Raw genomic sequence first — 144,065 nt, 5'->3', positions numbered from 1 at the left:
CTACTTGTGGGTTAAAGTAGGCGCCATCATTACTTGAGAAATCGGGTTGTGATAGAATAAGATTCATATTTTCACATTTTTTCTAGTTTTGAACTGTGTAATTGGATTGGACACTATATTTTGGATTTGTTTTGTTTTGTATGTTTGATTGATCGTTTTATGTGTTTTTTATGTGATTTATACATTTGTAATGTCAAATTAGCCGATACGCTCAACTAAGCGATCTTGGTTGAATCACGGGATCGAGGAGTGCCTAACTCCTTCTCCTCGTTCAACAGAATTCCTTAACCGGAATCTCTGTTTGCAGATCAGTTTTTAGAGTCAAATTATTTTGAAAAGGATCTTTCAAAGGTGACTTGGCACACTGGATTATGTCAAGTTGTGACTCTGAATAAAAAATGTAAATAATTCTTTTTTCAAAATAAATTTTTAATCTTTTGTCACTTTAATAATAAAAACTCTTTTGAACTTAAAAGATATCCTTTCGGGTAAAAAACGGATGTGACAGCGATAAAACTGTTCTCATAACTGCTAGGCAAAACTCCTTCAAACAGGCCTAATTAAGGCTCATAATTGAATTACTAAACTCTTGTTAAGTATTTTATCCTTATTAGAGACAGTACCTAATATCATGATTAATGTAGTAATCCATGTTTATGTATTACTACTTACTAGGGAGAAGCACAAAAAAAATGTAACTCCTGTCTATGTATTACGAACATCATCAACATCTATTGTTCTGAATATGATGAAGCTGGCTTTTTTGGAATTTGATTTCTTTTATGGTCACTCAACTAATAATTTTTATCTCAGGAATCAGGATATCACTCACTTAATTTTGTAGTGCAAAAGTTAAGAAGATGTTTGACCATGAGAATTTTTCACTTTTTTTTGGAGTTCAATTTCGGAAAATATGTTTGACCATAAATTTCCGAAAAATTCTGCTTTCACTTTATTTAAAAATTCCAAGAACAACAAAAAGTCGTTTTCACGTCAAGTTACTCATCAAAATTCAAAAACAACTCTAATTTATTTCATGACCAAACATTTCTCCAATTTCCAAAAAATCATTTTTCATGTTTGAAAACAACAACAATTTTTTTCTATTTTCACTGGGAAACTTGGCCAAACACCTACTTATCTCAAAAACTCACTCAACTTTATTTTGTCTAAAGTGGCCTTTATATCTAAACTAGACATTCAATTTCGTGCTAGCACAAGTTCAATATATGCTATTTTTTTCATCCCAATTTTGTAATGTTAATAGAATCTAGAGAATTATTTTAAGTTATTAATTGTTGTAATTTATATGTAATACTTTATACATCATTTTTCCAAACTAATTGTGGAATTTAAAAAATTCTGCCAAACTAATTGGATATACCTAATCTTTTAAAATAGAAGTTAGGCAAAAAAATAAAAATACAATAATAAGGTCCTTAATATATCTCAATGTGTAGAAGACTCCCTAGACCCTTTTTTTCAATTATATCACTGTATATTTTCCATACAAATACATTTATACACAAGTATAGAGTGCCTTTAATAAAACATTCAAAACTTTAAGTAGAAATGTCCAAATGACAAGCGGAGTTGAAAGCTACAAATAATGTCTGTATATTTACAAATAATTACAAGGTATTATACTAATAATTACAAGGTGTTACCTTATTTTTTTTTATGTTTTGAAATAGAAAAATCACTTGCGATTACAATTACAAAGTCACTCAACCAATTATATTCAAGTGATATTTGTGATAGATATATTGCCTCATGAAGAAATTTCTAAAAGCTAAATTTTTAATAAATAAAAATCTACCCATTTGAATTAACTACTAAATTAACCTGCTCTACTGATCGAATTACTTAAATTTAATGAATTTTATATATAGTGTAAGAGGACCCTTTGAGAGATTTATGTAACTATACAATCTTAAAAATCACATTACAAATTTTTATCATTATTTTCAAAATCTGAAGTTAAACAAATTTGCTTTTTCGTCTAATTGATCAATTCATAAGACATTATTATATAATGTAACATTATTAAGTATAAGACATTATTTTATTTATATTCTATTGTCATTTTTTAAGTCAACAAATATATAATAATTATATGGGCAATGTAGATTAATTAGAATATCTAATCAATTATCTTAAATAAAAATACAAAAAAATAAAAATAAAATCAACGTATGTTTTAAAAGGGAATAAATATTAGATCCTGGATTTAATGGGGCCTCATTTAGTTAATTAATTTGCAAAATTTTATATTATGCTAAAATTGTTATAAAATATGTTATTTATGAAACATTGCAAAAATTATGTGTAACACCCCGTACTTTCGGGCTAGAATTTAGACCGTCGTTCCTATGCGTATAGATCCGAACTAAATGATTCCATGTTAATATATGTGTAGTGATCACTCCTATAGTGTGGGAAAACCTTTGAATATGAATTGAAGTCACAAAAATCCCCTAACTCAAAGACGAATTAAAAACTTTTCTATCAATAAATTTTAGTGAACGTTTCAACGTGGGTCAATATCCATCGACTATTACTCCTAGAATATGATGATTTAGAGGACCTACTATATATTGAATGAATGGTCTTCGAGGTAGCTTTCCAACGATACCAATTTCGCCTCAATCCGACACCCGAGATAAAAGTTATGACTTTGCAAAGAGGAGTGTGTCGCCTAAGGCTATTGGAATTGTTGCGCCATAGGCAATGCGACGCCCAACCTATTTTGGGCGATGGGCAATGCACGACACAACCTAGCTTAGGATATAGGCAATTTGTCGCATGCCCTATGGCCCAACGACGTAAATACTTCATTTTTAAGTCATTTTAAGGGAAATCAAGTCTTTTTACAATCCAAAATTGTCCCTAATTCATCTTCCAAGAACACCATAAGAGAAAAACAACTTAGGGCTAAACATTCAAGCTCAAGGGATCAACTTTTCTGTGAATTCTTCATCGATTAAGGTAAGTACGGCTGTCCTAAAAACTCTATGGGTATAAGTTATATTTTAGCAATCTTTAGAAAGTATGTTATGATATTTATAACAAGGGTTTGAACAATTTTTTTGAATATCTAAATCATGAAACCCTTTTCAATGATAGACGTATTGTTTTGGTCTTGATGCCTCCCCTTAAAATTGATTTTTACTCTTGTATATGTAAGTATGCGTTTTGAGTTTTGCAAAGATTAAATTGAGAGCATGAATGACGAAACCCCTCTCTTGTTAAAATAACTCTAGATTTCACATATGATGGGTTGTTCAATTACATATTTTGAAGCGTGAGATAAGTGTTTTACTATTGTTTTGAACTTGATATTTATTATGAATTGAAGAGAAGATGTTTTATTATTTATAAATATTTAATGTGATAATTGAAAGAGATTGCATGATTTGTAACGTGATACTTGACCATCACGTGTTTGTGAATTGAAATTGAGGATCTTTGCCTAAGTTTTTATGAGTTTCACTATACGCATCCTCATGTATGGTTTGAATGGTTTGGTCATCTGAACACAAGTTTTTGAAAGAGAATACTTAACATGATTATGTATGACTTAGAGATACGACTTGCAAGTCTTGGTATGACGATACTAAATAGATGAATGCCATAGCAGACTCAGAACAAACTAAAATACAATACAAATTTTACTTAGATTTTTAGAATTTGATTTAAGAAAGATACATGTTTAGAACAAACTAAAAATGGTCTTAAAGAGAGTTAGGTGGTTACCCGAAGAAATTACGAGTTGAAAGACTCAATGCTAGAAACCGTGATTTGCCGACACGGGGTTATGGTACTATGCTTTGTGATCTTGTGTACCTTGATTCATGTCATTCCAAATTGGTACTATTGTTAGGAGCCCTTCTTTTTAATCTTGTGCACTACCAAGACATGTTGATTTGATTAGAGATTTTGGCACCCTGCTGTGTGATCTTGTGTATCCCCCTTATTGATACTCCAATCCTGGAGGCAAACTTGGATTGGGAGATTAGCCATCGAGTCAAGGGTGGATTCTATATAGCCCGTGGAATTACAGAATGTAGGGTGTACCACCTAGCTCAGAAGTATGACAAAGAATGAGTTATGATTTCAAAGAATTGTTCAAAGTCTTTTAAAGTATGCCCATGTGTTTTCATATTCTTTATCTAAAATATTTTATGAATTGCTCTCACTTATGATAGATATAGATACATTATTTTTTATTGCCCTACTACTAGTACATTTGTATTGACCCCTATATTTCAGGATTGAAGCTCAGTCCCGGGGTTTCGTTAAGCAGTAGATTGACTTGACAGAAGTTGCAGCTAGTGAGCCTCCCTTACTTTGGAAGTTCTGATTACAAAACTTGTCATGGTTATATTATTTTGATCCATGGTCCGACTGAGGCCTTGTCCCAGAGTTCAGACAAATGTTATTTTTATTTAGTAAAGATTTCACAGACCAGAGTCATGTACTTTGAATGTTATAAACTTCATTTTGTATTGTCCAGTTGAATTTAAAAAGTGACAATGTTTTCGTTTATTAATCTTTCGCATTTCTATATATTGTATGAACATTGTGTATGATTACCAGATAAAATAGGGGCACTCGGGCCTTCACGATTGGGGATGTTCGTTGTGGCCAGGGCCTCGGTTTGGGTCATGATAAACTTGGTATTGGAGCACAGTTTATGGTCCTAGGATATCAGCAAAATTGCATCGGGTAGAGTCCTGGTTATAGGTGTGTAACGCGCTACACTTATAAGTAGGAGGCTACTAGGCGTTTACGAATGTTTCACTTTTTTTCATGTTCTAGATCGTGCCATTATGTTGTCCATTTGGAAGCTGTCCAGATTCCTTCTTTACTCTGATTTCGTTAACTATGTCTCCTTGTTGAGTTGATTCAAGAGTAGAATCTTAGAGCCTAGATGAGGTGGTCCCTTCTAATTGAATCATAAAGGATTATGAAATTGTACAAGGACTTGAGAGGAGTTCATTGGTGCTTCAAGGCATATTGATTCTACTATAAACTTTGATCCTGATGAAATCGTGCTTTTCTGCCTGAGGTATTAAGTGTATCCAGTCCCAATCAAAATTCTTGTTGCAGATATCATGCATAAGGGTAATGGTGTGTAGCAGAATGTTGAAACTATCTTTCCACCCGAGTAGTAGTATATATTAAAGTATCATGACCTATTAGTAGTGAGATTGGGCCAATAAGTTGGTGATATGAAGTCACAAGGTTAGAAGTCAGAGTGAGGGTGACTTTTGTGTAAATAAATAGTTTTAGTTGAATAACCATTGTTTGAGGAATGATTTGCTATTTTATGGTGATAGACTCGTGTGTAGCAATATTAGTAGATCGTATGGTAGTCCGTGGAGGAAGTATTTGGCTATGATTATTATCTATTCAAAATAGGAAAAGAGCCTAGAGTGGATAGCTATGGTGGTTATGGAAATCGCTTATAGGCTGTGAATGAAAACAGTTAGATTAGCCAATAAACTATAAGTATACACTCATTGTTGTATATGGAATTTTGAAGGTAGTTGTGATGTATGTATGGATAGGTAACTATGATGTGAGAAAGTAGAATATGTTGATACGATCGTAATGGGTTATGATATAAGATTAAGATCGACTACCTTCATTATGTGACCTTACCCCCTTTGATTTGTCTTTTATTTAGTAGTTGTAAATTTTTAGTGCGTGTGAGAAAGTATGTAGTAGATTTGGAGGTTTAGTAGTAATGTCGTGGAGAGGATGGATTTATAGGCCATAAATAAGTGAAATAAGAGACTTAGGTTGATATTTTTATTCGATTGATTAGTATTGTACGTGAGATGTTTCATATAATTGGTGTTATTAGACAATAGGCTTGAATAAGAATAGTAGCTCAAGATAGATAATGCATGTTTTGTGAGAATGAATTAGCAGGCTTGATGTTAGGTATGAAATAGCTTTGGTTGGCAACTTATGGAAAAAGAATTGGATAATTGTGATATTTATGCACATAAGGACTAGTATAAAAAATGATGAATTGTGGTTTAGTCATTAAGTGGATAAGGGCCTAAGTATAAAAGAATAAGTTGAACCCTGAGGTAGTATGTTGTTAGATAAGGTATGATGTGTATGAGTGTCACGTGTACCTAGATTTCATTCTCGAATCTTTTGGTATGAAGAAGTATGGAGAGTTGTTGTATGGCGTTATTTAGAGTTGAATTGAGGAAATATGGGTGGGCAATATGCGCCTTTGGTATAGTTTTACAAATTTTGTTAAGTTTCAAGTTGTGTTATTAGAGGTGTAATACTAGGTATTCTAAAGAGTTGAAGATGAAGTGTTGTGTGTCTAGAAGCATGGATATCTATGCCCATGATAACGTTAGCCATAAATAGATGACTTTGTGGGTTGGAGGATTTTAGGATTAGTGTACCTGAAGGGGATATCCTAGAATGAATTTAGTGTCCTTGTATAAAAAAATTTATGGGGGGGGAGTTTCTGTTCATGTGTATATTGGTACCCCTTTGTAATAAGGAGTGTGGAGGCTTATGCTCTTGAGAGTGAGAGTTGTAAAGTGATGGCTATAGAGGCTAGCGAGAGCTAAGAGTAACACTTTCGAAAAGCGAGGCCTTCAGAGTATAGTTTATTAGAGAGAGTTTAGCGCTTATGTGTATGGTGAGATACTTTTCTGTGTTGAAAGTTGTGGCTATAGATTTTTATATGAAGGTATGACCACAAATTTAGGAATGTAACTTTGATCTAAGGGGGAGATGATAGATTAAAGTAGTTCTCGAATTTTATTGTGGTGTCAAGTTTCAAGTAAAAGGCTTGATAAATCAATTCTTTTTCAAGCAAACTCCTCCTACTTCAGTTTGAATTAACACCTACCAATGTCTTATGTACTCAAGTCTGGCCTATGTCTAAGGTTGGATCACTCTATGTAACTTATGTCATGTTCCGACCTTCAAACTAGAAGCAATAATATCCCTCAGTGGTCCTTTTTAAGTATCCAAGCTTTATGTTATGAGGTATATGATCCATAAATCTATGTCCCAAATCATGCTTGGTTCTAAGAAACTATGTTTTCATATGTTAACGATTCATTTTATGTTGGGGTTAGACAAAATGATAAAGTTGTACAAACTTATGACTATTTCAGCTCTGAAAATGAGAAGTGATAGCTTCGAGTAGAAGTCCTTATCTAAATCGTCGACTTCATGAATTCCACACTCATGTTATAAGATTCGTGATGTAAGCTCTCACGTTTCTCATTGTGGTTGTCCTAAGAACTCGTGCTATGTTGAGTTTATGCTAGAACGACTCTCCACTTGTGATCCAAACACTTGATATATGAAACACTCTGTGATTGTATCGTATCTTCAACTTATGTCCCACGTTTAGTAGTGCAATAAGTATAAGTTATAATCGAATAGTGTTACTTCCTTTCATGATGCTTGTGCTCAGGTCCTTTAATGACCCTTTGTATGTTAGTATAATGGTGGTTGTGTAAGTGTAGAAATATGTTAAGTGGGGGAGTAGATGTCATTGTCGGTGAAAAATTTTGATGTGATTTCTTGAGCTAAGGTTATAGGAGCAGAGGGAGGAAGGAGATGAATATTCTTTACGTGAAATAGTTAGGATGAAAGTATATGGAGAGAATCTTTGAGAGAATGATCGAATTTTCTGGTCTTATTGGAGAGATCCATGAAGTGAGCTGTAGTAGTGGTAGGCTTGAATTTTGCGATTGATGAAACCACAAGCCAATGTGCCAAGTTGTTAGTATTCTTTGAATGAAGACTTGAGGTTTTTGGATTATAGTGATGAAGTGGGATGATTTCTTAATGTGATGTAGAGTACATGGTCCCGTAGTTTAAACTAGCACCTCTTTCCTCCGAGTTAGACTTCAACATAGAAGTATTAAACAGCGGCACACAAATTCTTATGGTTAGATATGTCACAGGAGAATTGTAAGTTGGAAATGATAAAGTATGTTGATTAATGTTGGGGTATAGACAAGTAGTGTCTTTAAGTTTAAGTCTTTTCGTTATATCTTGTAAGATGGAGAATGCTAATATTCTTATGTCCCGAGAGAATCTTATCTCATGTCTTGTACTAATCTTAATTAGGCTGAGGACTCTTAGAAAAATTCATGTCTTACAATGTTTTTATCATGTGCCATAAAACACATGACAAGATCATGTCCATGTCAAGTTTCATTATCTCAAGTTTCGTACTTACTCATTTCCCTAGGGGTTATCATGAAGATGGTGTGATTCCTTTGCATATTTTTGTAGAGGAAAAATGTTCAAATCAATATTACGTTCTTTATTCTATACTTTTAGAGCTTCAAGAAGTCCCTATCCATCATCCAGTGACGAATGATTCCAAGGGGAAGATAATGTAACACCCCGTACTTTCGAGCTAGAATTTAGACCGTCGTTCCTATGTATATATATCTGAACTAAATGATTCCATGTTAATATATGTGTAGTGATCACTTCTATGGTGTGGGAAAACCTTTAAATATGAATTGAGGTCACAAAAATCTGCTAACTCAAATGCGAGTTGAAAGCTTTTCTATCGATTAAATTTTATTGAACGTTTCAACGTGGGTCAACTTCTATCGACTATTACTCTTAGAATATTATGATTTAGAGGACCTACTATATATCGAATGCAAGATCTTCAAAGTAGCTTTTCAATGATACCAATTTCGCCTCAATCCGACACCTGAGAGAAAATTTATGACTTTGCAAAAAGGAGTGCGTCGCCTAGACATCGCCTAAGGCTATTGGAATTATTGTGCCATGGACAATGCGATGCCCAGCCTATTTTGGGTTATGGCATGCACGGCATAGCTTAGCTTAGGATATAGGCAATGCGTCGCATGCCCTATGACCCAACAACATAAATACTTCATTTTTAAGTCATTTTAAGGGAAATCAAGTCTTTTTACAATCCAAAACCGTCCCTAATTCATCTTCCAAGAACACCATAAGAGAAAAACAACCTAGGGCTAAGCATTCAAGCTTAAGGGATCAACTTTTCCGCGAATTCTTCATCGATTAAGGTACGTAGGGCTGTCCTAAAAAATCTATGGGCATAAGCTATGATTTTATCAATCTTTTGAAAGTATGTTATTATGTTTATAACAAGGATTTGAACAATTATTTTGAATATCCAAATCATGAAACCCTTTTCAATGATAGACATATTTTTTTGGTCTTGAGGCCTCCCCTAAAAATTGATTTTTATTCTTGTATATGTAAGTATGTGTTTTGAGTTTATAAAGATTAAGTCGAGAGCATGAATGACGAAACCCCTCTCTTGCTATAATACCTCTTGATTTCACATATGGTGGGTTGTTTAATTGCACGTTTTGAAGTGTGAGATAAGTTTTTTACTATTTTTTTGACCTTGATATTTATTATGAATTGAAGAGGGGGCATTTTATTGTTTATAAATGTTTAAAGTGATAATTGAAAGAGGTTGCATGGTTTGTTACATGATACTTGACCACCATGTGTTTGTGAATTGAAATTGAGGATCTTTGCCTAAGTTTTTATGATTTTCACTATACGCATCCTCATATATGATTTGAATAGTTTGGTCGTCTGAACACAAGTTTTTGAAAGAGAAGACTTAACATGATTATGTATGGCTTAGAGATACGACTTGCAAGTCTTGGTATGACGATACCAAACAGATGAATGCCATAGCAGACTCAGAACAGACTAAAGTACAATACAGATTTTACTTAGATTTTCAGAATTTGATTTCAGAAAGATGCATGTTTAGAACATACTAAAAATGGGCTTAAAGAGAGTTAGGTGGTTACCCAAAGAAAGTACGAGTTGAAAGACTCAATGCTAGTAACCGTGATTTGCCGACACGGGGTTATGGTACCATGCTTTGTGATCTTGTGTACTTTGATTCATGTTATCCTAAATTGGTACTATGGTTAGGAGCCCTACTTTGTGATCCTGTGCACTACCAAGATATGTTGATTTGATTGGGGATTTTGGCACCCTGCTGTGTGATCTTGTGTGTCTCCCTTATTGATACTCCAATCCTGCCAGCAAACTTGCATTGGGAATTTGGCCACCGAGTCAAGGGTTGATTCCATATAGCCCGTAGAATTACAAAATGTAGGGTGTACTACCTATCTCAGAAGTAAGACAAAAAATGAGTTATGATTTCAAAGAATTGTTCAAAGTCTTTTAAAGTATGCCCATGTGTTTTCATATACTTTAGCTACAATGTTTTATGAATTGCTCCCAATTATGTTAAATATAGATACATTATTTTTGATTGATCCGCATACCAGTACAATTGTATTGACCCCTATATTTCAGGATCTGAGGCTCAATCCCGGTGTTTCGTTAAGCATTAGATTGACTTGACAGAAGTTGCAGCTGGTGAGCCTCCCTTACTTCGGAATTCCTGGTTATGAAACTTTTCATGGTTATATTATTTTGATTCATGGTCCAACTCCAGAGTTCAGAAAGATGTTATTTTCAGTTAGTAGTGATTTCGCAGACCAGAGTCATGTACTTTGAATGTTATGAACTTCATTTTGTATTGTCCGGTTGAATTTAAAAAGTAACCATGTTTCCGTTTATTAATCTTCCGCATTTCTTTATATTGTATTATGATTAATAGATAGAATAGGGGCACTCAGGCCTTCACGGTTCGAAATGTCCGTCGCAGTCAGTTGGTATGAGTGAAAATATTAAATACCCAAGGAACCACTGGCTAGACCAAATTAGGAAATCAGATCCAACTTTTAGGAAAACATTCTAAAATGGGAAACTATTTTTCTTTTTTACTTTTGGAGTATATGGCTCACTCGAAATGAAAATGTTCACAAACGATTTAATAAACCTATCCCTACGTATTTGCCTATAGTGAGAGCTATAGAATTCACCATTATTAACACGGATTCAGCTCCTCTCTATTTCCACTCTCTCCATTTTCTCTAAGTTTCTATCCTAATTGGTGACATATGACATAGTTCAAATTGAATGGGTAAGATTTAATTATTCTTAAGTAAATCTCTAATCATAGTTTAGATAATAAATACATTATATTTTTAGTTTAAAAAATTATTGTAATTTCACAATCTTAGCAACATATTATCTTGTCCATAAATATAACAACAAAAAGTCTTTTCTTCCTACATTAATTATTTTTCATATGCATGGTCCGACTTTTAATTTCTATTTAAATTAACCTTTTTATTGTATTTTGGGAGCTTTCTCTTTAATAATTACTGACTATTTTATTTTTTAAAATAATAGGAGAGTCTACAAGTTCTCCTATTTTATTTAACCTATTTTAAAGAAAATAAAATAGATAATTATTAAAGAAAAAGTTTCAAAAAACAAAACAATAAAAAATTAATGTAGAATACGAGAATTTTCTCTCATTTTCTCCCTATTTTATTTCACCTATTTTAAAGAAATTAAAATATGTAATTTTTAAGAAAAAATTCCAAAAAAAGGTGATAAAAAAATTAATCTAAAATAGAAGAGTCGATTATTTCTCCTACTTTAAAGAAAATAAAATGACTAATTGTTAAACAAAAAGTAAAAAAAAAACGATAATAACAAAAATCAATTGATAAAGAAATTAAAAGAAGAAATTCTTGCGTAATTTCAGTCGAGGAATATAAGATATGGATATCGATCGGTTTAGATCCGAACGAAAATTTTTGAGAAAGAGGAGAGAAAAAGGGCTGTGATAACCCTAAAGAGGATAGAAAGAAAAAAGATGAGAGATTTAGGGCTGAAGGAGAGGAGGGGAGAGATGAGATAATTCTAATTTCTAGATGTACTACCCTTAATATTAAATGATTAAACAAAGTTTATTTATTCAAATTTATATTTACAAAGCATAATTAATAAGACTAATTTGGTAATAAAATAAACCCCTAATTAATAATTCTTGATGGGAGTGCCAAGTCAATATGAAAAGGAAGAAGTATTAGGGGTTTCAATATTCATTAATTAATATTCACTAATAATTTGAGGGGCACGAGGAAGAAAAAGGGTGACATTGAAAAGACAGGACAAGACTACTCAATGAGATTTTTGAGTTATCCAAGAAACATTTTTTACCGCCTTTAGTAGTACTACTACTTTATCTACTCGGACAGTAGCTTGCTTCAAAATTAAAAGAAAACAAAAAGATTTTCAAACAGATATGTCATCTATTGCAACAGATTTAGATATCTGTTTGAGAAATTCCAACAACTCAGTCATCTGTGACAATAAATGGAAATGTCATTTGATAACTAAATAAAAAATGTTATCTATTGCAACAGATATCAATATCTGTTTGAAAATTTCCAACACCTCAGTCATTTGTCATAACAGATGCAAATATCTATTTGATAATTAAATAAGAAATGTCATCTATTGCAGCAGATATTGTTATCTATTTGAAATTCTTCAACAGCTCAGTTGTTTGTTGCAACGGATTTCATTGCAATTGATTTAGGATGAACTAGGGATGAAAGAATGAGCTCCTCATTAACTTAAAGTTAAGATTAATAATAGTGCCTACATCGATCTAGGTAGAACGAGGGATGAATAAATGAGCTCACAGGGTCAATTACAAATCCAATTGAGTCGTTGCATTTGCATGGTGTTAGTATTGCGTTCATCCCGACCCAAGTCATCGATCGATCACTCTGAGTTGAAATGTGTTCTTATTAACTTAATGTTAAGATTAATAATAGTACCTACATTGATCTTGGTGGAATTAGGGATGGATGAATGAGCACAAAGGGTCAACTACAACTTCAATTGAGTTTTTTGGCAATTGCATGATGAGACGGTGTACTACATTCCTCCCAACAAGAATCATCGATCGATCACTCTAAGACGAACCAATTCTTACTACCTCGTATGTTTAACTAATACCTTAATTGAATAATCTGGGACTTAGGGTGAGTTCTCATTGGGTCAACTACAACTTCAATTGAGTCTTTTGGCAAATGCATGATGAGACGGGACTGCGTTCCTCCCGACAAGAGTCGTCGATCGATCACTCTGAACCAAACCGATTCTTACTACCTCATATATCCAACTAATACCTTAATTAATTAATCTAGGGCTAGGGGTGAGTTCTCATAGTGTCAGCTATAATAGATGACAGCGCCTATTTGATAATTTACAATAAATGGGTAATCTATTGCAACATATGACTCAATCCATTTGATAATTTATAACAGATGGGTAATCTATTGCAACAGATGACTTAATCTGTTTGATAGTTTACAACAAATGTGTAATATGTTACAACAAATTACATAATCTAATTGATATGATCCAACAGAAAAGACATCTGTTGCAACAGGTTGAGCATTTGTTTGTATATAATTCAATTCAGTTCATATGTTAGACTAATATCTTAATTGAATGTGAGTTCTCATAGGTTCAACTACAACTTCAATTGAGTCTTTTTTCAATTACATGATGAAATGGTACTGCGTTCTTCCCGACCAAAGTCGGCGATCGATTACTCTTAGCCGAACCGATTCTTACTACCTCATATGTTAGACTAATACCTTAATTGATTAATCTAGGTCTAGGGTACTAATACCTTGATTGAATAATCTGGGACTAGGGGTGAGTTCTCATAGGGTAAACTATCGATTAATCTAGGACTAGGGGTGAGTTCTCATAGGGTCAGCCACAACAGATGGCAGCGCCTATTTGATAATTTACAACATATGGGTAATCTGTTGTGACATATAACAATCCATTTGATAATTTACAACAGATGGGTAATCTGTCATAACAGATGACTTAATCTGTTGATAATTTACATCAGATTCGTAATCTGTTGTTACCTAATCTGATTGATAATTTACAACAGATGAGAAATCTGACGCAACATGTTGAACATTTGCTTTTACAATTTCAATTGAGTTCATATGTTAGACTCCTAAATTGATTAATCTAGGACCAGGGATGAGTTTTCACAGGGTCACCTCCTAGAGTACTCAGTCAACTACAACTTCAATTATTTTTATATGATTTTAAAAATTATGCATATATTTTATGATTTTAAAAATAATTAAGATCATTTTGGACCAAATTAACATTTTCAAAACTACTTGTCATTCTTTTCCAAAATACAAATCAACGCATACAAAACATTTCATCATTTCAAATCTCGAGGTCCTGCTCTTTGTCTCTCATTCTCACTCAACAATACAGTACAGACAACAACTACTCAATAAATTTGCTCAACCCTCCACAATAGATCGCTTTTCTTCTCATTTCCGACCACATAGGTGTTATTTTCGATATCATTCTTGCTTGTATCAGTTATTTTCTTTGTCTTCGTAGGCAACAGAGTTCGAGAAGAGCTCTATATTTATTTATTTTTCTAAAAAATAAGGGCTTTTAATTTAATGATGAAAAATAAAACTTTTAGTTGTATTATCTTCGAGAATGGGTTTACAATTTTGAGTTTTGATGGTAAAATCATAGGAAGAACTCGAGAAATCCCTAGTTTCCATCACAGTGTTCCGTTGACTGTCGTGGTATAGTTGGATGGTGGTGGTGGTGGTGGTGGTGGTGGTGGTGGAGTTTGTGGTCGTTGTGGTGGCCCTGGTGGTGGCATTGGTTTGTGGTATTTGTGGTGGTGTCAGTATTCGTGGTGTCTGTTTGTTTGTTGGCATTGGTTGGTGGTTTTGGTGGTGGTGGCTGTTGGTGTGTCGGTATTCGTGGTGTTTGTAATGTATTTTTTAAAATCTATGCACAGATCAACTGTAATGTAATTTTTATTTTTCTTTTTCTGTAGGTAAAACATGTCTCCCAAAAGAAAAGAAAGTGAAAGTGGATCAACGTCTGACCACTCAAAAAAAAGGCTATAGTACAGAGGGATTCAGAGGAGCTTCCTGAACAATCTCAGTCAGGGAAAAGTGAAGCTGAGGAGAGATGTGAAAACAACGTTGAGGGAGGTGGACAAGGGTCCGTAGATGGTGATGAAGAAAATGAAAGTGAGAAAGAGGAGGAATTGGAGAGTCAGAAGGAGAAAGAGGACCACATTATACGGCTTTCCTTGGGCTTTCATGATAAAATTAATCACTAATTTTACTCATCCATTAATTTATATTGAATATAGTTATTATGATTTTTTTTTTGCTTGCTTCCTGTTTACACTTTTTAGGCTTGGGCATTTGAAGTTGTTCCTCCTCTCCGAAAGCAGTTAATGGATTACCCGGATGAGGTTTCTCATCCAAGGATGTTTAGGTGGTTTCATGCAAAGAGAAACACCAATATTAAGGAGACTGATCTCTTTAACCCTCCGGATGATGCAGTACGTCTTTTTCAAGTAAACTAATTCTACTCAAAGATAAGAAAGATATTGAACAGATGTTATATCTGGTGCATGAGATGTTATATATGATGCACCAGATGGGACATCTATTGCGACAGGGTATATCTTGCATCAGATTACCCATCTGTGGCTTTGGTTCTCTGAACCCGACTCCTAAAAGATTAACCATCTACTGCAAATTATGCGACAGATGTTTAATCTAATAACATATCGTTCATCTGTTGTGACGTACAGATCATTTGTTATATAACATATTACCCGTCTTGTGCAACTGTTGCAACAGATGATTGATATTTTGCATTAGATTATCCATGTGTTGCTCTGTTTCTCTGAACCAGACTCAAACGGATTTTAACCATATACAATAAACTATGCAACAGATGGTTTTTTTTAAATGTTGCCCAACTGTGAAGATTATTATATTATATGATTTAAATGCATCTATCTTTTTTTTTCTTTATTATAGGTTGTGCATCCATGGATCGTGCCTACTGAGGAGGAGTCGGTGATGACTTCTTATATTATTCTTGGTCATGTTGATACTATTGCAGACCCAACGGTGGAGTTAATAAAGAAGGAATTAGCTGGAGCAACGGCCATAAGAAGAGCAGTTAGGCAAGGTCAGCCTAATGTTGAGGCTCTTCATTACCAACCTTTTACTGAGGCAGATCCAGGTGCTTTTTCTGGTGGAGTTGTTGGTGTTGGTGGCAGGCATGCTGATACTTCTACCAAAGAATAAATATGTTTGAAAACACCCCTTTTCGCCCTTACACAGGTCCCTCTCACCCCTCTTCACCCTCGTGTTCTCGTTGCGAATGCGATGAGTGCAAGGATAGACAGGATAAACTCTTTGAAAAATTAGAGTCTATCTCTAAAAATATCGAGGAATTCAAATCCAAGAGGTGTGTCATACCATCCAAGAAGGTGAGGGAGCCACACACTCCTACAACGTTGGTTAGGAGAAAGAAAAGAGCAATTAGAGACGTACTCTCCACTCAGAAATCAAAAGAAATTGTAATTCCTCCCTCTCCAAAAGCTGTTGAAGTTCAGGGGCCAGTCAAGAAGGTGGACATATATGTGGAACTTGGCGCTGAAGAGAAGAGGGATCTGCGACAGGCCAAGAATGCCAAGCCAAGTGCACCAGATTACCCCAGGCCTCCCTTTCCCCCCAAGACTTCCAGACAATGACTGATATGCGTATACCATACGAGGACAAGGCAAGTTTACTTTTCCTAACCTAGCTCTTCTAATGTACCCCATGAAGAAGAAGTTACGCAATAGATTTCATATCTGTTGCAACAGCTGGGTATACTGGTGCAACTGGTTGTGGTTCTATTGTAACTTATTATCCATCTGTTGCATAAGTTGCATTGGATTATTAATTCAGAGAACCCTATGCAACAGATGGACCATCTGTTGCGTCTTTACAATTACTAACCTATTTAAAAATTGAATTCTTTAAAAATTAACTTCTTATCTCACAACATGTTGACATAATTATCTACCTTATGAGGAAAAGGCAATTAACATACCGGGAAGCTTATGACGCTTCCGATAGGATAATGGACCTCGACTTCTGCAAGAAGCTCAAGGATAGGTACGATCAACTCAATAGAGAGGCATCAGCCCTTGGCGTGGGACTTGATTTACTAGTTCCTACATTGGTCTTGGATGAAGAAGAAACGTTAAGAAATGTTAGAGGGGACAGGCCAAATCCACACGGCAAGAGCTAGACTGAGGCAAAATGGATTCTTACAGTCATTAGCGTGAACGACATGCATTATCGGGCTATTGAGATACTACTCAAGGAGGTAAAGATCAATGTTTATGACTCCAACGTACCTCTCATCGACGATTTTGATCTTTTCCTCCTCGTGGAGCCACTGATGGTGTTGTTGCCCATCTTGTTGAGGGAGAGTAAACTGATGAATCATTTGCCAAATGAAGTGTTGATGAAGAAATCATGGGATTTTGAAGGTCAAAACAGGGTAATGATCCTTCCAAAAGATGATGCCGCTAAAGTGAGCGGCTCACACGCTCTTGCACACATCGAATGTTTGCTGACCGACACAGAAATGACCGAGCCAACGACTTTTCTGTGCGACAATGCTGTGGCAAACCTGCAAGAGGTCTGGGCTTATGGGGTACAAACTGGACGCTTGAAGACTGTGTATATAGAAGAGCTTGTGAAATAGAAATTTTTAATTTCAAGTCACCCTTCACTTTATTACATGTACATTTAGTGGCAATAATTTTTTCTGATGAAAGTTGAGTTTTTTATAATGCAATAGATTAGATTATCAATCTGTTGTAATAATGGAAAGACCTATTTGAATAATCTAATAATCTAAGTCTAATCTGTTGCAACAGTGGGAAGACCTGTTTGATAATTTCTATGAATAATCTAATAATCTAAGTCTAATCTGTTGCAAAAGTGGAAAGACCTCTTTGATAATTTCCACAGATGACCTAAATTTTACAACATATGCTTAAATATTTTTGATATTTTCCAACAGTTATGCTTGAATATCCATGTGCTCGTCGACAACAAACCAGTAGTAAATACACACACCACCATGAAAATTTCAGCAATTAGGCTTCAATATCCATGTGCCCAACAACACCAAACCAGTAGCAATAACAGCAACAATGTAGTATCTTCTTGCTCGATTTTGTTTCTCTTCAGAAGCCTTGACTTTATTCAACAAACCCCAGATTACACGATTTGCTTATGAAGGGTATCGTTCTTCATACCAATCAAAGTAATCGCATCCACCCAATTTCTATAAAAAAGAGAACACAATTACAAAACAATAACAAGTCAATAATTAATCAATTAATTTAATAAAAAAATATTACCTTTGAAATCTTAAAAGTAAAAAACCCATGACCCGAATTTTGTTGAGTCTAAGAAGTCTTTAGCAGAGCTTCATGAACGCACTTACAATATCGAAAATCTTTATCACAAAAATAGTGAAAGATGCGCTCGACATTGTCAAGGTCGGTTGGAAAAAATTAAATTAATAATTTGAAGAATTTGAATAGTTAAAAGAAGGTGACGATGAAGAAGAAGATTTGAGAATTTAGGGTTAAATTTTAGGAGAAAGATGAATATAAAGACAATAGGGGGGAAAAATGACCGTTGGGGGCCATGTGACGGCAAGTCAGCGAAATGTGCCAGGACTGACACGAACACATTTGATGCCTATTTTATTTTACATCTTTAAAATGAATGTCTACTTGATGCCTATTTTATTTTAGGTGTTTGAACTGAACACCGTCGATGGGTTGCGCCTTTTTATTTCAATTCACTTTAACCTTTTCAAACGTAGTGGCAATTTTTTATGTTCAACAAAAGTTGAATTTTTATAATGCAACAGATTCTCCATCCGTTGTAATAGTTATCCTACCTGTTCTGACATATAGTTTATCTGTTGCAATAGGTTGGTCATCTGTTACATTATCTTGATGTTTTTATCTAAAGTCCATCTATTGCAACAGTGGGAAGACATGTTTGATAAATTCCAATAGATAACCTACCTGTTGAAACATATGTATAAATCTGTTCGATTATTCCAATAGATGTGTCGTCTGTTGCAACAGATAAAGTCCATCTGTTGCAACATATGTCTAAATCTATTTTTTCAATAGATGTGTCATCTGTTGTATTATCTTGATATTTTTATCTAAAGTCCATCTGTTGCGACAGTGGAAAGACCTGTTTGATAAATTCCAACAGATCACCTACCTGTTGCAACATATGTCTAAATCTGTTCGAATTTTCCAATAAATGTGTCGTCTGTTGTAACATATACATTATCTGTTGCAATATTTGAATCTAGTATTCCTTTTCAATTAATAAGTTCAAATCTAAGGAATAAATAAAATTTGTATACAAAATTAAATAAATCGAAGCCTTCATAAATTAGCTGAAATAAGTCAATGAATAAATGAAATGTAAAAAAATTATTATGGGTACAGATCTCAACAAATACATCAACAACAATTTAAGTATACTGCCAAGGATTGCTTTGAAAGTCTCAAGCTATAAAGATCTACTCAGTATGGACAAGTTGTTCTTCATCCGGTGCTCTGGAATTTGGCTTTGCTCGTCGTAGATCTTCATTGTCGCTTGCATACAGTTTCTGCATTTTTTATTCTCCGTAGTTCCATAAAAAAAGTAGCATATTGTCAATGCTGTTCAGCAGTAGCTTCTTCTACATCCACCTGGAAAGTCAGAATTGGTCAATGCTAATCACGGAGATACAACAAAATAAAAAAGGATAACTCATCTCTTCTAGCAAATCAAACAGGTCTTCATCCTATTTTAAATTATCCCAAACATATTATATTTCTGATACAACAATGAATCAACTGTTGGGGCAAATTTCTACATGAGAAAGACCCTGTGTGATAATTTCCAACGGATGAACCATCCGTTGTAACATATGAATCATCTGTTGCAGCAGATAGGTCGTCTGTTGGTACAAATAAAAGCTGTACGAAGAGCTGTTTGATTTGCTAAAATAGACGAGACATATGTTGCACCAGATAAAGTATCTAGTGTAACAGGTTAGTCAACTGTTGCAACAGATGTATATATCTGTTTGATAATTTTCAGCAAATGTGTTATCTGTTGAAATAGATATGTGTCTGTTTGTTTTGTTAGTTGGAAGACATATAATATATTCACCTTCTTCAGCTCGTGCTGCTCTCCTTTGGATATTGTACATTACTCAGTGCAACACGCAGACAAAGGAGTTGCAATTCGGTTTTTTGAATGCCTGATAATGCCCTGGAAATTACTCTCCTTCTCCTCTTAGCCCTAATCTCTAATAGAGCAGATGGAAATAAAATCCTCTTTGATGGAGTGAGACCCCTCTTAGATGTCAATTCCTTTACAGAAGCAGTTAATGCATTAATAGCATTAATCACTACATCATGTTTTGCTCTGCAGTCTTGATATTTACATACAAAATATTCGCTGGGAGAGGCAAAATCTGTATAACCAGTATGATCATACTCATAATGGTTTGTTTTAAATACTATAAGAGGAGCATCATTAGCACCAACAGCAGCACCGCTACCACCACCAACAGCTCCATCAACAACAACAAGCCCACCCTCCAAAATTATTTTTCTTGTAATGGTTGTTGCTCCAAATAATTCCATTTTTATTCTGTCGATGACCTAAGGGTCCGATAAAGTTTGCACAGACCGTAAAGTAAGAAAAAATGGCATCTTCAACTCTCGATTGGTCGGAACTAGCGACGGATGCACATTCTAACATAAATCATTACATATATTAGAATGATGATTAGAACATTCAAAAAAAACATTAATTAAAACAAAAATTAATTATAATTATACTTACTGCATCCTTCGGGGGGGTTGAAGAGATCAAAAAATTTTGCATTTTTATGAGTTTTGGCCGACAACCATCTCAAGCTTCTTGGACAAGAAACTCCTTCCTGGTAGTTCACTTGTTGTCTCAAATAAGGAATGGCTTCAAACGCCCAAGCCTATAAAATAACGCCAATAAATCAAAACCATTATTGAGCGAAAAAATGAATGATATCATAATAGAAGAAAGAAACATTTACCATGAAAGCCCATAGGAAGCCATATAAGTTGACTGTTTTTGGCGCTAATGGAGTCAACAAATATTTAAAAGTCATTTTGAAGCTTTCATACCCCCATGGATAGCTGTTAAACGCCTCAAGATTCTCGGAGAGCTTTATTAAACCGAGGCATATGTTGTTGTTAACGTCTCTTGCTCAAAGAATATTATATACAAACCAAACCAAGCACAATGACTGCTTGTGCTTCTTTGAAAGTCTTTTACCTTTCAACGTTTCTATCAAATTTTTGCTTTTAAAGCTTGGACCAACAATGGACACCAGGTCATCATGATCACACGCCTTGCCTTTGCCTTTTTTGGGTGTGTAGGGTGCTTTTTTTTGGGTTAGAATAGGTATAACTTGAGAAGGAGGATAAAATTTTAGTCTAGTAGTTATGACAAACTCCTTCCAACCAAAACAAATAGGTATGCCACAATAATTTATCCATACCTCATCCATCTTATCTTTGTTTTCATACATAAACCTACGCTTGAGAAGTTCATATACCATTTTCATTTGGAAATGAGCATTGTTGTCCTCCAGCAAATCAAGATATTTCCCAAAGCAGCTGTCCCTGAAATAAGCATCCAATTTTTGTTCTGGAAGTATTTTTCTGAAGGTGTCGAAAAATTTTCCTATGGCTAACTTAACCACGAAATCACCCGTTAAATCTACAGCACCATCGCTCTGCATTCTCGCAGGATAACGATCAATGCTGAAGACTTTGACCAACTCTTCGGTGGAAGGTCTATTAGCATCTGCATCATCTCTTTTGAACCATTTATCCTCCCTGTATTTATTATATTCTGCTCTCGATTGAGATAACGCTTGTAAAGTAAGCTCATAGAGTGGTGGATGTAGCTTAGCTGCTTCACTTGTTCCTTTACTTGAACTTGATTGTTTCTGTTCTTTTGGGAACCATATTATCTAAAATTAACAGGAACATAAAATAATATATTATTGTTGATTAATGCATCGTTAAAAAAGGATAACAGTAAATCAAATAAACAAAATAGTAAAATAACAGTTGCAACAGATCTTGCAGCATATAACCAAACTGTTGCAGTGGATGAGTAATCTGTTGCTACAATACAAAACATACCACTCATTTTTTAAGACAGATGAATGGTCTGTTCAACATATCACACAACTGTTATGACATCATCTGTTGCAACATATGAGTGATCTGTTGGAATAGTTAAATAATCTGTAGCAACGGCTGAGTAATCTGTTGCAACAATACAAAACATATCACTCATCTATTGAGAAAGATGAATGGTTGTGCAACAGGTCACACATCTGTTGCAACACATGAGTGATCTGTTGGAACAGTTATCAACGGTCAATATTGTTTAGATTTCTTCCAAAATAGGGCTGTCTATCGCGGCGGATGAATTATCAGTTGAAAAATCAAGTCTTGGACTTTTCCTGTAGGAAGAGTTGGTAGGATTTTATCCAATAGAAGGTTCATCTGTTGCATCAGATCATTAATCTGATGGTTCTTCCATTGAACCAGATGGTTAATTAGTTGCATCGAATTTTTTATCCGAAGCTTAATCTATTGCAATATATGGTAAAGCTGTTGCATCAGATTATTAATCTGTTGCATCAGAATTATAATCTGATGGTTCCTCTGGTGCATCGGATGGTTGATCTGTTGCATCATATGATGAATCTGTTGCATCAGATAGTTAATATGTTGCACCAGATGGGTAATCTGTCGAAGGAAACAGTAGCACAATTTTGTTAAACAAAAAACAACAATTTCACCATTTTTACCAAGAACAAAAACAGAACAAAACAAACCAAATTGTCCTTTTATTTTTATAAACACAAACAATAAAAATCAAACTTCAAAAAATGCAACAAACAACAAAATATCATAATTCACTTCGAAAAGAGAAGAGAAGAGAAGAAATACTAGAAATTAGAGTTTTATTCAGACCGCATTTCAAATTAGTGCAACAAATATTGAGATTGTTAACCAATACTATAAGAGAAGTTGGCTCAAGTTCCTCGTTTTCTTCAAAACTAAAAAGGCCATAAATTTTTACCTGTGAAAGAAGAAAAAGACTGATGAAGAATTCGAAGCTGTTGTGGCCGAAGAGCAAGGCTGTCATGTCGATTGAAGTCGAAAAGGAACTGGAATCACAACTATTTGTAGTCGGATGTTGAAGTCGCCGAGGATTGAAATAATAAATTTGCAAAACGTAGTTTAGGTGAGAGTTGAGAGAAGATGTCGAGAGAGGGATGAGCGACAGGTTGATTGAATTGAAGAGGGGAACTCGAAGCCCAACTATTTGTCGTCGGGGGTTGAAGGGAGAAATTTTGCAGAACTGTTGGTTGGGAGAGAGTTGACAGAAGCTGTCGAGAGAGAGGAGAGAGTGGTTGATTTGGATTGAAAAGAGTGTGGGTTGGGTTGATTTGTATTTTTGAAAAAATTAGAAAGTTTTGAAAATATTAATCAAGTTCACAATTAACTTGATCAAGTTTCCTAATAATGTTTGACCCTATCTGTTGGTCAATGTCACCAATCCTTCATTCAAGACTTAAAAGACAACTATTCTTCAATTTTCTCTAGTTACAGTCTGCTCCTGGGCACGATTGCCCTAATGCTATGTAATGAAGATTATTAGTATGTAATAAAATATCTCCTTTTACTAAAAACATTTTTCTATAAATGAGAGTTGCACCTAGCTTAACAAGAAACTTTTTTTGATAAAATTTTATTATTATATTTAATTAAAATTTTAATATCTTTTTTCCTACTAACTTGTGTGAGATGAAGTATCAACTTGTGACATATTCGAAATGAAATTCTGCATTAACTTGGTTATATATTAAACTAATAAACAATAATTATCTTGGTTTAACCTAAAAATTAATAATTATCATATGAGGTACAACTACGACTAAGATTGACAAATAACAAACTACAACCTTAATTAAAATCTTAAATTTACCTTTACAAAGGGCAATAAGCAGGCAGCATGTCAACAGTTAGGGGTGTGCATTGGTCGGTTCGGTTCGATTTTATGTATTATCGGTTTGGTTTACCAATTATCAATTTTTAAATATGTTAAATCAATAATCAAACCAATAAGATATTTTTTATCGATTTTTGGTTTATCGGCTTTTAGTCCTTAATGGTTCGATTTTTGGTTTAATCGATAAGAAAAAAGGGTAGCCCGGTGCACTAAAGCTACCGCTATGCGCGGTGTTCGGGGAAGGGCCCCACCACAATTCTACATGATGTGTTTTATTTTACAAGAATCTTCAAGCTTAAATAAGTTTTCGAAAAATTGAATAGGTTTACAGAAATGAAAGAAAAATATAGAGTAGGTTTTATATCTATATATCTATATATAATAAGTAGGGCTAAAATGTAATTTGAAATATTCTTATTAGGCTATCGATTTACCCAATTAGAAAAAATCGAATCGAATCAATAACCCAATAAAAAAATTTATAAAACCATTAAAACTCGTTAACCCAATAACGCAATAACAATAAACCAATAACATTTTTACTGGTTCAATTTATTGGTTGGTTCGATTTTTGTACACCCCATCGACAGTCGATTTGTCTGCTTGTGCTGTTGCGGATCCTTGAATTCTAAATATTTTCTCAGTTGACTTCTATTTATCCATTATATTAAAAATATCATTTTTATTTTTACTTGTCCTGGCTCCTCCATTGCACCCACATAAACTGTTACTCTCTAATTAGGGCTCGTTTGGTATACCATATAACTAATTTCGAAATTAATTTTAGGATAAACTTATCTCATATTTGATTGCAATAAACTATATGAGATAACTCATTTTAGAATTAGTTATCCTGCAATTTAGTATTATTTTTATTCCACCTGAAGAATAGATAATTAATATCAAAATTATTAATCCCGTGATAATTTATTTTCCAACCAAACCACCTCTAACAATAAATCTCAGCCAAAGTACAGATAGGCTTTGAGCCTATATATGTGGAAGGACCTCACAGTATATAGCTTTTTTTGGCCACTTTACAAAACCTCTAAAGCATTATAAATAGGAACGGAGTACTCTTCATGCTACAGTGTATTGAGTAATTTGCAAGTTGGCAGTGGAACTAAGATCAATTTAAGGTATGCTCTAATATTCTTATTTTTTAATCTAGATTAATTTATGTAACAGTATAATTTTGCAAAGAAGTATGGAAGTGGAGTAATATTAATTTTTCTTCTTAAAAAGTTACTGATAGTAGGTGTGGAATATGCTCAAAATTCCATATACAGTGGATAGAAAAATTACATTATATCATAACTTAACTTATCATGACTATTTAAAATCTCACTTTTTTTAATAATTACATAAATCTCTAATTTTACTTAAATTTCGAATACATCAATTTTGTGATGTATTTGTGTAAAATTAAGTGATGTATCTGGAAGAATATGATGTATCCGGGTCAAATTAAGTGATGTATCTTAAAGAATGTGATGTATCCGTGTGAACACAATCAAGAATCTTCAGTAATTTAGGAAAAAATTGAGAAAGAAAATAATTAGCTCCAATAAAAGAATTGAAATTTATGTAACTTTGACGGGATGGAAAAATTAGTAGTGAGGGTAGCTCATACTACTAGCAGTAAATAGTAAGTTGATGAAATTTTTGCCTCTAGCGTTGTAGTGCAACTCATGATGTGTGAATGACACGCACTACATCGATTCAAATTATACCACAAACAAACTTTTGCATGTTAATCAATCTTTTGAGGGTTGCATCAGGCTGACCTCAGTAGCTAAATTAAAAATTTCGTTAAGGATATTCAAGATTTAATATGTATGCTTATAATGTAGCTCCACCATTGGCTTACTCTAATTCGTGTTTGTTCAATTGGTTCATTTCCTTTACAAAACAGTACTTGTGACTCATTTCAAGAGGAGAAGCTGAAAGATGGAGTTGTGCACACAAACCGTTGCAACTGACGAGGTTATAATTAGTCGTCGCGATGGCAATCATCGTCCAACTGCTTGGGGAGACCATTTTCTTATGTATGCCGATCTACCGGTAAATAAGTAAATATTTTTTATAGTGTCAATATACATACTGAACAAATTCATATGAGTAACATATATATTCCCAAATAGGTGGCTAATGAGGAGGAAGAGAAGCAACATGAAGACCTAAAAGAAGAAGTAAGAAAGATGCTAGTGATGGCTCCTTCAAATTCTTTGCAAACGCTTCATCTCATCAACACAATTCAACGTCTTGGTGTAGCTTATCATTTTGAACGTGAGATTGAGGAATCATTGAGTTATATGTACACTCATTATGAAGAATGGATTGGGGAAGTTGATGGCGATGACCTTCATGCTATTGCACTATGCTTTCGATTACTTAGGCAACAAGGTTATCTTGTCTCATGTGGCAAGTATCGTTCAAATTAAAGGATGAAAAAACTAGTTTCATGAAAATATGATTTATCTAATTCGTCCAAAATTTGAAGTAGATGCTTTTAGGAAGTTCACCGACGACGAAGGAGATTTCAAGAAAGAATTGGTTAACGATGTGCATGGAATATTCAGTTTACATGAGGCAGCACAATACAGAGTACATGGCGAAGTAATTCTGAACGAAGCATTGAATTTCACTATCACTCAATTGAAACTAATTTTGCCTGAATTGACCAATTCCCAGCTTACACAACAAGTCAATAACGCACTGAAGTTTCCAATTAAAGATGGTATGGTAAAGGTAGAAATAAGGAAATACATATCATTTTACCAAGAAAATCATGAATTATGCAATCAAGTGTTTGGTGATATCACAAGGTAACTCCGCGCACACATCTTAACCTTTGGTGAAATATTAAAATCCAAACACTTTCCAATTAAACACTCAATTTGTTGTAGGTGGTGGAAAGAATTGGAAGTGGTGAAGGCATTACCTTATGTCAGAGACAGATTGGCTGAGTTATACTTTTGGAGTTTAGGCTCCTACTATGAGCCTCAGTATAGCTTTGGGAGGAAATTATTACAAAATTTTTATTCTTCACTTCAATTATAGATGACACGTATGATATATATGAAACACTAAATGAACTTATTCTCGTTGCAGAGTCAATTGAAAGGTAGTAATTCTTTTTGTTATACACAATCATACACATGCTCTTTTGTCCCAATAGAATATGATTTGAATGATTTCGATGTTTGTGAAATATGTAGGTGGAATATTGATGCTTCAAAACAGTTACCATCATATATGAAGATCATTTATCGTGGTCTTCTAGATGTTTTCAATGAAGTTGAGGAGGAGTTAGCAAGTGAAAACCAGTCATTTCTAATTGACTATTGCATAACTGAGGTACTTATTATCAATAAAGTAGCAAACAATTACTTTAATTGATCAACACCAACGATGAAAATACATAAATGTGCCCTTTATATTGACTTGATCAGTTGATAACACTTCAAATTTAGATGTACACAAATAGACACTTAAACTTGTATAAAATTGAACAAGTAGACACATATATCGAACGTGATTTTACGATCCCGCGTAGGACGGTGTATCTACTTATTCAACTTTATACAAGTTTAAGTATCCAAAATTTCACTTTGTCGGAATATACTGGGTCGGTTGTTGTTGTTGAAGTATCCAAAATTGGAGGCATAAATGCCATCTGAGACATTAATTTATTGTGCCTTCTAGTTTTTATAACTGATCAATCAAACTAGATTCTTTAGGAGAATTTTAATGGTATCATGAGAAGAAAGTGCCAGCATTGAAGCAGTATATAAAGAATGGAATTTCATCAGGTGGTTGCCAATTGTTTGCAACTGCTTCTTGTGTAGGCTTTGGAAAATTAAGTAGCAACTAAAGATGCACTTGATAGGTTAGCAAGTGAACCTCCGATACTTGAGGCTTTATCTATCATTGGAAGATTACTCAATGACCTTACATCACATGAGGTATATAGTGTATGGTATAATTTTTGGATTTAACTTCTTTTTTTGGTAAATAAGCAAATTTTATTACCGAAGTCAACGTTAAAGAACAAACACAAAAAACCTAGCACTGGACAGTGAGCTCTAGCGCATTAGCAACTACTCAACTTACCTACCCACAGTGCAAAGAGGTTTAACAGATTTCACTCAATACAGTCACAAGGTATCCTCCTCCCCTTCTGGGTAGGATGAAATTATGAGTCTCTAACCACTGAGCTACCTTATCATGACATCGACCTCTACCATGAACCACCTGAATGATCAACCGTGTAATCTGCTCCACTGATTTTTGTTGTTGCTGAAAAATCCTCAGATTTCTTTCCCTTCACAAAGGGTAGACAGTAGCAGCAAGTACCAATCTGTAAGATTCAGCTTGACTACTCTTATCATTAGCATATGCAATAGCCCATGAAGTTTCAGTTCTCCATTCTGCAGGTATTAGACATTCAAATCTATTGAAGTAGTTTTTGCCAAACCTAAGCTGATACAGGAGAAGCAAAAAACATGTGCGAATGATTCTCATCCGAGAAATCACATAGGCCACATCTGATTTCTACCTCCAAACCCCATTTTCTCAGTCTGTTCCTGGTATATAATATGTGAAGAACAAATAGCCTCAATATGAAGATCCATTTAGGATCCCCAAATAATTACACATCAGTCTACACCATTCAACCTTCTGAAACTCCCTTCTCAACTTCAAGTAGACTTATTTAATTGATACCTGTTGCATCTCAAGTAATTCAACCATGTTTATCCTATCCTACTCGTTGTATTTAGTTGCTTTGAAAATCCTCTGTACAATCCAAGAGGCCTCTTTGGTACTTCTTCATATATCACCCTGTTACTACAATAGTAACAGTGGATCCACTTGACCCATAATTTTTCTTTCTTTGTACATATGTTCCACAGTAACTTGATAATAACAGTTTTGTTCCAATTAGACCATAGGAAACTTCTATAAGTTGCCTCTATAACCTGAAGCACTTCTTTTGGTAGAACAAAAATTTGAGCCCAAAATACCTGAATAGAAGCACAAACTTGATCAATTGGGTTCTACTGGCATATGAAAGGAATTTTGAGGCCAAGACTTAATTCTACAAAGGATCTTGTCTATCAAAGATCGGCACTCGACAATAGACACCTTTTTTTACTCAAAGGAACACCCAAGTATTTTATAGGAAGTTAATCTTTTGAGAAACGTAGCACCTCTAAAATGTCATTTTGTACTTTAGCGGATACCCCTCCACAATATACATAGCTTTTTGTAGGGTTAGCTACCAATCCACTAGCTTTGGGGAAGCTTTGAAATTGGGAATAAAAAAGCTGCTGATCCAACATCTCCTCTACAAAATAACAAAAGATCATTTGCAAACCCTAATTGAATAAGGCTCAACTTAGTACATTTAGGATGGAAATTAATGTTTGATTCCTTCCCTAATTTCCTCAGCTTAGATATTCCATTACTATTACAAAGAGGAATGGGGATAGAGGGTCCCCTTATCTCAGACTTTTCTTTGCGACAAAAAGGGTTGTAGGTTTACCATTTATCAAGATAGAATAGGAGACTGTAGTAACACAAGTCATCACCCACCACACAAATACCATGGGAAAATTTAGGCTAATCAGGATTTGCTCAAGAAAAGGCCATTCAACCGAGTCATATGATTTTTGCATGTCAATTTTGAGCATGCATCAGGGTGAGATCTCTTAACTAGTATACCCCTTAACAAACTCATGGCTAAGTAAGATGTTTTCAGTTATAACTCTGTTAGGGGGGAAAATAGCCTGTCCCGGATCAATTACAACATCTATCACCTTTTGTAGCCTCTTAGTTAGAATTTTAGAGGCAAGTTTATAAAGCAAGTGCCACATGAGATAGGACAAAATTCCTTTATAGAAGTGGGGTGTTGTAGCTTTGGCACCAATGTAACAATGGTGCAGTTAATCGCCTTATACATCCAATTAGCTTTGAAGAAGTGTAGAAGAACCTCGGTAATCTCATCCCCCATAACAGGCCATGCTTTCTTGAAAAAACATGCATTAAATCCACCACATCCGGAGGATTTTAGATCATTAATATATTTTAGAATTGCTAGTATTTATCCTTTCTCAATAGGAGTTATAAGGTACATCTATTATTTTCTTTGCAATTAAGGCCCAGTTTTTATAATAGACGGATCAATAGCTGGCAGCTAATCAACACATGTCCCTAGAAGCCGCTTGTAGAAGTCAATAGTGTCACGATCCGAACCGAAGCCCTGGCCGTGACGAGCAATTCGAACCATGAAGGCCCAGACACCCATCTAACTTGTAATCACATACATCATTCATATACAGAAAAGAAATGCAGAAATATAACTGAGTATGGGATCGTTATCATGCTCTGAAATCCACAAAATGTTAAAGACTGCAATTCAACAACATCTAAAATAATATCTGACTCCGTCTGCGAAACCTCTACTACATATGAAACAAAGATGTCTGAAAACTCGGACAAGGCCCTCAGTAGACCAAAATCATAAATAGATGTCTGAAATTTAAACAGGCCTTCTGAAACATAGAAGGCTCGCCAACTGAACTCTGCAATTCTGTCTGGAAAGATCTACTGCTTAGACGGACCACTAGATTGAGCCTCAGACCTTGAAAGGTAGGGGGTCAATACAGTTGTACTAGTACGCAGAACAAATTGAAAATAATAATTTTTATTCAACATATATGAGAGCGATTTAAAACAGTTCATAAATATATCATATGTTAAGAATCACATAGGCATATTTAAAAGACTCTATAAAATCATTTGAACTTTGTGACACTCTTTGTTTTACTTCTGCGCTAGGTGGTATACCCTGTAATTCCACGGGCTATATGAAATCTGCCCTTAACTCAGCAGCCAAGCCCCCAACCCAAGTTTGCCGCAAGGGTCGGAGTCTCTGAATCTCTACTATGCCACAGGACCGTCGCCAGCGTACAAAAGTAACATACTCGTATCGGTAAAACACGGTTTTAGGCTATGATTCGATTGACTCGTGCCCTCTTCGGGTAACCACCTAACCCTCTTTAAGCCCATTTTTAGTTCTTTACAACATGCAATCTTTGAAAATCAAACTCTGAAGACTCTAGTTCTGTTATGGCATATATTTACATGGTATCGTCATACCATTGACTTGAAAGTCACATTCTTTGAGCCATTTATAGCAAATTATGTCTCTATTATGAAATAATGGAATCAGGACCACCATATTAACAATTCTTTTCAACAAACTCATTCTTTAAAACTCATGTGAAACCAACAAACAATTCTCTTTATCAACGATTCAATAAACAAAGGTGGTCATGTCAAAATTCTTAATTTCATGCAATTTTTTCTCTTTAACACAAAACATAGATATCTCAAGAAACACCCTCTCATCATTTCTAAATCATGTTCAAATACTATGACATGGAGAAAACTACTTTCACATCGTAAACCATGCATTATAACTCTTTTCCAACAAAACCATAAACTTTAATTCAATACACGAGAGGAAATTCATAATTTGTGCTCTCAAACAATCTCAAATCTCAATTTTCATACATATACATATACATGTAAATCAATTTAGGGCAAAAGACCACAAGGCCAAAGCAATAGTAACATTGAAACATTCAGAATACATAATTTAAATATAGATTTCAAAACCCCTTTAAAATTCATGCTTAATAATCTTTAAATCATGCTCTAATGTTTACAAGCCCATGTAGTTTTTAGGATAAACCCCATGTACCTTAGACTATAAGAGTTGAAAGATGGAACCTAGATCTTGACAGATGGAACCCGGATCTTGACCCTTTTCTTAGAGTCTTGAACTTAAGATCTTGATTCTTGATCTTGAGGGAAAGGATTTATGGTTTTAATTTGAGAGAAAAAATTGAATTATGGAGTGTATTCAGCTTTTGAGGCGTGAATCTTATGTTATGGACAGAACTTTGGTGAGGTAAAGGTCCAAATTGCCCTTAAAAATGCGAAAACAGAACCTGAAAATTAGGTGCATGCGACGGAGCGTGCGTCGCACGCTAATCGCGCGCAGCTACTGCCTCTCTCACGAAAATAGCTATAACATTTTACTCGAGTATCAGATTTTGGCAAATTTGGTATCGTTGGAAATATACTTCGAAGACCTTTCATTTGATATACAGTAGGCCCTCTAATTCGATATATACAAGAATTTATGGTCGATGGAAGTTGACCCAAGTTTAAACGTCCACTGAAACTTAATCGCTAGAAATATTTTCAACTCGTCTTAGAGTTAGGGGGGGTTTTGTGAGCTCAATTCATATTCAAAGGTATTCCCACACTATAGGATTGATAACCACACATATATTAACAAGGAATTATCTAGTTTGAGTCTATAAGCGTAGGAACAACGGACTAGATTCTAGCCAAAAGTACGGGGTTTTAGAAATAGCCTCACCCTCAATCCCCTTATCTGTTTGTAGGACCTCACCTTTTCTATGACTAGCATAGTGATAACATTCTGTACAATTCTGCTCTTGACACAAGCATGGAAGAAAGTAGAGTTGTCGTCACCAAGTGCAAGCCATTGCATCCTAGATTTCTGTCTTATGGTGCTCTCCTTAACAAAGACCTATTTCTCTAAATCTTGTTTTAGGCTCCTTTCAAAATCAAACAAGGACTAGTCATGAAAACAGTCCCTTAGTTGTGTTTTATGTGTTCTAACTTGATTCTAGTGTCTTTAATCCTTTGCTCTACTTTTAAGTATTCTGTCCTATCAATAGGTTCATAGCTTCCTTCATCTTTTTCAACTTATTCCATACCTTGACCGTGTAATTTCCTTGTTTTGGCAGTGACCAAGTCTCCCCCACAATGGACATAAACTATTTATAGTTACACAAGTGATCAAGAAACTTAAAAGGACTAACATATCTATTCATTGGGTGTGTAATAGCAACACACATCAAAGCATGATCAGAGAATCGGGGATCTTTTCCTTCAGCTTCAAGATGTGGCCACATGCTGAGCCAAGCAGGTTTGGCAAGACCTCTATCAATTCTACTATGGACATGAGAATTTGTCCATGTGTTGAATCGATCCACTTTCCTGAGGACTGTCACCCATTGTTGGTCAGTAGTGCATTGAAATCTCTAACTTCAGCCTCTTGTACCTGGCTTTCTAATCTATCATTATGATTAAGGATGGCATTAAAGTCACCCATAATGAGTCACAAGTTATGAATGTCATCCGATAACACCCTAAGTTCCCTCCACATTTCCTTTCTATCAACAATAGTATGAAGGCCATACTCTGCAGTGAATAAGAAAAACCATGCAATCCATCTTTCTCTGGATGGAACAATGTATAAGCTTTGAGCTACTGCTAAAAACATTCAAATCCATCTGATTGTGATCCCATAGCAACCATATGCTCCCTATATATTATTGGTCATAATTGTCAGCCCAAATCTATTAAGGAAACATCTTTCTAATTATACGAGATGCTCTCTGTTTAGTGACCCTTCTGAGATAGCTTAAACAACTATATTCTCCTTATTATTATCTTTTGCAGCTCCTTGTGCTTGAAATGCTTATTAATGCCCCTCACATTCCAGGAGGCCACTTATGCAAATCAGTTGAGTGATGTTAGGAGGCTTTCCACCGTAGACACGTGATTTTTTACCCTACCCGAGTGTAATATATATATTTTTCGATATTAAATATTTATATTTGATTCGATATTATTTTAATTATTATTTTTATTTTTAGTTAAAAAATAAATAGCTAAATGAAGTTAATTTTAGGATATTATTTTATTTTATTTCAATTTAAAAAAAATTATTACAATTTTTTTTAAAAATATGTTTCTTTTAAATAAATAAGTTAGTAGTTTTAGTACTATCTTAATTATATTTATTTTTGACTATTTTTAAACTTTTATTATTTTTTAAAATATAAAAATTAATTATTTATTATTATATTATTATTTTACTTATTTATTTATTTAAAAAAAATTTAAATTTTGAAATTCTATCCAATCCTAAACTACCCTAATCACCCCCTTTTTTCCTCAACTCCCTCAACCTCTCACATATTACACACGACAACAATGAAGGAGGAGAGAAACACACGGACAGAAGAAGGATAATCAAAGTGAAAAAAAAAAAAAAAAAGAGACTAAGGAAAGAAAAAGGAAGGATAACAAAGGCTGGAAATAAAAAAGGAAGAAAAAAAAAAGAGTAAACGAAAAGAAAGAAACCGTAGTGAATCCAAGACAAAAACCTAAAAATAAAAAAATCGAGAAAACAAATAGACAGACAACAAGTTGGAGTTTGAGGTTTGGTTCGTGATTTTGAGTTTAAGACTTCTTTTTCTTTTCCTTGTGAATTATTTTTCACAAGAGGTAACTCTCGATCTCTCTTATATAGTTTATTTTTATGAATATATGAAACTTGAATTTAAATCAATTCGTATCGATTGTTTCTTCGTCTACTATTTGAAATAAGTTTCTATTTATTTGAGAGTCGAAAGTTACTTATAGTTTTCTTTTAATTGTAAAACGTTGGCAATTTCAATTGCATATAGATTTTTTAATGCTCACGTGATTTGGAATAGTCAGTTGGGTTTCATATTTTCCATTTGATTTCTTGACAGCAACAGTGATGATTATTTTTACTGTTTAGAATTTATTGGGCAAAGTGTGACTTAGTTCCAATATCGAAAATGATACCAATGTTTAAACGATAGAACTTGTATCTCACTCCTGCACTTCAATTAATTACTTGCATAGTTCCTAGTTAAGAAATAAATGATTTTGTTGTAAAAAATCTTTCCATTAGTGGGTATTTAATGATTTGAACTTAGGCTAGACTTTAAGTTTTTAAATTAAAAAGTAAGAAGCAACAAGATGAGATATAAATTTATTTCAAAATTCATAAAAAAAAAAAAAAAAAAAAGAAGGGGGAAAAAGGAATAATTCATAAAAGAACGTGTTGGTTTCTTAATTAATAGAATGTCAAGTGTAGTTGACTATTTAATTTAATGATTAACTGTAAAATTGGAAATTATTTGTCTATCATATAACCTCAGTGAACATGTTTTCGTGAAATACTTTATTATAATTTGTTTCGAATCTTATCTAAGTTAATCTGGAGTACTTTGTTGACCTATTAATATGTTAAGAATACTAAGTTGCGTTGATTTATTGATTTTATTTAATTTCTTAGTGATATGCCAATAATAAATGTTCAGGTCTAGAAAAATATTTATAATGAGAGGTTTATTAATTGATGCGACATACATTAAGATGGGTTATAAGAGTTTATTCAAAAGCCATCGCAATAAAGAAAAAAAAAAAAAGGGAAAATCCATTTGTGATAGAGCGAGGCGAGTTGTGGATTAATTCAAAACTCATTATAAATTTGAAAAAAAAAAAAAAAGCAAAGAGAGTAAGTATGAATAAGAAAATTGTCTCGAGTTGTAAGAGACGGATGAATGCTTGTTAACGCTAGGCAAGTTTAGGTGTGTTTAAAATATTCGTCTCAATTAAGAATGCGGTGTACGCATCTTCTGAGACATTTTAAAATTCAAGGATGCTATAATGTATCTTGGCATATATTTTTCAAAAATTAACTTTCACCGATTTATTTAATATGAAATAATCAACGAGTTTTAGTATAATAAAATGAGCGAATCTAGGCCTACAAACATAATTATCAAAATAGTTTTAATCAAGATAAGTCAATAAAAGCCCGTGCTAGAACCACGGGATTCGAGGGGTGTCTCACACCTTCCTCTCGGTCAACAGAATTTCTTATCTAATCTTCTAATTTCGCAGACCAAATAAGAGTCATTTCCTTTTGATTAGAGATTTAAAAAGGTGACTTGAAACACCATAACTCAATTTCAAGCGGTGACTTTGAAAATGATAAAAATAACCCCTATTCAATACTGTCACTTTAATTAGGAAAATCCTTCGACTTGAATCCTCCGAGCGAAAAAGGGGTGTGACATCCACTCCCCCCTTACTATTGTTATCCTGCTCAATCCCGTGCAAAGCTACTTCAAAAGACTATTGGAAAGTACTATCTTGTAGAGGACTATGCTTTTTTATCCACCTTCTCCAAATCTCTAGGCATTATATTGGTTTGCTTGAATTTCCTGTTCACCTGTTTCCATTTGTCAGTCTCTATACCAGGATCACTATATACTAGTTAGGAGCTTGGACATGCTCTGTGTTAGGTTGGGGCTCTTTGCTTCTCCAGATCATTGCTCCCTTAGGATCATTCTTTCTTTGGAACCGGCTTAGAAGGCTTCACCTTGCATACATGTCCAATTTGACAGCATGTTGGACAATACTTCGGCCACCACTTATACTTAATGCTCTGATCAAATACGTAACAATCAGGATTCATTATCTTCCGCTTTATAGGAAATGACAATAGTGATATCCACTTCAATCAACACTTTAGCATACCATATTCTCTCCATTAAAGAGGTCAATCATCAGCGCATAGTAGATTTCCTAACCCACTAGATGTCCTACTTAAGGAATCAATACTCCAACAATTTAGAGGAAGGCTCGAGAACATGACCCATAGTGGAATTGTCCTTATTATCTCGTTGCTAAAATCAAATTTTAGACTCTGAGGTTTGACTATCACTGGCTTGTTTCTCATCATATGAGGATCAGACACTACCATTTAATCTCTATCAGCAACACATGAGCACTTTATGACAAAGTAACCATCACTATGGTAGTAGATCATTGGTTTATCTTGAAACTTCTACTACTCTTGCAACCTTGTAACCTCTATGATTGTAGGAAAATCACCTGCCACATAGAAAATCAAAGAAACCTTCCAGAGCATAGTCTCCTTATCAACCGCTACACAATCAAGTGTCACCATTTTGCATTACGGGAGCAATGTATTGAAGAGTCAACCTTTTGAAGCCATTTTGTCACCTATGAAGAGGTTCTCCCATCTTGAACCTTCAGTTGAGCCTGGGTTCAGTGCCTTCACAGTATGGGTAGTTGTTCCTTGTGTCACTACTATAGAGATCTGTTGGGAGCTCAGACCAGGCATGATTTGTCTAGCCGTACACTTAGTTAATTCATCTAAGTTCTTCACATCATCACTTGAAATAATCCTAGGAGTTGAAAATGCTCTTCTCATAGATCTATTAGCCACAAAACTATTAGGTGGAGTAACTGTCACTCCCAATTGCACCATTTTCACTTGAAATCGACTAGCTGAGCATTCCCCATTTAGCTCCTCATCACCATGCCCTTCCTCTTATCAGCGATAATGTCCTCCATAGGTCTGGCTTCACCACCTTTTTTTGCCGGCCTTTGGCCATGCCAGCGGTGGCAATCGCTAGTAGCACCACTAGCTATGCGCCTGAAGAGAGAGAAAGTAGAGAGAGACATTTAATTTATTTACATTGATAGTTATGTTAAATATTTTTACTTTACTTTTTAAGGCTAAAGTCATACGCAGCTTCTTTCGAAAGTTATTCGTGCATTTTTTACTTTTACACCTCAACCGACCCTTCATATTATTACACTCCAATCTGAACATATGCCTACCTATTAAATACTTCATGTGTTTGTAGCACAGAAAGTGATATATATTCACTTGTTATTGAGCGTGTAAAGTAGTACAAACTAGATAAGAGGAGAGAAAGGATGACTTGTGACCAGGATTAAGTGACATGCAGTAAGGATGAGAACGGTAAAGTTCTGATGGATGGAGGAGGCTCTCATAGTCTCATTAGATAGAGAATCAGGGATAACAGTCATACTTTCTGTAACTCTTGAATGAAGGAGACAGATGTATGCTGCTTGGGATTTTGAGCACCCAGAGAAGCATCACGATTTTGGATGGTAGTGGTGGTGGGGTGTGGGTGTGTGGGGGGCGGGGGGAGAGGTTATAAAGGTTGAGGGTGCTATTATAGTATGCGCAAGGGAAGAGCAATCGGGCCGGTGACACCCCGGTCTACGTAGAATTCTAGAATTGCATAAGCAAGGTAGGTATGGAGTGTAACTATGTTTTTATGTTATTTTTAGGATGACAAAAATACACGATGAATGAAGATGGAGTTGTACAAGAACAAATGTGACATTCAAAATTATAATATTTTATGATCGTAAACCATGGTCATCCTTGATAAAATTCCTCTCTTCTTCCCTTTAGCCTTATTTTACGACCTTTCATCCATCAATTTATCCGGCGACATTACAACAATCAAAAAAAAAATGAATATCAAATAATTTTTTATTTTGTTATTTTTTAATAGAAGGACGAATATTCATGACAGAATTTTGAGTAAAAGAAAATTGTTACAAAGATTTGATGATTAAAGAAAAAGAACACGGGTTTGGTGGGTGGGTTGTGGGGGGAAGATATGATGGGTGTAGAAAAAAAAATATTTTTATTGTTGAAATTCTTTTTATTTTTGGGGTGGTGATGGTGGTTGGTTAAATAGGTTTAAAATGATTTTTGTTTTCTTTTTTATACTTAAATTTTATTTTTGTACTTATTTTAAAACTTCAATCTCACATGTTTTCATTTAATTTGTCAAATGTGTCACATATTTGCGTATATATGACACATATTTTAGTTTTTGTCTGATTGTTAGAAGTGTTTAACAGGTATGCATTTGTAAGGATTGAAATATTTAATAAGAAAAAAGATTTATTGAGAAGTTCAAATAAAAATGCGAACAACTTTAGAGGACCGTTTATAACTTTAGCTGTTGACTGTTAATCTCTTTGGCTTGATCTTTATGGGTATGAATGTATCGCCTAAACTAAATATTGTCGTCATATAGAAATTAAATTTATAATTGTTTGAATGACTTTATACTTAAATACATGTGTAAAAATATTTGATTTTTCCTTTTATATAACAATAAATTGGACAAGAATTATTGTGCGTTTAGTATTATTTAAGGTTTAGAATATGTATGATATGATGCTATTTAACATATATAGGAAGTAATTAATTTTTATCTTTTATTTTATTTGTTTATTTATATTGTGAATGCAGGATGAACAAGATAGAGGAGATGTAGTTTCTGCTATAGAATTTTATATGAATGAATATTCTGTCACAAAGGAAAAAGCATACATGGAAATAAGGAAAATGGTAAAAAATTATTGGGAGGATTTAAATCAAGAGTACCTCAAACTCACAAGTGTTAAACCAAGGAGTTTGCTCATGGCTTAATTAATCTTACAAGATCATTGGAATTCATATATAAGGATGAAGATTCTTATACATTTTTCAAAAATAATTTAAAAGACGCCATCTCTTTTATAATGGTTGATCCTATTATATAGACTGAGAACTAGAAAAGAACCAAATCTTTGGCATAAATTAATTAAAGAATGTTTAGTTACTTGTAATACTATAGTAAAATAAATAAATAATACATAATAAATATCCCAATGTAAAATTTCACATTATAGACAGGTGTTTGGTTTCTATGTTAACAAAAAATATCCACATTATATGTGGTAATTCCTTAAATACCATTGTAAGAAACAATAATAATTATGTTCGCAATACAATTAATGTTCCGTTCTTGTTATATTTGGATTTTGCAACCTATTTAGAAGAAAATGTTTGATATGACTATTTTATCATATTATTATTATTGGTTGATGTTTAGTAGTTAGTATTAGACTTTGGAAAATAATCTGAAAAATAAGTAATTAATATTAAAGATAAAACATGAAAAAGAAATAATTACCTGTTCTTGATATGTTAAAAGTGAAAAGTAAAAATGAAAATTTATTTTTGCAAGGACATGTAAAAATAAATTACATGTAAAAATAAATGAGAGAGTACTACTTTATAAGTTGTTTAATACTAAACGTAGGAACAAAAAAATATATACATAAAATTCCTTTGATTTCATAAATTAGATAAGTAAATTGAAGCAATTATTAGTAGAAGGGCCAAGTAACAAACGAATGGAGTCTATTTTATTTTTTTTTGAGCAAATCCACTAGGCGAACTGCTTAGGGATAGTTTTTTATATTTAATAAAAACAAAACTCAAAAGAAAAAGCGCAAGAAATTAAAAGAAGGCTATATCTTATCGTACTAATTCTTTTAAGGCTTAATAAAACTTCTTCTAATTAATATGCATGTAAAAAGTAAGAAGAAAAAAGAACTAAATATTCTCGGTCATCACAAAGTTTATAACAAATTCTATGATGATACTACAATGATAATACTTAATAAGTGAAAAAAAAAAAATAAGTACAGAACGTAGAGTTAGATCCATATTTCTTTTAAAATGTGAAATCTTCAAAAAGATGTAGCTCGAGAAAAATTTTATTCTTTAAATTGTCTTCTTCGTTGAATCGCTCCAAAATCTTTTGATACTTCATAAATTCTTCTTGGATCTGTTGAATCTTGTGAATGTTGAACCTCATTTTCTTGTGTTTTGTCATCCACATTAGGAGTAGTTATTAAATTTTTAACTGAATATATGATTTAATAAATTTCCTTGTATAATTTTTTTTTTTTACAATAGCATTCGAATCAACTGGTGTTTCTTTCCTAAAACTATAATAACAATTCTTATTAAAGTAAATCGTTTTAATTTTTTACTCAATAAAAGGAGAGTAGTTACTTTTTGCGAAAGCCTTGTAACTAAAATTTAATGACGTCCTACTCCTAAGGGCTTAAATCACTTTTATTTCCTCATCAATCTATTTTATAAAAGATACTTGTTAGAGTGAGTGTACTTTAAAGTTCTAAGATCTGCTCCATTGTTTTCATCGAGTCTTAGGCTTTCTATTGCACTTTCTAAATATGGGTCTTCTTAACTTTCCTTTTCTACTCCCTATCGCTTATAGGCCATTGAAAAATACTTAGGTTTAGAGGATAATTTTTCTGTATCACGTAGAAGCAATATTTAGAATTTAAAATCACTATCTTCTTTCAGGTCTGATCAAACTACGAGAAGAAATCTATATGGTTATCACCTTCTTTGACTATATCTTTCAATCTTCTTACAATATAATTTATTGCATCAGCTCTATTAAAAATTGCAAATAAGTATCTTTACAAATCGTAATGATTCGTTAATTTTGACATAATAGAAATAAGTGGATCGTACTATCAATATTTCACATATGTTTTTTCTAAAATTTATTTTTAAGAAAAACTAATTTTCACTTTTCATAAATATCATAAAATACATTTTTTTTAAAGATATTAATTTGACTAGCGGTTGACTATATATAAATATTGAATTAACTTTTGAAAATTTATCTTTAGGAAAATGAATTTGATTTTGATTATAATCTAATGTCAAATATTTTCAAATTTTCAAATTTGTTCCGACAATTTTTGAGAGAATATTTACCGGTGCTTGATCATGATTTTTGCAAATTTATCTTCCAAAATGAAATTTGACAAGATTTGAGAATCTAATCTCAAGCATATTCAAGTTTCCCAAAATTGTTCTGAGCTGTTTTTGTGGGAAAATTCACTTTTACCCTCAAAACTTTAAATTTTTTATAAGAAAATTACATGTCCAAATTAATACAACTTCATAAGTTTAATTTTTAAATTTCAATATCTGTGGTCAAACAATAAGCTTAGATAATCTGCAACCATTACCCATTGTTTTGTTTTTTTACTTATTCATCTTAATTTATTCGCCTCATTTACATTTACAATTTAAAAAGGCAAATGATATTTTTTTTTGACCATAATTTCTGAAACCAATGGTTCACCCTCATGCTATGCTATGTGCACCTTGCTCACTCCAACAAAACCAAGAGCCACTAATTATAATACTAGTTTAGGTGTACGCGCTTTGCACGTGTACCTCACTCTATTGAGTTCAAATGTTACACTAAATAGAATATTTATTTAAATAATAAAGATGAATATAATAATTAAATTCAACATCTTTTGGAGAATTTATTTAATTAAACCTAACCTTACCAAGAAAGTTTCTCAAAACCAATCGACATTCATCTACACCTGTAAACTGCAACAAAACTATATGATGATAGAGACATCAAAAAAATATAATTACTCTAACCTTTACACAAAAATTTTCTCAAAGTCGTTCAACACTCTTCTACCACCTATAAACTATTACAAAATAATACGACAATTAAACTTTACCTTTTCACTAAAAAAATTCTCAAAACAGAGATATAAAAACAATACAATTAAACCTAACTTATACCTAAAATAAATCTTCAAAGTCGACCGACAATAATCTACCACTTGTAAATTCATCTACGGTCTGTAAACTACAATAAAATAATACAATAGTGATCACAAAGTTTCAGTCTTGATGAAAATAATTTTTTTCTGAGCAAAAATTTTGACACTAAAGAATAACTTGAATGAAAATAAAGAAGATATATATATACACACACACACACACACACACTCACACACACCTTGAATTCTATTATATTGACAAAAATAGTGAAGAAGTTATGGGTTAGAAAATTAAGCATCCACCAATCAAGACATGCAACCGAATCAAGTTAGATGAGCATCAATCATATTTTTCCAATAAGTAAACCAGTTTATTCTCTAGTTTAACATGTATCTCAATATTTATAGAAGTATTTACTTAATAAAATCCTATTTTAGGGGTATTTTTTTATTCTATTTTAGGAGTATTTTTCTAATTGATCAGTACAAAGAAAAATATTAATTGATTTTTCTTCCATATATTTTAAGAGTCCCATATATTTTAGGAGTTTAGTTAATATAATAAAAATAATTAAATAATAAATTAAAAATAATAGTGAAAAGACAGTTTTATCCAAAGGAGAGTCTTTTAATGAAGGATAAAAAGTTCAAATCGCTTTTGTAAGGGTCTTCACACTTTTAATATATTATTATTATTATTATTATTATTATTATTATTATTATTATTATTATAGATATAGATGTATTAGCGTAACTGAAAAAATCTCAGTATACACAAAAGATGCCCGTCGCGGCCAGGGCCTCGGGCCGGGTCGTGACAAAATGGTATCAGAGCCGCTCCTATGTCGTCCCTGTCGATGTGGGCCAGAGTTCAAACTGAGTGTAGGCAAATCCCGGTAAGGCGGAGCAAACCTCAGTCCTGAGTCTAGGCAAATCACATTCGGTGGGGCAAACCTCAGCGAGGACGCTGAGTCCATAAAGGGGGGTGTATGTGGCACCCCAACTTAGGAAGGAGTCCCACATCGGCAAAATACAGGAGGGATGCTGGGTATATAAGTGAGAAAGCCTTACTCCCTAGTGACGCGTTTTAAAGCCGTGCGGGCCTAGGCCCAAAGCGGACAATATCACTAGTGGATTGGGCAGAGAGAGGGGTATCTCGGGCCTGTGTGGTTTGGGATGCCCGTCGCGGCTAGGGCCTCGACCCGGATCGTGACAAAAACAAGTGACTTTGGTACATTGGAAATTTAGCCAAACCATCAAATGTTTTTGTCCAAATTCAAATTGAAATTCCTATAAATACTATTGATCATTCTTGTTATTCTCACAAACTCAAATCAATTCTTGCAAAGTAGATATATTCGTGAGTTGAGTTCTTTTTGAAACAAACTAAAATGACGAGGAATGTGAGTTTAGATTCAGTGGACCAAAAACTAGCTTTGGCTAAGAGTTGCGCTCATGGTACTTTCTGCTTCATTGCTTGTACCTCAAAAAATATTGATAAATATGATAAATATCTTTTTTGCTTTTTATGATTGTAAATGCAGAAGGGGTAGTTGTTGGAGAAAGAGCAGTTGTCATTGCATCGGTTGCTACTGCCATACCAACAGTAAGATTTGATCATTCTTGTTATTCTCACAAACTCAAATCAATTCTTGCAAAGTAGATATATTCGTGAGTTGAGTTCTTTTTGAAACAAACTAAAATGAAGAAAAATGTGAGTTTTAACTCAGTGGACCAAAATCTAGCCTTGGCTAAGCATTGCGCTCATGGTATTTTCTGCTTCATTGCTTGTACCTCAAAAAATCTTAATAAATTTGATAAATGTTTTTTTTTCCTTTTTATGATTGTAAATTCAGAAGAAGTAGTTGCAGGAGCAAAAGCAGTTGTCCTTGCATCTGTTGCTACTGCCATTACAATAGTAAGATTTGATCTAATATACATATACATTTAAATATTTTTCAAGATTTAGGGGTGTGTTTTGTACCATGAGGCATAAAAGATAGATAATAATGTTAAAGTATTAGTTAAAATTGAGATATAATTAAGAGTTAAGATAAGTTCAAAAATCAATATAGTTCCTGTAACGCCCCGAGACTGCACCTTGGGCGTCACACGATTCTTACGATCCTGAAGGACTATAAGATAACCCCTGACTGGAATTTGCTGTGAGCACTGAATCATAATAATACTGAAAATATATGCGGAAGTTAGGCTGAAATTGCCATAATGTTCATAAACTGAAAACAAATACTGATAATAATACTAAAAAACTGAACATCTATCGAAAATAGTCTAGTCCGAAAGCCTCTAACTTTCTGAATATGGATTTGATGGGAAAAGTCCCCAACTAAGTCCGACTACTGAACATACTGAACTACTGAAATGTTGAAATAAATAACTCTATCCTCAAAATATGAGGATTCACCACTATAACTATTGCTGATAACCTGAGCTGCTAAGTACAGTTAGGAACCTAAGCATTCGAACCTATGATATGAGATATCATAGCGTAAAGAAAGAGTATACGTCAATATGTGGAATTTACCAGTATGCTAGATGAGGTGAGACTGAAATGCATGGGCTCATATGCATGAAGAGTAACTGACTGAATGATATAAATATAACTGAATGAGAGTACATGGATAACTGAAAAGACTGTAAATACTGATTATGCAATATTGTTCATATACATATATATATATATATATGTATATACTGTATCTAAGATCATACTAAAACTGAATACTGATAACTATGTGACTGATATCTGAGATTACTGATAATTGTATTACTGATAACTGAGTGACTATTTTTTACAGTCCTGATTCTGTAGAACTAAACAAAATTCAATACTGAGTCTAAAACTGAAATTATAACTGTGGGAGTGTTCATCTAACCCACACACCCCGATTATAAACTAAGTTGGGGTCCAACCTATGACCCCAGTTGGAAGGGTGTTAGCACCGTGCCACACGTACTAATAATGGCTATGTGGATCCACTAAAGAATCACCCTCATTTGGAAGGTGAGATGTGTGTTACCCTCAACTGGTAGGTGAACACTTTATCAACCCTCAACTGGCAGGTTGATATAATTAACCTACGCTGGCTACGTAGTTCTGAAACTAAGGGACTGCTACTAAAGGTCACACCCTCCACTGGAAGGTGAGCCCCCATCCCTAGGTTCACTCGGTGCTGAATCCTACTCCCAACTGAATAGACACTGAACTGATCACTAGAGTGTACTAGGCTTGACTGAACTGTTACTGATCGTGTTGACTGACTGAACTGGACTGAATTTATTGAGTTCTGTAACTGACTGAGTACTACTGTTTGTGACATTTCTGAGACTATTCTGTAGCTACTATAATTATAGGTAAACGGCTAGATATTCGGGTATTGAATACCTCTAGGACTCGATAGCATCAATAGCAAAACATGACAAAATCTTAAAAGCATTATATTAATTTCTTATTCACCATGCATTCATTTAGACATTTTGTCAAACACTTGAGAGCGTGAACTTGTACATGAATGGGACTACATGATAACATGTCATGAATTCACTACTCAATTTACATAGGCATTCTATCAAACTCTTGGAGAGCATAATTAGTGCACATAGAAATCATTAAGTTATAAACATCATGGCTAAAACATTCAACTTGCAAATTCAAGGGTTTAACATCAGAATCACATAATTCTACATATATGCTAATTAATTCACTTGAAACTTGTAATGAATCTTTATTTGAAAACCAAACATCAATACATACATGAACACAATCCAATTCAAACATCTGAATCATGAAATCAATAAACTTGTAGTTTAAAAAGGGTTCTTGAACTCCAAGGGTGGAAGGAAACCTAAGGATGAACACCCAACATACTTTGATTGTTAATTTCATGAAGATTGTAGGAGATTTCTTGGAACTTGAATCTTGAGTTTGATGAACTAGGGTTTGTTCTTGAGAGGATTTTGTGAATAATGAATGTAATTTGCCCTTTTGAGGGCTTAATTTCGTGTTTTGGCTGACTTGGGTGAGGTGAAAATGACTCAATTACCCTTGAAAAGTTGAATTTTTAATGAGCAAAAACTGTCCAGTGACGTGATACCCGACGCGCCGCATCAATAGGATTGACATGATGGCCAACACGATGTGTCGTTATCGCATTGGCTCACTGGAAATTATACTGAAGGACGATACTATCAACGCGATGGACGACGTGTTGCACCGAGATCACATCAACTCACTGTTTTAGACATCCAATTAAGTTTCTAACGACGTTCGAAAAATTCAAAACTCACCCGAGGTGTCCTATTGACATCCTTGATCATGAATCGACTTAAAAATTGACATTTTAAGGTCATAAGGATCGAAAATAAGATCGTTCAATTTTTAAGGCTAAAATGCTTCTAAGTCTTAATACTTAGCTGAATTTTTCGAAGTCTGGGACTCCTTTTGGTAGGCTATAAAGGACCACAATGACTAGGATTTACGGGGTCTTACAGTTCCACAGGTAGGGTCTGGTTATTTCTGAAACTTTCTTGGCTCAAAAAAATGTTTACCAACCACTAGAGAAAAAAATATTTTTCGAACTATATTTTTCATTGTACCAAATGACAATATTCTTGACTTCTAATATATGAAATATGGTGAAATCTATGTTGTGCAGTATGCTTATGGGAAGATGTCACCATGGGCAAGAACCTAGGGGCTTTATGTTAAAAGTGACAAAAGAGTTTGAAAATGAGGAGTAGGTGACCCAAGTCTTAATAATTGAGTGGAGATGACAATTACTTTATTATGGATTAAGAAAGTTGGGGAAGTTTGAGAATAACCCATAAGTTTTTAAATTTATACTTTCATCCAAATGTTACCCTAATATAACATGAAACAGAGGGAAGAAAGACACGTTTATCTCTCTTCTCATCCATTGTTGTTTTCTCTCTCTAAGTCATTTTAGTTGTTCTTTGTTGTTGCTGCTTTATTCACCATCTTTTGCTTCATTATCATCATCATCTTCTTCATTATCATCATTTTTTTACTTCATTATCATCTTCATCTTCTTCTTGTTAACTATTGTTGTTGTTGTTACCACCACTGCTACTCTTTGACCAATTTCTTAGGTCAAATTTTATTTCGTACATCACTTTTCACATTGACATTACTTCATAGGAGACTTTGGTAAGTCAAGTTATGATTTTTAGTTGATTTTGTCTTCTGGGTAATTGCTATTGTGCTGTTGTTTCAACAATAGATAGCACGCGAACATAAATGCAACATAAGAACCATCTGTTTAAATATTACACTCATTTGTTACAATAAAAGACTCCTATATTGGATCCATGTTTGTGGTTCTATAGTGCCGTAACATGAATCGAATAGATGGATCATCTGTTGCAGCATAATACCCTTTTATTGTAACATAATATATTTCTATTGCAACAAACTAGTTATCTGTTTCAACGAGGTAAATATCTATTACAACAAATTGGTCACCTGTTGCAACAGAACCTGAACTTGATTCTAACAGATGTATCATTTGTTGCAATAGAGTAATTATCTTTCGCAATATATTAGTAGCCCATTACAACAAAACCTAAACTCAATTTTAATTGATGTATCATTTATTGTAACAGAGTAAATATCTATCGCAACAGGTTAGTTATCTATTGCAACATGTCACTCATCTGTTAGAATCTTCTTTAAAGGTTTCTTAGTACAGTAACATCTATCCTAATAGACACTTCATATGTTGAAACAGATGTATAGTTTGTTGCAACATATGATTCACTTGTTACAACAGATGATTCGTCTATTGAAATCAGCTTCAGGACCGTGACATGAATCCCAACAGGAAAGTAATTTATTGCAATTGATCACTTATCTGTTGCAATATATTTTTTACATGTTGCAACATATTACACATCTATTGGGATTCATGTTACGACACTATGAAATCACTATTAATTTTATTATGATATCATTGTTAACTTTTTTTAGCAATCGATATGTATGGTGTTGGAAGAAGGGTAAAATGCTAGAGACGATAGCTATGACAGTCCAAAGTGATGTTTTGTATGATGATTTTGTGAACATAATCATCAACTATTGTGGGCTGAATTGTCAACCGAAAGAACTCGTCATCTGCTACATGCATAACTCTTTAACTATTCAGAGGGTACTACCTTTCAAGATAACCGATCAGGTTTGGTTGCATGGTTATCTTAGTGATTCATCTAGGCTAGTGTTAAGGGTGTACATGGTTGAAAAGACGAGAGATAATGAGAACCAGAATGTAGAATAAGAACAACAATAAGACATCTTTGAGGATAAGTTGGATGGATCTGGACATAAATATTCCAGATGATGATCAAATACCTATGTTCGTTGCTGCGAGCAATATAATGGGCAGTTCTTCTCAATCGACACAGTCTGGCAATCGTCAAGATGATGAGATCGACTTTTACATTGGAATTTCATTCAAGGACAAGAAAGAACTATCTACTACTTTATTTATTTCTTGCTTGAAAAAAAAAATTAGAATAATGAAGGTGATTAATTCAAGCAAAGTCTTTTACTATAGATGTGCTAATCCGAACTGCAAGTGATGGTTAAGAGCGGTGAAGTACTTAAGTTTTGATAAATTCATCATTCATAAACATGAAAAGTATCACACATATGGTTCAGAGCATATTTTGAGCCAAAATCCTCATGCCACTACAAAGGTCCTCGGTGAATATTTCAAGAATAGATTCCCAATTGGCAAAGGCTCTTTTACAAGGGATACGTCCAATCAAATCCATACAAAATTGGGTGTCATGGTCACTTATTGGAATATATATATGACCATGGGGATTTCCAAGGACTTAGTTAGGGGAACACACAAGCATGAGTATGCAGTCCTTGATGCCTACCGTTATATGCTTGAGTGCAAAAATCCCGAAAGGAAGACGACATTGCATGTTGATGAAAATGAAATGTTCAAGTACTTTTTTGTATCATATGGTGCTTTGATTCAAGGTTTTCAAAATTTAAGAAAAGGCATAGTCGTCGATGGGACTTTCTTGAGGAGCAGGTATAAGGGAGTTCTGCTAGCGGAGGTGGTGCAGGATGAGGAGAATCACTTCTTTCCTATCGCTTTTCGTGTAGAGGACAAGGAATGTGATTCCTCCTATGTATATTTTTTGAACAACTGCAAAGCTGTGTCAAAGATACTGAAGAGTTGTGTTTTATTTTGAATAGGCATCCAAGTATTCCAAAGATGGGTTCAATTTTCTTCACTTCAGCTTACTTCGGTTGTTGCATCAAGCATCTTGGAGAGAATATTAGTACCAAATTTTACAATGAAAGGGTCATGACACTTTTTATAAAGAAGCTAAAGCATATAGTAGAGAGGAGTTTTTAGCCCGTTTCAATCAAATAGCGGATATGCATCCCAAGGAAACAAAACATCTCATGCGTGTCAGTTTCAAAAGATGGAGCCAGGCATACTGTTCGGCAAATAGGTACATTCTTATGAATTTAAAGTCTTGTTTGAGGTACAAGATTAGTATGATGTTGTACTATGTGATTCTTTTGTATAGGTACAATATTATGACGTCAAACATAGCTGAATCGGTGAATTCATTGTTTAGCGATAAAAGAGAATTTCTCATTGTGGATTTGTTTGATATAATAAATGAGAAATATGGCAAATTTTTTCACGAAAGGCGTGTGGAGCTCGACAATGCAGGAACCCAATTTATTCTAGAAGTGGAAAAAATAATATCAACGAACATCAGTTTGAGGAATAGGTTATTTTACATCCAATAGAAAATTACAAGTTCACTATCAATGATCATGGTGATGTTGCCACGGTCGATCTTCAAACAAGATCTTGTATGTGCAAAGTTTTTGACTTGGACAAAATACCTTGTCCACATGCTATGGCAGCGCTTCGAGCTCAATACGGTGCAAAATATGGAAGTAAACTTATGAGTACTCCTCTCCATATTATTTGGTGGAATAATATAAAATGACATATAGTAGGCATATTACTCTGGTGCCTCCCGAAGAATCTTGGGTAATTCCTGCAGAGATTTTGGAGAGATTAATACCTCATCCATATATTGAACCAAGCATTTTCAAATCAGAAAGAAGGTCATATAAAAAGAGGCGTGGAGTCGGAGAATTATTTCCATCAAGAACAAACAAATGCTCTGTATGTAAGAAGGCTGGCCACAAAAGAACTACATGCCCGGATCGTAATCCACCATGATCGTTGCAATTGCAAAAACTTAAGTTGTTATTTGTTATGGACTTTTATATATTTAACTCATTGTTGTGAATGTAAATGTTATCATTTATTATATAAAATATCTTTTTAAATAATTTGTGCATCAATAAAAGAGGCAAAACAATAACTAAATACAACAGACCACAAAATTATTTTCAATAGATTACCTATCTGTTGCAACAGATGGACATTAGCTAGAAGAACACAATACAGTTCATCAAACTGGAAAATTTTCCTTCAAAAGATGACAAGTCTGTCACAACATATCGATAATCTGCTGAGAGAAACCCAACCGATGACCAATCTATTTCAACAGATGGTCCATTTGTTGAAAAACTCAAAACTCTTGCTCTTGCTACTGGATTCAAAATTGATCCTTACCTCCAACCGTCGAATGTTTATTGAGAAGAAGAAATAAACAGAATGAAAACTAAATAAGAATTAAAAAGCCAAAGTCGACCAAAAATAATTTTTTCATTAAACGAAAAATAAAATACATTAGGTATAGATTCGATATAGAAAAATTAAATACATACGCTAAAATAAAAAAATATATTTTAATTATTATCATTATCATCATTATTATTGTCAGCCGACCTATCGTCAATCATCAGCAGCAGGGCTCTCATCAGCCACTGTATCTCTCTGAACATCCTTTCTCTCATGGCGACCAACTCTCTGTGCAATTCATTATCCTACCTCTGAAGTTCCCGTACAGTGTCTCGCAGAATAACAATGTCCCAAATAGAATCAACCATATCTAGAACACACATGAAATGATAAAAAAGTAAAAAAAAAAAAGAGTCTGAATGTAATACAACGTATACTACCAACTGGTACATTTACACACATACACATAAAAAAATTACCTCAACGATAAATGAATATGCTCTTTGAAGAAAAGTGGTTGAAGATGTAATACAAAAAGATAAAATGCAAGAAATAATAAATAAAGTGGAGTAGAATGAAGATTAAGGAGGAACCTATTTATAGAGGATTGAACCTGAATGTGTTAGGCAAAAAGGCACGACTATTCAGCTCCATTATATTAATTACATTCAAACTGTTGACTTTTTGTTTTCTCTGAAAGTCGTGACTTTTTATTTTACATTCAAACTTCTCACCTTTTCAAAATAATTTTTCTCTTAATAACAACTGTTATTATTGAATTGTTGCAACAGATGGTCCATCTGTCGCAACAGACAACCCATCTGTCATAACAGATTTACCATCAGTCGTAACAAATGGTTTATATGTTGCAACAGATGAGACATCTATTGAAACATATAGATTATCTGTTGCGACAGATAGACCATCTGTTGGAGAAGATATTTTGATTTCTTCTAACAGCTGATTCATCAGTTACAACAGATGGGGAATTTGATTCATCAGTTGTTCTGAATGTGTTAGATAAAAAGTCATGACTATTCACCTCTTTTTTAATAGTCATCACATACCTTAATAAATCTAAATTGGTGAGTGTTTTATTATATATATAAAAAGCATATTTTAAAACAAAAAAAGTGAAAAATTCACAACTTGTTGCACTTGTTTTTTGTTGACGGGCATGTATTCCTCTGACATTGAAGATGGTTACTTTCTGAGCCTCCATAGTCCTGTACACTACTTAACCATGAGAAGTGAAGAATAAACACTAGCTGACATTGATAGGGTAGGAAGAATAAGGTGAGTGTATATGAATGGATCCACTTTTATGCATGGGAGTTATGTATTATTGATTAGGTTTATGTGACAGGCACATATAAAGTACAATGATTTTGTGAATGCAGTTTTTTACCGATTAGACATTAATCCTTCAAACAAGATCCTGCATTTCACAGTTTGGTTTGATAATTGCAAACTAAGAAGGCCGAAGGTTTCCAAGAAGGTTGTTTCGATACTCTGTTACAATTTAATGATGGTTTTGCTCATGTTTATGCATCAAGGTCTGAAAAGGGATCAATATTTGATGGAATTTTAGACATTTAAATAGTGATTGGACCGATCTTAATGGTGCAATGGACTTTTAAAAGTCCTCCGTAGCCTCACATTGCAACAAACATGAATGGAAAACCAATAGAAATTCTCATGGTTCAAATTTATATGGATAGGTTTCTCGAGGAGACTATTATATGGAAGAAGGTACTTGGGAGAATACTTGTACTGGAAAGGGGTGGTAGAGAAGACCATATATCATCTTAGACCTTCTTTAAGAGAAAACACTGGGAAGCAATTAAGGAACTTCTAACGCATTTGGACAATGAAATTGACTTGAGAGATGAAAAAAAATGAATGGGCTTCAAATGTGGAAGTGTATCCAAATATTAAAATCCGTCAGCCGTTCTTGAAAAAGAAAAATACTTAAGAGGACTAGAGCTGGACACATTTCTAGGGACTGCAACTAGCGAGTGTGGCCTCAATGAATACACACAAAGTGCAGGACTAGAACTCTAAGGAAGCAGCTTGGCGACCACAGAGGATTGGTAAGATTTTTGGCCAAGAATGAAACCTAAACCAACAACTCCAGAAGTAAAAATAAGGAAAGCCAAGGCGTCAAATTTTGAAGTCTAACTTGCATCTCATGCTTTCTGTTTGTGGTCCTGTTTGGGTCAATGGCAGTAGAAATAAAAAGGTCTGAAGTTGGGCATAAGTTCCATGCCTTGTTATTTCCACTTTCTTTGACCAGACCAGAACCATAAACAGGAGGCAAGGGATGCAAGTTTAACTTGAGAAATTTTCACCTAGGCTTGATCCCTTATTTTTACTTCAGGAGTTGTTGGTTCAAGTTTCGTTCCTGACCGACAATCTTACCACCACCGATGCTCGTAAAGTTGCAACCTTAGAGTTATGGTCCTGTATTTTGTGGGTCTTCATTCAGGCCACGCGATGTGATAGCTTTGTGTTAGCACATTTAAGGCTTTTAACTCAAAATAATTGTAAGTTCTTAACTAAATATTGTTGTTTTTTATTATATTTCATGTGATTTGGTAGGGAAGTCAAGATGCATGAGAACCTATGAAAACTATGTCAAGAAGGATGATTTTTGGTGAAGTAGATATGAAGCTATGTTTTAAAGATTTCAGTTGACGACTTGTCTGATAAGTCGACAACTGTCTGATAAGCCGTCAGAGTAGGTCGTCACCTGTAGACCATGTGCAATGAATGGGAAGATTTGTTGACGACTTTTCTAATAAGTCGGCAACTAGTTGATAGGTCATCACTGGAAGTTGTCAGCTATAGGCAGTGAGCAAGGATTGGAAAGAGCTATTGACGACTTTTCTGATGGGTTGTAAACTGTCTGATAAGTATTCATAAGAGGTGATCAGCTATGGGGCGGAAAAGCTGGAGTTTGAACTTCAAATCTGAAAGATATTGAGTATTTATAGAAAAATCTTAGGTTTTTCGATCTAAAAAAACATCTTTGATAATTTTTTGGATAATTTTCGAATTCAGTTTTTGAGATTATTATTTTGGTTTTTGGGATTCTCGTTTGAATGTGAAGGAAGAACAATCTTCAATTTCCACCGTCTATATGTTAACTACTTTTGAATTATGGATCTAATATATGTTATTTCTTTCTATCTCATGAGGAACTAAATCTCATAATCTGAGTTGTGGGATGTATGAGTGTTGCATTATGAATTCTTTAGTTGTCTAAGATTCGAATGACTGTAGGAACTTCTTAATAATTCTTTTGTAATGAATATTTTTTGTTGGTTGCAAATAATAGATTAAGCCTTACGTTTGTTTGCTTGAACTATGAGATCAATTAAAGGAAGGAAATTATCAACGGGGATTTGGAAATATTAAATTTTCATCTAATGATTAATGTTGTAACAAGATTAATCAACTCGAGATGAAATCAGTTTAAACATAAGGATTTCCTAAGTTTGAGAGAATTAGGTAATCTAGTATCTAAATAGGTTTGAAGACATTTAGAAGAATCATCGATAGTGATAATTTGTTATTTCCTACCTGTCATGAGAATCTTCTGCTACAACTATTGTTCAATAAATAGCAATACTCATAGTGAACACAACTCTGGTTGATTTTGCAACATCATTAATTTGAAATATTGAAACATTGACTTTGGGTTACTAAAACAAAGTGAACAGTAACAGTTGTTTGGATTCTAAAAAACCCCCCATTTACAGGAAACTACTAGCTATTAGTTGATTAAAGCACAAATAATCTTGATTAATGCCACATTCCCTATGTGATTCGACCCTAACCTAGTTGGGATATATATTTGACGACGATAACTTACTCTCCCATAAGAGATATGTAATTTGGGAATATCAAATTTTGTCGCCATTGCCCGGGAATACGGTTGCCAATTAAGTATATCTGTGATAATTGACTGATAGTTAAGTTTCCTAATTTTATGTTTCTTTATTTTTTTTATCATTACAGGTTTTTGTTGTATATTCCATGAACCAGCAGGTCAGAAGAACCATTATTACCTTTCAACTCGGAACCTCATTTTATTGGGAGAATGGCTGAACAATAAGAAGCTGAAAGATTAACTGCTTTGGCTAATACACAAATCAATCAGCAAAACACTGATAACCCAGGTCGGGTGGCTAATGCAAATGATGATGACCTAAGAGATGATGATTTGATTGCTCTTGTGAACTGGAGACGAGCAGAGAATATAGTTGCACCAGTGAATCAAAATCGACCAGTTAGAAAGAGAGAAAACCACCAACCTACTGTACAGTTTGCGTATGATTATGAGGATGATACTGATTTTGGTGAAGCTGGGGCTACAGGAGCAATTATTCCACCACTATTAGCACCAGGTGTGAAGTTCAACATCACAATCATGATGATATAGTTGTTAAACCTCAAAGGGTTATTTGGTAGAATCTAGGGGATGACCTAGATATGCATATGGTGAACTTTATCAACAGCTGCTAATCTTTTGATAATCTTTGAGTAGGGCAAAAAGCAATCCATCTGCAGTTATTCTCATTGTCTCTGTTTGGAGAGAAAACACTGTGGTTGAATAATGACTGATGAGCATTTGATGGAAACATTCTATAGAGCTTTGAACTCTATTACGAAGCCAACTGTGGACAATGTTGTAGGGGGAGCATTTATGGACCTTACTTTTACCGATGCTGTAGAGATGTTGGAAAGAATGACTAAGAAAAGTAAAACTTGGCATATCAGGTATTCTGTGGTAGCAAGTCATACTGTGCCTAGTGGGATAACAGCTGAACAACGTAGGAGATAAGAGTAACATGATCGGGATATGGCACATATGAAGACACAGATGGATTTGCTCACCAAGCATTTGCTATCTGAGAAGACAGAAAAGGTGAAAGTTGTAGGGTCTTAAGTAGGGGAGCTGAATTAGATTCTGAGGAGGAGGCGAACTACTTGAATAATCAGGGGGTTTTCGAGGAAATTTCCAATGGAATCAAGGTCGGAATTACTCTGACAAAGCTGGTTAAAGAGACCGTGATCAATGTGGTTAGAAAACTAAGAATGATAGAAGGGGATTGCATGTATCTCCTGGGAACCGTGATGCTGCTGCTTCTAGTTCTAGAAAGATGTCCATGGAGGACAGAATGGCTAAGTTGTTGAAAGGAGTGGAGTCGACTGATGGGTATTCATAATGCAATAAGATCTCGATTGCCCCAGAAGATCAGGAGAAACTACATTTACGTGCCCATATGTAACATTTGCTTTCAAGCGAATTCCATTTGGATTTTGTAATGCACCGGCTACATTTCAAAGGTGCATGATGTCGATTTTCTCGGATATGGTGGAGGACACTTTAGAAATGTTCATGAATGACTTCTCTGTAGTAGGCGATTCATTTAAACTGTGCTTGGTGAATTTAAGTAGGGTGTATAGGGATGTGGCGAATTTAATATTGTACTAATTGGGAGAAATGTCACTTCATGGTGAAGAAAGGCATAGTGCTAGGACATAAAATTTCAGCAAAAGGGATTGAAGTTGCAAAGGTAGAAGTTATTGAAAAACTACCCCCTCCTATATCTGTGAAAGGAGGCCTAGTTTTTTGGGCCATGCAGGATTCTACCAAAGATTCATAATGGACTTTTCCAAAGATTGCAAATCCACTTTGCAAATTATTGGAGAAGGAAACCAAGTTCGTGTTTGATGATGATTGTATGAAGCCATTCCAAATCAGATATGTCCACATTTGAGAATTTTTAGTAGGTCTTTATTTCTCATAACCTTCATATATTTACATTGAAATTCTAAGAGTGCTTTTATTCTGTTTTTTTTTATTTAGATTACGAAAATCAAACACGGGTGTTGCAATATTTTTGAAGAGTCTGAGCAACATAACCGATTGGTTCTAGTCCTGCTGTAATGATGTATGGAACCAAAATATTCACATTTTAGTATTGAAAATAAATAAATAAATAAATAATGAATAAATGTCACCAACTCTTTCATGAAGTTTATCTCGTTTGCAAGTTGAATGTATTTTTATTTTTGACGGAATACAAATACAGGCCCCTGAACTATTTCACTTTTCCTGTATAGGCACCTCAATTAAGACAGGTACCTATTGAACCCTTTACTCCTTCACAAATGGTTTCAATTGAGCCCAATTTGCTGATGTGACAAAAAATATAAAATGTGTGTAATACACACGCTAATGACGTGGCAAAGTGACGAATTAAATAACGACACATGGCATTTTGACTTAAAATAATTATTAAAATAATTTTCTAATATTATTAAATCTAATTTTTTTTTAAAACAAAATCATTAATACCCCTTCCCCAAAAAAAAACTGTACCTACCTGATCCTCCCCCCTCCCCCCTCCCACCTCTTTCCTTCCAAACGTTTTTCTCCATTTTTGAGCAGATAGGTTAAAAAAAATGTTCTCCATTAGCACTATCATTATTATTAGCCTCCAACACCAACAATTACCATCTCCATCACATTACTGACGAAATGTTAAGCAGTCATAAATTCTTATTCAAATGTTAACAATTCAAATCTTCATTTTATTTTCACCATTGAAGCACCCCCTGCAGCTGCCTACCCGAGCCTCCTCCTCCCACCCCCCTTCTTCCCTTCCAAACACCTCTTTCTCCATTGTTGAGCACACAAAAGTAAAAAAAAAGAAAAATTGAATCTTCTTCTTCTTCACTTGTCTCCTAAAAATTTTTTCTTTTTTTTTTTCCACCATTGAAGCAACCCCCTCCCCCTGCAGTTGCCTTGTGAGTGACAATGGTGGCCTAATTGAGGTACAATTCTATGTGTAATTGTGTGTGTGGCATCTGTGTATGCATTTTTTGTATGTAAAAAAAAATGGCGCAGAATATTGACGAATTCTTATTTCTTTTTTTTGGTTAAACAATAGTGACGAATTCAAAGAGAAGAAGATGAGATATTTCTTTTTTCTTTTTCTTTTTTTAATATATTTTTTTTATTGGTTGAATTTTTTATGTTTAATTTTTTTGGGATTAATTACGGTCCTCACTCTTCTAATTATTACACATGTCACGCCATGTCAGCGCCACGTCAGCAATTCTGCTTAATTGAAATGTTTTGTGAAGGAGTAAAGGGTTCAATAGGTACCTGGTTTAATTGAGGTGTTTATACAGGAAAAGTGAACTAATTCAGGGCCTGTATATGTATTCCGTCTTTATTTTTTTGCTCAATAGTGGCTGGTGAGACCTGAATACAAAACCTTTATCTAATTATCTCCTTTATAGGTCATTGAATTGTGTGGAAACTCTTATGGAAAATTTTAAATTATTTGAGATTGTCGTTTAGTTGACTTTTTTTCTCGCATCTACTAAAGTACTCTCTCCCTTTTAATTTATTTATCCTTTTTAGTCTGTTTAAAAAACAACGACATGTATTAAAATAGTTAATTTCCGATATTACATGATGTCTTCACCGCTTATTAAAGTAGCTAATTTAATAGATTTGCATATGACATGATACCTTTATTATGAATGTTTATTAGAAGAGTAGCACCCACGTTCATCTGTGTTCTATGATTAAATGCATATTGAACTCATTTTTCTGATCTTGTTCCAATGGATACCAACTCATCAGACATTGAAGTGATTGTGGCCATGGTGCCATTTCCTGATTACAGCCATGTGAATCAGCTCTTCATTCTTGTTCGCTTCATTGCGTCCCATAATATACCAGTACACTTCTTCTCCCTTTCTGATTAGAACCAAGATTTGAAACTCTATGTCCAAGGTGTTCTCGGAGCCTCAAACATCCATTTCGAGGACCTCATTAGACCTTCTTCTACGACAGAAAAAGATGATGCTGGCCGCGATCCGATTCTAATGTTCCTGAAAAAACTCAGGGAGCCCATTCATAAAACATGTGTTCAACTCTCAACCAATGCAAAGAGATTAGTCCTAATTCATGAATTTCTAATGACCGAACAGATTTGGAATGTCCATACATTCCCGAATGTTAAGTCTAATATCTTCCACGCTGGGTCGGCTTTTAACAGAGATTACTGCCTCCAACAAAGTATTCCTGACATAATTGATGATGATCTTGACAAACTGGTCGAACAAATGCACGATGAGTTTTCATTGTTGGAGCCTCATGTGAAATTGATGGTTAGAATGGAGCATGAGTTGACGTTCCACTCCGGAGAAGTCATAAACTGTGTAAAGAAGTGGAAGGTCAGTTCCTAGATTTACTTGCCAATGCAAAAGACATGCCATTTTTCGCTTTTGGTCCATTTCATATGTTGCTAGAATTGTATGAATCTCTCTCTTCTTGGTCTAGCAACATGAATCGTGATGAATACCTTGAATTTCTCGACAAGCAAGATGTTAACTCAGTAATATTCATCTCGTTTGGATCGACTAATACATTATCACAAGAGCACGTCAATGAGCTAGCTCTGGGTTTGGAACAAAGCAACTATAAATTTATTTGGGTACTAAGAAAAGGAGATGTTATGGGGAAACTTACAGGGAAAATCCAAAATCGGACAGATTGAAATACCAGAAGGGTTTGAAGAGAGAGTGGAAGGAAGAGGAATGATGGTAAATTGGGCACCACAGTTGGAAATCTTGAGGCATTCATCTACGGGTGTTTTTTTGAGTCATTGTGAGAGGAATTCATGTATCGAGAGCATTAGCATGGGAGTGCCTCTAGCAACTTGGCCAATCAGTTATGATCAGCCATCTAAAGCTATATATGTAACCAAATTGCTGAAGATTGGAATACCTGTCAGGAGTTGGGCTCAACGGGAGGAATTGATAACAGCATCAACCATTGAGAAAGCAGTGAAGACATTGATGGGCATGGCAGAAGGAGAAAAGATGAGGCAAAGGGCAGTGGAATTGAGAAAAATGATCAAGAGCTCTGTTAGTCATGGAGGACCTGCACGCAAGGAAATGGAATCATTCACTTCAAATATTATCAAATAACCTCCTCTGTGTGTGTTGGGGGGAGGGAGTTGTCTTTTATGATATTGTAGTATTGTATCCCTAAAATCAGTGAAGGTAGGTTGCATGTCCTTCCTGATTTGTTGTCTCTAAGTTTCTATTATCCCCCCTCAGAATAAACTTGATAGAAAAAGCCTCTAGTCTTATATGGCTAATAAGAGTGTATCAGATATGTTCTACATTTGAGAATTTCTACTAGCTCTTTACTTCTCATAATCTTCATATCCTTATATTGAAATTGGACAGTTTAAGAACATCATCTAGCGGGATCAATTCTGTGTTGGACTCATTCCAAGAAGTTGGACAACCTATTGATCAATTACGTCATGTCAGAAGAGATTTTTTGGTGGCTAGGGAACAAGGAGATTGATGAATTAAAGACATTAGATATCATATTATGGAACTCAAGAAATTCACCAAAATATTTTAGAATTTTGGCGCATGAGATAGGTCCAAGAGAACTTGGTATAGTCATCCATAAACAACACATAATAACGATAACCAGAATTGGACATAGTAGGGGATGTCCAAACATCAGAGTAAATTAAAAAGAAAGCTTTATTTCTGGATCGTGGAGTCATATATGTTCCACTGCATCACAGCTTTTGCAAGATACTCTATGCTCCGACAAAGTATTGATGACATAGTTGATGATAATGATCGGGACAAAATGGTCCAGCAAATGCTGTTAAGGACCAATTGAAACAACGTTTGTAGAAAGGAACATGAATGGCAGATCAACTCTTGAGAAATCGTGAACACCTGTAGAGAAATCAAAGGTAAGTACCTAGATTTACATGCACATACAAATGACAAGAAGCAATGGTGGACTGTTGGTCCACTTCATATGCTGCTGCTAGAATTACATGACTCTAGCACCTGGATGACGCATGAATGCGTAGGATTTCTCGACAAGCAAGACACTAATTCAGTAATATTTGTCTCGTTCGGAACAACCACTACATTCTCTCAAGACCATGTCAATAACATCACGATGGAAACTTAGAAAACTGAAGAGGAAGATGGGAAGATTGTAATTAGGCAAGACAGCAGTAAGCTTCTTGCAAGTTTAGAAATGGAGGAAGGATTGATTCGGATAGCAGAAGAGAGAAAGGAAGAAGCTGAGAGAGAGAGAAGATTAGAGATAAGGGAATAGTCTTGTATTGATTGTGTATTCTGCATGTACATTGTCTTCCATATATTATATATATAGACTAGCTTGTAAGGTGTTCAACTAACTAATCTAACCATTAACTAGTCTATGTAACTAACTATTTAGAAAATTATAATAGAAAATTGGAAGCAAGCCTACTCTGTTTACATTTCAATCTACCAAATTCTCTACATCTTCAACACTCCGCCTCAAGCTAGGAAGGTGTAAAAATGTCACAGATTCCTAGCTTGGTATTGAGATGAACTTGTTGAACTCTTGTCAGCCCTTTAGTCAGCATATCTGCACATCCACATGTAGCACCACACACTTCCGATCTCCTTCATCAGACCTAGAATCCATATTAGTTTAGATGTTACTGCTGCAAGACTTCTAAATTCTGCCTCAGCTGAGCTCTTGGAGATAGTGGTTTGTTTCTTTGATTTCCAAGATACTACTGAATCTCCAGTCTTCACAAAATAGCTAGTCACGGACCTTCAAGTTTGAGGGCAGGATGCTCAATCTGCATCACAGTAGGCACTCACTCTATTATCTGAGCCACTAGACAACAACACGCCTTGACCTGGTTGACCTTTAACGTACTTTACTACTCTGAGTGTTTCCTCCATGTGTGACTTCTTAGGATCTTGAAGGAACTGATTTGGTGTTTGAACACAAAAGGCTATGTCTGGTCTTGTCATGGTTAATTACAACAGCTTACCCAACAATTTTGATTAGCAACTTGATTTGCTGGTGGATCATCAGTAGTCTGTCCTTGGTTGACATGCTCATCAAACTGTCTAGATGTTAGCTTGATGTTGTAGTCCATAGGAGTAGTTGCAGGCTTGGCCGCTGTTAAGTCTATCTCAAATAATAATTCTAAAGTATATTTTCTCTGATGCATCAATATTTCTTTTTTAGATTTTGCAAACTCTATTCCAACGAAATATCTCAGCTAACCTAGATCCTTCATCTTGAAGTTTTGGTGTAGAATTTTCTTAGTCTCTTCTATTAGCTTTAGACTGTCTCCAGTGATCAACATGTCATCAACATACACTAACACAAAAATGATTCCTTTTGTGTCTTTCTAATATATAGGGATGGATCATATTGGCTCTGAATGAAGTGGGATCTTACCAAAACCTCTAATAGCTTGGTATTACATTACCTTGGTGCTTGTTGGAGGCCATATAGGGATTTGAGTAGTCTACATACTACATTCTACCCCTGACTAGCAAATCCCTGAGGTAGGTCCATGTATACTTCATCATAGAGATCACCATTTAGGAACTCATTGTAGACATCCATTTGTTGAACACACCAGTGTTTTCTAGTTGCAGCAGCAAGTACAGTTCTCACTGTCTTTATCTTCACAACAGGTAAGAATGTTTATTGGTAATCAATTCCTTCTCTTTATCCATATTCCTTTACTACAAGCCTAGCTTTAAACCTCTAAACTTCACCAAAGCCTTATACGTCACTTTATATATCCACCTGCAACCAATAGTCTTCTTTCCTTTAGGCAAGGGAACAATCTCCCAAGTATGATTTGAATTCAAGGATTCTATTTCATTCTTCATTACTTCCACCTATCTAGGATCTTTGCAAGCCTCAGAGTAGCTTGTAGTTTCAGCAACACATGAAGTTTTCAGCACATAGCTTTTGTAGGATTGGGAAAGACTATCATATGGCACACGATTAGCAAGAGCATGGGGGTACCTTCTTTGTGTTTCTGGAAACAAAGTCATTTATCCATGCTGGTGACTTTCTTTCTCTAGTTGATTTTCCTTAATCATAAGATGCAATAGGTTGAGTTACAACTTGTGTAGGGTTAGGAGCACATTACAATTGTTATTCTTGCTAATTAACCCCTTGACTTCTATTTAATCTTCTTTGGTATAACTTGGTTATGGACTGTCTAGGTGTAGGCTCACCTGGTAGCTAGTAGCTGCTCTTGCTGGTTGATTGAGTTAGTAACCCCTTGAGATGAAACATTTACAGGAATCTGTAGAGGTTTCATAATATCACTTGCTATTGGATATTGAACTTTCAAAGGAAATATATAGTGAGGTGATTGAGGATGCTTCTTGAGCTCTTCAAAAAAAAGTATCTATTCCCTAAATGAGACACCTCTACACACAAAAAATGTGTTAGCAGATATATCATACACCACATATCCTTTCTGAGTGCTAGAATACCCCCATCATGATGTATTCCCTTGCTCTAGACATGAGGTTATCATGTTCATTCAATACTTTGGCATATCAAAAACACCCCATGATTGAATACTGTAAGTTTAAGTATTGATTTGTTTGTTTGAACTTTGAAAATATCTATGGAATCTTGATGTTGTTGGGTAGAAAAAAAAGATCACATGTTCTTAATGGGTACAAAATAAAGGAAACAAAGGCCACTCTTTACATTGATGCTTTTGTTGTATGCATAATACTGTGTTAATTTTTGAGGACAAGAAAGTGTTTTAAGTTGAGGGTGTTGATGTGCTAGCTTTGTGTTAGCACATTTAAGGCTATTAACTTGAAATAACTGTAAGTTCTTAAGCAACTATTGTTGTTTTTGATGATATTTTATGTGATTTTGCAGGAAAGTCGAGATGCATGAAAATCTACGAAAACTATGTCAAGAAGGATGATTTTTGATGAAGTAGATACAAAGCTAAGTTGTAAATATTTCAGTTGATGACTTGTTTGATAAGTCGTCAACTGTCTGATAAGTCGTTAGAGGAGGTCGTCACCTGTAGACAGTGTGCAATGACTGAGAAGAGCTGCTGATGACTTGTCTAATAAGTCGTCAACTAGCTGATAGGTGGTCAATGGAACTCTTCAGTTGTAGGAAATGAGAAAGGATTGGAAAGAGTTGTTGATGACTTGTCGATAAGTCATCAACTATCTGATAAGCCATCACAGTAGGTCATCAGCTATGGGGCGGAAAAGTTGGAGTTTGAAATTCAAATTTGGAAGATCTTGAGTATTTATAGAAAAATCTTAGGTTTTCATTGGCATCTTGAACTTAGTCTAAAAACAACAGCTTTGATATTTTTTTGGATAATTTTCGAATTCAGTTTTTGAGATTATTTATTGTTTTTTTGGGATTCTTGTTTGAATTTGAAGGAAGAACAATCTTCAATTTCCATCATTTGTAAGTTAACTAGTTTTGAATTATGGATCTAATATATGTTATTTCTTTCTATCTCCTAAGGAACTAAATTCCATAACCGGAGTTATAGGATCTATGAGTGTTGCATTATGAATTCTTTAGTTGACTAAGATTCGAATGACTATAGAAACTTCTTGATAATTCTTTTGTAATGAATATTTTTTGTTGGTTGCAAATAATAGATTAAACCTCACATTGGTTTACTTGAACTAAGATATCAATTAAAGGAAAGAAATTATAAATGGGGATTTGGAAACTTTAAATTTTTATCTAATAATTAATGTTGTAACAAGATTAATTAAATCGAGATAAAATCAGTTTAAACATAAGGATTCCCTAAGTTTGAGAGAATTAGGTAATCTAGCATCTAATTAAGTCGGAAGATATTTTGAAGAATCACCGATAGTGATAATTTGTTGTTTCCTACCTATCATAAGAATCTTCTGCTACAACTATTTTTCAATAAATAGTAATACTCATAGTGAATACAACTCTGATTTTGCCACATCTATAATTTGAAATATTGAAACATTGACTTTGGGTTACTAAAACAAAGTGAACAGTAACGATTTTTTGAATTTAAAAAAATCCCATTTACAGGAAACTACTAGCTATTAGTCGATTAAAGAACAAATAGTCTTGATTAACACAGTATTCCCTGTAGGATTCGATCCCAACCTAGTTAGGATATATATTTGACGACGACCGCTTACTCTCTTATAAAAGACGTGTAATTTGGGCATATCAAATTTTAGCGCCATTGCCGGGAATACGATTGTCAATTAAGATTATCTGTGATAATTGACTTTTAGTTAAGTTTAATAATTTTATGTTTGTTTGTTGTTTGTGATCCTTATAGGTTCTTTGTTGTATATTCCACGAACCAGAAGTTCAGAAGAACCACTATTAACTTTCAACCCGAAACCTCATCTTATTTGGAGAATGGCTTAATAACAAGAAGCTAAAAGATTAGCTGCTTTGGCTAATGTTCAAATCAATTAGAAAAACACCAATAACCCCGACTGGGTGGCTAATACAGATGATGATGACCCGGTTGATGATGATTTTACTGCTCCCGCAAACAGGAGACAGTAAGAGAATATAGCTGCACCAGTGAATTAAAATCGGCCAATTAGAGGGAGAGCAAACCCCCAACCTACTGTACAGTTTATATTTGATGATAAGGATGATACTGATTTGGATGAAGCTGGGGCTACAGGTGAAATTATTCACCACTATTAGCACCAAGTGTGTAGTTCAACATCATAAGCACTATGATATAGTTGTTAAACCTTAAAGAGTTGTTTGGTGGACTTCCAGGGGATGATCTAAATATGTATCTGGTGAACTTTATCAACATCTGCAAATCTTTTGATAATCCTGGAGTAGGGAAAAATACAATCCATCTGCGGTTATTCCCATTATCTCTGTCTAGGGAGGAAACACTGTGGTTAAATGAATTAGCCCCCGATTTTATAACAAATTGGAGGCAACTGAAAGGAGCTTTCCCAGAAAGATTCTTTCCTCCTTCTAGAATGTTACAGTTGAGGAATGAGATTATTAATTTCAGGAAGCTACCGAGCGAAGCTCTTTATGACACAAGGGTGAGATTCAAGAAGAAGCTGATGTAGTGCCCTAATCACAAGATGACTGACAAACATTTGATAGAAGCATTCTACAGGGCTTTGAACTCTATTACGAAGCCAACTGTTGACAATGCTGTAGGGGGAGCATTTATAAACCTTACTTTTACTAAGGCTGCAGGGATGTTGGAAAGAATGACTAAGACAAGTAGAGGTTGGCATACCAAGGATTCTGTGGTAGCAAGCAAAACTGTGTCTAGTAGGATGTCAGATGAACATCGCAGAAGAGAAGGGGAACATGACCAGGATATGGCATATATGAAGACACAGATGATACCGACTATTGAGCATCAGTGCAGATAAACCCACCTATGAAAAAACTGGTGAAAAAAGAGATTATAAAGTGACTACTCATACATAGGGTGAAATGACAAAACTATTTGGTGGGTGACACCAAATCATAAAGTGACTACGCACACATTTAAAACAACCGAGCAGAAGCTTAAGAATAGTAAAATGACAATACTAAATATAAATTTGAAAATCCTAAAATAACTATCCGAAAAACTAGATAGTATGACTATGTCTGAAGGCCTCTACTATGCTGATGAGTTACTGGGACAGGAGCCCCAACGAACTCTAAAAACCTAAAAGAAGCCTAGTAGGTAATGGAGTGTTTCCTTGATTGTCGAGGGCCTATGATTGTCATTGTACTAGTTGTATTATCTTAATTATTTTTTTTTATATATTTATCATCATCGACTCTTTGTTGTGTTTTATATTATCACACTATTTTCTTGTTGTTCCTGTTCCTTTCTTGTAGGAATTGCTCAGCTTCCTTTGCTAGTTGTTATGTTTTCTTCATTTTGGTCTTCTTTGTTGCACTTGAGCCGAGGACCTTTTGAAAACACTCCATCTAGCTCGGTAGCGATAAGATGTGGTACATACTCTACCACCGCAGACCGCACTTCTGGAATTTCACCGGGCATGTTGTTGTTCTCGACATTATAAATATTGACATTTTTCTCATATGTGTGTATCAAATGTTGCATATTTAAATATTGACAAGAAAAACAGTAGTCTATGACACAAAGTATTTTCCATCGTTGAGCCAAAAGTGGTCCCTATGTATAAGAGAATGCATTTTAATAATAAAGAAGTATAAGACAAGTATTTTTTTCCACAATAAGCAATAAACTTGTTTTTCTCATTTTTTCCCAATGGCTACAACCACTCATCAAACAATGAAGTGATTGTGGCCATAGTTCCATTTCCTGATTACAACAATGTGAATCAGCTCTTCATTCATGCTCACTTCATCCCGTCCCATAATATACCAATACACTTCCTCTCCCTGCCGATCAGAACCAAGATTTGAAACTCCGTGTACAAGGTGGTCTCAGAGCCTCAAACATTCATTTCGAGGACCTCATGAGACCTTCTCCGACAGAGAAAGATGATGCTGGCTGTGATCCGATTCTAATGTTCCTGGAAAAACTCAAGGATCCCATTCATAAAACATGTGTTCAACTCTCAACCAAAGCAAGGAGATTAGTCCTAATTCATGAATTTCTAATGACCAAATAGATTTGGAATGTCCATACATTCCCGAATGTCAAGTCTTATATCTTCCACGCTAGGTCGGCTTTTAACATATATTATTACCTCCAACAAAGTATTCCTTGTTGGGTTCAATGAGTATATGTGAATGGAAAATGGAGGCAAAAATAGGAGAGGGAAAGAGAGACACTAAAATGGAAAGTGTACTCTTTTTGAAAAGCTTACTAAATTCTCCCACATTTGTGGGAGAAAGAAGCTCTAAGGTGTTTATATTGTGAAGCACTTACTCCACATGATGAGATCTACTTTTAGATAAAATCTATTTGAATCTTGATGAACAACTGAAATTTTAATCCAAATATCTGATGGAATTATTTTTCTCCATGTGCGGGTGCATTTCAGACACCATGCGAGGTAAAAGGCACACTATTTTATGATGTTGGGTGATTTACGTGCGCACTTCGATAACTTGCGAGCGCTAGTGTAGCGTAGTTGCTCATTGAAATTTGGACAGTGTCCCACGCGGCCGCAGATTAGGCGCAGGTGCAACACAGACTGGGTACAGGTGACGTGACTATACTGAATTAGTGCCTTTTCACTGAACCAATGCATCCTTTCTGAAATGACAGTTAAAGGCTATAAATACCTAACATTTTCCTCAGGTATTAGTATGATTTTTAACAGCATAAACACTCTTATATTCTACAAAAACTCTGTGTGATCATTAACCGGTTGAGTGAGTTTGAAGAATCCAATAATTTGAGGTACCTCTATTGTCGGATTGAAGGCCATTTTATCCTGGGAGGAAGATTCCATAACTTCGAGTACAGTGAGGGAAATTATTCTTTAAGGTCACTTCGTGAAGTCGGAGGATTTGTCCTTAAAAATTTGTTTCATCTTATTTCTGAAAATTAACATACTTCTTGGAAAGATTATTCTTAATCTTGTGTTGAAGGTGTTAAGCAAATTTATAGGTGTTCTTGGTTTTACACATGAATTTGAGTTGAAGTTGTTGTGCCTAAATACAGATTCTTGTACTCGAAAAACATTGAAAAATAACAATCTTAAGGAATGAATTATTTCGAAATCTATATTGCTTGGTTTCTGGAGATTAAAGCTTTATACTTTCTACTCCCTTTGAACTTAACTAGTGATTTGAATACATAAAATCTTCATCACAAGTTAAAGATCACTCGGTTGATGGTTGGATGTCATAAAAATTTCATCGTTAAACTAGAAACAAGAGGTGTTTAAAGTTGCTGCAACTTTATTAGTAGTATTATGACATACTAAAGGTTCTGTCTTTTTGTGATAGAAAAATGACTAATGATAGTCAAGTGCAACATGATGCTGGAACAAATATGGCAACAACTAGTATTGCCACGACGAGTCATACTAATGCTCCACTAGAAATGGATCCAGCGGAGAAACCCGGAAAGTTCGCGGTACAGACTTCAAAAGGTGGCAGCAGAAATTTTTTTTCTACTCACAACTCTTTGTCTTCAAAGGTTCACGTTTGAGGAAGCTCTAGAGGTGCCCGAGGTGAGGGAACCTCTGACCAAGAGCAATTTGTTATTGTGGAGGCCTAGAAACACTCAGATTTCCTTTGCGGGAACTACATTTTGAGTGGTCTCCAAGATGACCTTTACAATATGTACAGTGGAACAAAGACAACAAAAGAGTTATGGGGACCACTAGAACGAATGTACAAGACAGAGGATACAGGAACTAAAAAGTTCTTCGTTGTAAGATTCCTGAAATATAAAATGATAGACAGCATGTCGGTTGTCTCCCAAGTGCAGGAACTGCAAGTGATCATCCATGATCTCCTAGCAGAAGGTATGATTTTGACAAATACCTTTACTGAATAATTTGAAAGTGTTCTTAATATTCACATAACCTTTATTGTAGGTTTGATCGTGAATGAAGCATTTCAAGTTGTAGCAATAATAGAGAAGCTACCACCTAGGTGAAAAGACTTCAAAAACTATTTAAAACACAAACGTAAAAAGATGTCTGTCGAAGATCTAATCGTCACATTGTGCATTGAAGAAGACAATAAGGCTGCGAAAAGAAGGTTAAGAAGAAATTCTACGACGAATGGAGTAAATATTGTAGAAGATGACCCCAACTCCAAAAAAAGCAAGATAGCACAACATAAAAGCAATCAACCCAAGAAAAAATTCAAGGAAAAGTGCTTTAACTGTTGCAAGATTGGCCACAAGTCCACGTATTATCATGCCCTAAAGAAAAGAAAGGGAAGAAGAAGGACCAAGAAAATGTTGTTGAGTCCTAGAAAGACTTCGACGACCTGTGTGCTATGCTGTCCGAATGCAACATGGTGGGAAATCCTCATGAATGGTGAATGGATTCTGGTACCACCCGCCATGTTTGTGCTAATAAGAAATTATTTGCTTCTTTTGCTCCAGCTCAAGGGGAAGAAAGATCAACATGGAAAACTCCACTACTGCAAAAGTAGAAGGAACATGAAAAGTGTGCTTGGAAATGACTTCAGGCAAAGTGTTGACACTCAACAATGTCCTGTATATTTCGAAATTTAGAAAGAACTTGATTTCTGTATCACTTCTAGACAAAAATGGATTCAAATGTGTATTTGTTTCTGAAAAAATTGTATTTAGTAAAGGTGAAGTGTATATCGGAAAAGGTTACCTCAATGAGGGCCTATTCAAAATAAATGTAATGAATGTTGAAATCTACAAAAATTTAGTTTCTTCTTACTTGCTTGAGTCTTATGATTTATGGCATGAACGATTAGGCCATGTTAATTACAAAATATTACGTAAACTGATTAACTTAGAAGTTTTGCCAAACTTTGAGTGCAATAAATCAAAGTGTCAAACATGTGTGGAAACAAAGTATGCTAAGCATCCGTATAAGTCCGTTGAAAAGAATTCCAATCCCTTAGACTTAATCCACGCTAACAGTTGTGATATGAAGTCAACACCATCTCGTGGTGGAAAAATGTATTTTATAACTTTTATTGACGATTGTACTAGATACTGTGATGTCTATTTTCTTAATAGTAAGGATGAAATAATAGATGCATTGAGGCAATATAAAACTGAAGTTGAAAATAAGTTAGAGAAGAAGATCAAATGATAAAAAGTGATAGGGGTGGAGAATATGAATCTCTCTTTGCGGAAATATGTGTAGAGAATAAAATTGTCCATCAAACTGCAGCCCCGCATTCACCTCAATATTTGCAAAAAGAAAAAATCAAACCTTAAAGGAAATGATGAATGCCTTACTTATAAGTTCAGGTTTACCTCAAAACATGGGGGGGAGGGGGAAGTTATCCTTACGGTTAATCGAATACTCAATAGTGTGACCCATAGTAAAACACAATCAATTTCATATGAAAAATAGAAAGGAAGGAAACCCAACTTGAAATATTTCAAAGTGTGGGGGTTTCTAGCGAAGGTCCAAGTTCCTATGCCTAAAAGAGTAAGGATAGGATCTAAGACGGTGGACTGCGTGTTCATAAGATATGCTAAAACTAGTAAATCATGTCAGTTTTTGGTTCATAAGTCTTAACATCAGGATATTACTGAAAATACGGTAATTAAATCAGATAATGTTGAATTATTTGAACACATTTATTCATATAAAACTAGACATGAACAGTCTACTGAGGTGTCTAAACGACCTCGAGATGAACCATGTGAGAATGTACATAATGATGAGAATCTAAGACATATTAAATGTCAAAGAACGTAAAGTTCGTTTGGATTAGATTTTGTAACATTTCTCTTAGAAAATGAGCCTCAACCATTTAAAGAAGCAATGGCATCTTCGGACTCATCCTATTGGAAAGAGACAGTCGATAGTGAGATTGATTCAATCTAAAGCAACCATACGTGGGAGTTGGTTGATCTTTGTTAGACCCCACAAAATCCTAAGCTTAACTCAGTCCTTTAGAGCATGAAAAGAGGTTCCAGAGTTAGAAATTTTAGCTAAGTGTTTATACTTAGAATTCAATTTAGCCTTCATGATTTGCTGATCTTAGTTTACGATCCTTATGACCTTAAAATGTCAATCCTTGGATTGAATCATGATTGAGTGTGTCAGTAGGTGTTCTCGAACGAGTTTCGGATTTTTTGGACCTCGTTTGAAATATATTTAGGAGTCTAAAATAGTGGATCAACGCTGATCTCGACACGTCAGATCACCTATCGCGTCAATAAATATTTTCCCCAGCTCTCAGTGCAAAATCTAGTGAGCCAACACGATCTCGGCGCATCGCTTCGGCCGTCGCGTCAACCCCATAGACTCAGCCCGTTGGTCTGTGCATCACTGGGCACAACTTTTGCTCTTTTAATTTCGCGTCCATAGGGGTATTTAGGTAAAATTTTTCACTTTTATTCAGCCCCAAAACATGTTATTAAGCCTTTTTAAAGGCAAAATCCACTTATTATTCATAAATCCTCTCAAGAACAAACCCTAAGCCATCAAATTGAAGATCCAAGTCCCAAGAAATTCACCACAACTTTCAGTGAATTAACAATCAAGGTATGTTAGGTGTTCATCCAAGGGTTTCTTTCTACCCTTGGAGTTCAAAAACCCCTTTTAAATTACAAGATAATTATTTTTATGAGTTTCATGTTGAATTGATTGGTATTCATGATTATGATGTTTTTTAGGTTTTAAATCCATAATTTATTATAAGTTTCATGTGAATTAATTTACATGTGTATAGGGTTATGTGGATTTATGTTAAAAGCCCATTGAATTTGTGAGTTGGAATTGTGATCATGATGCTGGCAAGTTGATTATTATTATATGCGCAGATTATGTCCCCAAGTGTTTGATAAAATGCTCATGTGAGTTGAATAGTGAAATCATAACATGTTAGTATGTATACAATTTTATACCATGCAAGTGTTTGATAAAATGCCTCAAAGAATGAATTGTGATAAAGTAACTAGTTATCATAATTTCAAGATTATGCTCCATTTTTTTTACTATCTATGCAATCGAGTTCTGGGAGTATCTAATACCCGCCAATCTAGCTGTTTACCTAGATTTACAGTATTTTAGAATATTCTCAGTAATGTCACATACAATATATTTAGCCAGTTAACATAACTCAATGTATTCAGTCAGTTAACAGAACTCAGTCCAGTTCAGTCAGTTAGCACGATCTGTAACAGTGCAGCCAGCCTAGTACAATCTAGAAATTAGTTCAGTGTCTATTCAGTTAGGAGTAGGAATCAATACCGAGTGAACCCAGTGATGGGGGCATTCCTGTCAGTAAAGTGTTTGACCCTAAGTAGCAATCCCTGCGTTATAGAACTATGTAACAAGCGTAGGTTGAGATATCCTCTGGCCATTCTAGGGTTGATACATCTCGTACGAGTCTTCCTGCCAGTGAGGGTTGATGAAATATCTTCCTGCCATAGAGGGTTAACTCATAGCCATTGTTTGTATCCCTTGGCAAGGTGCTAACACCCTTCCAACTGAGGTCACAGGTTGGAACCCAACTCAGTTCATAACTAGGGTATGTCGGTTAGATGAACACTCCCACAGTTTTAGTTTCAGTTTTAGACTCAGTATAAAACCTCAGTTCAGTTTCATAATCAAGACTGTCAGATACAGTCTCCCAGCTCAGCACGAAACTCAGTTCAGTCCCACAAAATTAGGACTATCAGAAACAGTTACTCAGTTAACAATAATACAATATCAGTAAACTCAGATATCAGTCATTTAGTTTTCAGAACTCATTGTCCAGTGTTAGTGTGATCTCAGTTACAATATACGTAGTTATGTGCATAGCATTACATAATCAGTATCTACAGCAGTTTCAGTCATACATGTACTCTCATTCAATTATATTCATATTATTCAGTCAGTTATTATTCATGTATATGAACCCATGCATTCAACCTTACCTCACCTAGCATACAGTATATTCAAAGTACTGACGCATACCTTTCTTTTGTGCTATGATGTCTTATATCATAGGTTCAGACGCACGGACTCCTGACCATACTTAACAACTCAGATTATCAGCAACAAATTTAGTGGTGAGTCTTCATAATCATAGTTATCATTTTAGTTTTTTTTTTCAATAGTCAGATTTAGTTTGGGACTCGTCCCATCAACTCCACCTTCAGACAGTTAGAGGTTTTTGGAATAGCTTATTTCAGATAGATGTTCAGTCTTTAGTATTTATTTATTAGTATTCAGTATCTAATTTTAGTTATGAACCTTATGGCAGATTAAGCATAATTTTCGCACTTATTTCATTATTATTATTCAGTGATCACAACAGGTAACATTCATGGGTTAGCTTGTAGTCCTTCGAGGTCGCAAGCACCGTGTGACATTCGGGGTGTATACCTAGGGCGTTACAATCTTTCTTCAGAAAATAAACCTTTAGGTTCTAAATAGATCTTCAAAAGAAAAGTGAAAGTTGATGGTATTAAAAGTGAAAGTTGATGGTATTATTGACAAGTACAAGGAAAGACTTGTGGTAGAAGGATTTAAACAAAAGGAAGGTCTTGATTACTTTGATACAAACTCGCCAGAAATGAGGATAATGTCAGTTCAGATGTTAATTGCCTTGATGGCAGTATATGGTCTTGAAATCCATTAAATGGATGTGAAAACAACATTCCTAAATGGAGAATTGGGAGAAGAAATCTACATGGAACAACCTGAGGGTTTTGTGGTTCCAGGAAAGGAAAATAAGGTGTGTAAACTTGTTAAGTCACTTTATGGACTAAAACAAACACCTAAACTGTGGCATGCGAAGTTTGACCAAACCATGTTGGCAAACGGGTTCAAAATTAATGAATGTGATAAATGTGTTTATATTAAAGACACTCCAAATCACCATGTCATTGTTTGTTTATATGTGGATGATATGTTGATCATCGATAGAGACATTTCTGACATAAATGCAATGAAATAAATGCTCGAGAGCAAGTTTGATATGAAAGACCTTGAAGTTGTGGATGTGATCTTAGGAATAAGAATCTATAGAACTCCACAAGGGTTGGCATTGTCACTGTCTTTTTACATCAGACTAATTCAAGTATATGGAATTTGGTATTTCCAAGACTCCATTGGATATGAGCTTTGCACTTCGAAAGAATGAAGGTGGAAATTACTCATAATTGGAGTACGCAAGAGTATTGGGATGTTTAATGTATATAACGAACTGTACACGACCAGACACAGCATGCGCTATTAGTAAGTTGAATCAGTACATGATAATCCTAATAAAACTCATTAGATGGCAATGAAAAGAGTTTTGGGGTATCTTAAATACACTCAAGACTATGTTTTGCATTATAATAAATATCCCGCGGTACTTGAAGAATATAGTGATGCAAATTGGATCATTGGATCGAATGAAGTAACATCCACAAGTGGATATGTATTTACTATTGGTGGAGGAGCGGTCTCTTGGAAATCTTCCAAACAGACATGTATTGCTCTCTCTATAATGGAATCTGAATTTATCGCATTGGATAAAGCCAGTGAAGAAGCAGAATGGCTTTGAAATTTCTTGGAAGATATTCCTTATTGTCCCAAACAAGTGGCACCAGTGTGTATTCACAGTGATAGCCAAGCAGAAATAGGTAGGGCAGGGAGCATGATGTACAATGGTAAATCTCATCATATAAGAAGGAGATATAATATCGTTAAAGAACTTCTCTCTCATAGAGTTATCACTGTTGACTTTGTAAAGTCGAAGGATAATGTGTCGAATCCACTTACAATAGGCCTATTTAGAGAAAAAGTTCAAAGGACATCCAAGGGAATGGGTTTAAGGCCTAGGACAAGTCAGCATAGCGATAACTCTACCTAGCAGACTGGAGATCCCAAGAGCTAGGTTCAAAGAGATCAAACAAAGTTATGTCTGACAGGTTCAACATTGTCATTATACCCAACCTATTCTCATGATGTAGACAATGTATAGTAATCAAGGATAAGACTTAAAGTGAAAAGTCCTGTAATGATTATCTAAATTTGGCAGATTTGAACAAATAGTTTAATCTATAGGATTGAACATTTAGAAATCAGCTATGTGAGGGCGAAGTGGAAGCCGCTTCAAAGAGAATGTTAGTAAAGGCCTATTCTCTAAGCTCTCATGAAATCGGGACGTGTTTACAGCTGAAAAGAACAAAACTGTGAGAACCATAAAATGGTAAAAGGCTGGTTGTGTGACATATGTTTTCTAGGTGTACATTAAAGCTCGACGGTTCAAAGATATCAAAGCTACCGATTGACCGAGTGCATCCGATGGATGCTCACTACGGAAAGTTCAAAGGGAAACCCACTTATCCAGATGCAATTAATCTTTGCTTGATGATCACATACTTGTCCGTAAATTCTTTAAAATATAGCCATTCCCCATTCATATGGGGGATTGTTGAGTTCTATGTGTGTATGTGAATGGAAAATGGAGGAAACAATAGTGGAGAGAAAGAGAGACACAAAAATAGAAAGTATACTCTTTTTGGAAAGCTTAGTAAATTCTCCCACATTGCTTGGTGAAAAAACTTTAAGGTTTTTATATTGTGGAACACTTACTCCACATGGTAAGTGAGACAAGAAAAAAGAGGTGCCTCGCTCCACCGTCGTCATCACTCACTCGGCTCGACTTTGACTTCGAATTTGGATCGATCGATGAGATCTATTTTTTAGACAAAATTTATTTGAATCTTGATGAAAAAGTGAAATTTTAATCCAAAAATCTGATGGAATTGTTTTTCTCCATGAGCGGGCATATTTCGGACTCCATACAAGGTAAAAGGCACACTGTTTTGCACTGTTAGGCGATTTGCACGCGTACTTTGATAACCTGCGGGCACTAGTGGAACGCAATTGCTCATTGAAATTCAGACAGTGTCACCTACGGCCGCAGATCAGGTGCAGGTCCAACACAAACTGGGTGCAGGTGACGTAACTGTACTGAATAGGTGACTTTTTGCTGAACCAATGCATCCTTTCTGGAAGGACACTTAAAGGCTATAAATACTTGACTTATTCCTCAGGTATTAATATGATTTTTGACAGACTAAACACTCTTATATTCTACAAAAACTCTATGTGATCATTAGCCAATTGAGTGAGTTCAAAGAATCCAATAATTTGAGGTACCACTAATGTTGGATTGAATACCATTATATCCTGGGAGGAAGATTCGATAACCTCGAGTACAGTGAAGGAAATTAGTCCTTAAGGATACTTCTTGAAGTCGGAGGACTTGCCTTAAAAATTTTGTTTCATCTTATTTCTGAAAATTAACATACTTCTTAGAAAGATTATTCTTAATCTTGTGTTGAAGGTATTAAGCAACTTCATAGGTGTTCTTGGTTTTACACATGAACTTGAGTTAAAGTTGTTGTGCCTAAATATAGAGATTCTTGTACCCAAAAAACATTGAAAAATAACATTCCTGATATAGTTGATGATGATCATGAGAAACTGGTCGAGCAAATGTTCGATGAGTTTCCATTATTGAAGCCGCATGTGATATTGATAGTTAGAATGGAGCATGAATTGACGTTCCATTCCAGAGAAATCATAAACTTGTGTAAACAAGTGGAAGGTAAGTACATAGATTTACTTGCCAATGCAAAAGACATGCCGTTATGGGCTAGGGGGTGCGGATTAGGCGCGGTAACTTTACTAGGAAATAAATACTTATTACCCAATAACTATTTATTTTCTAGTAAAGTTACCGCGCCTAATCCGCACCCCCCTACAATTGGTATCAGAGCCTTGTTATTTGAAAAATACGGAAGTCGTATATATATGGATTTATTTGATTAATTTATTAATTATGATTTATTTGATAAAACTAGATTTAGATATTCTCGATATTCCCCAAAATATTATTTAAATGAATAACGTACAAAAATATAAAGAATATGGATTTATTTGATTAATTATGATTTATTTGATAAAACTAGATTTAGATATTCCCCAAAATATTATTTAAATGAATAACGTACAAAAATATAAAGAATTAAAGAAAATAATATCTGAAAATGTAAAGAATTAAAAATAAGGATAGAAAGACTACAATATAACATAATTGCCGGAGTTAGTAAAACCTCAATAAATGCACAAAAAGAAGAAATATCAAATTTAGGATCAATAATAGATAGTCTAGAATATACATACCAACATGATCTATTAACAATTAAATAAAAAATGAACAAAGAAGAATTTATAATAGACAAAAAAATATATGAAAATCACGAAAGATTAAAAATAAGAATAATGCTAGAAAAAAGAAGAATTAAAATTAGAAGATAAATTGTCAGCTATGGTGAGAATAGAAAAAGAAAACGAAGAAATAGATAGAAAAAAGGAAATAGAAAAAATAAAACAACAAACTACAGAAGAAATACGAAAAATAGAAGAAACTAAAAATAGTAGGATTGCTGAGTTAGAAAAAGAACTACAAATGCTAAAAGATCTGCATGAAAAAAGACAGAAAGAAAAAAAAGAAAAAGATAAAGAACAAAAATTATTAAATGAGATAAATCAATTTAAAGAAAAATTAGAAATAGACAATAAAGAAATAGAAACCAAGGAGTTAGAAATTAATACAATAGATGTTGAAGAAACAGATAATTATGATTCGGAAGATAGTAAAACATATACAGAAATCTTAGAAAATACAAAAAATTTAGGAATCAATGGAAAACAAGAAGTAATTAATGAAGAAAACTTAGAAAATACAAACACGGAAATAAACACTCTTGATAAAAAAGAAGATGAAAATATAATACCTAGAACATCAGAAATAAGAAAACCTACATATTATAAGAATAAGTTTAAAAGATATAATCTAAAGAATGAATATGACAAATGGACACCAAAACAAATAGTTAATAAAAATTATAAATTTTTAGACTTAGATTGTGTAATAGATACAGAAAAAATAATACAATTATGGATAGGATATATGACAAAATAATTATTAGATAATAATATAAATGTAATAGATGCACCAGAATATATAGAAAGAACACTAATAGGAACAGTGAAATTATGGTTTTTAAATCTAACTGAAAATAGTAAAAGAGTATTAAGAACTGACAAACCCACAGAAGGAACATCATCAACAGCCACAACTAAACTAACACCTATAGAATTATTAAAAAAGTATGAAACAACTATAAAAGACGAATTTAGTAGCATGACAACAACAAAAGAAGAACAAAATGAAGAAAGAGATACAAATAGGAATTTAATGTTAAAATTAGCAATATGTAATATGTGCTACATAGATGTATATACTTGCGCATTTAAAGAATATTATTATAAAAGAGCATGTAATACAGAAGAAAGAAAAGCAATAAGAAAATTATATTTTAGTAAACTACCTGAACCATTTAGTTCAAAAATAATAAAAAGTTGGGATGAAGCAAAAATAGTAGATACTCTAGGAGCAAGAATAAAATTTTTACAATAATGGTATAGAAACCTATGTGAAAAATATAGAGGATAAATATATATATATCTTGGAGGTAGATTCAGCTTGACCAATTCTGTGTTGGACTCGTCGCCTACTTATGTCATGTCCCCTATTCCAACAAAAGTGGCCAAAAGTTGGACAAGCACAGACAAAACAACTCTTTAATTATGAAGTGGCTTTGGAGATTTAAACAGGCACGTTGGAAGGAAATGATCTTAAGCAAGTATGGCCAGACAGATAGACCATTGGTGCAGTACTAATGCTGTCTACAACACAAGTAACTTCGAATTAGTCAAAGAATCAAAGCTAAACCACAAATAAACACCTTCCTTCAACATATAAAGATGACAAAAGGTTACGAATTTGCTGCTACACTATGTGGCAATGAATAAGGGGTTGCAGCACAAATGTACCAATGCAAAAATAATGTATAATCATATTACGTACATATAATTAATATTAAAATGCTAATCCAACATGATGTCTTTGTCACTTATTAAACTGCAATTAATATTAAATGTCTTCGTCCAACCTTTTACATTAATAAAAAGCAAAAAATACTAGGTAATGCCATGTGTTGTTTGTCTTTTTATTTGTAGATGACAATTCGTCATTGGCTTTTGAAACATACACTACAGGTAGCATCAAGTCACATGATTTATAATTAAATTCTCGTAAATTGACGCGTGTCTATGACATTGCTGTTTATAATTACATAACATAAAGGATGGCAAAGGGATAGAAGAATAGTCTATTTTGATGACAATTTGTGGGGCTGTGTATGGTCAATATGCCTAGGATGCTAACTAGTTACCAACCTCTTGTCCAACCTTTTACATTTATAAAGCAAAATGTACTAGGTATTGTCAAGGGTTGTATGTCTTGTCATTTGTAGGTGACAAATATTTGTCATTGGCCTTTGAAAAATACACCACAGGTAGCATCAAGTACCATCAATAATGTTTCAAATATTGATTATGTTGGCTTATTATCAATTTCATAGAAAATGGAAAACATATTGTAAGAAAAGCTTGCAGTGTAATTATTGTTGTTTCAGAAAACTACTATTAATTTTTGAAAGATTTGTCATACAGGGAGAACCACATAAAACAACATTATGTAGAGTTGTTAGCGAACACAAAACTAAAAATAAATTTGAAAATCCTAAAATAACAATCTGAAAACCCAATAAACTAGACCGCATGACTATGTCTGAAAGCCTCTACTACACTGATGAGTTACTAGGGCTTGATCCCCAACTAACTCTAAACAACTGAAAGTTAGGAGTGATAGGATTAGAAATAAGGATACTGAGGAAAAGGTGGGAGTGACCTCCGTGTTAGACAAGACGAAGGAAGCGAGATTAAGATGATTTGGACATGTGAAAAGGAGATGAACAGACGCTGTAGCGAGAAAGTACGAGAGGTTGGACATAGAATTTATGGGTTAAGGTAGAGGTAGGTTGAATATATAAGTATGGTGCAACTTCAGGTTATCGAGTACATAACATTAGATAGGAGGGTGAGGAGGACACTTATTAGTGTACAAGGCTAGTAGGTAGTGGTGTCTTGTCTTGATTTTTGAGGGCCTTAGTTGATCTATATTTGTCGTTACGTTGTACTAGTTGTATTATTGTAACTATTGTTTTTGATATTTATCATCGTCTACTGTTTATTTTGTTTTCAACTATCACACTATTTTGTTGTTGTTCTTGTTAATTTTTTGTAGGAATTGTTCGACTTCACTTATTAGTTGCTATGTTTTCTTCAATGTATCCTTCGTCTTTGTACTTGGATCTACTGCACTTGTGGAATTTCACCTGGTATGTTGTTGTGCTTCATTATACATGTTTATCAAAAGAGTGGGACATGCATTGATGTTTTTCTCAGATGTGTGTATCACATGTAATATATTTTAATATTGACAAGAAAAATGTACTCTATATATAGGACAATGCATGTTGATAATAATGAAGTATGAGACAAGTTTTTTATTCCACAGGAATCACCAAACTCATTTTTCTTGAAGTCAGTGGCTGTTAAAGAAATGAAGTTTTGATGATTGACATATGAATGAAACATGTTGTTCATGGTGGTCCACACATGTGAAGTAAATAGAAGTGACGGGCAAGGCTGATGATAAAATAATGGTTGAAGTCAGAAGTGGATAAGCAAGCAAATTCAGATATGCTTTCAACATTTATCACGTTCAGAAAAGAAGTTGAGAAGAAGATAAACATAACACTTGAAAATTGAGCTGATAAAGGAATCCTACCTAGACAAGGAGACATAATACAACAAGGAGTGTAACTAACCAATAGAGTCCTATTGAGGAAAGAAGATTATATCATCTGAGAGACTTAATCAGAGTTGGCTTAAATCAAAGAAATGACTTTCAAAGATTTTCACTCAAGCACCAAGAAAAGGACCAATTAGCAAATTAGTTCAACAGCTTAAAGAAGTCATAAGAAGAACCTATTCCTTAGAGTTAAAAGAGTCATAGGCTTTGTGTAATAGGTTGGTTCTAGAGTTTTAATGAACTTTAATTCTAGTCTTAATGAAGTATAAATTGAGTTAGGATTAGTGTTTTCAAGTTAGGGAACTCGAAGACTTGGGAACACTTATCTTGGGAAGATTTGTGTCATTGTAGAAATAGGAGTTAGAGTTTAATTTCTAGTTTACAAATGTCTTGTAATTTGTTGATTTTTGAGGCCCAAGAGTTTTAGTGAAGTTGAGATTAAATTCTGTAGAGGTACAAGTTGTGGTTTTTTACACCTCTTTGAGCCGGGTGTTTTTCATCTAAAAATATTGTCTCATTATTTACTCTGCGTAAGTGAACCACGTTAGATTACTTTTTTCACTGATAGGCAATTAATAGAGTAAAATAGTAAAATCATTAGGGTACACACTCTAACAAGTGGTATTAGAGCGAGGTTGTCTTAAATAAGGTTAGCACCTAAGAAAAGATCACTATGATAAATTTTGCACCTCCTACTGGTCACAGTGAAGGTCAATCAACCACTAGACTTCCACACTTTGACAGTTCTCACTTCATCTAGTGGAAAGCTAGGATGGAAATATTTATTCAAGAGAAAGACTACGAGTTGTGGGACAGGATCACTGATGGTCCTACTATTCCAATGAAGCTGGTTGATGGTGAACATGTCAAGAAAGTAAGAAGTGAATTTACTGTAGATGACTTGGTAGCATTGAAAAAGAATGTTAAGGCTAAGAACATCTTGGTATGTGGATTAGGATCAGCTGAGTACAACAGGGTGTAAAACTGTACCACTGCTAAGCAAATCGGGAATGCCATGGTCAATGCACATGAGGGCACCTGTCAAGTAAAGAAGTTCAGAATTGCCCTTCTTTTTACCAAATATGAAGCTTTTAAGATGAAGAAAAATGAGTCATTTCACAAAATAATGACCAGACTTAATACCTTAATAAATGAATTGACCTTCTTAGGAAAAGACATTCCTGTGAAGGAATAAGTTGAAAAGGTGTCAAGAGTATTGCCTAAGTCTAAATGGGATGTTAAGGTCACGACCATTAGGGAGGCAAAGGATCTCACTTAAATGACACTGGATGAACTGGTAGGTAATCTTAAGACTTATGAGATGCAAATTGATAAAATCAAGAAAGAAGTGGTAGCTCCTGAGAGAACCTTGGCGTTGAAGGCATCAGACAGTGATGAAGAAGTTGAACTCGATACAAGTTGCCTTCATAACTAAGAACTTCAACAAATTTTTTAAAAAGAAAAGAGGAACAGGTAGCAAGAAACGTTCCAATGATAATCCTAATGGATGCTACAAGTGTGGTAAGACTGATCATCAGATCAGGGACTGTCATGTCTGGGAAATAGAATGGAGAAAGGAAAGAACTGAAAAAGAATTAAAAGAAACGGAAAAAAAGAAGGAAGAGTATGCTATGGTAGCCACTTAGGGATCTGATTCAGATAAGTTGGATGATGAAGAAATTTATGAAACTGCACTTACAGACATTGGAGATTCAGACTTGGAAGAAGAAGATGGTACTTCTGAGGCAAGTATTCTTGAGCTTAAATAAAAATTGCACTTATTTTCTAAAACAAAACTTTTACCCTTTATGAGTGCTTTAATTGATGATTTCCAATAATTAACTTCTGATAGGAATGAGTTGTTCAACAGTCTTACAAGCCTCAAATTTGACTTCATTGATTTAGAAGCTTGCAAGGACACTGTTGAAAAAGAAAACAACACTCTTAAGGAACAGGTTGTCCAACTTGATTTTGCAAATGCTATACTCAAAACTGAAGTCCTAAAACTGACACTTATTGAAAAAGGAAAAAAGGGTAAAAGTAAGGAACGGGAAAATGTTAAACTTGAGTTAATCAAGTTCAAACAAGAATGCAGTGATGCAAAAGAAATGATGAACAATTTGAGCCAAGAAATTACTAAACTAAAGATTGATCTTGAAAGAGCAAACAGGTGGACAAATTCTTTAAGAATTGTTCACAAACTAAGTGAGAGAAGTCACAGTGATAAAGTTGGACTGGGTTTTAGCAAAAGGCCTTGATACTACTCAATATTTGTGATATATTTGTGGTAACTCTAGAAATCCAACTATTGAATGTCCTGTTGCTACAGAAAGCAGATCTAGGAGTATAAATCTGGCAAATAAACCAACTCAGGTCGATAAAAGGAAATCTAAAACTATGCAAAGAAATAGGTTATTTAACTTGTTGCCTGCATGGACTAGAAGAAATTTGATTCATCCATTTACTCATAAAAAAGGGCCCAATCTTGTTTGAGTTCCTAAATCTAACCCCTAATTTACTTTTGCAGATGAGAGTAAAAGAAAGCAAAAAGATGACTGGATAGTGCTTGCTCAAGACACATGACTGGTGATAAGAAAAAAATTCCTTTCACTCTTTAAAATAAGTGGAGGTAGAGTTTAGGGAATCATTACTGGAGTTGGAAAGATTGGTACATCTGAATCAAGGTCATTGGAGGATGTCTACCTTGAGGAGGGATTGAAACACAATCTGCTTAGCATATCACAACTGTGTGATAAAGGCAACAAAGTTGTATTTACTTCTGCAGGAGTGAAAGTCAAAAGGATAGACACCAAAAAGGTTATGCTCACTGCAAGAAGATATAGGAATATGTATAAAGCTGACATAATGACAATGCCAGGAACAAAGCTGACCTATTTGAGTGCTATAGAAAATTATCACCTCCTTTGGCACAGAAGACTTGAACATGCAAGTCTGAAATAATTAAACAAACTTTCTTCTAAAGATATGGTATTGGGCTTTCCCAAAACCAAGTTCAAGAAGGAAAAGGTTTGCAGTGCTTGTGTAAGGGGAAAACAGGTAAAGTTTTCTTTCAAATCAGAGAACCATGTCAGCACAAACAAGTGCCTTGACCTGATCCATATCGATCTGTGTGGGCCAATGAGATTATAAAGAAGAGGTGGAAAGAGGTATGTTTTTATGATTGTGGATGATTATTCTAGATTTACCTAGAATTGTTTCTAGCTTCCAAACAAGATGCCTTTGATGTCTTTACTATATTCATCAATAAAATTGAAAAAAAACTAGTCACTTCCCTAATTTCCATAAGATCTGACCATGGTATAGAATTTGAAAATGTCAACTTTATAGAATTCTATGCTACAAATGGTATAGATCATAATTTCTCTGCTCCCAGAACACCTCAACAAAATGGAGTAGTAGAAAGAAAAAATAGGACCTTGGAAGAGATGGCTAGAACATTGATTCTTGCAGGAAATCTTGCTAAAAACCTTTGGGCTGAGGAAATAAGTACTACTGCATATATCATTAATAGATGTATGATCAGACATATTCTAGAGAAGACTCCCTATGAAATACTAAAAGGAAAAAAACCAAATATTTTTCATTTTAGAATGTTTGGTTGTAAATGTTTCATTCTTAATAATGGGAAAAATCAATTGGGAAAATTTGATGCTAAAAGTGATGAGGGAATCTTCCTAGGATATTCACATCATAGTAAAGCATATAGAGTTCTAAATAACATAACAAATTATGTTGAAGAAAGTGTATATGTAGTATTTGATGAATATTGTGCTAAGACTAACTTGCAGGAAGGAAGTGATTTTGAGAAGCGGGGTGCTCAACATGGTCCATCAACTGAAGGTACCAAACATGGAGGCTCCTCGACAGGGGGAACTAATTATGGAGGCACACTGACAGGGGGAACTGATTCACCTAGTACTCCATCTTAAACCAATTACAGTAATCCTAGTGGCTCACAAGGATTGGTTCTAAAAGGATACAAGTATCAAGGATCTCATCCTATTGAAAACATGCTCACTAATCTGACTTCTGGGATCATTACAAGGTCTGGGTTGAGGAGCATGTGTGATTTCAAAGCATTTCTGTCAGAAGGTGAATAAAGCACTTCTTGATACTGATTTGATCATAGCCATGCAAGAAGAGTTAAATCATTTTGAAAAAAGCAAGGCGTGGCACTTAGTTCCTCCTCTAAAAGATAGGACAGTGATAGGAACTAAGTAGGTGTGTATAAACAAGGTTAATGAACATGGAATAGTTATAAGAAACAAGGAAAGATTGGTGGTCCAAGGATACAATCAAGAAGAAGGCACAGATTTTGATGAGACCTTTGCTCCTATAGCTAGAATTGAAGCAATAAGGCTTTTTATAGTTTTTGTTGCTTATATGGAATTCTTTCTCTATCAAATGAATGTTAAGAGTGCATTTTTGAATGGAATTCTCAAAGAAGAGGTGTATGTCAAACAACCACCAGAATTTGAGAGTAAGAAGTTTGTTGATTATGTGTACAGGCTTGACAAGGCCTTGTATGGACTAAAACAAGCTCCAAGAGCTTGGAATGAAAGATTGTCAAAATTACTTTTGGAGAATGGTCATACTAGAGGTAAAATTGACAACACTCTTTTCTTAAAACTAATGGAAAAGATGTGTAGGTGGTGTAGGTATATGTTGATGATATTATCTTTGGTTCCACAAACATGAACATGACACATGACTTTGCAAAACTCATGAGCTGTGAATTTGAGATGAGTATGATGGGGGAGCTAAATTTTTTATTAGGATTGCAAATCAAACAAACAGCCTCTGGAACCATGATCCATCAACAAAAGTATGTCAAGGAACTTCTTAAAATATTTTACATGGAAGAAGCAAAAGAGATCAGCATGCCAATCGCAGTTGCCACAAAGCTAGATATAGATGAAACAGGTCCTGATGTGGAGCAAAAACAATATAGAAGGATGATAGGTTTATTACTTTATCTCATAGCAAGCAGACCTGATATTGTGTTTAGCGTGGGATTATGTGCAAGGTTCCAAGCAAATCCTAAGGAATCTCATTTGAAATCTGTGGAGAGAATCATTCGATATCTCAATGGAACAAGTGATCTTGGCCTATGGAATCCTAAAGGTAGTAATTTTAACTTCGTGGGGTATTCTGATGCTGATTATATAGGCTATTTGGTGGATAAAAAAAGCACCACATGCATGGCACACTTTCTTGGATCATGTTTAAGTACCTGGTCCAATAAGAAACAAAACTCAGTAGCTCTATCTACTGCTGAGGCTGAGTATATTGTTGCTGGATCTTGTTGTGCTCAGTTGTTGTGGATTAAAAAATAACTCATGAATTTTGGTGTGGATGTTAGATGTGTTCCTATCTTTTGCGACAATACAAGTGCCATTAATATTGCTAAGAATTCTGTCCAACATAAAAGAACTAAACATATTGATGTTAGACATTACTTTCTTAGAGATAATGTTGAAAAAATGTCTTATATCAATCATATTTTGTTCTACTGAAGATCAAATTGCCGATATATTCACTAAGACATTAAGCAGGGAACACTTTGAAAATAATAGGTTAGCCTTGGGGATGATTAAGATTGCATAAATATCCCTTAATGATTAACTAGAAAAGTTGATGTGTTCATGAGTTCTTGTTGATTAATCCAGTCTTGCACATTTAGTTGTGTGTCCTAATTCCAAAATTTTGAGTGACCTAACTTTCATGTTTTTATTTTTTATAGTGATGTTGGAACACTTAAGTAACTTTGTTTATGATTCAAGAGTACAAGTATGATTACTAGTTTACCTTAAAATGTATAAAGAGAAACAGGTTTGACATTCTGGTCCTTTAATTTTTCTAAACCGCCAAAACCCCAAGAGTCTAACTTTTTCAATAAAGTTGTCACAACAATCCCATCACCACTGTAAATCTTCATAATTATCACTGCTACACATCAAATCCATTCCCTTTACGTTTCAACTTCTTTCTCCCTTTTTATATCTGTTCCTCTCCTCACCCATTCACCTTCTTAAAAGCAAGAACAACTTCGTGTTCCTTCCATGGAAACCTCTTATTTTGCTTCGTCATTTGACTCATTCGTCTCTCCATCCACTGATATCATTCTTCATCCCACTTCCAACACAACACCTTTCATTCCACCCACCATTTCAATCAAATTGTTTAATTTCACCGCATGGATAAATTTTAAAAACCCTTTTTCTTAATTTTTTCCCAAGACTCAGTCTATTCCCAACCCCACTCCACCAACTCCTGCCTCTCCAAATTATCGACCCCGATGATATTCCCATGGCTAATTTGATTCCCAAAAAATCATGATCTCAACCAAAAAGAAAACATTCATCCTTTCCTATTGTTGTTGAGGACCATGATCTTGCTGAGCCTCGTCATTTTGTGACCTCTCCTACAACTCCTCACACTTACCGAAAAAGCACCAGAAAGATGCATCTCTTTAGAAAGAGGAAGCGCGTGAATACACCTGCTCCTCCTCCTTCATCTTCCTCTCAAGATGTATTGCTTTGCTCTGTACGTAAAGGCAAAATAGTGAAATACACTATTCCAAAACCCTCTGCCTTTCGTACACCTTCGATTAAAGGTCCACCCCTACTTTAAAGTCTTCATCATCTTCAAAGTCCACACTATAAAAATCCTTCACACGTTCGAAGAAATAGGTTAACAAACCTATTTCTTCTGATTCCTCTAATTCTGAGTCACCTCCTGATACTCCTGCTGAGTTAGATCCAGATTTTGAGCTTAATGATTTACCTACAAATCTTAACTTTCCTACTGATCATGTCTTGCACTTTCAGAAATGCAAGTTGACTAGAGGACAAGTTGTTAGTGGTTTTGGGGGCCTTGAGATGGGAGTCTTATTAACAAAATTAGAGACCCAGGGGTGGTCACGCTTGTTTCTTCAAGGTGACTTCCAACATAAGTTTGGGAAATCTGAGATTTATGAATTCTACATAAATGGGGTTGCTATTGGAGAGATATTTTCTACCACTATCAGATGGGTCACTATCAATCTTGTTATTGCTGATATTTCTAGGATTTTAAACATTCTTACTTGGCCTCCACTTAACAATATTATATCTGGCCTTGACATCTCTAGGAAGTTTTCTTGTAATCCTCACCTTGTCAATTATCATAGGGGTTTTAAGAGAGAGATGTCTCCTCTTCATCAGCTTTACTATGATGTTGTTTATAATATGATTACTCCTAGAAAAGAACAAAGGACAGTGGCAAATTTTTATGATCTCACTCTTAGGAATTGCTTAACACTGAAGTGCAAATAGACCTGCATAGAATTATTCTACAACACATACAAAGGGTTCTTCTGAAAGATATAAATGGTCATGCCCTCCCATATAAATTCTGGCTTGCTTCCATATTTGAGGATTTTAGGGTGCCTGTTCAAGTATGGTCTTTGCAGACCACTAAAGATGTTATAGGGACCGTGAACCGTATGGAACTACCTGTTTCAATGAGGAGTGTTGTTAATCCTATGTAATGTTTAAGGAATGCTCTTGCTGCTAAAACCGCTGAGTTGGAGGTTGTTCAAGCTACACTGGAGACTGATCAGGTGGCTCACAATGCTGAAAAATTGGAACTTCTTGCTCAGATTGCTTCTCTTCAAGTTGCACTTGAGAGTGAAAGATCTTCAAATGCTTTAATCATGAGAAATTGACTATCCTTATTCCCTCTGTTTTCTTCACTTTGTTCTCTTCTTAGATCCTTAGGATTGTTTTTGTTTTTGTGTGGCTAGACTATTTTATTTTATCAAATTTTGGTACTATTAATTATGTCTTGCTCCTGCATGAACTGGACTTAATTGCTTCTTGTGTTTTTATCTTGTTCAACTTAATGCATAATGTTTCTTTACTCTGAATTTTGATTGTTTTAGTGATAGTCCCAGTGGCCATGGATTATTAAACATTATTTTATCTTATTTGGGCCTTGCTTTTTGATGATGTCAAAAGAGGTAAGAATAGATTGTGCAATGTTTATAACACAAATGACTAACCTGTTTCATTCTAGTATCCTTGTGTTTAAATTTTATATTGAGTATGTCAGGAATTTAAGAGTAATGCTATGAAACATGTACTGGTTTGTCATCATTAAAAAGAGGAAATTTGATAGAGAAATGAAGTTTTGATGATTGACATAAGAATGAAACATGTTGTTCAAGATGGTCCACATATGTGAATCAAATAGAAATGGCGGGCAAGGCTGATGATAAAATAATGGTTGAAGTCAGAAGTGGATAAGCAAGAAAATTCAGATATGCTTTCAACATTTATTACGTGCAGAAAAGAAGTTGAGAAGAAGATAAACACAACACTTAAAGATTGAGATTATAAAGGAATCCTACCTAGACAAGGAGACATAATACAACAAGGAGTGTAACTAACTGATAGAATCCTATTGAAGAAAGAAGATTACATCATCCTAGGGACTTCATCAGAGTTGGCTTAAATAAAAGAAACGACTTTTAAAGAGTTTCACTCAAGCACTGATAAGAAAAGAACCACTCATCAAATTAGTTCAACAGCTTGAAGAAGTCATAAGGAGAACCTGTTCCTTAGAGTTAAAAGAGTCGTAGACTTTCTGTAATAGGTTGGTTTTAGAGTTGTAATGAACTTTAATTTTAGTCTCAGTGAAGTATAAACTAAGTTAGGATTTGTGTCTTCAAGTTAGGGAACTCGAAGACTTGGTAACACTTATCTTTGGAAGATTTGTGTCATTATAGAAGTAGGAGTTAGAGCTTAATTCCTAGTTTACAAGTGTCTTGTAATTTGTTGATTCTTGAGGCTATTGAGTTTTAGTGAAGTTGGAGTTAAATCTTGTAGAGGTATAGGTCGTCGTTTTTTACACCTCTTTGAGCTAGGTGTTTTTCATGTAAAAATACTGTCTCCTTATTTACTCTGCTTAAGTGAACCACGTTAGATTACTTAATTAACTGATAGGCAACTAAAAGAGTAAAATAGTAAAATTAGTAGGGTACGCACTCTAACAGTGGCCATGGAGCCATTTCCTGATTATAGCTATCTGAATCAGCTCTTTGTTGTTGCTTGCTTCATCGTGTCCCATAATATACCAGTATACTTTCTCTCCCTTGCTGATCAGAACCAAGCTTTGAAACTCCGCATCTAAGGAGGCCTCGGAGCCTCAACAATCAATTTCGAGGACATTTAACTAAAAGATGATAATCATCTGGCCGCGATCCGATTCTTATGTTTCTGAAAAAAGTCAGGGAGCCATTTCTAAAACATGCCTTGAACTCACCACTAATACAAAGATATTACTCGTAATTCATGATAATGTAATGACCGAACATACATGGGAAGTCAATACATTTCCAAATGTTATGTCTTATATCTTCCATGGCGAGTCGGCTTTTAACAAATACTATTTCCTCCAACAAAGTATTCCTGACATAGTTGTTGATGATCATGTCAATTTGATCAAGAAAATGCACGATGAGTGTCCATTGTTGGAGCCGCATGTGAAATTGTTGGTTAAAATGGAACATGAGTTGGAGTTCCACTCGAGAGAAATCATAAACTCGTGTATAGAAGTTGAAGGTAAGTACATAGTTTTACTTGCCAATGCAAAACAAAAGCCGTCTTGGGATTTTGGTCTATTTCATATGTTGCTAGAATCACATGACTCTATCTCTTTTTCATCTAGCAAAATGACTCGTCTTGAATTCCTGGAGTTTCTCGACAAGCAAGATGCTGGCTCAGTAATATTTGTCTCGTTTGAAGCAACCACTACATTATCATAAGAGAAAGTCAATGAGCTCACTCTAGGTTTAGAACAAAGCAATCATATATTTATTTGGGTACTAAGAAAAGGATCGATGATAAGGAGAAACTTAGAGAGAAAGACGGAAAGATTGAACTACTAGAAGGGTTTGAAGAGAGTGGAAGGAAGAGGAATGGTGGTAAATTGGGCACCGCAGTTAGAAATTTTGTGGCATTCATCTACGGGTGGTTTTTTGAGTCATTGTGGGTGAAATTCTTGTATCAAAGCATTAGCATGGGAGTACCTATAGCAACTTGGGAAATCAGTTATAATTAGCCATCTAACGTTATATATGTAACCAAATAGCAGAAGATTGTAATACCTGTTAGGAGTTGGGCTCAGTGGGAGGAATTGGTAATAACATCAACCATTGAGAAAGTTGTGAAGACATTGATGGGAATGGCAGAAGGGGAAGAGACGTGGCAAAGGGCAATGAAATTGCGCAAAAGGATCAAGAGATCTGTTAGACATGGAGGTCCTGCATGTAAGAAAATGGAATCTTTCATTTCAAATATTATCAAATAACTTCATGTTAGTTTGTGTATGAGTTTGTGCGGTGGTTAAAGGTAGGTTTCATGTCCTTCCTAATTGGTTGTCTTTAAATTCTATTATCTTTCCTTGGAATAAACTTGATAGGAAAAGCCAGACGTCTTATATGGCTAATAAGAGTGTATCAGATTTGTTCTATATTTGAGAATTTCTACTAGCTCTTTACTTCTTATAATCTTCATATTCTTATATTAAAATTGAAGAGTGTTTAAGAACATCGTCTAGAGGTATCAGTAAAGTCACAATACTACCATTTGTCTCACTAAAGCCACTCAGAAAACATAACTCACTGGAAAGACAAATTTCAGTACCGAGAAAATCAGTATCCTTGAAGCTTGTAGATAGTTATTTATATAACTAGTTTCCTAATAGAAATTTAATCGTTGTGATCCTTTACAAGTAAATAAATGTCATACATCTGACCTTTCTGCATTGTAATTCAATGTCACTTCACAAAATAGTTTGTTCTACACACACACACACACACACACACATATATATATATATATATATCTTAGAGGTAGATTCAGCTTGATCAATTCTGTGTTGGACTCGTTGCCTACTTATGTCATGTCTCTCTTCCCTATTCCAACTAAAGTGGCCAAAATATTGGACAAGCACAGAAAAAACAACTCTATGGAAGGAAATAAGCTTAAGCAAGTAGGGCCAGACAGACCATTGGCGCTCTAATGCTATATCTAATCCATATGGAACCTCAGTGTGGAGAATTAACAGGAACATTATTAGACGAGTTAACATAATTGGTTGAGGTAGATGAATTAGAAGTATTAGCTGTAGAAGAATTAGGAGAATTATGTTAAATTACCTCAAGGAGTGTCGGCAGGGAACATGAATCCTAGAAAAGATCGATTGAGACTCCCTCCACAGTCCCATGAAGATCTCTATGTACTTTTCCTGATTGTTCGTCCACTTAAAATGCTCACCAAATAATTTCACCCTACGTATGAGTAGTCACTATCTTCCACTTAATCACATTGGTATGAGTGCCATGACCAAGGGTAGTGTACCCAATCTCTGACAGTGAGTAGGTAAGTCCAGTACAGTGTGTTTCTAAGAAAGGAGGAATGACTGTGGTTGCTAATGAAAAAAATATATTGATTCCGCTTAGGCCAGTGACTAGGTGGTGAGTTTGCATGGACTATTAGAAGCTGAACTCGTGGACATTTAAACATCACTTTTCAATGCCCTTCATGGATCAAATGCTTGATCGTTTGGCAGGAAGGGGTTGGTATTGCTTTTTGGATGGGTATTCGGGATATAACCAGATCTTGATTGCCCCGGAAGATCAGGAGAAAACTATATTTACGTGCCTATATGGAATGTTTGCGTTCAAGCGAATGTCGTTTGTATTATGTATTCCACCAGCCATATTTCAAATATTTATGATGTCGATTTTCTCGGAAATGGCGGAGGATACTTTAGAAGTGTTCATGGATGACTTCTCTGTAGTAGGCGATTTATTTGAACTGTGCTTGGTGAATTTAAAAAGGATGCTGCAGAGATGTGAAGAATTCAATCTTGTGCTGAATTGGGAGAAATGTCACTTCATGGTGAAGGAAGGCATAGTGTTGGAACACAAAATTTCAGCTAAAGGGATTGAAATTATTGAAAAACTACCCCCTCTTATCTCTAATAAAGGAGTCCGTAGTTTTCTGGGCCATGTAGGATTCTACCGAAAATTCATAAAGGATTTTTCCAAGATTTCATATCCATATTCCAAATTATTGAATAAGGAAACCAAGTTCGTGTTTGATGATGATTGTATGAAGGCATTCCAATGCCTTATGGAGAAATTGGTTGCTGCCCCTATTATTGTTGCTCCAGATTGGTCTAGGCCATTCGAAATAATATGCAACACAAGTGGAGTGGCACTTAGGGCAATCCTTGGTCAGAAAAATGAGAAACTATTTCACCCCCATTTATTACACGAGCAAAGCGTTGAATGGGGCATAGAAGAATTATACTATCACTGTGCAGGAGCTTCTAGATGTTGTTTATGCATTTGAGAAGTTCCAGGCGTACTTGTTGGGAACCAAGGTGGTGGTTCATACAGACCACACTTCTTTGAGATACTTAATGGAGAAGAAGGATGTCAAACCAAGGTTGATTAGATAGGTGTTACTTCTGCAGGAATTTGTTTTTGAGGTCAAAGACAGAAAATGGTGTGAAAACCAAGTCGTCGCAGTCCACCTATCTGGGCTAGAGGGAGATCAGTCTATTACAGAAAATCTTGATATTTATGATGTTTTTCTAGATGAAAAAATTCTAGCGGTTGCACTTGAAATGGTGCCTTGGTATGCAGACTTTGCCAACTTTGTTTCGAGTGATATTATTTTGGAGAATCTTTCTTTTCATCAAAAATAGAAGTTTCTCCATGATGTCACGAGATACTTCTGGGATGAGTCGTATTTATTCAGACATTGTGCTGACAACATTATCAGAATGTGCATCCCCAAAAGTTGATATGCTAAGTATCTTGGAAACCTGCCATGCTTCCCCAGTTGGGGGCATTATGCAGGTGATCGTACGGCAAGAAAGGTGCTGCAAAGTGACTACTATTGGTTGACACTGTTTAAGGATGCTTACGAGTTTGTAAAGAAATACGATCATTTCCAAAGGCAAGGTTCAATCTCAAAACATCATGAGATGCCTATAGAGAAGATGATGGAGGTTGAATTGTTTGGCGTCTGGGGTATTGACTTCATAGGGCCGTTCGTAAGCTCCTATGGGTTAAAGTATATCCTTGTATCTGTGGACTATGTGTCCAAATAGGTTGATGTCGTAGCTCTAGATGATCATGAAGGCAAAAAAAAGTGGTTGATTTTCAAAAGAACATCTTCTCCTGTTTTAGTGTACTATGGACAATCATAAGCGACGGAGGATCACACTTTTGCAACAAGATAATCAGGGCATCATTGATGAAATATGGTGTGAAGTAACATAAGGTGGATACTCCATACCACCCACAAACTAGCGGGAAAGTGGAGGTCTCAAACTTGGAAATCAAAGAAATCCTAGCCAAAACAGCGAATGCAAGCGGATAAGACTGGTCACAGAAGCTCGGTAATGCTTTGTGGGCATATTGAACAACTTTTAAGACACCCATTGGGATGTCACCATATCATTTTATTTATGGAAAGGCATGCCACCTTCCGTTTGAGCTAGAACACAAAGCTTTATGGGCTCTCAAGCTGTTGAACATAGATTGGAAGGACGCAACAGAATTAAGATTGGGAATATTGAATGAGATGGATGAATTCCATATTGGTGCATATGAAATAGCAGACTTGTATAAAGAGAAAATGAAGAAGTAAAATGATCAAAGAATTTAGAGACGGGACTTGTGTGCCATTGATTGTGTACTATTGTTTAACTCTCGACTCAAGCTTTTTTCGGGCAAATTAAAGTCCAAATGGTCGAGACCTTTCAAAGTAAGTCAGGTTTTTCCATCGGGGGTGGTAGAACTTGAAAATAAAGAAGGAAGTTCATTCAAGGTTAATGAGCAAAGAATCAAAATCTATATTGGCCCAGTGAATAAAGTTAAGTTTTTGTCTAAGGTGTATCTAGATGAAGTTTGAGTAGTCGAGATAACCGAGTCATGTAGCGACGTTAAATCAGGCATTATTGGGAGGCAACCCAACTTTTTATTTTGTAAGTATTTCGTTTGCTTTAAAACTTTGTTTTAATAATAAGTTGTTCAGATGTGCAGGAACAAAGTTAGAATCAATGTGGCTGATGGAATGAAATTTGACGACAAAAGTTGGTAGGTTATCAATAAGTTAATGACCTATCACTTGAAGTCATCAATTCAAGCAAAAGGAATTGCATACATTAGTTTGAGTGACGACCAAGTTGATAGGTTATCAGCAAGCTGACGATCTATCACTTGAAGTCGTCAACTTAAACAAAAATTGGGCACATTCTAGATAAGGATGACGACAAGGCTAATAAGCCGTCACCCAAGTGACGAGCCATCGCACCTTGTCGTCAGTTGAATCAAAACTCAGTAACATTCTTTCTTAGGGTGACGAGATTTGTGACGGGCTATCAACCAATTAATAAGCCGTCACTTAAATCTTGAACATAGGTAAGTCATTTTAACCCGAATCCGAATTCATGACCCAATCCAAACCCAATAACCCTTAACTTTTCAAATTCTTGTCAATAAATGTTGCCATTTTTTATTTTTGGTGCTCCCTCCGTTTAAAAAAGAATGACCTACTTTCCTTTTTAGGCCGTTTAAAAAAGAATGACCCCTTTCTTTTTTCGGCAATACTTTAATTTCAACTTTCCAACATGTTTATAACCACAAGATTAAAGAATATTTTGGTACATTTGATACTACTTTAATTTAAGGGCAACAGATTCAAAGATGCTCTTATTTTCTTAAACTTTGTGCCAAATCAAAGTAGGTCATTCTTTTTTAAATGGAGGGAGTATATTGTAATTAGTCTTAAAGTCTTTAAAATTAAAAAAAAATATAGATAAACTTAGAAAACAAAAACATGCAGCTACATCAGTGCAAACTTTTCACATTTCCCGTCTTTTCCCTTTTCAATTTCGAACATTATCTTCTCTCTTCATCTTCTCAAAAGCAAGTAAATAAGTTCTAGACTTTTCTTTTTCTTTGTGAGAATTCTTTGAACCTACAAAAGCATTGAGATAGAAGACTGTGTCTCTCTAAGCAAGTTGAAATACTCACAAGTTTGAAGTGCGTAGCCAAGTCGCTGAAAGGTATGCTTCGACAACTTTGCTATTTTTCTAATGAAAATAAATGGAAATTGCTTGAAACTAGAAAGATTTAAAGGTTTTTGAAGTGTACATGGACGAATTTAAGAAATATAAAGTAATTGGGTCACCCTAACCAACTTAACTTTGCATAACTAAAAGTCGCTCATGAACAACTTTTTGTCAAGTTGTAAAGTTCATCATTGTTAGTGAAAGGTGTTAGCTTAAATTGAGTGAAAACCCATTGCACCCATGTTTTTCAAGATTTATTAAATCGAATTGGGTGAAGTATCTTGTTTGGGAACCAAAACTTAGGGTTAACAAGTTTTGAATTGGGCAACAAGTTTCAAATTTCAGCCTAAAAATCAAAATGAATGAGTTATAAAGATGAATTGGACTGATCAAGAGGTTGATAAGTAATCAACCAAGTGACCACTTATCAATTAAGTTGTCACTCAAACAATTGAGTTGCTGAAGATTCTGTTTTTTGCCATTGCATGGCTGATAAGCCATCACTAAGTCACGACTTATCAGGCCAAGTCGTCACCTGAGTTAAAAAAATTTTTGAATTCTTTTTTGCTCTGACGAAATGGCTTGATAAGCATAAGCTATCACTTAAGTGATGACTTATCAACAAAGTCGCCACACACATGTTACCCATTGTGCTTAAACCCTTTTAAGAGTGATACTAAAAATGATTCTCTTTTTTTTACTTATTCTTGGATACTAAATGATTCTTTTCCTTTGATGTAGATATAATCATGCCACCAAAAGAAAAGTCAAAGAAGGACAGTAAGAAAGTGAACAAGGAAAATTTGACTCGGCGACTGTTCAATGATTCTGAGAGCGAATAGGAAGAAGCACAACTTCAAAGATGTCGTACAAGGCAATGTCTCCGTATATCAGAACCACCTCCACTGTCTGAAGGGAGGGAGGTCGAGGACAAAAGCTTTGAGAAAGAAGACTCAGTTTTATCTTAGAAACAGTCTTTTAAGCAATAAATAGAAGAAGACTCTCTGATACGGGGCAATGCGATGAAGTGTAAAAACCCTGGCATTTGAAATAGCATATAGTGGAACGTTGAAGGAGTCTCAAAGATCTACCATGAGGGATTGGTACCCACAGGCAGAAGGAAAGCCCATATGTAAAGAAGTTAAAATGATCACATTCGGGTTGAGCAGATATCCAAATCTGGAAAGAACTTTCAGAGATTATGATCTATCATGGATCACTAAAGAGGGCATCACATACTGTCCAACGTTGGTCAGGGAATTTTATGCCAACTACACAATAACGGTTGAAAGTATGTGCAAAAAAAGAGAAAAGGCTACAGAGAAGCCTAACATGGATCAGATATCAGTTCGAGGAGTGATGGTAGAGTTGTCTGATCATACAATCAACAGGTTTCTTCATGGTCCTGACTTCAATCCTCCAGCTACCTTGCCAGAGTTCTATCATATAATGACTGATCAGGAAAATCAATGCCCTTGGTTGGCATAGATTACAGTGGATGGGGAGACAGAATGGTTAGATAATCCAAGTGTGAGGATTTTTAAGGCTTCACGGTCCTAAGAAGCAAGGTTCTGGTGGGGAGTGGTAAGGTGCAGGCTGATGCCTACGACAGGAGATAATATCCCATATGAGGATAGACCGGTACTTACAGCAAGCTTATTGTCCAAATTCCCCTTGAACTTTGGGGAAATCATTGTCGATGAGATCAAAATTTGGGCAACATTATCCATTCCCTTGTTTGATTGCAAGATTATGCAAAGAGGCACGTGTTCTAATCCTCACTGGTGTAGATAATGAAGTCAAGGCCACAAAAACTCACAGTCCTATCAAATTTGATGAGAGTAAGCCTACATTGGTTCTAGGCAAGGAAGCAGGGTAGAGAGTGATGCTATTATTTCTGAGGGTGTTCATACACCTGCAACTGCCACAGGCTCCCTACAAAATGTGTGGCTTTCAGCACTAGAGTCTTCTCAGGCTACTTTCTTTGTAGGTTATACATCTATTCCAGAAGGAGAAGAAATATAGTGATCGCAACAACGGTGTTTGAGTATGCATTGACTCCAGAAAATTTTAAGAAGCTGGTAAAGTAGGGAAAAAGGTTTGAGGCACAATTGAGGTTGTTCGCTAACCAGTTCAAGCCTACTGTCGATAAGAAAATCAAGGTAGCCATTGAAACTTTCTTGACTCTCCATGAAAGAATTGATGAGATGGAGTGTCGAGTAAATGAGAGGTTGAATGAGATGTCAGTACCCGATCTTGCAGCATTTGAGGCAGCCTTGGAAAAGTCTAGAACTGATATTGTGACCTTGTAGAGCCGTCAGATCATGATATGTTCAGACCTTGTTATTGAAGAATCTAAAGAAGAAGCACCACTGTTTTACATCACTGGCAACACAAGTGGATGAAAAGGACAAAGGTAAATGAAAGAGAAGTGACAACGATGAACAAAGGAGCATTGAGAAGAAAGAAAATAAGAAAGAAGAGAAAAATAGTTGAAAGAACTTAGAGAAATTCAAAAGTGGATGGTGAGCCGCATGAAGAAATATTGAGAGCCCGAGCTGTGGGAGCTCAGCTAGTGGACCTCTTATTGGGGATTTCTTTACTTTGCTAACCATTGATATAGATGCATCAGCTTAACCGGATTCCACTGATGATACTCTTCCCGATGATGATGCAGCAACATAGTCAGCAGCTCGTGATATAAGCGCTTAAGGCACAGTAGGTATTTCCTCAATCTTGCTATCATAGTTTGATACATTTTCATTGAGGATAATGCATGCTTTTGTTTGTAGGAGTGGGGGTACTTGCAACCTCAAGGGTATATTATCTGTGTCCTTGAGCGCTATCTAGCGAACCGACATATTTAGGAGTAGTTGTATGTTATGTATGTGTTATGTATGCATTGAAGAGTAACATGTAAATGAGTAGCAAATGCATGCCTATGATTTCAAAATTGTCAAAACTGTGTGCCCATCAAAAATTTTGAATGTAAGATTGATTGCTAGGTGCAGGGAAACCATGCCTATCTATGAAAGTATACAAATATGTCACTCCCTGATTGATCTTGAGTTTTGATTAATTATTTGGTGATGTTTATTAAATTCCATGACATGACAGAGTGAGGTTTTCCTATCAATGTGTTCTTATTGTGTGCATGCATCTAGAACTTGCCCAAATCATTCTGTTAGGGTTTCGAGTAGTCATCTGAGAAGTGATCACAGGCCATTTTTGATTAGTGAACCAGTTAGCCAAGATAATCAACCCTTAGGTACATATTATATTCCATTTTCATCCCTTATTTATCCTTTATAATGTTTTCTTTGTTTCAACAAATTGAACATCTTTCACTGAGTTCATAATCGATTCGTGTTTGAGCCAAGTTCTCTCTTTGGACATTTCACATGTCAACTTAGGAAAATAACCTAAGTTGAGGGTGGATACAGTAGAGAAGATGATGATTGGAAGGTGAAAAAGCTGTGAAAGTTAGTAAGAAAATGGTTCTTTAGTAATAGTAAATAAATGGTGCTGAGTGGAATTGTTGAGAAAAATGGTTCTTTAGTAATAGTAAATAAATGGTGCTTAGTGGAATTGCTGAGAATGATGTGAAAGGTTATTATGAATTGAATGCAAAGGAGTAAGTGGGTGTAGCCAAGTGTTGAAAGTGAACAAAGAGAGGCTAAGTCACAAATCCTAGCCTTCACTCAAGTTGAGATAGTCCTATAGTGATCTTAGTTTGACTACTAGATGAACCAAATAGAAAGGTAAGGGCAAGCTTATGATTTTGCAGGGAAGTCGAGATGCATGAAAACTTATGAAAACTACATCAAGAAGGATGATTTTTTGTGAAGTAGATATGAAGATAAGTTTTAAAGATTTCACTTGACGACTTTTCTGATAAGTCGTCAATTATCTGATAAGCCGTCAGAGGAGGTTGTCACCTGTAGACAGTGTGCAACAACTGGGAAGAGTTGTTGACGACTTGTCTAATAAGTCATCAACTAGCTGATAGGTAGTCACTGGAAGTCATCAGCTGTAGGCAATGAGCAAGGATTGGAAAGAGTTGTTGACGAATTGTCTGATAAGTCATCAACTGTCTGATAAGCCGTCACAAGAGGTCATCAGCTATGGGGAGGAAAAGCTGGAGTTTGATATTCAAATCCGGAAGATCTTGAGTATTTATAGAAAAACCTTAGATTTTCATTGGAATCTTGAACTTGGTCTAAAAAACAACTTTGATATTTTTTTAGATAATTTTTGAATTCAGTTTTTGAGATTATTGTTTTGGTTTTTGTGATTCTCGTTTGAATTTGAAGGATGAACAATCTTCAATTTCCATTGTTTGTAAGTTAACTACTTTTGAATTGTGGATCTAATATATGTTCTTTTTATTTCATGAGGAACTAAATCCCATAACTAGAGTTGTGGGATCAATGAGTGTTAGCATTATGAATTCTTTAGTTGGCTAAGATTCGAATGATTGTAGGAACTTCTTGATAATTCTTTTGTAATGAATATTTTCTATTGGTTGCAAACAATAGACTAAGCCTTACATTGGTTTTCTTGAACTAAGGGATCACTTAAAGGAAGGGAATTATTAATGGGGATTTGGAAACGTTAAATTTCCATCTAATGATTAATGTTGTAACAAGATTAATCAAGTTGAGATGAAATCAGTTTAACTATAAGGATTCCCAAAGTTTGAGAGAATTAAGTAAGCTAGCAGCTAAATAGGTCGGAAGACATTTAGAAGAATCATTGATAGTGATAATTTGTTGTTTCCTACCTGTCATGAGAATCTTCTTCAAAATATTTTTCAATAAATAGCAATACTCATAGTGAACACAACTCTGGTTTTGCCACATCATTAATTTAAAATATTGAAACATTGACTTTGGGTTACTAAAACAAAGTGAATAGTAACAGTTGTTTTCAAAATGGACTGATGGATTTTTCATTTTTTGATACATTTTCACATTTATAGCTCATTAAATTTTTTCATTTTTCATGTCAATTTCATTAGCCAGATTCGCTACACGTTCCTTCCTACCTTGTGTTCTTCCTTAATAAGGTCTGAATTGATATATGGTCTTCTCCACCTTTCCTTTCCCGCATAGATATTCGCCCAATCACCTTCTGCTATATAATAGTCTCCTCGAACAATAAATCTATATAAATTTGAACCAGGGAAATTTCTATTGGTTTTCTATTCTTGTTTGTAGTAGTGCGAGGCTTCAGAGGCCTTTCAAAAGTCTATTGAACCCCTAAAATCAGTCCAATGTCTATTTAAATGCGTACACTTCCACCAAAAACTTGAACCCTTCTCCAAACTTGACACATAAATATTAACAAAATCTTCATTAAACCATAACAGGATATCGACACCACCAATCTGGTCCCTCAACCTTACCAGTTCGAACCTAACAATTTTAACTGTAAAATACAATATCTTGTTGGAATGATTAATGCCTAATAGGTCAAGAACCAACATTCATAAAATTAGTGTACTGGATGTGTGTTTTCACGTTAGGTTGATCAGTAATACATACCTCTCACATGTGAAGTTGTTCCATCTACAAGCAGTTTATTTCATCGAACTCATTTTTACTCTAGCCTTAATACTGGTCGGGCAAAAGTTAATCCACTTTCACTTCCTTTTATCTGTAAACAAGAGAAAAATATTTGATGTCAAACAAGAGAAGAACAAAAAGAACATTACAAAAGGGCAACACAAAATTAAATAAATACAACATATTACAATAGATGTTGTAATAGATGACCCATCTGTTGCATTAGATTCCCCATCTGTTCAACATATGAGTCATCTGTTGCAACAGACGACGTATTTGTGGCAACAAATGGCTGACAGGTTGCAATAGATGGGTCATTTATTGGAACAAATAACAATCCTTAGTACTGGTTTTATTTCTTCCAATAGTTGCTCCGTTTGTTCCAACAATTGATTCATCAGTTTCAATAGTTAAGGAAACTATCGGAACACCACCAACAACATAAAAAACAGCATCAACAACAAAGAAACAACACCATATGTTCCAACACTATCAACAACACAAACACCACGTGTTCCAACAACACCAACACCCCCAACAACAGCACCACCAACAAAGTAACAAACAAAAGACAGAACAAAATGATACTAACAATAACGCTTTTTAAGTTCTCTTAACAGATGCTTTTTTTGCATATTTTTTAATAAAAACAATGGTTTTGCATTCAAGACTTAAAAGTAATCTTTCCTTCAATTTTCTCAATAAATAGGATACTAGTAATGGCTAAATTAATAAAAATAATAGATGTAAATATATAATTTAAATAACGTACGAAGAAGAAAACGAGAAGGAAAGAGCAATAGTAAACCATACCTGCAATATCAAAAAAGCAAAGAGATCAGAACACCCATTTCAGATGAGAAATGATATTGATCGGTTGAGATCCAAAAGGATCCTCATACGAAAAAGGAGAGGAAAGTGAGGAAAAAAGGAGACGGTTATGATTATCCTAAAGAGGAGAGAAAGAGAATTTTGAAAGAAATAAGAGAGATGACCTAAGTTAATTTATGGCTGAAGAAGAGAGAATTCTAAAGATGATTTTAAATATTCATTAATAAATTTGAGGGGCACGAGGAGAGGTGACATTGAAAAGACAAGATAAAACTACTCAAGAAGGAGATTTTTGAGTTATTCAAGTAATATTGTTTACCGCCTTACTATTTTATCCTTTTTATCACGGACAAAAAATTGCTTTCAAATAAAAAAAAGATCTTTAAAACATATAAGTGATCCTCTACAATAGGTGACTATTTTTGTTTGAAAATTTCCAACGGCTGAGTCATCTATCGCAACAAACGCCAATGTCCATTTGACAATTTACAATAGATAGGTAATCTATTGCAATATATTTAATAATCTAGTTGACAAATTCCAACAGATAAGTCCTCTATTGCAATAGGTTGAACATTTATTTTTTTTACAACTTCAATTGATTTAGCTACAACTACGTATTAGTTGATAGGGTCTTTTACAATTGCATGATATTGGTATTGCATTCTTTCAGACCTGAGTCTTTGATCGATCACTCTGAGTTGATGTAACACCCTGTACTTTTGGGCTAGAATCAAGACCGTCGTTCCTATGTGTATAGACCTGAACTAGATGATTCCTTGTTAATAGATGTGTGGTGATCAATACTATAGTGTTAGAATAACTTTGAATATGTATTGAGGTCACAAAAATGCCCTAAATCTAAGATGAGTTGAAAACATTTCTATCGAATAAGTTTTAGTGGCTATTTAAAATTGGGTTAATTCCATCAAACATAACTTCTTGTATATAACGAATTAGAGGGCCTACTATATCTCAAATGAAAGGTCTTCGAATTAGCTTTCCAACAACACCAATTTCGCAAAAATTGATACTCGAGCAAAAAGTTACAACCATTTTCGTGAGAGAAGTAGTAGCTGCGTGAGATTAGCGTGCAATGCACGCTCTATCGTACGCACCTAATTTTCAGGTTCTTTTTTAGCATTTTTAAGGTCAATTTGGACCTTTACCTCACCAAAGGTCCATCCATAACATAAGATTCACGCCCCAAGAAGCATAATACACTCTATAATCAAATTTTTCTCTCAAATCAAAACCCTAACCCCTTCCTCAAAGATCAAGATCAAGCTCTTAAGTCAAGAATTCCAAAAAAACAAATCAAGATTCAGATTTTGTTCTTCAAACTACATAATCTAACGTACATGGGGTTTTCCTAAAACTACGTTGCAACAATATTTAAACATGGTGAAATCATGAGTTTCATAGGGGTTTTGAAATTTGCAATATAATTGTGTTTTATGAACTCTTAAATAATATTATTGCTTTGGTCTTTAGGCCTTCCCCTGAAATTGATTTTATTAGTATATATGTATGTATATGTGATTGAAGATTTGAAATATCAATTGAGAGAGTGAATTATTGAATCTCCCCTCTCCCATTGTGTTACTACTTGATTTGCAAGTTGTGGATTCCTAAATTTCATGATTTAAAGAATGAGTCAAGAACATTATTATTTTATATGAATTTTATAATGATTGGGATTTGGAGGGGGGCATATTCATGATTTTATTACTAAATTCAATAATTTTAGGAATTTCAGGAATGTTTTGAGAAATTTGCCACTACTTGTTGGAATTGTTGAAAAGATGAGTATATTTTCATGGTTTTGACTTATGTTTTGAAACATGAATTCTCTTATACTGTTTGAATGATATGGTGGTCTGAATTTTATGTTTTTGAAAGAAGGGATTGTAATATGATTTTATGGCTTAGAGATTTGACTTGCAAGTCAATGGTATGACGATGCCATATAAATGTATGCCACAATAGAGTAAGAGTTTCAAACTTGATTTCTTAGAGAAAACATGTTTAAAGAGCTAAAAGTGGGCTTAAAGAGGGTTAGGTGGTTGCCCGAAGAAGGCTTGAGTTCAAGTAACTCTTAGCCTAAAATCGTGTTTTGCCGATACGGGTATATTATTATTGTACGCTGGCGATGACCCTGTGGTATAATAGAGATTCAGAGATTCCGACCCTTGTGGAAAACTTGGGTTGGGGGCTTGGCTGCAGAGTCAAGGCAAGATTCCATATAGCCAGTGAAATTTCAAAGATGTAGGGTATACCACCTAGCGCAGAAGTAAAATAAAGAGTATGTCACAAAGTTCTGGTAATTGTTCAGAGTCTTTAAATATGCCCATGTGTTTTCTTATCATATTTATATTTATGAATTATTTTTAAATTGCTCTCTCCTATGTTGAATAAAAATTATTATTTTGGCTTTGCTCTGTATACCAGTACAATTGTATTGACCCCTACCTTTTAGGGTCTGAGGCTCAGTCTAGAGGTCCTGCTAAGCCATAGATATTTCAGTCAGAAGTAAGGTCTGCAGTGGTGAGCCTTCTTTATTCCTAAAGGCATATCTTTTTTTAGACATTTACTATTTATTTTGGGTTTGGTCCACTGGGGGCCTTGTCCCAGATTCAGACGACTTATTGATGTCTTATGTAGTAGAGATTTCGCAGAATGAGAAAGATGTTGTTTAGATATTGATAAGCTTGTTTTCGTATTGTCGAACAGATTCAGTACATGACCATGATTCCATCTATTTTATTTTTGCATTCTTTTCTTTGTTATTTGAATATTGTGCATGATTACCAGAATGTAGAAGGGTGCCCGGGCCTCCATTGTTCGGGATGTTTATCACGGCCAGGGTCTCAGCTCGGGTCATGAAAAACTTGGTATCAGAGCATGGTTTATGATCCCAGGATGTCTGCAAAATCGTATCTAGTAGAGTCTTTTTTATGGGTGTATTGTGCACCACACTTATAATCAGGAGGCTACCTGGCATTTAGGAGTTGTTTCCCATTCTTTCATACTCTAGTTCGTGCTATAGAGTCATCCACAAGAAAGTTATCCAAGTTCATTCCTCGTTCTAATAGCATGGGCCATACCTCATTGTCGAGGCAGTATAAGTCTAAGAGTCTAGCATCCCCAATGATGTGGTTCTCTTTGATTGAGTAATCCATAAAGTTATGAGATAGCACGTGGACTTAAGAGGAGTCCATTAGTGCTTCAAGATATATTGATTTGTATGTATGCCTTTATTCTGGTGAAATCATGCTTTCCAGCTTATGGTACAAAGCCTATTCAGTCCTTTTTTTAAAATTCTTATTGCCGATGTCTTCCATAAGGGTAATGATGTGTTGCAGAATGTTGAAACTATATTTCCACCTGAGTAGTAGTATATGGTATGGTGTCATGACCTACTTTTAGTGAGATAAGCCAAGAAGTTGGTGATATAAAGTCATAAGGTTAGAAGTCAGAGTGAGGGTGACTTTGGCGTAAATAAATAGTTTTAGTTGTATAATCGTGGATTGAGGAGTGGGTTACCATTGTGTAGTGATAGAATAATGTGGTATAATAATAGACTAATGTGTAGAAATATTTATAGACTGTATGGCAGTCTGTGAAGAAAGATACATGATATGACTATTATTTATTCAGAGAAGGGGAGGATCAAAGAATGGATGGCTATAGTAGTTGTATAAATTACTCATAGGCTGTGAATGGGAAGGGGTAGACTCGTTAATAAATTATGGATAAAGACTCATTGGTATTTATGAAATTTGGTGATAGTGAAAATGCATACATGGGTAAGTAAGTATGATGTGAAGAAGTGGGATATGTAGATAAGATTGGAATGGGTATGTTATAAGAGTAAGACCGACTGTCCCTATTATATGACTTTTCCCCTTGATTGTCTTTTCCTTGGTAGTTGTAAGCTAGTACTGAATGTGAGAAGATGTGTGGTAGATTCTAAGGTATGGTAGTAATGTTGTGGAGGGGATGAACTGGTGGGTGATAGTTAAGTTAAATGGCATAGCTGGGCGGATTCCCTAATTTAATGGATTAGTGTAGTATGTGGCATGCTTCGTTGGTGGTACATGATTGACGTTACACTATAGGCTTAAACGTTAGATGTGAAGTATGATGGTAAGAATAGTAGCTTAAGATTAATGATACCTGTTTTGTTGGGATTAATTAGCAGTCTTGATGTGATGTGTAAATGGACTAGGTTGATGATTTATGAAAAGTTTAAGTGGAAATCGTGAGGTATATGTGTACATGAGGACTAGTGTTAAAATAGTGAATTGTGGTTGAGTCATTAAGTGGATAAGAACGCGAGTATATAGGAAAAAGATGAACTCAGGTAGCAGGGTGTTGAATAAAGTTTTATGTGAATAAGCGTTTTATATACCAAGACTTAGTTCTTTTATCTTGTAATACTGAGAAGTATGAGAAGTTGTTGAATGATGCCCTTTAGAGTTAAATTGAGGAGATATAGATAGGCAATGTACGCCTTTGGTATAGTTTTTACAGATTTTGTTAAGTTTTAGGTTATGTGATTTGAGGTGTAATGATAGTATCCTAAGAAAATTGAAGATGGAGCATTAAATTTTTGGAAGAGTGGGTGTCTATGCCCATGAAAATGTTAGTTGTAAGTTGATGACTTTGGGAGTTAGAATAAATTACGATTAGTGTCCCTGAAGGGAGATGTCCTAGAAAATAATTTAATGTCTTTGTATTAGAGATTAATGAGAGGAGTTGTGTGCATCTATATACTGATACCCCCCTTTTGTGTTAAGGAGTGTGAATGCGTACTCTTATGAGAGTGGGAGTTGTAGAGGGATGGCTACAGAGGCTAGAGAAAGTTAATAGTAGCATTTACAAAAAAAAAAAAAAAAAACAAGGCCTTCAGAATATAGTTCTTTAGGAAGAGTTTAGAGTTTAAGTGTGTGGTGATGTCTCTTTTATGTTGAGAGTTGTGACTTTGATCTAAGGGGGAGATGCAGAATTAAGTGAGTTCCCAAATGATCTCTATGTGGCAAGTTGCGGAGAGGAGTCATGATAAATCAATTCCTAATCCAGCATACTCTTCCTACTTCCATTTCGGAGATTATTCCACTAATGTCTTACGTCATGTGTTCAAGTCATGCCTATGCCTATGGTTCGAGTTCTCTATGGACTTATGTTTATGAGCTGACCTCCAAACTAGAAGCAATTATGTCTCTCAATCATTTAGTCTTTCATATATTCCAGCCATATATTATGATGTCCATGTCCCATAAATTCGTGTCACTCAGCATGCTTGGTCCTAATGAAAAATATATCTATGTCACTGATTTATCCTATACCGGGTTTATCCAAAGTGATAAAGTTTATGCAAACTCATGGAAAATTTTAGTTCTTTAAATGAGGAGCAATCACTTCAAGCAAAAATCTTTGTCTTAGTTATGATGTAACATCTCGTAGCATTCTCGACTCATACCACTCTTGGTTAAGTGTATGGAGAGCTGACAATTTGAAAATTTTCCAAATTGTTAAAAGACTTAGCACATTTTGAGCTCCTAATATTTGATGATTTTATTTTGACCTTGTCGGACTTAGAATATCGATTTGTAAGTTGATTCATGATCGGGGGTGTCAAGGGTATATCTCGGGTAAGTTTCGGAAATTTCGGACGAGCGTAAGGCCATGTTTGGATGTCCGAAATAGTAGCAGCATGTGATTAGTGCGTGATGCATGCTCCAATCCACACCTGGGGTAGCATGCGATAGAGCATGTGGCGCAGCTCTATTTTGGGGTTCCAGAGCGTGCGACGCATGCTCCCCAAAAATTTTCAGCTTTCAATTACATTTTCCAGGGGCGTTTGGGTCAATTCCACCCACTCTAATTCAGCTTGTGTTTTTCGCTATGGTCTGTCCTAAGTACTCATACTTTGTTGTGTTTATGCCAGAGCATTTCTTTACTTGCAGTTCAGACACTTGATATATGAAGCACCTCGTGTCTGCTCTATCGTGTCTTCACCTCATGTCCCTCCTTGTGTAGTGCAATAAGTATAATTTATGGTCTGACAAGTGTTACTTCCATTCATGATGTTTGTGTTCGGGTCTCTTAATGACCTTCCGTATGATAGTATGATAGTGGCTGTGGAAGCGTACTGATGTATTAGGTAGAGGTGTAGATGTTCTTGAAGGTGAAATTTTTTATGTGATTTCTTGATCTAAGGTTATAGGTAGAAAGGAAAAGAAGGATATGAATTTTTGTTGTGTGAAATAGCTAAGAAGGAGAAATGTGACGAAAATATTTGTGAGAGTGATTGAAATTGTTGGTCTTAGTGGGGGAAATCCATGTAATGGGTGTAGTAATGATAGGCTTGAATGTTGTGATTGATGAGAATGCAAATCACTAGTTTATGTAGTTGGTTCTCCTTGATAAAAAAAACTCGAGTGTGTTTGGTGATAGTGATAAGGTGAAGTAATTTTCCTTAATAAGAGGTGGAGTATAGGTGATTGTAGCTTAAGTTAGCATCTTGTTACTCCAGGTTAGGCTTCAATGTAAAAATTACTTTGCGGTGTGACTCAAATTTTGTGGTTAGATGCATGGTAAGAGAATTGAAAGTTGAAAAAATATGAAGTATGCTGTTTGTTGTTCGGGGTGTGGATGAGTAGTGTCTGTAAGTTTAATTTTATTCGATGTATCTTTGAGGTAGAGAATGTTTTTAATCTATTCTTATGTTCCGCGGGAATCTCATCTCACGTCTTGTACCAATCTTAATCGGGTTGAGGACTCTTAGGAAAGATTCATGCCTTACAATGTTTTGATCATGTGCCATAAAACACATGTCAAGAATCATGTCGATGTCAGATTTTGTTATCTCAGGTTTCGTGCTTATCTGTTTCCCTAAGGGTTATCATGAAGATCGTGTGATGCCTTTGCATATTTTTGTTGAGGAAAAACGTTCAAATCAATATTTTGTTCTTTATTATACACTTTTGGAGCTTCAAGAAGTCCCTACCCATCATTCGGGGACAAATGATCCCAAGGGGAGATAATGTAACACCCTGTACTTTCGGGCTAGAATCAAGACCATCGTTCCTATACGTATAGACCCGAACTAGATGATTCCTTGTTAATATATATGTGGTGATCAATACTATAGTGTTAGAATACCTTTGAATATGAATTGAGGTCACAAAAATCCCCTAACTCAAAGACGAGTTGAAAACATTTCTACCGAATAAGTTTTAGTGGATGTTTAAACTTGGGTCAACTTCCATCGAACATAAACTTCTTTTATATAAGGATTTAGAGGGCCTACTATATATCAAATGAAAGGTCTTCGAATTATCTTTCCAACAATACCAATTTCGTAAATATCTAATACTCAAACAAAATATTATAGCCATTTTCGTGAGAGGCAGTAGTTGCGCGCGATTAGCGTGCGACGCACGCTTTGTCATACACACCTGATTTCCAGGTTCTGTTTTAGCATTTTAAGGGCAATTTGGACCTTTACCTCACCCAAGGTCCGTCATAACATAAGATTCATGCCCCAAGAAGCATAATACACTCTATAATCCAATTTTTCTCTCAAATCAAAACCCTAATCCCTTCCCCAAAGATCAAGATCAAGCTCTTCAGTCAAGAATTCCAAAAAAACAAATCAAGATTCAGATTTTATTCTTCAAACTACGTAATCTAAGGTACGTGGGGTTTTTCTAAAACTACAGGGGCATTATTAAATCGTTACAACAATATTTAAATATGGTGTTTTGGAATTTACAATATAATTGTGTTTTATGAACTCTTAAATAATATTATTGCTTTGGTCTTTAGGCTTTCCCCTGAAATTGATTTTGTTAGTATGTATGTATGTATATGTGATTGAAGATTTGAAATATCAATTGAGAGCGTGAATTATTGAATCTCCCCTCTCCCATTTTGTTACTACTTGATTTGCAAGTTATGGATTCCTAAATTTCATGATTTAAAGAATGAGTCAAGAGAATTATTATTTTATATGAATTTTATAATGATTGAGATTTGGAGGGGGGGGGGGGACATATTCATGATTTAATTATTAAATGCAATAATTGAAGGAATTTCAAGAATGTTTTGAGAAATTGACCACCACTTATAATTATTGAAAAGATGAGTATATTTGCATGGTTTTGACATGTGTTTTGAAACATGAATTCTCTTATACTGTTTGAATGATATGGTGGTCTGAATTTTATGTTTTTGAAAGAAGAGATTGTAATATGATTTTATGGCTTACAGATTCGACTTGCAAGTCAATGTTCTGACGATACCATATAAATGTATGCCATAACAGAGTAAGAGTTTCAAACTTGATTTCTCAGAGAAAATATGTTTAAAGAGCTAAAAGTGGGCTTAAAGAGGGTTAGGTGGTTGCCCGAAGAAGGCTTGAGTTCAAATAACTCTTCTTCTAAAATTTTGTTTTGCCGATACGGGTATATTATTATTGTATGCTGGTGACGGCCCTGTGGCGTAGTAGAGATTCAGAGACTCCGACCCTTGTGGAAAACTTGGGTTGGGGGCTTGGCTGTCGAGTTAAGGACAGATTGCATATAGCCCGTGGAATTTCAGAGTTGTAGGGTATACCACCTAGCGAAATAAAATAAAGAGTATGTCACAGAGTTCAGGTAATTGTTCAGAGTCTTTTTAAATATGCCCATGTGTTTTCTTATCATATTTATAATTATGAACTATTTTTAAATTGGTCTCACCTATGTTGAATAAAAATTATTATTTTGGCTTTGCTATGCGTACCAGTACAATTGTATTGACCCCCTACCTTTCAAAGACTGAGGCTCAGTCTAGAGGTCCTGCTAAGCCATAGAGATTTCAGTCAGAAGTAAGGTCTGCAGTGGTAAGCCTTCTTTATTCTGGAAGGCATATCTCTTTTTAGACATTTACTATTTATTTTGGGTTTGGTCCACTGGGGGACTTATCCCAGATTCAAACGAATTATTGATGTCTTATGTAGTAGAGATTTCGCAGACTGAGAAAGATGTTGTTTAGATGTTGATAAACTTGTTCTCGTATTGTTGAATAGATTCAGTACATGATCATGATTCCGTCTGTTTTATTTTTGCATTCTTTTCTTTGTTATTTGAGTATTGTGCATGATTACCAAAATGTAGAAGGGCGCCCAGGCCTCCATCGTTCGGGATGCTTGTCACGGCCAGGGTCTCAGCTCGGGTCATGACAGTTGAAATTCCTATTAACTTGTTACCAAGCTAATACTTAAATTAATTTAGCTACCACTAGGGATGAGTTGATAAGGTTAAGTACAACTTTAATTGAGTCTTTGCAATTGCATGATGTTGGTATTAGCTTTCTCCTGACTTGCGTCATCGATCGATCACTCTGAGTTGAAATGTTTCCTATTAACTTATTATTAATCTAATACCTAAATTTATTTAGCTAATACTATTTATGTGTTGAGAGGGTCAACTACGACTTCAATTAAGTATTTATATTTGCATGATGTTGGTATTGCGTTTCTTTCGACCTGAGTCGTCGATCGATCACTATGAGTTGAAACGATTCCTATTAAATTATTATCAAGCTAATACCTAAATTTATTTATTTACAACTATGGATGAGTTGATAAGGTCAGTCACAACTTCAATGAGTCTTTGCAAATGCATGATGTTGGTATTGAGTTCCTCCCTACCTGAGTCATCGATCGATCACTCTAATTTGAAACAATTCCTATTTACTTATAATTAAGATAATACCTAAATTTATTTAGCTACAACTAGGGTTGATTTGATAGGTTCAACTACAACTTCAATTAAGTCTATATAAATACATGATGTTGGTATTGCGTTTCTCCCGACCTGAGTCATTGATTGATCACTCTGACTTAAAATGATTTCTATTAACTTATTATTAATTTAATACCTAAATTGATTTTGCTACAAGTAGGAATGAGTTTACAGGGTCAACTACAACTTTAATTGAGGCTTTACAATTGCATGATGTTCGTATTAGCTTCCTCCTGACCTGAGTCGTCGATCGATCACTCTGAGTTGAAATAATTCCTATTTATTTACTATTATGCTTATACCGAAATTGATTTAGCTACAACTAGGAATGAGTTGACAAGATCAACTACAACCTTAATTGAGTCTTTGTAATTGCATGATATTGGTATTGTGTTTCTCCCGATCTGAGTCATCGATCAATCACTCTGAGTTAAAACAATTCCTACTAACATATTATTAAGCTAATACCTAAATTGATTTAACTACAACAAGGGATGAGTTGACAGGGTCAACTACAACTTCAATGAGTCTTTGCAATTGCATGATATTAGTATTGCGTTTCTCCTGACCAGAGTCATCGAACGATCACTCTGAGTTGAAACAATTCCTATTAACTTATTATTAAGATAATACCTAAATTGATTTAGCTATAACTAGGGATGAGTTAATAGGGTCAACTACAACTTTAATTGAGTCTTTGCAATTGCATGATATTGGTATTAGCTTTCTCCTAACCCGAGTCATCGATCGATCACTCTGAGTTGAAATGATTCCTATTAACTTATTATTAAGATAATACCTAAATTGATTTAGCTACAACTAGGGATGATTTGACAGGGTCAACTACAACTTCAATTGAGTCTTTGCAATTGCATGATGTTGGTATTGTGTTTTTCCGAACCTGAGTTGTTGAACGATCACTCTGAGTTTAAATGATTTCTATTAACTTATTATTAAGAAAAAACCTAAAATTAATCAGTGTTCTAGTTTAACTTAATACACTACGATTAAAAATTATATCTTTTAAAATTTCAATAAAATAATTAAGATCAATTCGGACCAAATTAACGTTTTCAAAACTTGTCATTCTTTTTCAAAATATAAATCATCCATTTGTGGGAAAAATATTTCAACATTTCAAATCTCCATTTCTTGCTCTTTTTCTCTCTCAATAATACAGACAATAACTACTCAACATATTTCTCAACCTTTCACAACAAATCGACTTTCTTCCCATTTTCAACCACATAGTTGTTATTTTTGACTTCATTCTTTCTTGTATCCATCATTTTCTCTATCTTGGTAGGTAGGAGAGTTCGAGAAGAGTTTTACATTTTTTATTTTTCTATAAATTAGGAATTTTTAGTTAATGCTGAAAAAGAAGACTTTTAGTTGTATTATATCTAAGAATGGGTTAACAATTTTGAGTTTTGATGATATAATTATAGAAAGAACTCGACAAAACCCTACTTTTTATTGTAGTGTTCCATTGACTGTCGTGGTATTGTTGGATGGTTTTTGTGGTGTTGTTGGTGGTTGTAACTAGTGGTGTTGGTATAGGTCGTATTAGAGGTGGTGTTGGTTGCGGTGTTTGTATTGGTGGTTTGGTGGTGGTGGTGGTGGCTATTGGTGTTAGTGTTAGCAGTTTTTGTGGAGGTACTGGTGGTGTTTGTGGAGGTGGTGTTGGTGGTGTCGTCATTGGTGGTATTTGTGGTAGCCATTGGTGGCGTTTGTAATGTGTGTTTTAAAATTTATGCATACATAAATTATAATGTATTTTTTATTTTTCTGTTGTTTGTAGGTAAAACATGTCTCCCAAAAGAAAACAAAGTGAAAGTGGATCAACTTCTGACCACCTAACAAAAAAGGTTAAAGTGCAGCGGAATTTAGAGGAGCTTCCTGAACAATCTCAGTCACGGAAAAGTGAAGCTAAGAAAAGATATGAAAACGACGGTGTGGGACGTGTACAAGGGTCTGTAGATAGTGATGAGGAAAATGAAAGTGAGAAGGAAGAAGAAGAAGATAAACAAGAAAAGGAAGTTGAATTAGTATTGAAATCCAGCATGAGGCTATCGAAACTATTAGTATTAATGAGTTTTAAGTTGTGATGCCGATATATGACCCTGCAGAACTAACTGGCGATTTTGTACTTAAATTCAGTTAGGGAAACCTTTTGATGAATTTAGGATAACGATGAATAATGAAAACATAGACGAATTTTTTAAGAAGAGCTGCTTTGGACACTTTCTTATACTACCTAAGGACCACAATACCCATTTCCAAATAAGCATGGTATATATTCTTCTTAGGCATAGGACGAAGTACGCTGGATATGATAAAGATTAGACGGAGTGGGGCAAAAATATGGATGAAATCTGTATCAACTATTATGGCATGCCGGTTTGTTTGGGTTTGAAATAGTTTGCCATAGTGACAGGCTTGAGGAACGATCGTCCAGAAGAACCTCTCATTAAGGAAACACCTCATAAAAGGTCCAAGGCAAGCAGGACAGCCAAACCACCACCATCAAATAGAGGGAAGGCATTGTACCAGCGACCACCCACCAATACCAACAAATGCAAGGAAAAAATAGATGAGTTATTGGACATTGCTGGACGTGGGTACAAAGCCAATAAGTTTACAAAATATCTCATGGATAAAAACATATCAAACAAGTACAAGGAGCAATTGTGCTCAGTTTGGTTTGTCCATTTCGTTATATTGGCAAGAGACGTTAACAAAGTCATAGAAGATGATTTGTCGAAGCTTGTTGAGGATTTTGAGAAATTCAACAATTATCCCTAGGGATATGATAGCTACAACTTGACTGTTAAATATTTACTGTCAAAGCTATCCCCAAAGACAATCACATTATACGACTTTCCTTGGGATTTCATGGTAAATTTAATAACTATTTGTTTATGCATCCATTACTTTGTATTGAATAACTATTATGACCTTTTTTTATTTCTTCCTATTTAATTTTTTTAGTTCTGGGCATTTGAAGTTGTCCCTCCCTTCGAAAGCAGGTCAAGGATTACCAAGATGAGGTTTCTCATCCAAGGATCCTTAGGTGGTTGGCTGCAAAGAGCAACACAAGAATTAAGGAGGCTGATCTCTTTTACCCTCTGGATGATGTAGTACGTCTTCTTTCAAGTAAAATAATTTAACTCAAAGAAAGAAATAAAAATAGATGTGCCCTCTATTACAATAGATGGGTCATCTATTGCAACAGATGGGTGATTTATTGTGAAAGACAATTCATATTTTGCATCAGATTACCCATCTGTTGCTTTGGTTCTCTGAAACCAACTCAACAAATTACCCACCTACTGTAAATTATACAACAAATAGGTAATCTAATGCAATATATTGTTGATCTGTTGTGATAGACAAATCAACTGTTGCGACAAAAAGATCATCTATTGCATAAGTTGTCTGTTAACAGTAACCCAACTGACTACAAATTATTATTATTATATGATTTAAATATATCTATATTTTTTATAGGTTGTGCATCCATGGATCGTGCCTATTGAGCAGGAGTTGGGGATGACTTCTTTTATTACTCTAGGTCTTATTGATACAATAGCAGCCCTAATGGTGGAGTTAATAAAGAATTAATTGTCTAGAGAAACAACCATAAGAAAAGTAGTTAGGCAAGGTCAGCCTAATGTTGAGGCTCTTCATGACCAACCTACTTCAATAAATTTGGGTTCTTTTTCTGGGGTGTTGCTGCTGGAGTTATTAATGTTGGTGGAAGGCATGTTGCTGCTGCTGCTGCCAGTTATGATGATGAGCATATCGATGCTCAAGGAAAAATAAATATTTTTGAAAATACCTCTTTTACAGGTCTCTCTCACTCTTACCAGGTCTCTCTTACACTGGTCCTTCCCACCCTTATAGTAGTCCCTCTCACCTTTCTCCACCCTCGTGTTCTTGTTGTAAATGTGAAGAGTGCAAGGACAAATAGGATAAACTCTTTGAAAAGTAGAGGCTATAGCTAAGCTGTCGAGGAATTGAAATCCAAAAGGGGTGTCATACCCTCCAAGAAGGTGAGGGAGCCATACAATCCCACATTGGAAGTTAGGAGGAAGAAAAGAGTAATTAGCCAAGTTCTCTCCAATCGAAAATAAAAAAAATCACTACTCCTCCCTCTCCAAAAGTTGTTGAAGGGAAAGAAGCATTGAAAAATGTGGACATATACGCGGAACTTGACACCAAAGAGAAGAGAGATATGCGATGGGAAAAGAATGCCAAGCAATTTACTCCATGCATAAATTTTCCTCGCAAGACTTCAAGAGTATGACAGATATGCGTACGCCGTACGTTGACAAGGTAAGTTTACATTTTCTAACCTAGCCTTCTAATCTACTCCATGAATAAGAAGCTACACAATAGATGTGTCATCTATTAAAATAGTTGTGTATTCTGCTGCAAATGGCGGTGGTTCTGTTGCAACATATTACCCATCTGTTGCATAAGTTGTGTTAGATGGGTAATGTGTGATCAAATTCAAAGAATTCTCTGCAATAGATGGACCATCCATTGCATCTTTTCATTATGTTTTCCTTCTTTACAATTACTAAACTATTTAAAAATTGACTTCTTATATCATAGTATGTTGAAGAAATGCTCTTCCTCATGAGGGATAAACAATTAACGTACTCGGAATATTATGATGCTGCTGATAGTATAATGGACCTCAACTTCAACAAGAATTTCAAGGATATGTACGATGAGCTCACTAAGCAAGCGTCAACTCCTGATAGCCCAGGATTTGATTCATTTGTTTCTGAGTTCCAATGGGATGAAGAAATAATTAAATTTGTTAGAGAGGAGAGGTCATATCCACACGGCAAGAGCTGAACCAAGGTAAAAAAAACTCTTGTAGTCATGAACGTGAATGTCTACAAATATTTTTTGGCTCTTGAGATATACTTGAGAAGGAAAAGATGAAGGTTTATGACTGCAACTTACTCGTCATTGAGAAGGACGATTTTTTTACCCACATTCAGCCGTTGTTGGATTTGTTCCCCCACTTGTTGATGTAGAGTAAACTAATAGATGATTTGCCAGTGGAATTTTTCAACAAGAAAATATGGGATTTTGAAGGTTGAAACAAGGACATGGACCTTTCAAAAAATGAAATCGTTGTCGCGTTCGGGTCGTATGCGCTTGCATACATCGAATGTTTGTTGATCGACACAAAAATGGCCAAGACAATAACCTTTTTGTGCGACAACACTGTGACAAACATTCAAGAGGTCTGGGTTTATGGGGAACGAACTGAACGCTTGGATCCTTTGTATAAATCAGAAGATGTAGAACACAAACACCACAATAATTTTTTATTTCATGTCAATTCACTTTAAATGTAGTGGAAATTTTTTTTGTCTAATAAAAGTTGAAGTTTTAATAATGCAATAGATTGTCTTTCTGTTGTAACATATACTATACCTGTTATGATAGATAGTTTATCTATTGCAACAGGTTGGTCATCTGTTGCATTATGCTAATGTTTCTAAGTCTATCTGTTGCAACAGTGGGTAGACTTGTTTGATAATTTCCAACAGATGACCTACATGTTGCAATATATGTCTAAATCTATTTGATATTTCCAACAGATATGGCATTTATTGTAACAGATACATTATCTATTGCAATATTTGAATCTAGTATTCCATTTTAAATAATAAGTTCAAATCTAAGAATAAAATAAAATTCATAGACAACATAAAATAAGTCAAAGTCTTCAGAAATTACATGAAATAAATAAACAAATAAATGAAATATAAAAAAACTATTATGGGTACAGATCTCAACAAATAAATCAACAAATTAAGTTTTGATGCTAACTATTCCTAAGGAGGGGTGAGATTATTACTTTGAAAGACTCAAGCTATAATGATCTACTCAATATGGACAAGTTGCTCATCATCCAATGCTATGGAATTCGACTTTGATTGTCGTGGATATTTAATGTCACTTGCGTTCGATTTCTGCACTTTTGCTCACCTGTATTTCATAAAAAGAGTAGCATATTATCAATGTTGTTCAGCAGTAGCTTCTACTATGACATTCACCTGAAAAGCGAAAATTGTCAATGTTAATCACAAAGATACAAAAAAAATGGAAAAGGATAACTCATCAGTTTTAGCAAATAGGTTATCTTTCTGTTGCAACATATGGATCATCTGTTGGACTAAATTAAAACATGAGAGAGATCGGTATTATAATTTTTAACGGATAAACCATCTGTTGTGACATATGATTCATCTGTTTGGAAAAACTGAAATAGTAGGAAGTCTTGATTTAATTTGCCCTAACAGATAACCCATCTGTTGGAGCATATAAATCATCTGTTGGTATAAATAAAAATGGTACGTAGACCTGTTTGATTTGCTAAAACAGACATGACATATGTTGCAATAGATATTGTATCTGATGTAACAGGTTAGTCAACTGTTGCAACAAATGTATATATCTGTTTGATAATTTTCAGCAGATGTGTCATCTGCTGAAACAAATATGTCTCTGTTTGTTAGTTGAACCAAATGTTATGTATTCACCTTCTTCAACTCACGCTTCTCTCATGTGGGCCTTGTACATTACTCAACAGTGCAACACAAAGACAACGGAGTTGCAATTTTGATTTTTTGGATGCTTCATAATGCCTTGGTAATTACTTTCCTTCTCTTCTTAGCCTTAATCTCTAATGGAGTGGATGGATATGAAATCCTCTTTGATAGAATGACAACCCTCTTAGATGATAATTCCTTTACAGAAGCAGTTAATGCATTAATAGTATTAATCACTACATCATGTTTTACCTCGCAGTATTAACATTTGTATGCAAATCATTCACTAGGAGGGGAAAACTCTACATAACCAATATGATTATACTCATAATGATTTGTTTAAAAACTATAAGAGGAGCATTATTATCCCCAACAGGAGCACCACTACCACGATCAACAGCTCATTACCACTACCATCATCAACAACAACAAGCCCTCCCTCAAAAATTATTTTTCTTCTGATGGTTGTTGCTCCAAACAATTCGACTTTTATTCTGTCAATGGCCTTAAGGTTCGATAAAGTTTGCACAAACCGTAAAGAAAGAAAAAAATGACATCTTCAACTCTCGATTGATCAGAACAAACGACAGATGCATAATCTAACATAAATCATTACATATATTAGAATGATGATTAGATCATTCAAAAAAAAACATTATTGAAACAAAAACATAATTAGAATTGGACTTACTGCATCCTTTGTGGGGTTGAAGATACCAATAAATTTGCATTTTTATTAGTTTTGGACGACAACTATCTCAGAATTCTTGGACAGAAAACTTCTTCCTAGTAGTTCACTTGTCTCAAATAAGATATGGCTTCAAACACCCAAGCCTATAAAATAATGCCAATAAATCAAAAGCATTATTGGATAAAAAAATGAATCATATCATCATAAAAGAAATATTTCCCATGAAAGCCATGGAAATCCATAAATGGCTGTCTTTGGCATTAACAGAGTCAAAAAATATTTGACAGTCATTGTAAAGCTTTCATAACCCCAAGGATAGATGTTAAATGACTCAAGATCCTAAGTGAGCTTTATTAAACCAAGTGGCATATTGTTGTTAACGTCTCTCGCCTAAAGAATATTATGTACAAACCAAACCAAACACAATGATTGTTTGTGCTTCTTTGAAAGTCTTTTACCTTTCAACGCTTCTAGCAAATTTTTGTTTTTGAAGCTTGGACCAACAAGGGACACCAAGTCTTCATGATCACTCAACTTGCATTTGCCTTTTTTGGAATAGAATGGGTGTAACTTAAGAAGGAGAAGGAGAAGGAGGATAACAATTTAGTCCAGTAACTATAGAAAAATCCTTCCAACCAAAACAAACAAGCATGCCTCAGTAATTTATCCACACCTCATCCATCTTATCTTTGTTTTCATACATAAACTTACGCTTGAGAAGATCATATACCATTTTCATTTGGAAACGAGCATTGTTGTCCTTCGGCAAATCAAGATATTTCCCAAAGCAACTGTCCTTGAAATAAGCATCCAATTTTTATTCTTGAAGTATTTTCTGAAGGAGTCGAAATATTTTTCCATGGCTAACTTAACCACGAAATCACCTGTTAAATATGTGGCACCATCGCACTGCATTCTCACGGGATAAATATCAATGCTGAAGGTTTAGAATAACTCTTCGGTGGAAGGATATTAGTATTTGGATCATCTCTTTTTAAACATTCCTCCTCCCCATGTTCCTCATTTTCTGCTTCTGCTTGAGATAACACATGTAAAACAAGCTCATAGAGTGGTGGATGTAGCCTAGCTGCTTCACTTGTTCCTTTACTTGGACTTGGTTCGTTTTTTTTCATTTTGAGAGTCATATTATCTAAAATTAATAGGAACATAAAATAGATTATAATTTATTAGCGCATCGTTAAAAAGGATAACAGTAAATCTAACATGCACAACAGAAAAATAACATTTCGAACAGATCACACATCTGTTGCACCAAGTAGGTTATTTGTTGCAATATATAACTAACCTGTTGCCACAGATGAGTAATCTGTTGAAACAAATGAATGGTCTGTGTAACATATCACACATCAATTGCAACATAAAAGTGATCTATTGCAACATATAACTAACCTATTGCAACAGATGAGTAATTTGTTGCAACAATAAAAATAGATGACTGGTCAGTGCAATAGATCATACATCTGTTATAATATATGAGTGATTTGTTGAAACAGTTATCAATGGTCAATATTATTTAGATTTCTTCCAAAAGAAGGGTCATCTATAACGATAGATGAATGATCAGTTCAAAAAATCAAGTCCTGAACATGTCCTGTTGGAATAGTTGATAGAATTTTATCCAACAGAAGGTTCATCTGTTACATCAGGTGATTAGTTTGTTGCATTAGATTTTTAATCTGATGGTTGCATCAGATTTTTTATCCAATGGTAAATCTGTTGCATCATACGGTAAATTTGTTGCATCAGATTGTTAATCTATTGCATCAGATGGTTAATTTGATGCAAAAAAAAAATAGTCACACTATTATGATTTTGTTCAATAGAACAACAACAATATCACCATTTTTACCAAGAACAAGAACAAATTAACCTAGCAACGGGCGCAACACCAAAAAAACCAATATCGTTGTTTTGTTTGTAAAAACACAAATAACAAAAATCAAACTTCAAAAAATGCAACAAACAACAAAAAATCATATTTCACACCGAAAAGAAAAGAGAAAAAATACCAAAAAGTAGGATTTTATTCGGACCATATTTCAAATTAAAGCAACAAACATTGAAATTGTTCATCAATAATAGAAGAGAAGTTGACTCAAGTTCCTCGTTTTCTTCAAAACTAAAAAGTCCATAACTTTTTAACTCTAAAATAAGAAAAGGGACGATGAAGAACTCAAAGCTGTTGTGGCTGGAGAGCAAGGTTTTCACGTCGATTTACGGTTGAAAGTTGAAAAGGAACTCGAAGCTCAACTATTTATCAATAGAGATTGAAGTCGTCGGGGATTGAAAGAAGAAATTTCACTACTAAAAAAAAGATGTGGTCGGTTTTCCCCATTTTCCGACCAAAAAACCGACCAAATTCTTGGTCGAAAAAGTAGCGGTATCTTTTTAAAAACTGACCACAAGTGGTCAGTTTTTTTAAAGATATATATATATATTCGTTTTAAAAATTTATTATTATTTTATTTAAATAACAAAAATAATTTTAGGAAAAAATAAACCGACCACAAGTGATCGATTTTTTATAAAATTAATTTTATTGATTTAATAAAAATCAACTACATGTGGTTGGTTTTTAGTTAAACTAATAAATTAATTTTATAAGAAACCGACCACAAGTGGTCGATTTTTTGCAAAAAAAAAAATATAGAAAAAACCGACCACTTGTGGCCGGTTTTTTACGAAAAACAAAAATAGAAAAATCGACCACTTGTGATCGGTTTTTCTGAAAATTTAAAAAAAAAAAATTGAAAACCCAAATACTGATCCAACCACAACAATAATATACAGCAGTCACCAACAAATAAAGTCACTATTAAAGTCACCGACACTTAAGCATTTTTAACAAATAAAGTCACCAACGACATCACCTCCTAAACACTAATTCACGATTAAAGTCACCAAAACTTAAATCATTTTCAACAAATAAAGTCACCAACAACATCACCTTGTAAACACGAATTCACTATTAAAGACACCGGCACTTAAGCATTTTCAACAAATAAAGTAACCAACAACATCACCTTCTAAAAAAAAGTTCACTTTTAAAGTCACCGGCACTTAAGGATTTTCAACAAAAAAAGTAACCGACAAAATCACCTTCTAAACAAAAGTTCACTATTAAAGTCACCGGCACTTAATCATTTTCAACAAATAAAGTCATCAACAATATCACCTTCTAAACACTAGTTCACTATTAAAGTCACCAAAACTTAAGGTTTTTCAACTAACAAAGGCACCAATGAAACTAATTCAGTACTAAAGTAACCAAAACTTAAGAATTGTCAATAAACAAAGTCACCACCAACATCACCTCCTAAATACTAGTTCACTATTAAAGTCACCAAAACTTAAGCTTTTTCAACTAAAAAAGGCACCAACGAAACTAATTCACTATTAGGCATCAACGAAACTAATTCACTATTAAAGTCACCATAACTTAAGCATTTTCAACAAATAAAGTCACCAATAACATTACCTTCTAAACACTAATTCACTATTAAAGTCACCGGCACTTAAGTATTTTCAACAAATATAGTAACCAGCAACATCACCTTCTAAACAAAAGTTCGCTTTTAAAGTCACCGGCACTTAAGCATTTTAAACAAATAAAGTGACCAACAACATCACCTTCTAAACAAAAGTTCACTATTAAAATCACCGGCACTTAAGCATTTCAACAAATAAAGTAACCAACTACATCACCTTCTAAACAAAAGTTCACTTTTAAAGTCACCAAAACTTAAGCATTTTCAACTAATAAAGTCACCAACCACATCACCTCCTAAACACTAATTCACTATTAAAGTCACCAAAACATAAGCATTTTCAACAAATAAAGTCACCAACAACATCACCTTCTAAACACAAGTTCACTATTAAAGTCACCAGAACTTAAGCTTTTTAAACTAACAAAGGCACCAACGAAACTAATTCACTATTAAAGTCACCGGCACTTAAGCATTTTCAAGAAATAAAGTAACCAACAACATCACCTTCTAAACAAAAGTTCACTTTTAAAGGCACCGGCACTTGAGCATTTTCAACAAATAAAGCAACCAACAACATCACCTTCTAAAAAAAAGTTCAGTTATAAAGTCACCAAAATTTAAGCATTTTCAACTAATAAAGTCACAAACTACATCACCTCCTAAACACTAATTCACTATTAAAGTCACTAAAACTTAAGCATTTTCAAAAAATAGAGTCACCAACAACATCGACTTCTAAACACTAGTTCACTATTAAAGTCACCAAAACTTAAGCTTTTTCAACTAACAAAGGCACCAACAAAAAAAGTTCACTATTAAAGCTACCGGCACTTAAGCATTTTCAACAAACAAAGTAACCAACAAAATCACCTTATAAATAAAAGTTAACTTTTAAAGTCACTGGCACTTAAACATTTTCAACAAATAAAGTAACCAACAGCATCACCTTCTAAACAAAAGTTCACTACTAAAGTCACCGGCACTTAAGCATTTTCAACAAATAAAGTAACCAACAACATCACCTTCTAAACAAAAGTTCACTTTTAAAGTCACCGGCACTTAAGCATTTTCAACTAATAAAGTCACCAACCACATCACCTCCTAAACACTAATTCACTATTAAATTCACCAAAACTAAAGCATTTTCAACAAATAAAGTCACCAACAACATGACCTCCTAAACACTAGTTCACTATTAAAGTCACCAAAACTTAAGCTTTTTCAACTAACAAAGGCACCAACGAAACTAATTCACTATTAAAGTCACCCAAACTTAAGCATTTTCAAGAAATAATGTCTCCAACAACATCACCTTCTAAACACTAATTCACTATTAAAGTCACCGGCACTTAAGCATTTTCAACTAATAAAGTAACCAACAACATCACCTTCTAAACAAAAGTAACCAACAACATCACCTTCGAAAATAATGAGCTTAGCAAATTAAAAGATACACAACTCCATTTTCAAGTTACTACATGTCTACAACATGACTTAACTTTGAGCACATTGTACAAGTTTATGTATACTCAAGGTATAAATATTCTAAAACCCTTAAGCAAGATCAACCTTATCTTTTAGAAAAGTAAAGAAACTAAATTTTGGTCTTGATGCCACAATTTAGAAAGATACAGTACAAAGAATGCATACAATATTGGAGAACTCTAAATGAAATACAACAACAACAAATCCAGTGTATTCCCACACCGCGGTGCACAGATAAATCTAAAGACCATTAAGCAAATTGAGTTGCATATCAACACTTGGAAGCTTATTCAGCATTCAGATAACATAAAATGAGTTAGGATCGGAAGCTAGATTTCATTTATACCACAACCTGACCACTAATGCAGAGCAAACTCGTAATGCCCAATTAATCAGATCCAAAATCCCACACTCAAATAATCAGATCGAGCACATACATACCAGAATTTCAAAATGTAAAAAGACCCAAATCTAATAGGAGAAACATACGTACCTATCATAAGAGAGAAAACAAGAATGTAATTGTTCTTAAAGGAATTAAAAGCCCGTGAAGTTGTTATCCATCTTTGTTAGTCTTGCCACCCAGCTCAAGAACTACCACCATAGCTGCCATAGCACCAAACACAACATAGTAGAACAATTCCATTGCCCCCTTCCCCGCACCAGCACTAGCTCGATATATCGACAGTTTGTATGTTAATCTTAATGGAATTAATGGAGTTTACCTCTAAACAAAGGTTGTCGGCTGGCTGGTGGACGGCTTCTTCACCGACTGGTGGTGCTGCCGGCGTTGGTGAAGATGGCTGCCGGTTGGAGCAGCGATGGCTTAACGGAGGAAGCTGGAGCAGTGACGGCTGGCGGCGCTGGGATTCTATCGACGGCTGGCGACGCTGGGGTTCCGTCTTCGTTGATAGGGAGAGAGGAAGAGGGAGATGACGGTGCGCTATTTTTGTGAAAAATGAATTAGGGTTTGAGTTATTTTGTTTAAAAGTGTGATAAATGGTGGATTTAATCTCAGTTATTGATCAGATGAGATCAATGGCTATGATTAAAATTGAGCGGAGTCAAATAAAATTGAAATTGGGGATTTTAATTTGAGGTTAAATTGTAAATGAATTTAGGCTAAAATTGATATAGACATATATAAAATGTGGCTAGAAAGTAAATGAATTGGGAAATTGAATTTAATTAGGGTTGCTATTTTAGGAAATGTAATAAAAATGTCGATATTAAAATAGATTACGTATATAAAAATTAATTTTTTAATAAATTTTATAATATTTATAACAGTATCTAATTAATGTAATACAATGTATATATAAATCAGATATTTAGTTATTTTATCATCACATTAACACGAGTAGTATATTTTCTCAATCGTATGATAATATTAATGAATTTTGCAAATTACGATAAATTTTTCATTAATTAAATTTTAATTATGATATTATACCTCATAATACAACGTGTTAATCAGATAAATTATCGATTTTAATTAGATATATATATATATACCTCATAATACAACATGTTAATTAGATAAATTATCGATTACTTCTCTTACGTTATTACAACTTCAACAATATATGCGTATCTACATTCCCACAAAATAGTATATCTATTTGCTCAATAGTATGATATCAGTGCATTATTCACAATATTTTGATATATAGATTCAATTATCGAGTTTTCGATTACTGCATATGTCACTATACGAGATATATGTATATATACCTCGTAATACTTGTCTTATATTATTAGAACTTCAACAATATACGTGTCTCAATATTGTATTGACACAAAATAGTATATCTATTTCATCACTACATGAGATATACGTATATATATATTCAATTGGCTATCACCATTCAAATACATACTATATACATTACATACCCGATTTTACTATTCCATAATAATATACAACGTAACGTAATTCACAAATACTCAGTTGAATTATCGGTTGGTTTATTTTATGTCATTAATATACGTTCACTATATTATATGTATATACTGTATATATATATATATATATATATATATATACATACACACACATATATGACATGTCTGCTTCAACTATTTCAATCGTAATTTTACTAAATATCATCCTAATTAATTATTATAAGTCATCTAAATATTACAAAAATATATATTTAATAATAAAATAAAATAGATATAAAATGATAAGTTAACTTTTGATGTTTTAAATTAACTTCACGTCTTATATGAGGCCCATTTTTTTTTAAAAAAAAAATCACACGTACTTTTTGTAGTAATTTTGTTATATCACTTCTTATTAGTTATTGTGAATAATTTAAGACATGTTTGTTTCTTTGTTTCAATCGTAATTTTACTATATCACCTTTAATTAATTGTTATAGTCTAAGCATTGTGCCACTTAAATTGAAATATAAGAAAAAGTTTTATAAACCACAATAATTAAAAAATTAGATTATTTAAAATATGCAATTGGCTATCAATGCCACAAAATTTTGGACAAGGGGAGTAACATATATTATTTGAAAATTACATAAAAAGTATTATAAATTACAATAACTAACAACTTAAAATATCTAAAAGTAAAAATAATGTGTCATATATTTCAAAAAGTACGTAAAAAATATTATAAATCACAATAATTAACAATTTGAAAAATTTTAAAAGATATGAAATATTTGATTGACTTTCAAAATTATATCAATGACATTTAAATTGGAATAGAAGAATAGTATAATAAATCACAATAATTAAAAATTTAAATTATTTTTAAAATATAATTGACTATCAACGCCACAAAAGTTTGGACAAGGAGAGTAACATATATTATTTGAAAACAAAAAAAATATTATAAATTACAATAGTTAACAACTTAAAATATCTAAAAACGTATTAAAAGTATGATTGATTATCTAAATTCTATTTAGATCACATTGTTTGAAATAAAAAATAACATATACTGAGCTCGTGTTATCTGAAAAACAGTAATATAGGCCCATCGAATTTGATTTTTCAGGCTCTTTATTAATTTATAAATTTGTAGAGTTTAATTTTGATCGTGAATTAAATTTTTGAAATAAAATTATATATTTGACTGATAAATCATAATCATTGATAATTTAATATATTTTAAGAATATATGCAAAAATTACTTTAAAAAATAAAATTTATTTAATTTTTAAAATTCAAAAAATGTCACATTAATTGATATGATTATTATTATAATATTAATTTAGAATAGATGTTGGGCCCATCTTCTCACTAGTTTAAAATATAAAATCGACCATTTGTGGTCGTTTTAAAAAAAAAAATTAATTATTATAATTTTTTAAAATATAAAAGCGACGACTTGTGGTCGTTCTTTTTTTTTCTTAAATAACAAAAACAAAAACACCGACCACAAGTGGTTTGTTTTAAAAAAAATAATTAAAAAATAATAATAAAAACCGACCACAAGTGGTCGGTTTTTTAAATATTTTTTTAAATATTTTTTTTTGTTAAAACCGACCACTAGTGGTCGGTTTTTTTTATTTATAAATTTTTTTCCATTTGCAAAATAAATAATAATTAATACTAAAATTATTTTAATAATTATTTTGATTTTTTAAAATAAAAAAGCTACCACTTGTGGTCGCTTTTAAAAAAAATTTAAAAATAAATAAAATCTAACCACTAGTGGTCGATTTTTTCTGACCACAATTTGTGGTCAGTTTTCTGTGGTCGGTTTTTGCCTTTTTTTTAGTAGTGTTTGCAGAACTGTTGGTTGGAAGAAACTATCGAGAGAGAGGAGAGAGACGGTTGATTTGGAGAGGAGGGGTGTGGGTTGATTTATATTTTTGAAAAGATTAACCAGGTTTCCTAATTATGTTTGACCCTTTAAGTTGGTTAATATCACCAATCCTTCGTTCAAAACTTAAATGACACCTTTTCTTCAATTTTCTCAGGAACCTTTTTGAATCCAACTGTGAAAGCACTCATTGTCTCCACAGCTGCTGGCATGGCGTATTTTGTTGTAGCTGACAAGACTTCTCAAAACAGTTATGCAAAACTCCTTCGAACAAGCCTAATTAAGGCTCATAATTGAATCACTAAACTCTTTTAAGTATGTTAGCACTAAGAGAGTATCTATTATCAACATTAATGTAGTAACCCATATCTAAGTATTACTAGGGAGAAGCACAAAAAAATGTTAACTCCTGTTTATGTATTACCAACATGCATCATCAACATCTATTTTTTTGAATATGATGAAGCTGGCTTTTCTCAAGTTTGATTTCTTATATAGTCACTCGATTAATAATTTTTATTACAAGAGATCACTCTAACTTTATTTTGTAACGTAAAAGCTAAGGGATCGTTTGACCATGAAAATATTTTACTTTTTCCAAATTATGTTTGACCATAAATTTTGAAAAATTCCACTTTCACGTTATTCAAAAACAACAAATTAAGTTACTCAAAAATTCAAAAACAACTCTAATTTATTTCATGACCAAACATTTCTCCGATTTCAGAAAAATCGCTTCTCACTGTTGAAAACAAAAGCTAATTTTTTCTATTTTCACAAGTAAACTTGATCAAACACCTTCAAAGTTTCTCAACTAACGATAATTATCTCAGAAATTTACTCAACTTTATTTTGTCTAAAGTGTCCTTTATCTAACTAAAATTATATATCATGTCAAACAATTAAAAAGTATCTACTAAACCTATAAATAAAAATTTTATTGATTCTTTTTGGCTAACATGAGGTTGCCGACTAGACAAGGTCAAATATACCCTCAAATTATGATAAATGTTACGTATATATCTCATGTCATATTTTGAATATACATATGCTCTACTGTCAGTGAAATGGTATGTATATGCTCCCACTGTTAGTCTGAGGGGCATATACGTACCATTTCATCAACGGTAGGGGTATATGTGTATCCAAAGCATGATAGAAGATATATATGTACCATTTATCATAGTTCGAGGATATATTTGTCCCTTTTTCATATTTTTAACATTGTAAAATTTAAGAATTTTTACCAAACTAATTGGATATACCTAATCTTTTAAAATAGAAGTCAGGCAAAAAAAGTAGAAATAAAATAATAAGGTCCTTAATTTATCTGAGTGTGTAGAAGACTGGCTAGACCCTTTTTGTATTATATATCAATGTATTTTTTCCATACAAATACATTTATAGACAAATATAAAAGCGCAAATTCAGCTTAGCGTGCCTATAACAAAACATTCATGTAAAAGGATTGTTTTCGATAAACCTTGAGCTCAGCACTACAATAACAAACATCACAAAGTCAACTCTTTTTATTAACGAAAAAAATAGAGAAAGAGATAAGCTCTAGATTTGTAATATAATGTTGAATAATATTGGACTCCAAACTATAGAGCTTTAGCTTCTGCAATGTCACTCATGTGAGATTCCAAGTAAATAAATAGGTCATTATCATCTTTCCTTATGAGTCTCTTACCGTCATCATCCTCCACTTGAATTATCTTTATGACTCCCATCACTATTGATATGAAGAATCTGTTGGAGGATTTGTTCAAAGTAAATAGGACATAAGTATTAATAAGTGATTTTAATAATAAGACATAAGTATTAATAAAGTGATAACGGAGGAAAAAGCTGTCAATTTTTAGTCATTGTCATCTACGACCTTTTGCCTTTTTTAGGCGTGTTCGACGTTATGTCAATATAATTGTTATATACTCATGCTTATCATGAAACTCTAGAGTGTGCGTGAGTATGTATGAGAGAAATTAACCTATCTAAGATTATTATTCTTGATCAAGCATATTAATTTTCGTTGAATGATCGATTTGAATTGAACACAAAATGCTTAGATAAAGTTATTCACAATACAAAATAATTATCATGAAGCAACACTGTGAGAAGCGGTAAAGCATCAATTAGATCAACTATTAAAGATCAATTAAAAACTTTACAAATATAACGACCTAAAAATTTGATAGAATATGTGAAATTTGTGATTTTGTGTGATTTGACTATTTTACCCTTCCCCACAGTTGCATTATGGTTTTTCTGGGATGTGGGAGTGATTGGCATGGTTTTTGATGTATTTTGGTACCATTTATGCGATATTGTGATTTTTTATCGCTTCGAAGCCTTATTTTAGAATTATGGGATATCTTTTGATTCATGTGACGGATGACTAAACGGACTGTGCCACTAGCTCTGAAATATCATTTTAGGCTAAGTGGATCTTTGGTTTGGGTCGCGGTGCACCCGAGCTCATTTCAACCTATTGATAAAAAAGTTGAAAAATTAGAAAAATTAGTGTGGGACCCACATTTGATCAAAACGACCTTGGATGGAAAATTTGACTTCGCCAGCAGATCCGAAATATCGATTTTAGGGTGTTAGCATATTTGGTGTGATTTTACCGCTTTTAAATCTCATTTCAATCCTCGATTTAGAAAATTACAATTTAGGATTTCGGGGGTCAACTTAGTGAAACGATTGTTTTTTGGAAATGTGACTTTGCCAACGCGTCCGGAACATCAAATTTAGTATGATTGCATAGTTTGTTTATGTATATCTTACTCCAAATGAATCCCGGGTACCCCGTCAAAGTCCAGGTGAACTTGAAGGAAAATCTAGTGCATAAACCAGATTTTTCTGCAATATAAATACCTTTTTGACCCATTTTGCTCATTTTTCCTCTTGGGAGGTAAACCATAAAATAGTGTGGGAGCTTAAAAGTAAAATTTGTGGAATCTTGAGAAAATAGATTAACACCTATTTCTTGATTTTATTACGAATTTAAGATAAGAATTCACACTTTTTTAAAGTAATTTCTTGATTAATTTATCAAAATCCTACAAACTTACGGCTTGATTATAAACCCCAATTTCACTTCTTTTCACTTGAATAGTATTTTTATCTTATAATTATTAGTTTTCCATCAATTTAACCTTTAAAACAACTCTGATTCTTGATTTTAACTCGAATTTCATAGATTTTACTTGGTTAAGCTTAAAAATGGTTTTTCTTCAATTTGAACCTCTTTTTCTGACTCAATTTGACTAAGGTTTTCAGCTGTAGATTCTTAAAAATATGAAGAACATGTTTTTGAAGTAAAGTTTTGATTTTGCTATTTTTTTTTGAAAATCTGTTTCGGGGATCCATTTTGACCCCAAATAAAAAGTAGTCAATATGGGTGTCATTGATTTTGTTTTGATGCGTAGATTCCATATTTGATATTTTTAGTGGAGTTTGGGATTGTTTGTGAAAAGTACGGTTGTGGGTTCAAAGTGTAGCGGACCGATTTCGACTTTTGAGGTAGGTTATAACTTAACTCTTTCAGACTCGCTAAGTAGTAAATAGTGGTACAAAATGCATGTTAAGGATGTGAACTAATCATGAAAAAGGGCTATCTATATGTTGTGCTCACGTGGGGGCCTATATGTGATGTAATTATTAAAATTGAGATATTATGTGATGTGTGTGACTGTGCGGAGTCCTATGTGATGTTGATAGTCCTAAATACATGTGAATAATAGTACTATATTCTTGAAATACCTAATATGGTACCATTGTTGTATTGTGATATATTCATACTTTTCGGTATATGAGACATGTAAAAATTCATGAATGAAACGAAAATAATGAGTGGATATTGACTCACAAAGTTGTGAAAAAGTATTATTGTAGTTGTTTGTGGAACTATATCATGTGGTTGGTTGTGGAAATAGTCTTTGTGATTGGTTTTGAGCATTACATCCTCATATTATACTCATTTGTGAAACATTGGTACGACCATGGCAACACGTGAGTAACATTGGCAACACCCTTTTAAAACCCTCCCCTAGGGATGTGCCGGCGAGGAGATATTGTAACAGCTTATAAAACCACTTCTGAGGGATGTTCCAGAAAGGAGATATAAGATATGTGGATTGTATATAGATTGACGAACCCCCTATGGTTCCTATGTTGGGAAGCTTTATCTCCGTAGGTATATACAGGGATTGTGTGATGATTCCAGAGGTTGTGCGGAGACCTCGTGCATCATCATCATCATCATATATATTGCACTTACTTTATTGTGTTTATGTTGTGCTTTATTGCCATATTGACTTGTCATCCATGTATTTGTCTTATCTTTCTTTACTTATATTTGATGATCTTGTATCTACATGTTCTCCCTTATTCTACTCACATGTGATATAATGTATACTTGTGTTTTATATCTTGGTGTATTGTTATAATATAAGTGATATATTAGAACTGTCAGTGCAAGCGGTGTGCGATACCGTTTTAGGATATTTTTTTATTGCAGGTGGCGTACCCTTTGTATGTATTTGGTATGCTTTATTTTCTACTTTTCTTGGTCGGTCTATAATACCTACTGAGTACAAGTGGACCGTACTCATGCCTATTGCGCCCTTTCGGTGCAGGTCCTAGATCGAGTGCGCCTCAACTTGCTTGACGCAGGTGATTGTTGGAGCTTTCAAGGTAGCGGTTCGACATTCATGCGTCCAAAGTTCACCTCCATATTTCTATAGTATTTATATCTTTATTAGTATTCTGAGACAGATATTATTTCTTTGTGGTTATTTTTCTAATGTATTTGACTTTTGAATAGTATTAGTAGTTCTTATACTATTGACACTTGGTTTTGGGCATAATCGGTATTTTGGATAAGTCTTTCCGCATTTTTACGATTACTTGTATGGTTGGTTCATCTTCGTTCTAGAAGCCTTACATTGGGATATTTCTGTCTTTTCTTCTTTTTGTATCAATTTGGGTGATAGGCTTACTTGTTAAGGTACGCCATGATAAGTGTTATCATGACCCTCCTTTTTTAGGTTATGACAAATTAGTATCAGAGCAGGCAGGTTTCATTGGCCTCAACGGTGTAAGAACAGGACGTCTAATAGAGTCTCACAAATCTATACGTAGACATTCGTATCTAACTTCGAGAGGCTATATGACGTCTTTTGCTTTACTTTTTTTATTTGAATGGTGTTCTGAGTTGTGTTTCACTCTTTCTGTGCGAATGGTGTGACTTATACTACTATCAGTTGAGAGATGTTGCGAGAGATTCGTGGAGATTATTTGTTGATTGTAGGCCTGTTGATGCCCCTGTGTTGTCATGGGATTAATTTGCTGATGCCTTTGTGAAGACATTCATGCTTTACAGTTTGAGAGATCGAATGAGGGACGAGTTTGATCATTTGGAGTATGACTTTATGACAGTTGTTAAGTATGAGGCACGCTTCCATGCCCTATCCAAATATTCCTATGATAGTATTTCTACTGAGTCTAAAAAGATTCAGAAGTTTGTGAAGGGTTTGGATGTATCTCTTCAGTTGGCTACGTCTTAGATGGTTGTGTTTGGGGTTTTCTTTCAAAGTATTGTGGATCATGCTAAGATAACAAAGGATATTCCTAGTGCATCTCAGGGTGGCGCCAAGAAGGCGCGATGTTTTAGTGAGTTTAGGAGTCAAACCTATCGAGGTAGAGATTTTACAGGTTCTTGTGGATACCATGGTAGGACAGTGCAGGTGACTTTATAGCATTTAGGTGGTGGATCTTCTATTTCAGCAGTTTAGGGTAGTCGTTTAGGCCCAGTTATACATTCTCCTATTGATACTGGTTGTAGAAGTTGCTATGCGTGTGACAAGATTAGCCATGTGGCCAGGGACTGTCCTCATTAGGTGATTTGGGTTACTCCTATTTCAGCTGTGAGGGGTAGGGGTTCTACCAGAGTGCAAGAGGTAAAGATGGTGGAACTCAAGAAAGTGGTCGTGAGACCACTCAGGCAGTTGGTGTCGTGGGTTCACCCAGGCAGTTGGTGGTCGTGGTCACTATTATGCTATACCAGCTTGGCCTGAGGCAGAGGGTTCTGATGTTATGATTACAGGTATAGTCCTTGTTTATTTCAGACCTATATTTGTATTATTTGATCTTGGATTGACTTTCGCCTATGTGTTTGTGTATTTTGCTTTGGGTTTTAATTTTGTTAGAGAGCCTCTTTCCATGCCTATTCATGTATTTATCTCGGTAGGTGATTCTTTAGTGATGGACCGGGCACATCAATCTTGTGTTATGACTTGTGTCGGGCGTAAGACTTTGGTAGATCAGCTTGTATTAGATATGGTTGATTTTGATGTTATTTTGGGTATGGATTGGTTGGCTCCCTATCATGTCGTCCTAGATTATTTTGCCAAGACCATAACTTTAGCTTCGCTCGGTGTGCCAAGGATAGCTCTAAAGGGTGCATTTCATTTTGGGTCTTAAGAGGATTATATCTTATGTTTAGGCTCGTAAATTAGTTGAGAGGGGATTTTTGTCTTACTTGGCTCATATTCTTGATACCAGTGTTGTATCGCCTCCTTTCTTGGATTCTGTCCATGAGTTTATGGATGTGTTTTCTATGGACTTGCATGGTATGCCTCCGGATCTAGATATTGATTTCGCTGTTGATTTTGATCCGGGCACCAAGCCTTATCTATTTCTTCTTATAGGATGGCCCCAGCAAAGTTGAATGAACTGAAGGATCAGTTGTAGGAGTTATTGGATAAAGAATTTATCCGACCTAGTGTTTTACCTTGAGGTACGTTTATCTTGTTTGTGAAGAAAAAGAATGGGTCTATGCAGATGCGTATTGATTAAAGATGGTTAAATATGGTGACGGCTAAGAATAAGTAACAACTTCAGGGTGTTGTAGTGTTTTCAAGATTAATTTAAGGTTTGACTATCACCAGTTGAGGATTAGAGATTTGAATATTCCGAAGATAGCTTTTCAGACTCGATATGGTCATTATGAATTCTTGGTAATGTCCTTTGGGTTGACCAATGCCCCTACTGCGTTTATGGAGTTGATGAACTGAGTGTTTCGATCATATCTCGACTACTTTGTTATTGTGTTTATAGATGATATCTTGGTTGATTCCAAAAGTGAGCTTGAGCATGAGGAGCATTTGTGGATTGTGCTTCAGAGATTGAGGGATGAGAAGTTGTATGCTAAGTTCTATAAGTTCGAGTTATGGTTGGAGTTTGTTTCTTTCTTGGGCCATGTGGTGACTTAGGAGGGTGTTGTGGTTGATCCAACCAAGATTATCATAGTTTGTGATTGGGCTAGACCTACTTTGCCCATCGAGATTCGTGGTTTTGTTGGCTTAGCAGGCTATTATCGGTGTTTTATCTAGGATTTTTCATCCATTGCAGATCCATTGACCAAGTTGACCCAGAAAAAGATTTCTTTTCAGTGGTCTGATGGTTGTGAGGCGATCTTTCAAAAGCTCAAGGATTTGTTGACTTCAACTCCTATATTAGATTTGCCCAAGAAAAGCGTGGGCTTTACTGTGTTTTATGATACTTTTGGTGTTGGGTTGGGTATTGTGTTAATGCAGGAAGGCAAGGTGATTGCGTATACATCTCATCAGTTGAAGCCTTATGAGAGAAATTATCCTACCCAAGATTCAGATTTGTGTGCAATTGTGTTTTCCTTAAAGTTGTGGAGGCACTACTTTTATGGAGTCCATTGTGAGATCTTCTCAGATCATTGTAGCCTTCAGTACTTCTTTACCCAACGAGATCTTAATATGAGGCAACGTCGTTGGCTTGAGTTGGTTAAGGATTATGACTTGACTATTCTCCACCATCCGATGTAGTTGCCGATGCCTTGAGCTGGAGGTCGACTAACATGGGTAGCTTGGCATATCTTTTGACCCATGAGAGGACTTTAGCCTTAGAGGTTCAATCTTTAGCTAACCAAATTGTTGGACTTGATATTTCGACACCTGGACGTGTTTTGATATTTGTAGATACAAGATCTTCTTTGATGAAACATATTCGAGCTCATCAGTTTGATGATATTGCATTGAGGTCAATTCGAGATAAGGTATTGAGTGGGGAGGATAAGGAAGCCTCTCTTGATTCAGATGAAAGTGGGTGACTGGATTAGGTTAATCTTGGAGGAGGCCCATTGTTCCAGATATTCCATCCATCCAGATGTGACTAAGATGTATCCTGATTTAAGACAACACTACTGGTGGGGTGGTATGTGGTGATATATAGCGGATTTTGTGGCTCGATTCCTATGTTGTCAGCAAGTGAAGGCCGAGCATATTAGATTTGGTTTTTCTCTTCAGAGGTTACCTGTTCTTGAGTGGAAGTGGGAACGCATCACCATAGATTTTGTGAATAGTTTGCCTCGAACATCTTATGGTTCTGGAAGTGTTTGGATCATCATGAATCGATTGACCAAGTAAGCTTATTTTATGCCGGTTTAGGTCCTATTCAATGCTGATTGGTTAGCCCGTATCTACATTCATGAGATTGTGTATCTTCATGGTGTGTTGGTGTCCATTATTTCAAATCGAGGTCCTATGTTCACATCTTACTTTTGGAAGACTTTTCAGGATGAGTTGGGTTCTTGGGTTGATCTTAGCACAATGTTTCACCCCTAGACTGATGGCCAGTCAAAGCGGACTATTCAGGTTTTGGAGATATGCTTTGCGTATGCGTGATGGATTTTGGTGGACAGTAGGAGCAGTATTTGGTTTTAGCAGAGTTAGCATATAATAATAGCTACCATGCCAGTATTTATATGGCTCCTTTTGAGGCGTTGTATGGTAGGCGTTGTCGCTCTCCAGTGTGATGATTTGATGTTTCATATGTGAGACCTCGAGGTATGAACTTACTTTGTGAGTCTTTAGATAGAGTCCAGGTCATCCAGGATAGACTTAGAGCGGCTCAGAGTACACAGAAGTGCTATGTTGATCATAGAATTCGCACCTTGAGATTTGATGTTGGTGATCGTGTTTTCCTTCAAGTTTCACCCATGAAGGGTGTGGTGAGGTTTGGGAAGAGGGGCCAGCTTAGCCCCAGGTATATTGGTCCATTTAAGATTCTTCGGGTTGTTGGTGATGTAGCTTATGAGTTGGCTTTGTCCCCTAATCTATCAGCTGTTCATCTAATTTTTTATATTTTTATGCTTCGGTGTTATATTTTGGATGAGTTTTATGTCATTTGTAGGGAATCGATTCAGTTAGATGAACGATTGTCCTTTGTTGAGGAGCCGGACTCCATTTTGGCTAGGGATGTTAGGAGGCTGCGCTCTAGAGTTATTCCTATGGCTAAGGTTTAGTGGTGAAATATACCTATAGATAAGGCTACTTGGGAGGTCGAGTCTGATATGGGTAGTTCTTATCCTCAGCTCTTCATTGATTCAAGTATTTATTTATCTTAGTTCGAGGCCGAACTAGATTTTTAGTGGTGGATGATGTAATGACCTAAAACTTTGATAAAATATGTAAAATTTTTCATTTTGTGTAATTTGACTATTTTACCCCTCCCCATAGTTGCATTATGGTATTTTTGGGGTGTGGCAGTGATTAACATGATTTTCGATACATTTTGGTATCATTTATGCGATATTGTGGATTTTGATAGCTTCGAGAGCCTTATTTTAGACTTATGGGGATATATTTTGATCCGTGTGATGTATGGCTGAACGGACTGTACCAGAAGATCCAAAATATTGATTTTAGTCAAAGTAGACCTTTGGTTCGGGTCCCGGTACACCCGAGCTCATTTTGCCTATTGATCGAAAAGTTGAAAAATTAGAAATATGAGTATGGGACCCACATTTGATCGAAACAATCTCGGATGAAAAATTTGACTTCTCCAGCAGATCCAAAATGTAGATTTTAGGGTGTTATCATGTTTGGTGTGATTTATGGCTTTTAAATCTCATTTCGACCCCCGATTTGAAAAATTACAATTTTGGATTTCGGGGGTTAACTTTGTGAAAAAGATGTTTTTTCGAAAATCTCGCTTTCCCAGTGCCTCCAAAACATCGAATTTATTATGGTTGCATAGTTCGTTTATGTCTATCGAACTCCGAACGAATTTCAGCACCCCATCGTTTATTACGGAATTAAGGTAAAATTCACCTTTTTTAAATTAATTTCTTGATTGATTTCTCAAAACCCCAAAAATCGTAGGGCTTGATTTTAAATCCAAATTTCACTTCTTTTCACTTGAATAATATTTTTATCTTATAATTACTAGTTTTTCATCAATTTAACCTTCAAAACAGCTAAGATTCTTGATTTTAACCCGAATTTTAAAGATTTTACACGGTAAAGCTTAAAAATGATTTTTCTTCAATTTGAGCCTCATTTTGACTCGATTTAACTGGGGTTTTCAGCTTTAGATTCCTAAAAATATGGAGAACATATTTTTGGAAGTAAAGTTTCAATTTTGCTCTTCTTTTTCGAAAATCCATTCTGGGGGTCTATTTTGATCCCGAACCAAAAGTAGTCAATATGGGTGTCGTTGGTTTTGTTTTGAAGCATAGATATCATATTTAATATTTTTAGTGGACTTTATAATTGTTTGTGAAAATTAAGGTCGTGGATTCAAAGTGTAGCGGACCGGTTTCGGCTTTTGAGGTAGGTTATGTCTTAACTCTTTCAAATGGGGTTGGGTAGTAAATGATGGTACAAAATGCATGTTAAGGATAGTAAGTAATCATAAAAAATAGATATCTATGTATTGTGACCGTGTGGGGGCCTATATGTTCTGTAATTGTCAAAATTAAGATATTATGTGATACGTGTGACTATGTGGAGTCCTATGTGATGTTGTTAGCCCTAAATACATGTGAATAATTGTACTATATTGTTGAAATGCCTAATATGGTACCATTGGTGTATTGTGATATATTTATACTTGTTGGTATATGATACATGTGAAAATTCATGGATGAAACGGAAATAATGAGTAGATATTAACTCACATGGTTGTGAAAATGTATCATTGTGGTTGGTTGTGGAACTATATCATGTGTTTGGTTGAGAAATAGGCTTTGTGATTAGTTTTGAGCATTACATCCTCATATCATACTCATTCATGAAACATTGGTACCACCATGGCAACACCTGAGTAACACTGGCAACACCTTTTTAAAACCCTTTCCGAAGGATGTGCCGGGGAGGAGATATTGTAACACCATAAAAAATTCCTTTTGAGGATTGTGTGGAAAGGATATATATAAGATATGTGGATTGTATATGGGTTGATGAACCCCCATGGGTCCTACATTGGGAAGTTTTAGCTCTATAGGTGTATACAGGGATTGTGCGACGATTCTGGAGGTTGTGCAACGACCTCATGTGTCACACTCCTTTTTTAACAAAAAACGATTATTTTAAGTTCGAAAAGGGGGTTTTATTATTAAGTGACAAAAGAAAATTCTTGTTTCGAAAATGATTCTTGTACATTTAAGCTCAGAGTCGCCACTAGCATAAATCGAGTGTGCCAAGTCACCTTTGGGAATCCTTTTTCAAAATAATTTTGACTTTTTAAACAGATATGTGAATAGAGATTCTGGCTAAGGAATTCTGTTGACCGAGGGGAAGGTGTTAGGCACCCCTCGGACCCGTGGTTCAACCACGGTCGCTTTATGGAGTATATCTTCTCGAATGACACTATGAATGTATAAACCAACAAACACATAAACACAAAACAAACAATCAAACAAAACGAATCCAAAACAATGTCCAGTCCAAATTATACAATCCAAAAAATAGAAAAATGCGGAAATGTAAATCCTATTCTAAACTAATCCTAGACTAATGCTATACTCAATGCCTCGAGCCTTCATCACAAACGTCCTTCGGGCACAAGATGCCTCAGAGCACTCCCCGGTGAATAAAAATATACAAGTGACCTCAGGGCATTCCCCGGCGAATAAATACATTTGATAAAAAATATGATATAAATAGGAAACCATTTCAAACAAGCATTCACACATTCGTTAATGTAGAATCCTAAGGTTTGCCTACCCCCAAAACCTATAATTTGCCTATCTACTTCAACCTATCATGATGCTATCATGTTCCAACAACATCCATATTTATTCCGAATCAAACTGCTGACAATGAATCAAAACAAATACACATTCACTTTTATTAATTTCAATTTCGCCCCAAACAACCAATTTTAATTCTCAAACGAGATACCATTTCACCATAAAATCCATAATCAAGAGAACCAACCACGAATATAAACAAACCACTATTCATCATCAACAAAGATCAAACAACACATAACATTCAATTCAATGCATTGAATATAATAAATAATAAAATAAAAAGAGTGAGGGAGTAGCATTGGACCTCAATTGAAGATCAAAATCAAGTATCATTCGATCAAACATATAGGATCCACGTCAAAGAACCTCTAATCAGACCCCAACAATGAAACCAGTCCAACTTTGATATACCCTGACCCCTAACAATAAAACCAGTCTAACTTTGATATACCCTTTATAATTTTTCACCGACATGAACCAATATTTGAGCGAGAGAAGCGAAACCCGCACCTTCTTTGCAATTTGGTCACCGAATTTTATGTGTTTTTCGATGGGTTTTTTTGAAACTAACTCAACAAGGTCGAATTTGGTAGAAAACTAGATGCGGGATGGGCAAACGGGTTCTCTAGTCCTAGCTAGTGGAGCCGATTCTGATGGAATCACCAGTTTAAGTCATTTTAAGGTGTTGGTCGGATCTCTAGAAAGATCTAGTCACTAAAATGGACTTCACTATTTCTTCACCTTACTCACCTCTCTCTTTTTTTACTCTATCTCTCTTTTTTGTCCAATCTCTCTCTCTTGATCAGATGTGTGTGTATCTGATGTACTATGTGTTTTTCTTCTCCAGTGAGGTGTGTTAATGGCATATTGTGTGTAATCTGTGTATTAATTTGTTGTGAGTTCAAGATGAGTTGTGTTGTTTGTTGTGTATGTGTGAGTCCATTGTTGTGTGTGAATTCGTATAGAGAAAAAGAACTTCTGTGTGTGCATGATCTGTTCACTGCGAATTGTATATGTATATTATATTTTGTGTGTTCTATTGTGTCTTGCGTATATAGTGAGGATCTCCCCCTTTTCAGGATAAGTGAGTGTGTATCTATATAATTTGTTAAAGAAAAGACCTCCCAAAAATGTGAATATGGCGATGGGGGTAGGGTGTATGGGGTATGTGCTAGGGGTAGGGGTGGGGTAGAAAGTTGTTCGGATGAGATTAAATTTGGTAGGGTGAGGTGTCAAAAATGGTTATTAATTTTATTATTTTTGGCTTTTATGGAATAATATGGAATGGGGTGAAGGTGTATGGTAAGATGGGGGTAAAAAGTAAAAATTAATTTTGGGGAGGGACAAAATTACGTGTCTACATTATGCCCCTATTTGGATGTAAACACAAAGTGTTTTCATACAAAGAATTAGACAACAAGACAAAATTTTATCCAGGCCATTATTAAAAGGAAGAAACAGAACAAAGAAGGACACCCGAGTTGGAGAGTAGAGTGAGGTTCTGTCAAGGTTCTGATCCGCAACTTTGTCATTGCATCAAAAATGAAAAATACAAGTTAAAACATAAAGGAAATTACAAAAATCCCATCTATACAGCTTCTTTTGGACTCTTGACTTGAGTTTCATCACCTTATTCTTCAGGCGGGCTCCTAACTTGCAATTTCTTCAACTTGTTGCTTGGCTTTCAAATTCTTCACCCTGTTCTCTAGGCGGGTTCCTGACTTGCTATTTTTTCAATCTGTTGACTTTAAACTTCTTCACCTTGTTTCTTGACTTTAAACTTCTTCACCTTGTTGCTTGACTTTTATTTATTCACCTTGTTCTTTAGGCGGGCTCTTGAAATCACATCAAAACTAGAAAAAAAATTATCCCAAACAAATGTTATGATAGAAATCTCACTATCCAAAAATAAAATCTCATTTTTCAAGAGGAACCTAAAGGATGCTTTCAATAACATTAATTAAATTTTTCCCCAGTTTATCATCAGAGGACTTTTGTGATAGTTACATATAACAACTTGAAAAACCTAAACAAGAAAATGCATCTTCTATGGGTTACTTGGAATAATTCGACTAGAAAGTGCATTTTCTAGGAGTCAAAGGGAATGACTCGACTAGAAAGTACATCTTCTAGGAACCAAGAGGAATGACTTGGCTAGGAGGTACATCTACTGAGAGTCAAAGGGAATGACTCGACTAGAGAGTGCATCTTCTAAGAATTAAGGGGAATGACCCGACTAGGAGGTACATCTTCTGGGAGTTAAAGGGAATGACTCGACTAGAGAGTACATCTTCTAAAAATCAAGGGAAATAACTCGAATAGGAGGTACATCTTCTGGGAGTCAAAGGTAATGACTCGACTAGAGAGTATATCTTCTAAGAATCAAGGGTAATGACTCAACTAGGAGGTACACCTTATGGGAGTCAAAAGGAATGACTCAACTAGAAAGTACATCTTTTAAGAATCAAGAGGAATGACTCGACTAGGAGGTACATCTTCTGGGAGTCAAAGGGAATGACTTGACTAGAGATTACATCTTCTAGGATTCAAAGGGAATGACTCAACTAGAGAGTAAATATTCTAAGAATTAAGAGGAATGAATCAACTAGGAAGTACATCTTCTGGGAGTCAAAGGGAATGACTCGACTAGAGATTACAACTTCTTAGAATCAAGGGAAATAACTCGACTAGGAGTTTTGTCTTTGGGAGTCAAAGGGAATGACTCAACTAGAAAGTATATCTTCTAATAATCAAGGGGGATGACTTGACTAAGAAGTACATCTTATGGGATTCAAAGGGAATTACTCGAGTAGAAAGTATATATTCTAAGAATCAAGGGGAATAACTCGACTAGGAGACACATCTTCTAGGAGTCAAAGGGAATGACTCAACTAGAGAGTACATCTTCTAAAAATCAAGGGGAATGACTCGACTAGGAGGTACATATTTTGGGTGTCAAAGGGAATGACTCGACTAGAAAGTACATCTTCTAAGAATCAAGGGGAATGACTCGACTAGGAGGTACATCTTCTGGGAATCAAAGGGAATGACTCGACTAGAAAGTACATCTTCTAGGAATCAAGGGGAATAACTCGGCTAGAAGGTACATCTTCTGGGAGTCAAAGGGAATAACTCAATTAGAAAGTACACCTTCTAGGAGTGAAGGTTCAATTTAAGAAGTATATCACCTAGCCATTAAAAACTGAAATATCTAGAAAAGAAAGTGTATTTTTTAGGGATATAGGATGATGAATTTTTAACATGATTTAATTATCAAACCTGTGCAGCAACATTGCTTCCTATATTTATAAAAGTGAGGAATTGCTGGCCTTGATATTTATGCGCTGAAGTCCTTGATTTGTAGGTAACATGTTTCTTGTTTCATCAAAGAAAACTTGTGAGTTTAAACATGGTAGACGGTTTGTGGCTTTGTCTTTCGCGGCAAATGCTCTTGCCCTTGTCATAATTG

The 144,065-nt window shown here is 34.6% G+C and overlaps 1 protein-coding gene, 1 long non-coding RNA gene and 2 pseudogenes across 6 annotated transcripts; 3 read left to right on the top strand and 1 right to left on the bottom strand.

Moving 5' to 3' along the window:
- Positions 1–24,942: 24,942 nt before the first annotated feature.
- On the top strand, positions 24,943–39,311 carry LOC107847173 (annotated as a pseudogene).
- Positions 39,312–43,561: 4,250 nt separating this feature from the next.
- On the top strand, positions 43,562–128,817 carry LOC107846754 (early nodulin-93-like). The gene is made up of 5 exons (XM_016691053.2): positions 43,562–43,628; positions 43,715–43,776; positions 54,103–54,123; positions 98,544–98,553; positions 128,678–128,817. Exons 1-5 carry the CDS (start codon positions 43,562–43,564, stop codon positions 128,815–128,817), a joined length of 300 nt encoding a protein of 99 aa, XP_016546539.2.
- On the top strand, positions 57,266–61,043 carry LOC107847754 (annotated as a pseudogene).
- LOC107847757 lies at positions 118,253–125,718 on the bottom strand. Of its 5 annotated transcripts, none has more exons than XR_007044593.1 (4): positions 125,227–125,718; positions 120,195–120,886; positions 119,737–119,879; positions 118,253–118,550 (listed from the first exon to the last, which is right to left on the bottom strand). It is a non-coding gene; the product is annotated as an uncharacterized LOC107847757 (long non-coding RNA). The 5 variants fall into 5 exon arrangements; XR_007044595.1 differs by having other exon boundaries at positions 118,253–118,482; XR_007044594.1 differs by having other exon boundaries at positions 120,467–120,886; positions 125,227–125,717.
- Positions 128,818–144,065: the final 15,248 nt, after the last annotated feature.

The sequence above is a fragment of the Capsicum annuum genome, chromosome 9 (genome assembly GCF_002878395.1).
Source record: "Capsicum annuum cultivar UCD-10X-F1 chromosome 9, UCD10Xv1.1, whole genome shotgun sequence".
Lineage (NCBI taxonomy): Eukaryota > Viridiplantae > Streptophyta > Magnoliopsida > Solanales > Solanaceae > Capsicum > Capsicum annuum.
The sequence above is the reverse complement of the archived record's forward strand: the minus strand, read 5'-3'. Positions and strand labels throughout refer to the sequence as shown.

What these genes read in the sequence shown, in the direction of transcription:
- LOC107846754 (XM_016691053.2), top strand. Translation starts at nt 43,562, where the DNA reads ATGACGAGGAATGTGAGTTTAGATTCAGTGGACCAAAAACTAGCTTTG. An exon ending in GGCTAAGAGTTGCGCTCATG is followed by an intron (nt 43,629 to 43,714) that starts GTACTTTCTGCT and finishes TTGTAAATGCAG; the next exon opens with AAGGGGTAGTTGTTGGAGAA. An exon ending in TTGCTACTGCCATACCAACA is followed by an intron (nt 43,777 to 54,102) that starts GTAAGATTTGAT and finishes TGAATTCTTTAG; the next exon opens with TTGTCTAAGATTCGAATGAC.